The 142397-nt window shown below is 40.8% G+C and overlaps 8 protein-coding genes and 2 long non-coding RNA genes across 16 annotated transcripts; 6 read left to right on the top strand and 4 right to left on the bottom strand.

Moving 5' to 3' along the window:
* The first annotated feature begins 2784 nt into the window (after positions 1 to 2784).
* Positions 2785 to 9685, top strand: slc20a1a (solute carrier family 20 member 1a). The gene is made up of 11 exons (XM_044366910.1): positions 2785 to 2989; positions 4352 to 5002; positions 5142 to 5282; positions 5382 to 5467; positions 5857 to 5953; positions 7302 to 7421; positions 7706 to 7915; positions 8061 to 8532; positions 8614 to 8799; positions 8877 to 8961; positions 9055 to 9685. The coding sequence occupies exons 2-11, from the start codon at positions 4654 to 4656 to the stop codon at positions 9208 to 9210; spliced, it is 1902 nt and encodes a 633-aa protein (XP_044222845.1). The 5' UTR covers positions 2785 to 2989; positions 4352 to 4653; the 3' UTR covers positions 9211 to 9685.
* Positions 9686 to 13296: 3611 nt separating this feature from the next.
* LOC122971487 lies at positions 13297 to 17176 on the bottom strand. The gene is made up of 3 exons (XR_006399482.1): positions 16922 to 17176; positions 14730 to 14808; positions 13297 to 13573 (listed from the first exon to the last, which is right to left on the bottom strand). It is a non-coding gene; the product is annotated as an uncharacterized LOC122971487 (long non-coding RNA).
* A 2963-nt stretch (positions 17177 to 20139) lies between these two features.
* dtx1 (deltex 1, E3 ubiquitin ligase) lies at positions 20140 to 65092 on the top strand. Of its 3 annotated transcripts, none has more exons than XM_044366912.1 (10): positions 20140 to 20621; positions 21101 to 21755; positions 45185 to 45932; positions 54131 to 54192; positions 54452 to 54604; positions 56354 to 56415; positions 56582 to 56740; positions 58958 to 59119; positions 59875 to 59964; positions 60374 to 65092. In XM_044366912.1, exons 2-10 carry the CDS (start codon positions 21497 to 21499, stop codon positions 60596 to 60598), a joined length of 1920 nt encoding a protein of 639 aa, XP_044222847.1. In that variant the 5' UTR covers positions 20140 to 20621; positions 21101 to 21496; the 3' UTR covers positions 60599 to 65092. The 3 variants fall into 3 exon arrangements, with proteins under 3 accessions (XP_044222847.1, XP_044222848.1, XP_044222846.1); XM_044366913.1 differs by having other exon boundaries at positions 54473 to 54604; XM_044366911.1 differs by having other exon boundaries at positions 20141 to 20621; positions 54443 to 54604.
* LOC122992962 lies at positions 38789 to 56453 on the bottom strand. Its single transcript, XR_006406234.1, has 3 exons — positions 56441 to 56453; positions 50965 to 50969; positions 38789 to 38872 (listed from the first exon to the last, which is right to left on the bottom strand). It is a non-coding gene; the product is annotated as an uncharacterized LOC122992962 (long non-coding RNA).
* A 1442-nt stretch (positions 65093 to 66534) lies between the features above and the next one.
* On the bottom strand, positions 66535 to 84082 carry LOC122992973 (rasGAP-activating-like protein 1). 3 transcript variants are annotated; one of them, XM_044366915.1, is made up of 21 exons: positions 83955 to 84082; positions 82625 to 82681; positions 80919 to 81032; positions 80516 to 80577; positions 78956 to 79085; positions 78201 to 78282; positions 77855 to 77995; positions 77570 to 77661; positions 76570 to 76687; positions 76188 to 76341; positions 74580 to 74644; positions 74173 to 74285; positions 73298 to 73490; positions 72978 to 73115; positions 71634 to 71778; positions 70813 to 70985; positions 69696 to 69833; positions 69191 to 69326; positions 68367 to 68487; positions 68077 to 68153; positions 66535 to 67965 (listed from the first exon to the last, which is right to left on the bottom strand). In XM_044366915.1, exons 3-21 carry the CDS (start codon positions 80966 to 80968, stop codon positions 67817 to 67819), a joined length of 2277 nt encoding a protein of 758 aa, XP_044222850.1. In that variant the 5' UTR covers positions 80969 to 81032; positions 82625 to 82681; positions 83955 to 84082; the 3' UTR covers positions 66535 to 67816. The 3 variants fall into 3 exon arrangements, with proteins under 3 accessions (XP_044222850.1, XP_044222849.1, XP_044222851.1); XM_044366914.1 differs by lacking the exon at positions 83955 to 84082 and adding an exon at positions 82989 to 83474; XM_044366916.1 differs by lacking the exons at positions 66535 to 67965; positions 68077 to 68153; positions 68367 to 68487; positions 83955 to 84082 and adding an exon at positions 82989 to 83474 and having other exon boundaries at positions 69241 to 69326; positions 69688 to 69833.
* dgcr6 (DiGeorge syndrome critical region gene 6) lies at positions 83621 to 86078 on the top strand. Its single transcript, XM_044366918.1, has 6 exons — positions 83621 to 83755; positions 83847 to 83958; positions 84089 to 84249; positions 84472 to 84572; positions 84673 to 84813; positions 84976 to 86078. Exons 2-6 carry the CDS (start codon positions 83855 to 83857, stop codon positions 85051 to 85053), a joined length of 585 nt encoding a protein of 194 aa, XP_044222853.1. The 5' UTR covers positions 83621 to 83755; positions 83847 to 83854; the 3' UTR covers positions 85054 to 86078.
* Positions 86079 to 86235: 157 nt separating this feature from the next.
* On the top strand, positions 86236 to 93951 carry slc7a4 (solute carrier family 7 member 4). Of its 2 annotated transcripts, XM_044366919.1 has the most exons (6): positions 86236 to 86825; positions 87996 to 89062; positions 89208 to 89911; positions 90105 to 90213; positions 91716 to 91934; positions 92038 to 93951. In XM_044366919.1, the coding sequence occupies exons 2-5, from the start codon at positions 88081 to 88083 to the stop codon at positions 91931 to 91933; spliced, it is 2013 nt and encodes a 670-aa protein (XP_044222854.1). In that variant the 5' UTR covers positions 86236 to 86825; positions 87996 to 88080; the 3' UTR covers position 91934; positions 92038 to 93951. The 2 variants fall into 2 exon arrangements, with proteins under 2 accessions (XP_044222854.1, XP_044222855.1); XM_044366920.1 differs by lacking the exon at positions 86236 to 86825 and having other exon boundaries at positions 88142 to 88230; positions 88316 to 89062; positions 91716 to 93951.
* Positions 93952 to 95102: 1151 nt separating this feature from the next.
* ccdc157 (coiled-coil domain containing 157) lies at positions 95103 to 98994 on the bottom strand. Its single transcript, XM_044366933.1, has 10 exons — positions 98645 to 98994; positions 98417 to 98567; positions 97609 to 98308; positions 97447 to 97524; positions 97118 to 97287; positions 96817 to 96993; positions 96557 to 96725; positions 96077 to 96216; positions 95867 to 95961; positions 95103 to 95730 (listed from the first exon to the last, which is right to left on the bottom strand). Exons 1-10 carry the CDS (start codon positions 98890 to 98892, stop codon positions 95481 to 95483), a joined length of 2178 nt encoding a protein of 725 aa, XP_044222868.1. The 5' UTR covers positions 98893 to 98994; the 3' UTR covers positions 95103 to 95480.
* Positions 98991 to 104045, top strand: sf3a1 (splicing factor 3a, subunit 1). 2 transcript variants are annotated; one of them, XM_044366921.1, is made up of 16 exons: positions 98991 to 99079; positions 99199 to 99277; positions 99910 to 100019; positions 100126 to 100333; positions 100425 to 100682; positions 100773 to 100847; positions 100938 to 101088; positions 101181 to 101377; positions 101471 to 101588; positions 101690 to 101997; positions 102103 to 102348; positions 102434 to 102641; positions 102763 to 102917; positions 103317 to 103418; positions 103512 to 103583; positions 103690 to 104045. In XM_044366921.1, exons 2-16 carry the CDS (start codon positions 99230 to 99232, stop codon positions 103789 to 103791), a joined length of 2358 nt encoding a protein of 785 aa, XP_044222856.1. In that variant the 5' UTR covers positions 98991 to 99079; positions 99199 to 99229; the 3' UTR covers positions 103792 to 104045. The 2 variants fall into 2 exon arrangements, with proteins under 2 accessions (XP_044222856.1, XP_044222859.1); XM_044366924.1 differs by lacking the exon at positions 98991 to 99079 and having other exon boundaries at positions 99092 to 99277.
* Positions 104046 to 104113: 68 nt separating this feature from the next.
* LOC122993077 (TBC1 domain family member 10A-like) lies at positions 104114 to 115610 on the top strand. Its single transcript, XM_044366947.1, has 9 exons — positions 104114 to 105096; positions 106624 to 106723; positions 108656 to 108763; positions 109177 to 109283; positions 109383 to 109497; positions 111156 to 111221; positions 111742 to 111931; positions 112060 to 112214; positions 113067 to 115610. The coding sequence occupies exons 1-9, from the start codon at positions 104915 to 104917 to the stop codon at positions 113571 to 113573; spliced, it is 1530 nt and encodes a 509-aa protein (XP_044222882.1). The 5' UTR covers positions 104114 to 104914; the 3' UTR covers positions 113574 to 115610.
* Positions 115611 to 142397: the final 26787 nt, after the last annotated feature.

The raw sequence follows: 142397 nt of genomic DNA on the forward strand, positions 1-142397 counted from the left end.
CAGGGACCAGAGGGAGGGAAAATGTGAACTGAATATGTTTTAATATTAAAATTGTAAAGTTAAACAATTAAATATGCGTGAGCTAATGTCAGTGGATGGTTGGAGTAAATACATCTTTACAAGCTCTCTTAAAATCCACTGTACAGTTCACATCAAACAAATTATTGACATTAATTCTGCTGCAAGTTCAAACAGCAGCAACTAGTGACTGAACTGCTGATTATTACCTTTTCCCCATTAAGTGTTGAAACTGGTATTTCCACATAGAGTATATTCATTAGCCAGTGTAACCTGAACATGGGCATTGATGCCATCTAGAGGCCCTCGGGTAAACCTCAAACAGCAGGCATTGTCAGTGACAAATGGTCTCATATTGCACGATGAACAGCATAAACAACTAAAAGGAGTTCTGCGGGTAAACTTGTTGTTGAGTACGAGATCATGCTTGACAGAAAGACCCTCTAAAACTAAAGAGAGAGACAAATTACTTTGCTCAGCTTACCACTAGGAGGTGACTCCACAAGTTATTGCACCTGCACATCACCCTCAATCCTCTTCACATATTATTTGACCAAACTGTTTAATAAGAGTTTGAATATGGATTATATTTCTCATGCTTTAAGTCAAATTAGGTGTGTAAAAAGTAACAAAACCTTAATTTCAGGACAATATTATTGAATACCAATATGTCTACTTATTATCAATTTGATACATTGACCACAGTAATACACACTATTTACAGTAGAAGGTAGTTGAAAGGTGTTCAGTCACTGTCAGCTTTTTAGCACTGTTGTTTAATGTTCAGCACAGCTAAGCTGCATTTTGAAATATACTCTACAAGTGGCCATGAGAATGTTAAAAGATAAAAATTCTCATGCTGCTGCAAAACAAATGCACATTGTAGTTCAGGAGAACAGTAACACATAATTACAATACAGCAGAAAACAACGTTTAACTCGCTTTAACTCCAACAGTAGCAATTACTGTAAGTATACAGTATATCACAATACAGAACATCAACCAAGCCTTCTGGGAAACTGTTTCTGGTCTGTCAAAAGTTTGATCACTATCAACAAATCAAGAAGCATTTAGTAAATAATCAAAATACGGCTTTAATCTTATGAGAACATGATTGCACAGAATGGCTGATGTGTATCTATTGTGAGTCATTTTCAAAGTTCTTGCTCAACCTCTTTTTATTTAAACGATCTCAGATAATTATCTGAGATGTTTGTTTAAACACAATCCCAAACTGGCAGCTACTATTAACCTGCCGTACTGAGTCAATAAGGTTTTCAGGTCCTTTATAAAAAGCTTTGTTGCTTATTCCTACTTGTTCCACTAGTGTGGAATGTCTGTTTTGCAGTTGGATTTCATGTAGCCTCAACAGGAATATTTTAATAGACAACACTCTTACAAACATTGCATGCACAACAATGTATATTTGAAATATTCTTTTGTTATGTTAAACCAAGTGCAAGCCCTTAAAACTGAATGAGCACAGTCTGGGATTTAGTACAAGCTAAATATTGTTCCATCAACACCAGTTCATCAACATGACCTATAAGTAACATGTTTGTTTTGGCACTGACTGTACACATTGATGCCTTTTTACATTATCTGAAGCACATATAAATAGTTCAAGCAGATAATAAGTGTTTTCACTGCTTCCTCCAACAGTCTTATTTCTTTTCAGTGGAACTGTGACTCACTTTCCATTTGCAGTGGTCACATGCTTGAGCGAGGTCAAAATATTCCACACAGGTGGCATTTATTCATGAGCACAGATTGACTTCTCGGATGCCACAGATCCAAACGACATCATCCAACAAGTACCAAATAAATGAGTAATGAAGAGGAACTTATCAGCAGATTTGGAGGCACTGTACCATTTCAGAAAAGAGTGGATTCTGCTGACGTTCAAGGCGGACTGACACTGTAGTGGAATTTCTCAGTAAAAAGGCAGTTCATGGCAGATAACAGGTTGATCAGTAACACAGATTGTGACTGCTGCCTCTCATTCTGCTTAGCTACACTTGCTTAATGAGCTACTCACACTACAGGTCACTCTCCATACCATTCAGTTCAGTGTGATCATATTGTGGCAGAATACATTTTCCTTTAGTGGGGAAATTCTTTAACACTGATACCCTTAAATTAAGTGATAGACTGTTGGAGAGAAAGAGGGAAAAGGCCTTTTGAACAAGACTTAAAAAGATTGGAACACAAAGTAGTAGAAAAATGGAGAGACTATCCTTTTCTTGTAACATATATGAAATATTAAATTTGGCCAGTGGGTGGCACCAGAGGAAAGGCCCTGTTGTTGCCTAGATAACAGGATAATGCTCCAGTCATTTTACGACTCAGTTAGTTAGATTCAGCTGCACTCTGCCAGATCTGCATTATGAGATGAAGTTGTACAGTGTCTTCCTCATTTGTACTACAAAAAATACGCCAAACTATAAAAAGGATGCTGGAACATTATGAAAATATTACACTTAATACATGATATAATAAACCTGATCATCAAAACGCACTGTAAGTGGGAAAGGTCTTTAGAAAAAAGAAGTTGTAAGATATTTATATATTTTGACTTTCTTAGAGTAAACAATAGACATTTTATATTTCTCCATAGTGAATAAAAACATTTAATTTGGGGATTTCAGGCTCACAGACAGTAAAGCAACTTAATCAAAGACAACTGTAATTATGTATCCCTGTCACCAAACAGGCTAAACATTAGCTTTCGGCGGCAGCAGTCCCATGACCGGACTGGAAAGGCGTGTACTCAGCCAGCTCAATAAATAAAGCGTACTTCAGCACCCTCCAAACATTGCAGCCAGCAGGACTCCCCTCCCCTGACAGCCACTGAAAACATCATTCTCAGTTTGTACACAGTTTGTTAAGGCTGGTTCTCTCCTGATAAAAGGACACACAAACTGCAGTGGAGCAAAACACTCAGTGGAAAACTCTAACTTTGGTCTCACATGTGAGTACAAACTATTTTTCTTCTATTTTCATTTTCTCTCATTTCTTTTTTTTCTGTATTGTTGGTCCTTTTGAGTTGTGTAAGAACAGCTAAAGAGATTAACATACCGCTGTTTTTTTATTCTGATGGTCAGTTTCTTCATAAATACTGACTGCTGACAGTCCTGAATAGGCCAATTATTCACAGCTCTAGAGTCCTTTTTTGAAGTTTTAAGTGGATTTATTTGTGATTCCACTATGCCACTGGAATTTATAGGGGCTACTATTATTATGTAACTCTCACAGGGTGCCTGTTGAATGCTACACCAACACATGTAGACAGTCAGGTAACACTTCACTTTAAATGAGCAGTATATAAGTACATATACAAACATTTTAAAGTGTCTATTAATGTACAGTATTTTAAACAGTCATAACTTGTCCTATGAAGACATATTTTATATAATCACAACCGTGTTATATTTTATTGTCATTCATTATCTACTTATATACCAGCATCCAGTTATGGATACTTCATGAGGAGTTAACATTGGTGACAACTACTTTAGTAAATACTTGAAAAGACCTATCTGCTTACAACCACATTGAAGTGTGTTATAAATATGTATTAAATGTCTCTATACTGCTTATAAATGCCAAATAGGGGTGTTAAAATTAAGTGTTACTGACAATTGTAAAGAAAAATAACTACTATTGATTCTAAAAGCAGTGGCTTAATTGTTCCAAATCCGATTTAAACACCCCAGGAGATTGAACATACCAAAAGTGCTCTGAAGTTACAAAAAAGTCACTGCTGTTCTACAGCTGTTTTCCATATGAGCCCCTTCATTGTAACATAAAACTGACAAGAGGGGAAGGAAAAATATACATAATAATGATACTTCACAGTTACTGTATAACCTTAAAATATAACCCTTAAAATAGGATTGTATTTGGGAGGTGGTAATGCTTATAAAAGTTGTTTGTTGTTATGGAAAATATTAAATGAAATATTAAATTCAAGCACACTAAACTCTGAACTGCATTACTGTGTTAAGACACTGACTCCAAGTCATGTTATGATTAACTCGGCTGTCTGTAGCCACCTGCACAGACAGATAACTCGAGAGTAATGTTATGCTCTAACAAGTTTATGCCAAACTTTATTGTCCCTCACACCCATTATGACATTCTTCCTCAGCACTTCATCATAACCACTTCCCTCTGTCACAGCTTACTAAATCATGCCTGCACGACAACATAATGCATGTCGTTGGTCTTGTCAGCTAGTTTCGGGCTTGTTAATATATAGCTCAGTTTAGCCTTTGTTTATGTATTGTTAGCAGTTATTAACTACTAACTCATGTATGTCTCTTTCTTGCAGTGTGTATCATCAGAGGCTCGCCATCAAAATGGATGTGATTCTCATCTCTATACACTCTCATTTTTTGACAAAGCCTGCAGACAAACAATGCATACCCAGATAGCAATAAATTTTGATTTCTTCCCAATTTTAGAGCTGAACTAAGGGGTGACAAAGAATATATTTTTATCCATTAATCATTTCCTCAGAGGGACAAATTTATTTATTAACACATATTACCTCATTAATCATTGTCAAACCCCAATAAATTGGCTTGTTTTAACTTTGATTGAAACTTAAATTAAATTGAAAGTAACCCGACAATGTATTCAACTACACTAGCAACCCTCGCCACCGCCACTACTGTGGCTCTGGCCTCTCAGTCTGACATGTCATCTTACTTGTGGCTGTTAGTGTTAGGCTTCATCATTGCCTTCATCCTGGCTTTCTCTGTGGGGGCCAATGATGTGGCCAACTCCTTCGGTACAGCGGTGGGCTCAGGGGTGGTCACCTTACGGCAGGCCTGCATCCTGGCCACTATCTTTGAGACTGTAGGCTCAGTGCTGCTGGGAGCCAAAGTCAGCGAGACCATCCGAAAGGGCATCATTGATGTCCAGATGTACAATGGCTCTGAACACATCCTGATGGCCGGATCAATAAGTGCAATGTTTGGTAAGTACTCAAATACATATGTTTCACCTTCTTCGCCTTCTTAACTTGCTTGAATGTTGCCATTCAAATAAACCAAGGAAGACATTTTACTCGCAATTTTTTCAGAATTTGAAGGCCTTTTTACTCTTTTGTATGACAGGCTCTGCTGTGTGGCAGCTAGCTGCGTCATTCCTGAAGCTCCCCATTTCTGGAACCCACTGTATTGTTGGAGCCACAATTGGTTTCTCCATGGTAGCCAGAGGTCACCAAGGGGTCAAATGGATGGAGCTACTCCGCATCGGTGAATATACTTTGTTTTTCCCCTACATAAGTATCTGTCAAATCTGAAATACAAGTCTAGCTAAAAACAATGTTCTCAAATGTCTTTTGTTATCCAAAGTGGCATCCTGGTTCCTGTCACCTGTACTGTCCGGCATCATGTCAGCAATTCTCTTCTATTTTGTTCGCAAATTTATTCTGAACAAGGTAAGCCATTTAGCCAGTTAATAAGAGTAATTTGAACTTGTTAGTGGTATTATAAGTATTAAGATCCTTTACATAAATAAAGTGCCGATACCACTATATAAAATACTTAAATCAAAAGTCCTGCATTCAAAATGATACTTCAGTATAAGTACAGAAGGACTATTAGCAAAGTATAGTTTAAGTATCTCATTCTGCAGAAAAATGTCTCCATTGACAGATATATTACATTATTTGATCTTTAATGCCAATATATCAATGCTTCAGCAGCATTTTACTGCTGCAGTTTTTGGAGGTGGAGATTTTAATTAATTTTTACACTGTTAGGTAGTTCAGACCAGTGGAGTAGTGTATGGAAATACCCAAGTACAATAATACACTGATTTCCACAGACTGACCCTGTACCAAACGGCCTCAGAGCACTTCCTATCTTCTACGCCATCACTATGGGCATCAACCTCTTCTCCATCATGTTTACAGGAGCACCAAGTGAGTCCTACATTCACACATTTTACACCCCTGCTTCTTTTAACTCTCGCTTACCGCACTGCACTAACACAGCAGCTGTTGAAATCCCTGGAGCAAGATGAGGTCTGAATAAATGTGTCACTGGAGGCACAGAGGAGAGTTGATGACATTCTTCTTAGGACAAAAGCAGGTGACAAAAATAAGGAGGAATTTCATTAATATTTAAACACATCAGATAATTCTTGATTCATCAACCTGAATTTTTTACTACTGTGGTATTTCTGTCCAGTTATTTGCTGCCTTTAAGCTAATACCAATAATGAAAAAGCCAAATACTAATTAAAAACAGTATAACAGAAGATAAAAGCAAGAAAACATACCAAGAATATAATAAAAAAAAGTCTGAGAAAGATACAATTATTAAATGGACAATTTCCACTCCTTTTGTTTCATTTGCAGGATTGAACTTATCGAGAAGTCAACTGGCCTGGGCCCTTTACTGAAGGCTGCAGGCCGGTGTGTGTGGGTCAAGGAATATAACACACCATAATACCTGCTATGCAAAAATACAGAAGAATGCACTTCTCACACTGATGCAGGCTCCCATCACACATTGTTTTCTACACACATGCACATATTCTCTGACACAGTGTTACAGAAAACCTTTATTTTTTGCATCATATTAAAAATGACACTTTCTACATACGCACTTCAACTGTGTATGTAGTTAATAATATTTGCAGCCTCATGCATGTTAAAGATGGGGTATTCCCATACAGCCACTGCTTTTACTGTGTGGCCCTTTATTTGTAGTTAACCTGCCATTGTCTACAAAGGAAAACAGGTAAGTTTTGTCAGTAAGGAAATATTTAATATTGTCATACTAACCTATCTAAAGTTGTAAATTATAAATTACTTTATAAAGTTAGAGACAAAGACCAACAACAGTTTAGATATTCTGTGTTCTGTGAGGACAGTGATGTAACTCGAAGTGCCTGTAACAGAGTGTACTGTATGTATTTTATCAATGGGCCACAAGCCTGGTCTCCTCCTCACTATCTGATTGGAGGACTGTGTACTTTCGCTGATACTGTAAAATTTGAAGCAATCACATGACCACAACTCACGAGACATGAAGGGGCGTGGTTACCTTGGAAAAATGATCATGTTTTTTTTTTTTTAGTTTTCTTGGAACATTTAAATGATATGATAACAATTATTAGGAATGTATAGGTACTAACAGTTTTTTCTCACTAGTGTCAAAGGACCAAACAGCATCAGTTGTGAGTTAAAGAAGCAGTTAAGCTTCTGTTTCTCCTTATCTGAGACAGAGTTTTTTTTTTCTCGTGTCCCTGTCTTGTGTGCATAGTGCTGGGTTTTGACAGAGTGCCATGGTGGGGTACACTGTGCATTTCGCTGGGCTGTGCCTGCATCACAGGTTTGGTTGTTTGGTTTGTTGTCTGTCCACGCCTCAAGAAGAAAATCAAACGTGAGTAAATCTCCAGACATTTTAGGACTTCCATTCACAAATGCATTATAAATGAGATTAAACTGCTCATTGTTCACACAAATACAGTTCTTTTGATTGAACAAGTTAGAAAGTAAAAGAAATATATATATATACATATGGTGGATATTACATTTTGGAGTGTCATTTTTACTCATTGTTAAAGTGAGTATGCCACATGAGCTTGTAGATAGTAGTCCTTGTCTACATTGTGTCATATTTGATCATGATCAGTAAGCTCAGTTGAACACTGCCCTGTACTTAAGGAGAAACGGCTGCTGTTCCCTGTGAAACTCCACTAATGGAGAAAAAGTCCAGCACACCTGTGCTAGAAGAGCAGCCCTCGATATCCCACGAACCTCAACCCCAGACCCCTCCAGCAGACAGTCAGAAGGTGGCTTTCAAACTTGGAGGCTCAGATGAGGCTGATTTGGACAACAATGACATGGAAACCAAAGACTTTGATATCAGTAATGGTGAGAAAGAAATTCCAAGTTATACTTTACCTCAGTTTCTAAATGTCAAAATATTTCCCTCAATGGATATATTCATGGAGATATAACCAGAAGTAACTCTCAAAAAGTTCCCCAATTGAATTACCATAGATTATTATTGTCATAGGGCTGAATGGCACTGTTGGCCCCATGATGATCACGGATCCTCACAGCGGACGGTCCCACACGATCCACAAAGATTCTGGCCTTTACAAAGACCTGCTACACAAGCTTCACAAGGCCAAAGTTGGTGACTGCATTGGTGACAGTGACACAGAAGAACGGCCCATACGGAGAAACAACAGCTACACCTCATACACCATGGCCATCTATGGCATTCAAGGAGATCCTAAAAACAAGGACCTGGATAGCGGGCTGCAGAGAAGATCAAGGGTGGACAGTTACAGCAGCTACAGCTCAGCAATAACCAGTGGGAGTTCAGTCCATGACGCGAGTGTGACGCAGGAAGCTGGCGGGGACCTTGCTCAGGAGGAGGATGAGCTGGAGGTCGACCAACCAGCTGTTTCCTTGCTCTTCCAGTTCCTCCAGATCCTCACGGCGTGCTTTGGTTCCTTTGCTCATGGAGGGAATGATGTCAGGTAGGTGAGAGTGGTATCCTCTGTGGAATGTGTGTATGCACATTCATTCAGAAGATTTACACAACTTATTTCTATCACCAGCAATGCAATTGGTCCACTGGTGGCTCTTTGGCTTCTGTATGAGAGCGGCTCTGTGGTGTCCAATGCGCCCACACCAATCTGGTTGCTTCTGTATGGCGGAGTGGGCATCTGTGCCGGGCTGTGGGTATGGGGCCGAAGGGTGATCGAGACCTTGGGCAAAGACCTTACCCCCATTACACCCTCTAGGTATGCCATATATCTTTATCCTATAACAACTTAAATTCTGATATAGTCAAAGCATAACATATTTTCTTCCAATTTAGTGGATTCAGCATCGAGCTAGCTTCAGCAATCACAGTTGTTGTGGCATCAAATGTTGGTCTTCCTGTCAGCACAACACACTGCAAGGTAATGACACTCAAAAGCCTGAAACATCAACCCAAATAGATGACAGTCAAAAGTAAGTTCAGCTGATGATGAACTCTCATATTATGTGAACAGGTAGGATCTGTGGTGGCTGTGGGATGGCTGCGCTCCAGGAAATCAGTTGACTGGCGTCTGTTTAGGAACATCTTCATCGCCTGGTTCGTTACAGTTCCCATCTCCGGGCTGATCAGTGCTGCCATCATGGCTGTCTTCATAAATGTCGGTCTGTGAGCGTCACACTGTCCAGCTAGTCTGTCAGCACACTGTTACTTCAATCGATGGACCACTACCAACAGTTATTTTTTGACTGGCTGAGAAAACTGTGCTAATAAATATGTTCAGTTTGTTTTCTGTTAATGATGTTTATCATGTCATTTAATGCCATTTCAAGGTCAAGTCAATGACGAAATGTCCATGAGCAATGTAACACTGTTCAGATATCCAGAAGTTCTGTGATATTGTATATCCCTATGAATATTTGTACAAAAGCAAAATATTTCAAAAATCAAATAATTAAATTTTGATTAAAAAAGAAGAAATTTAAACAGCTATATTCTATGTTTTATTATTTGGCTAATGAAAAAAGGAGTTGCCTGATTTGAAGGGATTTCAATGTATTTTACTCACTCTTAAATATTTTCAACAGCATCTTATCTTAGTATGTTTGCATGCAGAAAGACGGGTTAATAAAATTTAAAAAACACCATCTTAAGTGTTTTTGTTTGACAGTATGACATTGATTTAACAAATACAATTGCTGACAGAGACAGAGCATATTGTAAGTGAAACAACAAACACACACATATAGCCTCCTTATCTCACATTATCATCAGAATCAGGTTTATTGCCAAGTAGATTTGCACATACAAGCAGTTTGCCTTAGTATTGTGGTGCATAACAGTCAAAATATACAGTAATCAGTAATCAAATTAAGTAATCATTAATATAAAAAAGAAATTTACAGTAAAATATATAAAATATATTCTAAGTGAAAAGAGCTGTTCTAAGTTTAAAGTCTAAACTGAAGAGAATGAAATGAAACGTACAAAATATTGACCAGCAATGTGTAAATGTTCATAGTGTAAACAGTATTATGCAGTGTGCAAGTAATAATAATATAAGTTTGCATTAATGTAATGCGCCATGTTAGATCACAGATCACATATGTGCAAATATAAGATTATGAGATTTTACATTAATATAACGTGTAATGTCTATGGGGAGGATAGAGTCCATGTCAGTGGAGGTCTCGGACCTTGTTGATGACGCCACCTGCAGTCAGAAAAAAACTGTTGCTGTGGTGTGAGGTTTTGGTCTTGATAGATCGCATCTTGCTGGAGGAGAGTGTTTAAAAAAGTTTATGTCTGGGATGGTAGGGGTCGGCCATGATCTTTCCTGCTTGCCTGAGTGTCCTGGAGGTGTGCGGGTCCTGGTGGGACAGCAGGCTCTCCCAGCAGCTGCTGGGATGATCGTGTTGAAGGCGAAGCTGAAGGCCACAAACAGGATCCTGGAGTAGATTCCTGAAGAGTTCAGGTGTTGGAGGATGAAGTGGAGGGCCATGTTGACTGCATCGTCTACAGACCTGTGGGCTCTGTAGGCAAACTGCAGGGGGTCCAGGAGTGGGTCTGTGATGAATTTGAAGTGGAAGAGCACCAGGTGCTCAAAGGACTTTATTACCACAGAAATAAGGGCAACGGGTAGTCGTCAAGTCTTGTGATTCTTAGTTTTTTGGGGACTGGGATGATGGTGGAGGATTTGAAGCAGGCTGGCACGTGGCATGTCTTCAGTGAGGTGTTAAAGATGTCTGTGAACACTGGAGACAGCTGGTCAGCACAATGCTTCAGGGTGGAGAGAGAGACAGAGTCTGGTCTGACATCTTTAGGTGGGTTCTGTTTCTTAAACAGCCTGTTTATGTCCCTCTCCAGGATGGAGAGAGTCGTTGTTGTGGATGGGGCCTCTGAGATATTAAAGAATATTTAGAGAATCACTGAAAACTGCACACTGCATATGAGGTTATACAAGAAAAAGAACAAAAACCCTGTAAAGTTCATGCATGTGGTCATAAGAGGCTGTAAAATGGAGAGAGATGATGAACTTATATACATTACCACAAATCCTCCATTTTTCCAGTGGCGCTGTCCTAAGGGTTCTAAGACAACTTGTCCTCAGCATCATCAGGTAACCAAGGTCTTTGCAGCTGGTTGCACTAAACTGAAATAAACATGCATTTATTGTGTGGACAAGTACACAAGTATTTAACTTTTTCATGAGAGGATTCACATACCGGTGTTTTCTCAATCTTTTCTTCTCATTTTGTCACTTTTTTCTCTTCTACTCAACCCTAACTTTTTTCCCATCACCACAAAGTAAACTGATACACAATCAAACAGAACACAATCAAAACAATACATCAAAAAATACAGTTTTACAAATACAGAATTATAACACAAAAATTAAGTCAAGGCAACTTAAAAGAAGAAATGCAATGAAAGAAAAAGAAGAAATCCAACACCGCATGGGTGTTTACTGTGCGCCTGGGACGAAGACATCTTTACCTGGAACAACACCAACATTTAAATCCAGTATTTACACAAACTGTGCCCAGATTTCAGAAACAGAACTACAAATATGGCCCCACTGTTCTGTAATTTGTTGTGTGAGCTGTATGCTACATCCACTGTGGATATACTGGATTTAGAATATCAGCAGACTTATCCGCTTTCGAATCAGTGTACCCACTAGAAAGAAAAACAGACTCAGATCATTTCATCAGATCTTTTTTTTTTTTTTGCCTTATTTGACAGTTGAAAGTCTTGAAGGAGAGACGGGAACATTTACATTTTGCGGTTGTGTGTGTTTTTGATTTTTTTTATCTCATCAGCATGGTGTTTTTTCTAAATTTTATTTTTTCTATCAATTAATGTGCAGTATTGAGTTTTTGTGTTCCGTAAAAAATGCAAATCATTCTAACTCACAATAACATCCAGTGATTCACCCACCAAATGTCTTTCCTTGCTACCTACCTTACTTATTCACACTGACAGGTTTTAATAGCTGGTTCCAAGTTAAAAATATAAAGGTCTGCAAAGCTCAAAGTCTTATCAATGTCATATTAAATCTTTTATCTCTTGTTTTTTTAATTAGCAAAGAACAACGTATTTAGCTTAATGGCAGATAACTAATCTAGTTTTTGTTATAGATCTTTTAGAATAAAGTGTATGTAAGATATTTCTTTGTTTCTGTGCAGCTGGTTTTAACACCCTGTTTGGTCAATGAAATGTCAGTTTTAAATGTCAGTTTTTGAGTTTAAGTTCCTTAATATATTTTATAACTTGTGACGACCCCTCCGCTCCACTAGGTGCTCCTGCGTTCCGTTTGCTGGTTTCCTGTGTCTTGCAGGATCCGGGGCAGGGCGGAGGATCGTCATCGCCATCATGAGCCACACCTGGGCCCGGTGTGGTCATGACTATAAAGCTTGGCCTCCTACAGAGTTTCTCTCTCCTCCTTCATCACGCCTCTTCCATTCCGAGCGCAGCATGGCACGGCTGTTTTGTTTTTTTGTTTGCCAACACGCACACATCCACACATCCACACATGCCTACATTACTGATTACTGACTTCCACGTTTTTCCGTACTCATTTATCATTTTGTAAATAAACACTTATCCTAAGTTGCAAAAACTCGTCTGGTTTCCCGTATTTTGTCGCAGCCTATGAGCCGGGCTGTGACAAACTTTTGTTATTCACGTTTTCTGGACTAAAATTAATGAGATTTTGCAAGTAATTTGGATTTGACAAACAAATGTAATACTGCTTGATAAAGTGCTCACACTTACATTAACTTGTAAATCAAATGTCTTGTCAAATGTTAAATGTTGTTTAAACACAAGCAGCTGTAACAGACTTTGTCCTGATTTAAATCAGGAAATATCTGATTAAAGAATTATTAAACAAGATTATGAATCTGACCAAGCAATTTGATGCAAACTTCTGATTTTTTTCAGTCTGTGCTATAGGAAGTTGTGTGTAGTCGGGGTCACATTTCAGATGTCTATGAGTTGTTAACAGCACCACCAAATAGTGATTTTTCCCTCTAAACTTCACATGGTTTCATTTCAATAAATGTACAAATGATCCAATATTTCACCAAAAATCAGAGATTAGAGAAACTCTCCAAAACCTGAAAACAGATTTGTGTATCTGACTTTGCTTTGCAGGACTTTTACTTGAAATGGAGTATTTTTACATTGCTGAATTTGTACTTCCACCACCTCCTAACATGACTACTGTAGGATCCCTTTTGATTACAGTAACACCACCTTTCCTCTGATTTCCCCTTAGGGCAAACTTTATTTTATGACACACTAGTAGTAAAGATGAGAATAACAAAGTTGTGTCTCTATTTTCATTTATCTGACAATTCTGTTTTCTATGAACATTACAGGGCTGCTAGTGTGGCTACAGACCAAGTCTTCTTTCTTTTTGTAAGTGACCTCATTATGAATGTGATGATACACTTCAAGATGTCGGACATGTTGGACATGTTGGACATGACGTGATGGTGTCCTGCTTGAGCCAGGACTGCATACACAAGCTGAGGACACACAAACACTCCGTGTTACTCAGTGGTACGAAACAATCTGTAGTAATAAAATATTAAATAAAACGTTCACTAAATGTTACAACTGAGTGACTCATGCATACAAATCTCATTTCCTTTTATTACATCATCATTGTGCTCATCATTGTGCTTGCCAGTCATTTACTTTACTGTATCTCATCATTGTAATGTTTCCAAAGTTGCATTTATTTTTCAATTATTTAATCTCCTCATTAGGTTTCCCAGAGGTGTTTATTTATTCATCAGTCTATCCCATCATCATGTTTCCCTGTAGGATTTAGCTCTTTGTTAACTAACTAATGTACGCTCAAATTATAATTACTATATTTCCCAGAGCACATGAAGGCAGCAGCAGTCAGCAATGTTGTTTCGTTGTTGTTGTTTTTGCAGGTAACATTATTCGCTAAAATGTTGATGACTTAAAACTGCAGCAGAGTTTTGAGTGTGTGTGTGTGTGTGTGTGTGTGTGTGTGTGTGTGTGTGTGTGTGTGTGTGTGTTTGTGTGTGTGTGTGTGTGTGTGAGTGTGTGTGTGTTTTAAACTGTTCATGTTTGTCTTGTTTTCAGACTTTTTTCAAAAACTTTTATGCATCCATTAATAATCTCTTTAATCAAAAAGCACAAAAAAACATTGTGAAGCACAATGTATTCTTGTGCTTTGCTTTTCAAAGTCAACTCTTTATTTCTAGCAGTAGCTGTGTGTTTTTTTATTGTCCCTTACTTATAATTTGACTATGGAGCTGCTATGTAGGTCCAGAAGAAGTGTGTCGTCATCCCCCTGTTCTGTTTGTAAATTAAGTTTTTAAGAAGAATGTGAAGCTCCACTAATCGAAAATTAAAAAAATTGAATCTAATGACTCTTCATTTGGAATAGTCATACTGATGAACCCACAGAGAATTATCACCAACTCTGCAGCTCCTCTGAACTTTTAAGGCTATTTTAGATTGTAGTTTTGGTTTTGCAGCGCATTTACTGTCTACTGTTTCCAGCAGCAGCACTTTTCATCAAACAAGCTCTGATAAACCCGCTGTACACTACCTGCCCAGCAGCAAACAGCAGACACAAAAAGTTAGACTAAACTAAAGCTAAAAGGAGACTGACTTAAATGGACTTAAATCCCTTGCACTCACCTGTGGAAGAGGTGACCACAGGGAAGTTTCCACGCTGAACTTATCACATTCCAGCAGATCGCACAGTCAATATTTTTGGCTGCCAGTTCATCAGGAGACGCCATAGAAAATCCGGAAACACAACACAACAAATGCAATATTTAAAGCATTGTTTTCTGTTTATCCTGACAGTTTGTTACAAGTGGCATGACGTGCTGCCACTGTACTCTAACATCCACTATAGTTCTCTGATGAAGTGAAGTTGTTGTACATGTTGAACATTTATGACAATTGTATTGTTGTTGTGTATTGACCTATCTTCTTTCACTTTGTAATTAAAGGATACATTCACAAGTTTTCAAGTCTGTCTTAAAACAACAGTCCGGTGCCTAAATGAACACTGGAAGAGGTTTTCCTCGCTGTAATCATTCCTCCTGTTCATACTGGCTATTTAAAGATCCCCTTCAAATGTGCTTTCAATGGAAGTGATGGGGACCAAAATCCACAGTCATTTTGTGTAAAAATGCATTTAATAGTTTATCTGAAGCTTATATGAGGCTTCAGCTGTCTCAGTTAGTCATATCAAATGGATATCTGCTGGTGTCATATCAAAAAGTCATTTTCTGGACTTTCAATCACCCAAATTAGAGGTAGGAAGTGAAGATGTGTCGTCCATCTTTATATATAGTCTATGCTACACACCCAGAGCCACAGACTGGTTGAACGATTCAAGTACACCTGCAGACGAAGGCCCCAGTTTCACTGCACCTGCCCCCAACCCTGGTCAAAGTCCCCCATCCGACTCTCAAGTTCAGGCATGAGGTCGCACTCCAGTAATCATGGGAAACCCCATACCATTAACTGTTTTACCATATTGACCTTCTTGAGAAAGTCCTCAAATCTTTTATATAACAGTATCAGTACATTACACACAAGTAAAAGTATTTGCAGTTAAGTATAACAATTAAAGGTATGTATGTATTTAACAGTGTTTTTATGGCAGGAGGCCTTAAGTTTAAGCTGATCATACCATATGTTGCTGGCAAACTAACTTAATGTTACTATATATCAGAAAATATTTGATGAAATATGAATGTCTTTGATAACAGAACAACACACTTGTTTGTCACAGTAGTTATCATAAAAAACAATGCATCTAACAATGCATTATATGCCTTGTTTGTAGACGCTTAAACCTCCCAAAGAACTGTTTTAACTGTCAAATGAATGTACAGTTGAATAAAAATTACTATATTTCCTTCTTAAATAGTAAAAAAGGAGTAAAACAATCTCACACATTGCAAGCAATTAAGTGAAGAGTCAATGCATTAAACTTAAGGACAGTACTTCAGAGAATGTACTTTGCCCCTCTGCTCAGCAGAACCTGATTATATTAATTTGATAAATAGCAATTAAACAGTTTCATTTTAATCAATAAAAGTACATTTAATCTGCCACTGCACATATGTTATGTGTACTTGTTAAGGTGCTTGTACTTTACTTGAGTACACCCAGTTTGTTAAATATTATGTACTATTAAACAACCCAACAGTCCTATAAAAGTATAAACTCCACCTCCATTAACTACAATACTGAAATGCAGCTCACACCTTAAGGCCTCAGTGAAAACTATTATACTAATACCAAAACTACCATGATTACTAAATACTTTCACTTATCTAAAGGAGCTGTGAACTTGTCCACAGTTCATTAGAAAAATCTTTTGACACCATGTAGAAAAAATGGCTTTGTGACTAATAAATGATTATATGCAGTGGTGTAAGGTACATTATTTCCTTTCTATGCTACTTTACGCTATTATTCCTCTACTTAAGTATAATGATCTTAGTACATCTTCCACCACTGATTAGGTTTAGGCTGCATGAAGTACAGACATCTGTCATGAATGTTACAGCCTGCAGCCTGATCCTCGACATGGGGATTGTGCAGCCAGATCAAATGCCGGAGCCTTATATGTGTAACAACTTTCTTGTTAAATCAGATGACTTTTCTTTCTCAGTCTAGCAACCTGTGTTAATTGGTGGTAAATAGTCCGTCAAAAAAACAATTTTTTCCCTTCATAGTTGGTTTGAACCTTAAATGTCTGTCACAATTAATTATTATATACCTCAATTTTCACTCAACAGTGGCTTATTAGCAATGTCTCGATGAATCTAGGACGTTTTGAAAGTTAGAGGGGTGAAAAAACTTACCAGGACACCACGAGCCTGAACCATGTAAGATGAAATCTCACATCTTCCAGGATGAAAGCACTTCTGTCACTTTATCAGTGGGCTATCTGTCGGTGGATGTCCGGATGCAAAACAGCTTCGGTGGATGTTTCCTTTGCAGAGAAATCGTCGAGTGATGGTTGTTGTTATCCGAGAATTGCCAAGTGATAACTGTGTGTATAAATGGTCCAGCTGTCCATATGCAAATGTCTCTCTTCTTATCTACATGTTTGCCTACCCCAGCTGACCCCAGCTGTAAAACAAGGTTAAACACGATGGATTTTCATTTGATCTTTTCATTTGATCTATATACGTGATTGATGTACATAGTAATAATACCCTTCTCAAATACTTTCATATTACCGGAAGACATAATAATCTCACTTCAATACCTTTCAACATATTTACTTCGGTAATGCTTTATTTTACCGGTCCTTTTATTTCATACTAGGCCTAATTTCCTGGAAATTTTCTTAGTAATTATCAGGTATTTGAATGAAATTTAGTACAAATTATTTTTTTAAAAATAAAAAAAGTGTTAAGTAGGTCTAGTTAAGTGCTGATTCATTATATTTGGGTTCATATATGGTTGTTCATTTGCAAAAATATTAGGTTGTTATTTAAAAACGCTAATCAGTGCATTTACAGTCTACTAAACTAAATAACCCTTTCAAGGAAATATCCTGAGAATTAACAGTTACACAGAAGCTACTTTTAGGAAATTGTTGAAAAAACTAATTATGCTAATATATCATTTGATTTGATTTCACAAACTGAAAACTTAACATTGTCTGTCAGTTAAAGACTTGTCAAGACTCTAATTTATTAAGATTTAACAACTACAGGTGAACCCAAATATAATGAGTGGGTACTTACCACCCCTTTTCTGTAAAATTAACCATTAAATACCAGCAAATTACTCAGAAATGTATAAAATAAAGTAAAGTATAAAATTAAGGGACCTGTGAAATAAAGTGTTACCTTTAGTTTTTAGAAAGATCAGAGGAAATTTTAAAATTATATCAACATGAAAACAATGGTTGATTTTGCAATTATTCTTATTATTACATCACATACTGGACACACTTTTTACACATACATGGACTCAAAACAACAGGAAAGTAAAGCATATTTCAACAGAAGTTGCTGTGTTGTCTTGTTCCTCAGTCTTTGGTCCCTCTTTTTCTACCTGATTCCTGCTTTCACTTGCTTTCATCCTTTCTGTCATCACCAGTAAACAATCATTTCTTGCTGATATATTTTAATAAAACAGATAAGATAAATTACAATTGGAAAAACTAAATAGAGCTGCTGAAACAGATATGACAATTATTATATCACTAAATAGTTTGAGATATTTTAAGTAGATTTAATTCATAACACCGGTGGAAAAGTTCTGCTAGTGGTTTTACTAACACCAAAAGGCCACATGATGGTGGTGTTCTCCATATGATTGATGCCTGCTGTTCATACTGAGGCGATGAATGTTCCCTGTGTTGCATTACTCCCCCTGATGCACCACCTCGGGAGTATTTTCCTGTCTTTTGTCCAAATGTGACCAACCTGTCTGCACTGAGGTGTTAATTTGATTTTGCAGCTACCATGTGCATGTTTTGTTTGGCTCTTGAGTAACAGATATATGAGGCTGGTTAGTGAGGCTAGTTAGTAACCTAAATGAAAACCATATACTGGGTTAGTATTTCTGCCCCTACAAAATCCACAGGTCTGATATGCCCCATCCATTACTCCTCTGCATCAATGTTACAGCATTTCACATTCCCCTTAAAAACCTGAGGTCAGTAAACGTGGACTGGAACAGAAAATGCTTTACAAACACAAGCAATGCATGAGATGTATAAGTGCAGGAAATCATTCTTGGTTGGAAGTAATGGATGGGGCAATGCCCTTTATTATATAAATCCCATGTGTCTCCAGCCAGAGGGCCAGGATGGCAGAGTTATTACCTCGGGGATCCTTCATTCTTCTTCTTTTTCTACCCCTTGCAGGTACATTGTTTTGACAGCAGATGGTACTGGTCCCATTTAGCAGAATTTATCATGAACCCAGCCAACTGTTACACAGTAATCCTTGAACAGGCAGACCTTGACATCAGTTGAAATGTGTTACCCTGAGCAACAATATTCCCACGTCAATCGAGAATCTATGAAATCTTCTGTAAACTTTTGATGAAGACATCTGACCTCTCTGCTTACTTTAAAAGCTTCTGTAAGTAAGTTGAATTATGTAATAAAAATCCTATTTACAATGAATAACAACTCCTTCACTTGATTTGATGTTAAATTTATTGTACTCAACAAGTGCTGAGCACTTTGAGGAGAAAATATAACCACATTATCTGCACACAAAATATGATTCTAGGCATTTGTGAGACTACAAGCATTTAATTATCCACTCAAGTCATCCATATATTATGTGAATAAGAATTCAAATAACATCCCACTCTACCTAACTCTGTTACTGACATGAGGAGAGTAGACATTTGTCATCTAGCTTTCTAATAACTTTAGACACTTCATCAGACCTCACTCGCCAAGTGAAGTCAAAATTGTCAACAGCAAAGATTTTGCAGTGCAGTCATCATAATGCTGATATAGCAGTCTTGTCTATGTCCTTCACCACATCAGTCTCACATGATAAAGAGGTTGTACTGCTGTTTATGGTTCTTACTTCCCTCTAAAAATCACAAGTATTGCTTCACAAATTCCTGGGAATTAAAGCACAGCCCATTTCTGACCACCTCAGCCACATTTTCATCTATCCAAACTTAATTTGACCCCCCTAGACTTTTGTCTGGGTACGGTGAGTAAGACAGAAAATGTGCAGGTTACTTTTTGTTTTAAATTGACAGATCTAGTTGTCAAGGTACTTATGCATCTCAACAGAGCACTGCTTTAAACTCATTCGGTCTCTGAGCCTGGCTGGGCCCCTGAACTGTGTATTTTCCTGTCTGTCACCTTATGTAAGACCTCTGGTTTCACAGTTTCAGGGGTAAGAAGGGGTGCATGTACTGTAAAATGCTATGAATAGATCTGTGAAAACCAAATCTTTCCATCCACTATTGTTTTTTGTTATCTGAATGCTTTTTTTTTTTTTTTTTTTTTTTGTAGTGTGCTTTTCTCTCTCTCTCTCGCGTTAAGATTTATTTTGAAACCAGATACCGGAAGTTTTATTCTTCTGTTTTGACACACTTGACGGTTTGGGTGATTTTTTTAAGGCTAAATGTACAGGTGCGCTTGGACATTTGTGAGTAATTTTGTGTGCGTGTTTACCATGTGAACGCACGCTTACAGAGAGAAATGCGCGTGTGCAGCGGAGCACGGCTCTCCACCTCACACACTGATAACCGTGCAACTGGGGCAAGCATCCACTTTAACACAGCGGACCAACAAAGCTGCTGTAGTCTATAGCAGATTCACGGGAATAAAACGACGGCTTGGTTTTCTGCAATAACACTGGATTGTTGGAGCTGCGGGATGTGTGCTTGAGACATTTCAATTTCGGGAAAAAACGTCCAAATCACCGATGTGAAAAAGGCAGATGTCTTTCAAGATTTACGCGTCTGTTTTTTCTTTTGTTTTGCAATCTGATTTTCGGCCGGAGCCTGTGAAATGCAGCCTCTAGTTACCTGACAGATGTGTGGCACCACAACTGCAGCCTACAGGTCTGTATCGCCAGAATCAATTCAAGCATGATGTGAATGCACGTAAAACATTCAATATGAGCCTTAAAATGAAATACGGTTCATAGAAACAGAGACAATGTTCCTTCTTTTGCGTTCATTGTACCTGGACTGCTTTCTACTGTATGTGGAAAATATCTGTCTGCTAGGATTATGATGGCATCTGGCTGTTTATGCACACTGCTCTCTCTCTCTCTCTCTCTCTCTCTCTCTCTCTCTCTGCCACTCAAAACTGATGACAATCACAATTATTTCGCTGCTCAAACAAGGCTGAGACACATTTTTATGTCACCACACTTCAAGTAAACAGAATTGCCTAGAGGTACAGGCTAGTGGATCCATAGTACAGCACTGCTTGGGTTTGTGTCGTCTCTTGTGAAACAGCACTTGACTGTGTGAAATAACTCATGGGATAAATCACAGCATTTGTTTACCAGTGTGTTTCCTCCTCTTTTATTCAGAGAGTGTCCCCTCATGTCTACCTGCAGCTGATTTGCTGTGGTTGGCTTTGGAAGACTGAGACTGCTGCAGCTGCAAATCTCATCATCATCATCATCATCAACCTCATCAACATCTGCCACTTCAAATACGACAAGACACAAGGGGGACAGAGGCTTGCTCTTTGGCTGATCAAAGCGCCAGCAGTCAGAAAGTACCTGTAGACGATGACTCCAGCAGAGATGCTTGCTTGAAAGCAGCATGAGATAGCTGAGGGCTAACGTACCACTCGCTGATTCAAGCTTTTTTCTGTTTGGCGCAGATGAAAATGTTCCAGTGTGTCAGTTGACTGACAGGGTTGCAGTGGTGTTCTAGCCCAGGACTTAGCCAGCAGCTGAACCGCGGACACCACAGAGGAGATGGCTCGTCCAGGATCAGGGTTGCTGGTGCCTGTCAATGGGCTGGGGTACCCCCCTCAGAACCTGGCCAGGGTGGTGGTCTGGGAGTGGTTGAATGAACATGGGCGCTGGAGGCCCTACAGTGCGGCCGTTTGCCACCATATTGAGAACGTACTGAAGGGGGATGCCCGGGGAACTGTAGTTCTGGGGCAGGTGGATGCCCAGCTCTCTCCTTACATCATCGACCTGCAGTCCATGCATCAGTTTCGACAGGACACAGGTAAGAGACACACCAGGTTCACGTAGCACACAGTCTGTTTACTGTGTGGTCAGGATGCTTTTCTATGTCAAGGAAAGAACAGATAATGTGTGTGTACACACAACAGCCATCAATACATCACATGTATGTATAACCAGTAGTCATATGTTAATAAGGGAATCCTATTAAGCTTTCTTCACCACAAATGATGTCACATAATCTCCATTGGGACCGATTAAATCAGAGCCAGCCTTGATGTGGTTGCTACACAAACCTTATGTAATTTTCAAGGGAATAAATGAGCGCCCCGAATGTCCCGTCCACTTTGGGATTCACATAGATGAGCCACAGGTTGAGCCGAGAGGCGTCGCAACAACAAGACACAAAGCTGCCAGATGAAAAAGTGTTGTAAAGATATATTAATTCAGGAGTGTCTTTATGCAGCTGTTGGAATGCCATGACCTTGCCAAAGGTCAGCATGTTGGAGGGGCTGTGCATTCATCAAGTAAATGAGTGTTGTAGCTCAGTACAGCGCTCCGCACTCGTCTCAGCGTGTTGTATTCATGAGATGTTTTCAGTTGTAAGAATGGCAGTCATAATTGTGTTCAGTGATTTAGTTATACTACACGATTACTAAAAGACAATGCTCCTAGTTTCTGTTGCATGACTTCAATTTATGTCCTTTCACTCCACATGATGGAAACAATATGACTTGGAAGAATATGGTCCACCACATGCGTGTTACTGAAGAATAAAATCCACCCGACACAGCCTTTGTTTGGTTGACTGTAATTCCCTCTGATCACTGCTACCTTTTTTAAATATGATCAGATGTTTTTGCTGTGCTCTACCAAGGCTCAACACACTCTCTGGGTCCGTCTCTTCACCTCCCTGCTGTTTCCCGTGTTTGAAGCGAAGATACGGGGGATGTTTTAGACATCTGTTAGAACAGGCCTCGGACAAATCTCAGCTTTCTGAATTGTTTTTCACATATAATTCAGCCATACAAAATACATAAAGTATAGTAGCACTGAATTACAGCTAAAAACAAATCAGGTGACTGATTTTGGATATGAGTCCTGGGAATGTACAGGAAAATCAATGTTTCATCACCTTATCAGAGACATCAAGAACGCTGAGTAAATCACTCACTTTAAATCAGAGACTGTTTGAAAGCATTACGTAACATCTGAGCATCACAAGCAAAACAAGGAGACACGCACACACACGATATATACAAGGTGACCTTTCTATGAATTGATCTGTATTATGTCAACTTGCAGTGATTCATTTCCATTCATTATTTAGTCTCTAAATGGTCCAAACCTGCAGTAATGCCTTCAGCTGTATAAACAGTTATAGTTGTGTATATGTTTCTTGTTAGGCTGTGGGGTTTTTCCATCTACTGATGGGCGTTGCAAACCAGCTCCGGCTATAAATTCTGTGGTATGTGGCATTGGTCGATGTGGTGCACTTGTCCTTTTGAAAATAAATGAATACATCAAAATATCTATTTTTAATTCAGTCATTTGTTTTTAACTTATTCATCGATAATTATATATCATTATTCTGTGCTGACATCACTTACTGTATGATGAACTGATTGCTCTGTCTTTAATGCTGTACGTTCAGTAAACAGAGAAACATTTCAGTAATTTTGACAAGTTATAACATTAAAAGTTGCCACAACAAAAACACCATCATGTAGAAAACAGACAAGTATTAACTTTCCTTGAGTCTGTAGAATATTTATGTAGTCTACAGTTAAGGGTTACATAGAGAAATCAAAAGCAGGTGTGCAGGCTATTGAAGGCATGTGAAAGGCATCGAAAAAAGTAAATACTGAGTGAGCACTAAATGTATTGGCTACACAGTATATAGCATACTATACCCTCTAAATTGGCGTTTTTCTATTCTTTATGAAAAATATGCTGTTCTTTTATGTTGGAAATGCTGATTATGAGGGTGGTGGCATTTTTTTCACGACTGTCAGGTGGTTTGTATAAGTTTGTGTAAGTATAAGGAGCCTCTTGGCTGCATTTCTGCTGTTCTCGTTGTCATTTCCCCCTCTGATAGAACATAGCGCAGAGCAGCATATGTGTCTGGGGTTGAGTGGCTGCGAGATGAGCCGCTGAGCCGTTTGTCAGCCATTACCACGGCACTGAGGCTAGGCCTGACGTTTATCGCTCCTCATTGTGCTGTTGGGTGTGTTACCTTCCCCCTCGGCTGGGATAAACCTGTCACAGTAGGGCCTGACATATAGCGGCCTGGACACCCGCTGCCTGCTTCCTCCTCTTCTTTCTTCCTCCTCTGCACACTCTGTTCCTGTCCCCAAACATGGGCAAACCTCTACCAGGCCACATCCATCGATCCGCGCTCCCATGAGGCCTAGCTTCCAGGCTGCAGTGATGTTGTTGCACTGCCACTTGCACAAGCGATGCTTAGCGAGCTTGTTTTGATGTGGATTGCGATGCATCTGTTTCACATGGAGTGTTTGCTATATTTGTAGCTCAGCAGGTCAGCTGCAGCCACTTGCTCTGTTGCAGGCTTATGGAGTGTCCCTGTGGGGAAACCCCATTTTGTCGCGGAGCCAGTGATCTCGTCCTCTGAGGCTGTTTTTTGGCAAGAGCTAGAAAGAGAGCTGAGTGAGCTTGATGTCCCTTGTGTGTGTGTGTGTGTGTGTGTGTGTGTGTGTGTGTGTGTGTGTGTGTGTGTGTGTGTCCTCGTGTCTGTGTGTGTGATGGTGCATTGTGGCAGCTGTGGTGTTTGTGTCCTGTCCGGGCAGGCTGTGTAGGGGTGCCCTGCTCTCCTGTGGCTTTGGGAGGGGCTCCTGTGGGTGGGAGCCAGGCAGAGTTACTTCAACTAATGAGACAGTGGCTATAGTTCATCTCCATGGCTCCCTCTAATCAGAGCATCATGAGGACAACACAGGCACCACAGATGATGCAGTCGGGCCCCTCTCTCTGGAAAGCAGCCTAAACACATCTGTATTTAATTGGCATTTAAAAACACAGGGCTTGGAGTTCTGCTGAATACAACTTCTGGTGAAGACTACCAGTCTGTGGTGAAATCCTGAACCTCAGCGCTTTGTATATACAGTAAGAGTGAAGGCTTAAAGGCTTATATATAGGATGGATGAATATCTGGCTGAAGGCAGGGAGAGGATTGGCTCCCGGCCAAGGAGGATCGATCCGTTCTTCTCCCCAGAGGGGTGTTTGAACCTCTAAACACTGCTGTGGACTGATCCCCTTTCACTACACCCACTCCAAAAGCAAAACACATGGGCTTATCTGCCATTTCCATCATATACCAACACTTGTGGCCTGTCTGATGGATTTCACACTGCAGCTATTGCTTCTGCTTCCTGGCTTTTAAGCGTTTTCCTCTTCTATATTTTCTCTTATGATGGAGAGGTGCTGAATGATCGCTAAATCATATGTGTAACATTAAGCATCATTCAAAACTTTTCTTAAATAATGACAGATTCTGTGGGTTACTTGCTATAAATCCACTTTATAGCGAGTATGCATTGAAGGACAGTGAAGAGGTGAAAAAAGTAGACAGTATTTTCAATTTGACAGGCGCCACCCATCAAGAAACATGAGCAGTTTCTCAATAACATCTTCAACCACAGCTGTGGTTGCTTTACATGAACTAAAAACATGACATCTTTAGTTATGATTTTGAAAACAATTAAAGTTACAATTTGTTTTTGGTAATAAATTTATACATCCTTGGAGCTTGTTTACTGATTTGGTCAAAATTGTAATTTTACAAATTGTATTTCTTTTGTGCAATATCTGTGGGCAGGTATAAAAAATAATTTGTAATAATACTTCCATTCCAACAGCTGCAGAGGCAGTTAACCAAAGTCAAATAAAAGGGAAACTTATGAGGGCTGAAGTTACACGTTGCATTGAGTTTTGACAGTGTGGTCATTAGCTGTCATGCTAGTTATACACCCTGCTTTGACATCTTGACCACAACCCAGCAGGTGTTGAAATACCATGACATGAAAACAAACTTAGCAACATGGTGGGTCTTCCTACATTTTGAATGTTGTAAAGGGACAGACAGCTTAAATTAAAACAGAGTGTAGCCTATGTGGGCTTGTTGAAAAAGGTGGGAAAAACGTATTGTATCAATGATTGTAGGATGACAGCAACGTTTCCTAGCAAGAGTTTACATACTTTTTCCAAAAAATATGTCCAAAAACACTTCTTTATTCTATTTTGAAAAATAGGTAAATATGCATGTTAGCTGCTGTAACATAGTTACTATTTCCTTACACAAGAAGTGAGAAGAATCGAAAATTCAGTTTGACTTTAAAATCAGAGAGTGACAGCAAGTCACATGCAGTGAATGTCTGCATCTGTTTCTGGAGTTGAAAGGGCAGTTGCTCAGTGCTTAGTGTTTTGAGATGGTCCATGTGCGACTGCAGAGATAACACCTATCAGCGGCTGTTGGCTGCTGTGTTGCCAGAGAGGGGTTTTGTTTGTTTTGGTTGCACAGGCGTGAGAAACTCCTCTCCTCTGGCCTATTTCCCTCAGCTAAATGCCCTCTCTGACTAATTACAATGAAAAAAACAGCAGAAGACAAAGAAGAGATGGTCCTGTTCTCATGTCTGTTTTGTGTTTAACAGACAAACAACAGCAGCTGTGGTTGTGGTCTGGATACTGGCTATAAACCTGCTGAGCATATGTAATGCTGTAGATTACTGAAGAGGGCAGTGCGTCAGTTTTTTGTTTTTTTCTTTTTTTGTAACTGTAGTTTAGCATGTAGTAAATGTGTGTGGGAACTGTTTTGGTGGTCTGTGGGAGGAAGCTGTAAAAAGGATTCCAGCTATGTTCGTGCTAAAGGTCAGGTGTTGCATGCATCAGCTCTGACTGTGAAATCCCACTTGCGTCAGAAGAAAGCAGAATGAGCTAACAGTGGAGCCTGAAGGCTTCAGCCTATACATTTAGAATAGAAACATCAAGAAACAAGTAGAAATAGACACAAAACAGAAGGCGCATTGAGTGCTTTTTTATTGAATGTGTCCACAAGTGGAACATATGTCCACACAGCACTGTGATGCTGGCTGGCGCGCTGCGTAATGCAGTGTATCATTTTTACGTGGGTTACACACTGTAGGACTGCTATTTATGATTATAGTTGTGGAACCAGAGGTAGTATCTATGTAACACGCTACAGATACTCAGCAAGTCACATCCTGACCTTATCCTCAGCCATGTAAAGATAAACAGACATTACATAATGACCTGATACTTTTTCTCTTAAAGCTTTTCGTAATTAACATGATTAGTGAGAAAACTTCTCTTGCAGAATCAAAATTCTGCTTAGCCAAGGTGGTGCTAAGGTGTCACTGTACTCCAGGCTCTATTATAGCCCAAACTAGCTGGCTCAATTCCACTTGGATGTTGGCAGGAAAGGGATTGGAGCGGCGCTGAGGGAGGGAGGGAGGGAGGAGGAGGGAGGGGGGGGGGGTAGTTGGGATGACAGAGGTGAGAACAGAAGAGGAACAGAGGGAGAGGTGGAGCGTTTTCCTGATGGAAAGTGACAGTCAGGGAGGAGGGAGGGATATATAATAACACTGGAACTGTGCACATTCTCCTGCTTTTTCTCTCTCACACACATACAGCCTTTGTCTTGTTAGTACGAAGTCTCCCATCTGCGGCCTCAAGATGTGCTTCTTTTAATTATGAACCATAATTTTTGTTAATTAACTGCTTGATTATTGTATTTTGACAAATGCCTGTCACACGCTACTGGAGCCCAAAGTCATTGCATAGTCTGACCAGCAGCCGACTCATTTTGTATTGACATGAAATGGAGGAAAGCAAGCAAATCATAGCATCTGCGTAGTTGTGAAACACATGTTGGTACTTTAATTCAACCTATGACTAATGTTGAAGCTGACTCGAGCTATAAAGCAAGCAGCAGCAAAAAACATTTGTGTAAATACATTTTTACATATTTGAAGTAGCAAAAGCTATTTTCATTGTAAATCTTTTGAATATTTTTCAGATTTTCATAGTTTAGTCCAAATAATATCAGAAAATAGTAGCCAATCATAGTTTCTCAGTTTAAATTGATGTCTCAAACTTGTTTTTGTCCAACAAACAGTCCAAAACTCAAAGCTATTCAACTATTAAATCTCACTAATTAAATACATTCTGTCATCATTGTAAAGCATCACAGTCAGTTTGTACAGGCAGACTGCTGCTCCCTAAGTGTGACCTTGTTGTCAGGGTCGTAGTGCTTTGCTCTGCTCTGTCCACATCCTCATCACGTCACAGTGATGAGCAGGCTGTGCAGCCTCTGGTGCTGGTAGCAGAGGCGTCTCTCAACATCTCCTTTTAACTAATCCAGCAAGTCACCGCTTTTAACTTCTAAAGTGGATATCTAACTCTTTCATCAAAGAAGCAGCTTTAAAGCTGCTCTCTGCGCCGCTTGCTTATCAGGCCGGTCTGGGAGGTCACTCAGATCGGAGGCTGTCGTCTGCTTCAGCATGCTGCTGCTAGAATAGGAATGAGGCATCATCCCAGCACCGTAAAATATCCTCCATCTCATGGTTGCATTCATTGACAGATCTCCTGTTGAAATGTGTGTTACTATCTAAGATGTAGAGTTAAATTCAAAGCATTCTCACTCAAATCTTATGCCTGCACCAAGATGGTTGCAAACTTATCATGAATAACTTAAGCTGGTATTAATGAAGAGCTGTAGGGGATGTACTTGAAATCCAGAGAAACATTGTTTTGAGTGTGCAGAACGGTATTCTCCCACTAGCATGATTTATCTGAAGAAAAAAGTTTTTTATTCAGAAAAACGTCACTGTCACTCGAATCAACAGAGTGGTTACAAAACGTGATTTAATAAGTATATTCCAATCCAACTGTTGTGTTGAAAAACATGACTTTACATGGTTTTATTGCTCTACACTACAAACCAGATGTTAGGTAGCTGTCATGCTGAATAGGGACACACTGTTCCTGTTGTAACAAATGGGGTGTCTTTGATCTACAAGAGTGTGTGGGCTAACATTTACAGAAAGCATCGTTTGACTGAGACCAGAGCTGCAGTGACGCAACTCAGGCTGCCAGCGGTTGCAGTAAGCCAAGCTCAGATCTCCTTTGATCAGTCTCGGTGAATGCAGAAACACAGCGCGGGACTTTCTGTTTTGGTCTCAGCATTTTTTACTCATTTTACCAAAATGCACTCTGACCCACTTAAGCCCACTTCCAATTGTGACAACAGAAGACAATAAAAAAGTGGCAGCATGACAAATCACTAAATCCCAAACTGGGATAGCTTTCTCAAAAGCATCTTGGTTGTAAAACAGTCATCACTGTCCCAGTATAAGCTACTGTAATAGACAAAAAAAGATCTTCCTCAAGTCTGAACACACAGGCAGGAGTCATATCTCTGTGAGGCTTTCGGTCAAACACTTTCACTGGCCGCAAATTCTGTAAAAATATTGTAGTTACATGAGATTTTTCACAGACTGCTTCGAGACTATATGATGCATCTACAATACAACATGATTTATTTCACATGGGGCCATTTATAATGAACGTATAATACACAGATAACAAACAAGACAGGGAAGGTTATCAGTTTAAACTCCTATTATCATATACTAACCTTTTAATGTCAGTTTACTGTTCTGCCCGCACTACACAGTCATTACATATGTTAATTAGTGCTGAAACGATTAGTTGATTAATCAGTTAATCAACAGCAAAATAATCCACAACAATTTTGATAATCGATTAATCACTTATGTCATTTATCAAGCAAAAAATGCCAAACATTCACAGGTCAGATGTGAAGATTAATATCATTGTAAATTGAATATATTTGAATCTTAAAGTGTAGAACAAGTCATTTGAAAATGTCAGTTTTCGGTCTTAGACTTTCTGAATAACAACTATGGTTTGCCCTGAAATGTTATACTGGCATTCATAGTCCCCAGAGGTCCAAAGGTAAAAATTTTCACTTATCCAGTGAAATATCTCAACATCTATAACACGGATTGGAACAAAATTTTCTACACATTCAAGGCTCCCATACAATGTATCCCAATAACTTTAGTGATCCCTTGACTTTTCCTCTAGTGCCGCTATGAGGTTGACGTTTGTAGTAACTTTGATCTCCTGACATTTCATCAAGTCAAATTTGTAGTTTGTCCAAATACTTGCAAAACTGACATCAGCCTCAGCTGTACTTTGTTTGTAGGACTAATTAGTCAATTTTAACATGCTAGCAAGCTAAGTTAATATGGTGAAAATGGTAAACATTATACCTGCATGTTAGCATGCTGACATTAGCTTTTAGCTCAGAGCTATGCCTGAGTGCTGCCTTACAAAACCACTAGCATGACATTGATTCAAAATCAACAAATCATTATGCAAATCTGCCCAGATTTCATTGGTCCAGCTTCCCAAATGTTAGGATGTGTGAATTTAGTATTATTGCAAAATAAATATGTGTTTTGGACTGTTAGTTGGACTAAACAAGCCATTTGAGGAGCCGCCTTTGGCTCTAGGAAGTTGCAATAGGCATTTTTCACTGTTTTTTGACATTTTTAAGACTAAATGATTAATCAATTGATTGCTTGCGTTCTGAATGCATGGTCACAGGCTGTTTGGACTGATGAAAATGAGAAGAGGAATTACTGCGACGAGGCATGGGATGATCACATGCATGCACATAACCGTTTCACATTCCCTCACACTCGCACTTTTCACCCATACAAAAACGATCACTTATTTTGATTGTTTGCTGCCTGGGCACTCAGCAGAATATCAATGTTGGTCTCTCTCAACCTCTTCCCCTCTCCTCCTTTCTCTGTGTCACCTGTGAGTGCTTCTAAATCACGGTTTCTGGTGAGAGTCCAAATCCTGTGACTTGTCAGCATGAGGAACATCCTGCAGTAGCCTGTGAGGTGAATAATATTTGCCAGGTGCTCTTGGCAGGCACCCCTCCAACCTCCACTGTTGCTCCTCAAAGGAGCAGCTCACACAATGTCACTTTTTAAGACATTTCATTATTAATGACAGCTTGCAAACTCTCTAAGGATTTATAACACTGGTGCCTCAAGGTGATTTTTTATCAGACCTAAACGGTAATTACTTCTACTCTTTTCTGTCCTTTGCATGGACGCATTCAATCAAAGAGACATTTATCAATATGAAAGAGAAAAGTCGCTACAATCATGTCTTTCAGGTGGAAGTTTGTTCTTTAAGGCAAATAATTTACTACTTCACATGGAAGCCTGAACCAATGACTGAACAAATGACTTAAGTGTTCCACAAAGTGATATTTCGATCAGGGAACTTGATTTGTTTATGATTGGACTAGACTCATTATTACAGTAAAAAATAAGTCATGAGCAAAAGGGCGTAAGCAAAGGAAACTGCTTGCCATCAAAAACAGTGAAAACTTGATGTGAACCTGATGAATGTAGGGATCCAAGTTGTCATTTTCATCTTCCTCCTCCTTCTGATTGTGACAATAGAAGACGATAAAAAAGCTTGTAATAAGATATCAATCATTTAATAAAAACTATTCTATCTGATAACGTATGGCCTTACCAGAGCCTTACAGCCATGCAGTAATGTATAAATGCAATAATCATGCATGTCATAATGGAGCTATGGCATAGAGATGCAAACAAACATAAAGCAAAGCAAACTATGGAGTGAACTATTTGCAAAAAAAGGTAAATAAAGTTACCTGCATATCTTTTTTGGTCTCAGCCCAGCTGCTGTCATGTGACAGAGAGTGCAGGCGACTAAACGCAGCAGGTGGACAGCTCGCTTTCCAGTTGATCAGATACAGACTACACTATCTGTCTTCGCTGTATTCAGAATATTTGAACTTTATCAGCATTTCAAAAGGCAACATCGAAGGTTGTTGCCTTGAATGCAAATGATTGGAGTCCTTTGCATCAGACTAGCGGTGAATATGTGAGTTGGCAACTGGAAAAATATCACATGATACATTAAGTTATAAACAAAAAGGGATTTGCAAAAAAAAACAAAAAAATATTTGAGACACCAACAATCAAACATTCACCTCTTATGAAAGATGGCTGTGAGGTTTGTAGTGTTACCTTGTGGTCAGCTTGTGCTTACCATGGATTCCAACAGTGACAGCATTTGACGTACAAAAAGTACCACAAGGTAAATCGAAACTTTTCAAGCTACTCCTGCAGCATAATACTCTGTATGTATGCTCAGTATGTTCCAAACCATAATTGCTTTGCTAAAGTGCGGCTGAAAACACTGCTTCTGGCGTAGCTTCAGAGCTTCAAAGCTTCAGAGCTTTGGAGGTTCGTGGTAGGTTGTATTTTGGGTGGTGCATATCACTTTAGGCCCAATAATCCCAACCCTCCCACCCCCTAGAGTGCAATATAAATTGAATTTCAAAGTTGCTCTAGAGTAATTAAGCCTTCCCAGAAAATCATAAATGATTTATTTATCATAGTTCCATATAAATTATGTACATTTCTTGCAGCTATTAAAGCCTTGAGAACAGTCCTCTGCCTGTATTGATATTACACTGTAAACAACCTTATATTATCATGTGACATCAGAGCATAGAAGTAGGAGTCTACCTACAATACAATAAGCACTTTCCCATAACATAATTCATACTGTAGCAGTTCCCTGTTCCTCCTTCTTTATCGCAAGAGAACTGATGACTTCTGAAAAGGCGATTTGTGAAATGAGTTTCTCCGCAGGCTTTGACCCCCAACATTACCGTACCACTGTTACACCTATATAGGCTTCGATAAAGCCCACCCGACCTATGTTGAGGCTTTAAGCTCAATAAAAGCTTTTTCTTGATCCCGCAGCAACTTTGCAACAAGGACATGACCCTGATTTTATTCCAGCCTCTGACCTTTAGCCTCGACGAGCGTGAATCGGTTCCCTGCACCGCTGGCTGAATATTCTCTGTTACTGTAAATAGACTTAATCAGTAACTGCAGAAAACCTGTACATCATTCAGAAATGGTAGTAAAGATAATTGGGCTATTCTCTTCATTAATTTTGTAGTATGAACACAAAGGAGATGTGATTACACTTGTGATTCAGCAGGGAGAAGATCTAGGCCTAAAAATAAAAACTCCTTGGGAAAGTAGAGCATATTTAAGGCAAAGTTGTGTTTGGAAAATCCATTAAGGTGTACGGATAAAACATCCATCTCTCTGCAGGGGGGTCTGATCTGATCTGATGCCCTTTGACCTCTCTCATACCAAGTCCATTTTACTGCTGATCAAAGCTGACTGGTGTAGACTAGCCCACTGACACTTTGCATTAATGCAGCCAGACGTTTCCTCTGATAAGACCTGACTGTGTCTGACAGCCATGAAGTGCGTTATAAAAGCCTCTCTCAGCAAACGCATTTACTGCACGCTGTTCATCTCAACGAGTTAGACTCCCTTTATTTTTCAAATGTAATATTCTGAGCAGTTTGATGACTCCCATCAACAACCTTGATGTTATGTCATTTGTTACAAATTGGTCCTTGTTTGTATATTTCTTGGTATATATTGTGGTCAGTGATTAACCTTTTTTAGATGATTATGTAGGATCTGCCCCACATATTTATTGTATGAGAAGTATGTACGACTCATAGGTTGTTGCGTTTATACAGAAGTGCAAGTCAGAAATGTCTGACGTCTGTAACACTGACCACGTAAGAGTTGAAGTGGAGATCATGTGAAAAACTACTTCCTCTTTCTAAAATTTGAACTTATGCTAGCTTTGTTTGCTAACTTCATACACTTGACTGGATGTGATTAATTCTTGATCCAGTCATGTAGCAGTTAGTGTTTCATGTTCAGCGTGGAAGAGGTCACCTGAGTGAGCTATTCCTCAATGACTCCGCTGACGTGGTGCGCCCATCAGTCAGCTTTGTGCTGAGAACGCAAAATGGTTTCACTGATGTACAGTCTGTCTTGCTGGTGTGACGGCTGACATGAAATATTGTGTTGTCACACAAAACTACTGCAGCATGTCGGGGTGTGGGAGTTTCACACGTGTATTTTTGTGTGTAGGTGTGTGTGTCACTTTTGCTTGTGTTAAATGGAGGGAGGAGTGATGCCGTCTGGTCAGGTGCGAGGTCAGCCAGGGGTTCGTTATATGTTTGAAATCATTCACTGTCCTGACAATATTAATATTAATATCACATTAATGTCATAATGCAATATATTTACATCAATGTGGTTTACTTTCCAATGTTGCTATACAGTATATGTGCAAAAAATGTTATGAGTGATAAACTGTTCCATTGTTTGGCATCATATGGAAAAAAACAGAAATGTGTAGAATGATAACGTGATAAGATCATATCATCATGATATGATGTTGTTGAAAATGATGTCATACAGACGACAGCTTTTTGACATGCAGATTTAAAAAAACAATGAATAAACAATATTGGGCTAGTTTTTAGTGAATGCTCAATATACTGTACCACAATATACTGCAGCACTCCTGTACCCTGCCAGCAGGGTTTATGAAGCTTTAAGGAGTTATAAATTGTTATTATTATATGTATTATTATATATTATTATTAATGTTATTGTAATTGATATCTTTTGTTGTATCAGCTGGCAGCACTGTTCTCAAATTGGACTGATGCCAGAAAAAAAAAAGCTCTGTAGCATCTAGGCATAAGAAGTCATCAGTCAGGCAGCTGTCAGGGATGAGAAAAAGTGTTGTGATAGTCTCTGTAGTTCACAGGGGATAAGCTGGCAAAAATCCCAGAAAATTAGCAAATGTCATACCTCAGAAGGAAACGTTGAAATGTTGTCAAAAGCTGCATCGACCATATAAGCTGTTTTGGTCAGACTGACAGCCAGATCTGCTGTCTTTACTGGAAGTTAACAAGGCAGGATTTTGTTTTCTAATGTGTGAAAGTGACTCCTCTCTGCTAACAAGAAACCTGTTTCACTGTAACTCTGACACTTGGCAATGCTGGTCTGTTTCATGTGAAGCAAAGGCTGCAGGTTGGTGGGGGTGTGTGTGTGTGTGTGTTTGTGTGTGTGTGTGTGTGTGTGTGTGTGTGTGTGTGTGTGTGTGTGTGTGTGTGTGTGTGTGTGTGTGTGTGTGTGTGTGTGTGTGTTGTAACCGTGCCTAGAGCTGTGCCTCCTACTCCCTTGCCCTTGTGACGTGATGGCACGGCACTGACACGCTAACGAGGCTCCTGCTGGACGTGATGAGGCTGAAGTGGTGTGAAGAGGAAGCAATTCTGCCATGAAACACACAAGCACTGTGCATTCAGCCACGCTCACCTCCTAAGTGACGCATGCCACTTCTAGTATTCACTCATACACAGATACACACATACGTGCATGAACTGATAGGTGTGTACACACACACACAGTGACTCAGAGAGCATCCTTGGCAGAGCTGAGGCTCCTCAGCTGAGGACGGTCACGACATCCACAGAGTCAGAAGGTTGTTTCAGGGTCTGTTGCTTCACTGCAGTACAGGAGCTGGCAGGTGGACAGGGCTATAACTTCATTTTCTCAAGATTTTTTTTTCTACACTGTCTTTTTTTTTTGTTACCTCAGTAACTGCAAACTCTGCACAAGTGCACGGTAACTGGCCAACTCCCCGGGCCAGGCAGGGGTGTTGGAGAGTTTTGAAGGGGCTAAGGATGAGGAAGGTTGCAGTGGGAGTTAAGCCACTTCTCCTCACCACTTTGTCTTGCTGGCAGCAAAACTGTATTAGTGGGGCCTGTTTTACTGCAGTGTTCACTTTCTAAGCTTGGGCAGAAGTGAGACATCCTCTTTTTTTTATTGTTCTTTGGCAGAAATCCTCCACTCATCACACGCCTCCTCCAGCATCTACTCCCTCCCTCCCTTCATACTCACCTAACATTTCTCCAACGCCCCCCCCTCCTTCCCTTCTTCTGGCCCTCCTCCATCCCTATCTACCCTCTCTATCTTCATTCCCCCCATGTCTTTTCCGTCTTTCTTCTGTCCTTTCCTCTACCTCTGCCTACCCTGTGGGCTTTCATCCCTTCTTTACAATCCCCTTTTCTCTTTCCTGTCCGCTTTACTTTCCTTTCCTACCCTGCCTTACCTTCTCGTCCTTTCCTCCCTCTCCCCTCCGTCCCCATCTCCCTCCTTCCCCCCCCTGCCCCCCAACCAACAGCAGATCCCCCACTTTTGTTCATCCATCATGTGTGCCGACAAAGAGACAAGGACGCTTAAGGGAATCCAAGTTGCTATTCACTACTGTTATAAAGAGCTGCATTCCGGGAAAACGAAAGTGTCATCTCAGTATAGAAAATGAGCTTTAATGTGTGATTTATTGCGAGAGGAGCAGGGGAGCTGCGATATTGTAACATATAATGCTGTTAAATCAGCTTAATGCCAGACTGTCATCCTCCTGGTCTGTGATCTCTGGGTAGTTGTTAATGAGCAGATAATGCGCTTACAGATCTTTGAGACTTTGATGTACAGGTATGACAACGTCTTTTGAACAGGGGAGAGATTTTCTCATCTAAAGCCTCAGTGGTACATGCATTAAAATGAAAAGTTCACTTCTTATCATATTCATATAGTATCAGATCTTTTTAAGCCAAATGTTTTCTCTCTGTATGTGATGCATTTTTAACTGCTCGGCAGTATTCTGTCTCTTCATCATCTCTAATAGCCAGCTTGGGTTTATTGTTTGTGAAGGCCTTTTTAGGAGATGAAAGTCCTTTTTTTTTGTCAAGCTGTGCTCTGGGGTTTATGTGAAAACATCAAACGCGCTTCAATTATTTTATTTCCCCCATACTGTAGAATTTATTAGCATATTCATCATGTGTTCACTATTCATATGTTGGATATTATGAAGCCTGTATGATGATAATTCATGGTCTGTGCCTGCGCTGATGTTGTGCTGCTCACAGTTCAGTAGGCCTTTTGTTTGAGCAGAAATTGATGAAGTATAAAATAATATGAAGAATAACTTCCACTGACTGCAAAATCACTTTAAAGTTGGAATGTAGGTGCAGTCAAGACTCAGTGGTTTTATTGTACTAAAAATATTTTTAAACAGGGCCAAGAGTCTACAGCCAGTGCTAGCAGCTCTGTGAGGCTGTATATGGCTCAGGGGTGCTTTGAGCTAAATGCTAAGATCAGCATGCTAACATGCTCACAATGACAATGCTAACATGTTAGCTGATGTTAAGCAGATATTACCATGTACACTATCCTGATAAAGCTTGTCAACGTGATAATATTTACAAAGTAGGAAACGATGGGATAGGGATGACAATAGTTTTGCAGATATTTAGTCATAAACCAGGATATTGGAAAACAGTGAAATTTTGAGCTCATGATTGTGCTTGTGAAAAGTCAAGGGCTTACCAAAGTTATTATAAATCATTCTGGGCACCAGGGATGTATGTGCCAAATGTCATGGCAATCCATTTAATAGTTGCCAAGATACTTAAAGGATAAGGCTGGTGATTTTCTATATTTCTCTTATTGACAGCAAATCTCATGTGTAGAGTCAAACCAACAATGAACTCATCCTGCTCATCCGACTTTGTACTTAAGTTCTTTGAGAAATGTATAATATAGTACAATATAATACAGGTTGTTAGCAAAGCTCTGTAAACAGAGGAATAAGATATATCAAACTTTGGATACACACACAATACTTGTAAGTAGGTAAGTGCAATATTGGTTTGACTCTGCAAAAATATAGAAAGTCACCAGCCATATCCTTTTAACCAAAAATGATGGAGCTATAGGAAAAGTCAGAGGATCACCAAAGTTAATAGGATTCATAATTTGGGGACCATGATTGTTTGTACAGAATTTCATGGCAATCCATCTAGTAATTGTTGACATATTTCAGTCTGGACCAAAGTGGTGGACAGACAGACAACATTTCCATCCCTAGAGCTATGCTGGTAGCGTGCCTAAATACATATTTTTTAAATAGCCATAACATCAATCTTTTGCTATCTCAATTTTTAAAGCAAAATTCCACTCTTGGATTCTTTTCCTGAGCAACTTTCAACAACTCCTTTAGAGAAGGAGAGCCTCGCTGTAACTTGAGAGAGCTTACTAGCAATGTAACAACAACAAAAAAGGTTTTCTGGTAAAGTAAGAATAAGAGTAAAGCAGGAACAATGCTGTGGTTTACTGAGCATTGTTGTTAAAATAACAGCAAGCCACTGAAAAGGAAGTTGTTTCACACAAGCAACAAACTGTGGCTGCATCTCTGTGGCTGGAAGTCATATAGACATTGACATTCCTGTCTCTGCTGTGATGAATCTCTGTATGGTTGGTGGAAGTTCTTGCAAATGAGAGAATCTTGAAAGAAAACTTTTGCATTTTATTCTGTTACAGATTGTTCAATAAACGTTTTGTCAAATTCAGCAAATATCTCCTCACGGTCCACTAGCTGCTCGTGCACAGGACAGGGAAGTCATCAGAGAGGCTGTGGCCAATTCACATAGAAAGTGTTTTCTCACGGAACAGATAAGCTTCTGTTTTATTAAATGTATTAATACACACTCTGAGTCTGTTTCTGTCGCATTTAGTGAAGCATAATCTGAGCAGGCAGCTGTTTGAATAAGTAACAAATATCCTGCTGTATATGTGTTTTCAACTTATTAACCTTATCAATGAATCAATAAATGCAAACACTGACACTTTCTTCCTGTGGAGCCGACATGCAAACTATTTTGTTTCAGTAAATTTCTGCTGTCACTCAGCCTGGTGAAGGCAGTTTGTCTGGCTGCTGTCCTCTCAGCTCTCTAGGAGCTGCAGCTGACAGACGGCTGCTTCTGTGGACAGAGACGCTGAACGCAGGTCGAGTGAGAAGTGAGGAGGCAGCAGAGAGACGGAGAGTGTGGATTGACTGTTGTGTTCACATGAGATGAAATTTTTTTTCCACTCGTGATAATATGTGAGAGGAACAGAAGTGACTGCAGCTGACACATCGCTCTGGACTGCACCATATTTCTCTTTTGGTTGTTGCCTTGGCGATGCCCATCCATTATTTTGGGGGGGCGGAGCATCTGAAGGAGCACGAAGGGAGGGGTGTATTTATTTAGGTGTTTTGTTCAAATATCAACAATCTTTCTCCCGATTGACTGACTCTACCTTGCTTCTGGTCTAAGTTTTAAGGATGTTACACTCACAAGATGGCAGAAATCGCAAGTATGAATACGTCACCAGTAACTGTTAACAATAACATGTTTAGAGTTGAAGCTGAAGCTCCTCCAAAAAATTGGGGGATTTATAAAAGACAGATTTTTTTAAAAAGAATCGTCAAAATTGCAGTAGAGCTTAAGGTAGAGCAGTGGATGCTGCATTTCACATAGTGCAACTCAGTAGCATGTTTCATTAGACCCTCCCTTGATGACCCCAGTTTCTCCCAGTTTGTAATGCAGGCTTCCTCCTAAAAATGTGTAGTCTCCAAACCCAAATATCCATGATGACATTTAATCAGTTATTTGGCGAACAGAAAGTTAATCAACAGCATTTCTGATAACCGAATAATCATTTAAAGGTCCCATATTTTACACTTTTCCGGTGTTTTATTTGAAGTCTTGATATCCATAAGAAGATATTTTTGTGGTTTTAAGTACCAAAAACCATCTCAATATAGTTTTACATCTCCTCTCTTAAGGTCTACCAAGAACAGGCTGTTTTGTGTCCTCTCAATGCCCCTCTATTGACTGGCTGACTGTTTTCTGAGTGACACATGCCCAGGCCAACCACAGGTAATAGATTGTAGCTTAGCCTGTAGCTGGGTAAAACTGAACTGAGCTGAAATGGAACGAGTGCACATAAATGAGGTAAATAACATAAATATTTTGTTTCTTTCAGGAGGGACAGGGGGTCTTGTTGGAGGGGAAATGGCAGGAGAAGGCAAATACTGAGTGTGTAGTTGTGACATCACAAAGTTACGGAAGTCCAAATGGCTCATTTAAAGGCACAGTTTCTGAATTAGGGCTGTGTGCATTTCCCCATGGACTGAGCGTTTTGATACTTTCACAATACAATACACACAATATTCACAATATTTATATAGCACCTAGACCTGCTTTATAATCAAAAAAGAAATGGAAATCTCCCTTTCTACCTTTCTACCTTTAAGTTGTTTATTAAGCAACAATGCCAAACATTTCCTGGTTCCAGCTTCTCTTTTTTAATTCATTGTAAATGTATTACTTTAGAGTTTGAAGATGTCACCTTGGACTGTCAGAACTTGCAGTGAGCATTTTTTTAATAATTTAATGACATTTTAAATTTTAAATGAGAGATTAAATCATGCACTTAAATGGATTCATTGAAACAAAGAGACAGAAATGAAAATAATCATTAGTTGCAGCCCTGTTTTCAAGTGGCTTCTTCACTCCTAAAGAAGCAATATCAGTCCTATCAATTGCAATAGAAACATAGACATGAAGGTAATATTAAATTTATGGGATGTCATTCATCGCTTCAGAGTTTCTCTGTTTTGTATGCACAGCATTCTTTTTCTGACAGAGGTCTGCCCATTTTCCAGCAGAGACCATAGATTAGCTGGCTTTAAATGCCTTTCAGACAGCATTGAGCCGTATGATGCTGGACCTGTTACTGGCCTCTCCTTCTGTACTTAAAAGAAAAATGCAGCACAATGTTTTAATAGGCTCAACGCAGCCCTAGGGAAATTGGAGAGGCTTGTCAATTATAAGGATATATTATAAAGCTTGATCCCGGCACTTCCCATCTGCCTTTCCTCCCACTGCAGCAGCGCAAGGAAGAGCATTAACTACAAGGTGATGTGGGCCCTAATTTGATGACACAGATTTCTGCTCCCTGTCCAAGAGTTGAGCGTTGTGTGAGAGCAGGATGTCCAGTGAGTGACAGAGTGGAAAATGTGAATGTGAAATGTGAAGAATAGCGAGACAGCGCTGGTAGGGAGTCAGGAGAGACGGAAGAGAGCGAGGGGAAAGCTGGCGTCAGCAGCAGATGAGATGAGCGAGTGGAGGAGGAGTTGACTCTGTTGGTGCTCTGCTCAGGGAAAGGAGTAGTAAGAACGTTCACATATGGGCAACCCCCCCGCCAACACCTCCTCCTCCTCCTCCCAGCCACAGGGACGACTTCCATGACAACAAAACTTTTCCTGAGTGTTTCTGTGACAACAAAACTTGTATCTCATGCATTTTGCAGCAGCTGTTCTGGTACAACCTGTGGTTACACATCAGGCACCGACAGTTTCCATTAACTGAGCCTGCATCACACTTCCCTGGGTGACCACGGAGGTGTAAGTGCGTGAGAGAAACACACACATCAATAACCTCAGTGACAGATTTAGATAGGATTTACTGCTCACTGTGTGGAGTGAAGCAGTTTTACTCCCTAGATGAGCTCTAGCTTGGGAGAAGTGGATTTGTTGATTCAATTCAACATTCATTCAATTTTGTTCCTTATTTTTTCTCATCAGTTATTTGAGTATTTAAATGCAGCATGGCTACTAATAATCATGTTTTGTATTTAACAAATTGACAAAAAAACATTTCTGAATTATTACACCAGTCTTCTTGAGTTCTGTTTTGGTGTCAGATTATATCTTAAAGCCACACTGTAGCCTATATCTTGAAAAATACAACACGTGAACTGGTTAACCATTTTGATAAAATCGTGGACTAAAATACATACAAAGCATCAGCTTGCCAATCTGCTTTCACTCCCCGCAGCAGGCCTCTGAGGGCAGTCAAGGATGCTGTAACTTAATGTTGCTTGTCCGTCCATTTAAAAGAGTGACTCAGACAGGCCTTCCCTCACTTACAGAGGAAAACAAAGCTATTAAGAATGGAGACTGGCATGGCCTCCAACAGCGAACAAACTGCAGGAAGTTTCCCCTCCCCAGCAAAGATGTGAGAGGGCAGTCAAGCTCACCATGAACCCACCTGGCCCTGCGTGACAGTGAGGTTCAGAGTCCCACTGTGGGGCCTGACGAGGCAATACATCACACAGCTACCGCTCACCCAAGGGAAACTACACTGGTGTTAGGCAAGGACAGCTGGAGGACATCGTGGGAGGGAGGACAGGGGATATGAGCGGAGGGCAGGAAAGATGGCTGCCAAAAGCACACAGGGTCAGACAGGAAGTGGCCACTCTCGCTTAGTTTCCTGTTAGGAAGAGGGAAGGGTCACACAGAGAACATCAACAACTCACGCCCGGGCTTTTGGCAGAGGCAGGTATATATACAGCAGTAAATTACAGCAGAATTGGAGGCAGTGAGCAGATTTTCAGGCTGTATGTTGTTAACAAAACTTCCCTCATGAGGCCCCAGGACTAATGTGTTGGCTTCCGCTCTTTCCTCCCTGCGTAATAATGCAAATATTTAAAGATTAATTCCGGTGTATTAGCGCTTTAGTTTTCATAGTTCTGGCCATCATTCATATTGGTAATAATAATGTGCTCACAAGTTAACCGCTGAGATGAGGAAATGTGGCAACATCGCTAAAAAAGAAGTCAAACGGAGCAGGAAACAAGCGATCAGATGATCATAGAGGTTTTAAACACGTTTTTTCAAAATTATTGGGAAGTGAAAAAAAAGGCACAAACAGTAAAATTATGACCAAGTCTGTCTATTATAAAAATCCACCAGAGTTTACAGACTGACTCCCTGATTAGAGGAATAGTTTAACAATTTGGGAAATAATTACACTTTTTTGTCTTCTTGCCCAGAATTATATGAAAGCATTGATACCACTTTCTCAGATTAAACCAAGGAGATATGCATTCATTTGTAAAATTTAGAGATGATAGGCAGATTTTGTAAACTTTAGACAGAGCCAGGCTAGCTGTTTCTCCCTGCTTCCAGTCTTTACGCTAGGTTAAGCTAATTGTCTCTTGTCCTGAGAAAGGTATCAATCTTCTCATCTAACTCTTGGCAAGAAAGCTAATTAGCATAATTCCCAAAATGTCTATATCTCCAAATAAAGTGGTTTAGATAATCTTGTAAAACTGTTAGCGTGTTTACAACCTGTGTAATGAGCTGATTTCTCACGCTCGTCTGACTTCATTGTGGCATTGTTGTTGTGTTTCCAGATCTGATAGATAGATAGATAGATAGATAGAAATGGCAGTGAAACTAAAAACAGTTTTAATAAACCAGAAACCATATATATATATATATATATGTATATATATATATATATAAGCTACATATATCTGCTTTGTTCAGAGTTACAGTATTAGTAAGGATTACAACCAGAGTGTGTTCCAATATGTGAGAGCATTTACCTTTATGCTTGGTCTATGAATGCTGAGCAATGCTTGGTCCTCCCCTCACTTTAATTACACTAAAGAAATCTGAGTGCCAAACACTCATCCCTCAGAGTGCACTGAACTGTTTATAGAAAATCCTTCAGCTGAGCACATTTCATGCAGCAGGCTCCATCAGAGCTCTCATGAACAATTAACAGTACTAATAGGCTTTCAAAGAGGGATTCTGTTTATCTTTCTTCACCAAAGTTGAGATGTTTAAAATGATGCCGGGGAATAAAACATCTCTACATGTTGAAATATTTATGAAGCTTGTGTTAAACCTACTACAGAGCAAGTGTGGAGCTGTGCGACTATGGATCCGGTCAGAAACACGCAGCCACGCTGAAAGTGTCGAAGATAATTCATCCCTCAGGAGACACAGCGGTAAAGGCTCGGCATCTCAGAGCCTTCCACTGCTACGCTAAAAGTACAGAGAAAATCACTGACTTTTGGGAAATCAGTGAGGGTCTTATTTTCAAATCCATTTTGGGAAATCATTTCTATTTTAATTATTATGTTCAGAGAAAATATAAAGAATCAGAGCAGGCTGTGAGCGGGTATGGATGCAACTGGCAAAGAACGTCATGCATGGCTGACTGACTGAAGACGTGAGAGACTCAGGCAGCTGGCTCACTGAGCAGTCATCTGCGTGTTTGTGTGTGTGTGTGTGTGTGTGTGTGTGTGTGTGTGGGGTTCTCAGCAGCTCCAAATGAAATTAGCCATCAAGCTGAGTCCTTTAGCGGCAGTCTGCAGCAGAGACTCAAGGTCAGACTTGCTGATTCTGCTGATGCATTTTATTCTCCGGAGCCAGCACCAGGCTGCTCGATGAGGGGTTGCCGCTGCCCACCAACCCCCTGCTCATTCCCACACCCATTCATCCCTTGCACACACTCCCATCCCTCCATTATCACCCTGGTCCTCCCTGGAAGGAGAGTGAGCATTTACCCGTTAAATTAGGTGGGAGAAGGAGGGGTAACGGTCTCCCTGCCGGAGTGCCTGGATACCCTTGCTGACGTGCAGCGGGGAGATGGATAGACCAAGGTGTCTTGATTTCCCATGTGACTACAGTAATTGTGTTATAATGGAGGTTGGAGCTGAGTGGCCATCAGCAGAGGGACAGAGGTACAAAAGCTCCAAGTCTCCCTCCTTCCTGTCGCCATACAGAACAGTAGAGTGCAGAGACTGAGGAAGCAGGGAGTTGTGGGTATGATGTCTGTAAGGCCACGCATACAGTTTAATGCTCTGAGCTTCTTGAGCTGAGGGCTTTTTCAAGTGTGTACACCTCAGCTTAGTGATTTAAGTTTGAACTCTTGAGCCACTTAGATAATGCTACAATTTGTAACATAGGCCTTGAGGCAGGTAGTGAAGTGTGACGCTTCATCCTCATCAGCTGGTCAAGTTGCTGACTCAACACTTTGTTAATTTACTTGGTGAGCTTGAAAGGAATCAAGATTGAAATGGTATTTGGCCTCAAGCTGTGATAACCAGCAATTAATCTATTGAGGAGTTTTTTTTCTATTAGTTATTTCCACAATTATTCATTTACTCTTACTATAAAATGTCAAATAGAATGACTAATTTTCATCACAAGTGAACAGATTTCAGAGATTAACGTGAAATAGAGAAAAGCAAGTGACTTTCTGCATTTGTGAAGCTGTAACCAAAAATACGTTGGGTATTTTTAATGACTGGATTTTTTAAGAAATGTTTTAATGTGTAATACTCATCATTAAAATCAACAAATTTTCTGCCCATGGACATATCAGTTTGTCTCAGCACTTCCTGTAACGCTTGCACAGGTGCTGAAGAACCAGTCATAGAAAGATCTGTACTTGGAAAAGAATACTCATGTTTACCGTTAGACATTTAGCATTTGTGATCTCTATTTTCAAATAGCTTGTTTCACTGAAAAGACAACTTTAGGCAAACAGACACATTTTGACATATATTTATTTGTATAGCACATTTCATACACGAGGACAATTCAAGGTGCTTTACATAATACATTAAAAAATTAAAAATGAGAAACAGTATAAAACATTAAAAAACATACAAAAGAGATACAAAAATATAGAGACAAATACAAATACAGCACTCTCAAAGACAGAATCTAATCCTCATGTCCCATTTCTCCTCTGTCCTTTACTTTTAGGCACCATGAGACCAGTGCAGAGGAACTTCTACGAGCCGTCGTCCGCCCCGGGTAAAGGCGTGGTGTGGGAGTGGGAGAATGACAACGGTTCTTGGACACCGTATGACATGGAGATCTGTGTGACCATTCAGAACGCCTACGAGAAGCAGCACCCCTGGTTGGACCTGACCTCTCTGGGCTTCTGCTACCTCATCGACTTCAATAGCATGTCTCAGACCAACAGGCAGAGCCAGCGCAAGCGACGCCTGCGAAGACGCATGGACCTTGCTTACCCTCTAATCATGGGTTCCATCCCCAAGTCGCAGTCCTGGCCTGTGGGAGCCAGCTCTGGTCAGCCCTGCTCCTGCCAGCAATGCATCCTGGTCAACAGTACGAGAGCCGCCTCTAATGCTATTCTGGCCTCTCAGCGACGGAAGCTCTACGGAGGGACAGCGGGCAACCCGGGTGCCACAGGAACCCTGACGGTAGTGCGGCAGAGCAACACCTTTGCTGGAACCTCCCTCTGGTCTCCGACATCCGCCTCCTCCGGCACCAACAACAATAACATAAGTGTGGGAGGCGGACAAGCCAAAGCTGAACAGGTGCAGTTGCCACTGTCCACTGCCAACTTCCCCTGTTCCCCCGTGATGCCATCTCTTTCATCCGCCCATGGCCACCACGCTCTCACCATCAATGGACAGAACAACCTGAACCGACCAGGCACCCAGCGCATATCCATGGGCACTGCCAGAGGAGCCATCCCACCAGGGTAATGATGTTTGCAAACACGGCCATGCATTTCCCTTATTTTCTCATTTAGATTTTCTGGAGTCTGCAGTAGCCTGTTAGTTGTTATAGCGCAGACATAATGCTCGCATTTGTTTGAATTTACAGTTCGGCTGAGGCAATGGGAGGATATAAAAAGAGACAGTCTCCGTTTCTGCTTGTCTGCTTCACAGAGTTTCAGCCTGCATGTGTCTGGTGTATTGTACTGTCATTTTCTCTTTCTGTTTCTGTACCTCTTTCTCCCAATCTTCCCTCCGCTGATTTACGACCACTCTTGTTAACGTGCTCTTCAGTGAATCTGCAGAGAAGGCCTTGGGTCCAGTTGATTCTCTTTTGCCCGAGTTTACAGAGGAAGAGCCTCCCATATGTGTGCCTGCCATGGTTACTACTTGATAATGAGCTTATGTTGGCCCCAATAGGCGTGAAATACTGCAGCTCTTCTGGATCATTCTGTTGCCTCTACTATGAACTCATTTTGTTACTATCACACTACGCTGTGGCTGTTGTGTCATGAGATGTGAAGAAGTCTGATATTGTATGTGGATTTTGTGGATGTGTGGTGTGTGTGTAACTGCATCTTTGTTTCATGATGTGGCTGTGTGCGCGCGGTCAGACATGTGAAGCGGGCTCTGGTGTAGCTGTGGAAACCTATTTGCCATTGAGGCAGAGCTCCACTGGGGAAGAATGAATAATGGATCAAGGAAAAATGGGAGCTTCAGCAGAGCGCTCTGACCTCAGAGCGATTCAGCGAAAGGAACCGAGGAAAAGAAGTGTGTCTAGCGTTGTAACCGATACTTCAGTCCCTATCCTGCTTTCTTTTACTAAAATAAACCCTCTCCTGATCTAATTTGATTCCATTTTGTTCTCACTGCTCATGGGGAGAGACACACTTACTGCATGTTTGAATAATACTGTCCTTCACCTACTGTAGGCACAAAAGCTTCCACTTTCCATGGCCTAATTCTGTGTCACTGAAAGGAAACGCACATGGTTTTTGCTCATCATAGCAGGCCGTGACGTTGTTTCATCCCACAAGCAGGTGGTTGATGATGTGTTTCTGTGCAAGGGTATATGTGAAAGAAAAAGACAGCAGAGAACGACCTATTCGGGGACATTCCTCCTGTATTTGAATAATTCAGTTGAAGCTCAGGTGTTTTGGATGAAATGTGACTTTCTCACCTCACAGCGCTAGGGGTTTTGAGGAGACAGAGACAGAGAGAGCGAGAGCGAGAGAGAGGAAGAGACAGTGGGGTGAGGCGGAGTACATCAGTTCCCAGGCGAGTGGCTCGACGTACAGGATGAGTGTGGTTAACATACACACAGCAGGACATGAGAGCTCACAAACACACACAGGCGCACACACACAATCTGAGATGTGAACTCCCTCGCACATTCCCACAAGCGTGCTACAGACAGATAACAGAGGAACCCACACAGAGTGTAAAACATCAGATCTGTTTTTTTTCACACACCCACACCCTAATATGGCTGGTGCTGTGTACAAGAAGATATTTGGCACGCTGTGGCCTGTTTACATGAGTTCATGTTTATGTTGCAGCTTTACATACGCAAACAACCACGTTGCATGCGATGATAAGTCTATTTCGACTAGATTTATATAAAAATGTGATTTAAAAAAACAATAATCTTGCAAATTATTTATTCCATCTTTGCATTAGCCAACACAGCACAGCATGTGTTGTTATGAGCTGAGTATCATTGATGATGAAGGCTGCAGTTCAAATATTGATCTTTTTATTCTCTAAAGAAATCATTGCTTGTAGGCTGTAAATGCTGGTTGGGGGTGGGGGTTGTGTGTTGTTTCATGGTTTTATGTTACATGCACAAATATTAGAAGTGGCACCATCTGCTGGGCTTGTGTCAACAAATCAGTTTATCTCATTACTGGGCAGACAGAGCCCACTATATTACCACCTGCCTTTACATTTTACTTGCTATAAACTGAAGACACGTGGTTTGGGAAACAAGGTCATGTGTAGTAACAACAGGTGGCTATAAAGTTTTTGAAATATTGAGCTCACATATTACTCACAGTTATTCGTCAGAAACAGGAAAAGGCTAATGTGTCTTACTTTACTGTAAAACATGCAAGTAGGGCTGCTACTCTAGATTATTTTCATTATCAATTAATCTGACGATTATTTTCTCGATTAATTGATTAATCGCTGGTTTATGAATTTGCAAAAAATAGTGAAAAATGCTCATTGTAGAATGATTGACGTTGACATTTCTGCTTGAAAAATGACTGAAACAATTATCAAAATAGTTGTGGATCATTTACCTGTCAATCCACTAATCAATTAATCAACTAATCCTTTCAGCTCTACATGAGAATAGGCAAATAATTCAAAATGACATAATTTACCCCTTTTTGTCAAAGTGTTTTGTGTGTGTGTGTTCAAGTAGAATAATGTGCTATACATTGAAGTGTTCTCAAGTATTCAACCTTGTGACATTTTTTGGTCGAATATAACTTATCTTTCATTTCAACATGAAGTATGTAACCATAATCTCGCCACATGAGGTCTTTTGTCATAATATGATTACATGGAAATGATTGAGATAATTATATTCAGTTATCTGTCTGTTTGAGCAGATAGAGAAACATATTTTGTTGTGGAGTGAACAGAGAAAGAATTTCACATGGTCTCTGGGGATTTTTTTTTCTCACAACATCTCTGTCAGTCAAACCACTTCCTCCTGTGCACTCTCGCCAGGCATGTCAGTATTTAAGTTACGACTTGTGCTGAATGTCAGTATTGGTTTCTGTACAGAACCAAAATGCTCAGAGACAGAGGTGAAAGTCAGGGTCTTCTTCACACAAAAGGAGTGAGATTGTGCCTTTGCACGTGCTCGCTGCTACTGGTTGTGTTTACCAGCTCCATGTGTTGAAGACTGCTCATGTGAGTTTTGACTGGAGGGCCGTGTTTCTGTGCAGAGATCATTATCCCTCTGTGAGCTGCTTCACCTCTCTGCTCTGGTGCTCCCCGTAAGATAAAATTAATATTGAAATTAATGAATAAATCATGAGGGCTCATCTGGAACAAACTGGTGCAATTTGGAAATTCTTGGTGTCATTATTGCTCATTCTCGGGGCATTCCAGGTGCATTGTAAAGTGCATTACCCATGTTGTAATCTCCCCTCCGTGTAGCAGGGGGTAGGGCTTGCCTCTACCTCCCGCTACTCACATCAATATGCAATTAAGCGCTCCTGGAGTTCTCTCCCTCCAGCCCTCTCTCTCACTGTCTTTATGGTGCATAATAAACAGATGAGGAGATATTAGTCCTCCGTCAGCACTTTCCTAACTAGGCCTAATGTGGTCTCTATTTGGGGAATCACATCGCTCTCAGTCTGATTAAGTCCTTAAGGCGGGCTGGAGATTCCCTCTGGAATGGAGGGATGATACTGAGCACAAGACAGAAGAGGGACAGCGACCCTCATGCCCTGACCTGACAGGACCATAATTAATGTAGCGTTAATGGGCTAGGTATGTAGGGCTGGATTTATCACTTAATTGCATGGTTTGGGGTCAGATGTTACAGCATTACATGTGAGAAATATTGCCAGGGGCAATACCTTCACAGTTTATTTGAAAAACATGCACATAGAAAATATAGACTATAGGGTTGTTTCAGGCTTAGACAAACCTTTTTAGGGCTTGGGTGTAGCTGGGCTCAACTTTTTTTTTTCATGCAGAGAAAATGGGCAGAAGGGAGCAAGGTGAACACAGGTCACAGGGAAGAGAAAATTAAGAATAAGTAAGGCGAAAGAAATGCAGAAGTGACAAAGTTCAGTCTAGTTCACCTGTTGTAACAGCAGCGTTGCAAAACAAGCACAGACCTTTTGCCTGCAAAGGTCTGTGTTGTAAACACTGATGATGAGGTATAATTGCTCATTAGATCTGAGCGTGAGCCAACACAGCCTATTGTTCTTGTCATTTTATTTGAGGGATGATGATGCCGTTTTTGGATGTTTGCGAGAGACGGCGAGAGAGAAAGAGGAAGAAGGAAGAGTTAAAGCCACAGTTAAACCCTAGAAGTCATTCAGCATTAGAGATTGTCAGCAGATTGTGAGGAGGTTACGTATGTCTTAAACCCCAGTGCTGAAGATGTAGCCACAACAGACGGGGTCAATGCCTCTGCAGGTGCACAGTTCTTAAAAAAAAAAGAGAGAGAGAAAAGAGCTTAGCAATGTGCTGAATGAGGTTTGAGGGTGGTTGTACACAGGCTACAGGTTGTCTGGCTGGTTAAGGTTTCTGCAGTGCATACTGTAGATAGGTAATCACAAGCTTTGCAAAAATAATGAGATACAGTGCAGTGGCAAATTGCTTGCAAGATGTGGATCTATCCATCTATGAAAAAATAAACCATAAACACAGTGTAGAAAAGTGTGTTAGCTTGTTTGCTCCAGTCTAGCAGATGATGATCAGCAGTAGCTGCTGCTGCTGGTTGCTTTTGGTGGTTGTGGAGTCACACAGTGTGCAGCTGTTTCATCAACATTGCATACTTATTATGCAATGTGCTCTCAGGCTGAGCTTTGCTAGAATTGGAAAGCAATAAAGATGAAAAGCATGATGTTACAGATCGTTGACAGATCCGCTGTACTGTATGCTTATAGGAGTGTGTAGTTTGCGCACACAGCACACAATGAGACGGTGTTAAGGGCTCTCGTGGTGCGATGTCCCATTTCTTCTCCTAATGAAAATTATTTGTTTGATCACAGCGCTCTGTGTGAACAGCCTAAATTATACATGCACTCATAAAGGGAGGCATCTTGTTCGTGGTGTGTTTTGATTTGATTTAGGCCTAAGTGCATGTTTAACCGAAGGAGGAACTCTCCCAGTGGGTAGCACATAATTTGTTTTTGTTGAGCGAAATATTCTGCCAGAGCTGATCAGTTTTTTTTTTTTTTCTTTTTTCAGTACACTTACTTCCTCCATTACTCATGTTTGTTAAGGTGTTTGTCACTTCCTTATTTCCTCAGCAGTGAAAACAAACACTGCCCTCATTTCCAGACGGACACACTAGCTGCCAACATCTGAGTCAAACTGGTGCTTTCCCTGAATGATGTGCAGTTGTGTGCCATGAAGTATCGACTGGTTGGTTTTTGTTACAAGGAAAGACTGTAGCAGGTGAGTGGGCTCATTAATTCCTTTGCTGCGGTTGAAGGTGTGAAATCACTCACTGTAGTCTTTGCTTGAAGCAAAATCCTGCAGCCGGAATCAAATCCGTCACTCTGGTTTCACACTCTGAATTCAACACTCTAAGGTAAAGTATTTATCACTGTACTTTATTTTTAATAACATCAGTCCTGCAGTCAGCTGAACCTGTCCTGAGCCTGGTCTTTGGTCCACTAGTGTTAGACACAGCACATCTGAGTTCTTACTCTCAGCCTCAGCCAGGCCTCGTGTCCCTTTTTGTTATTGCACTCAGCTTATTGAAGGGCTTCCCCTGGCACAGCAACAGAGGCTTTCGCTAATATCAAAGCAGTCTCTTGATGCAGATTTGTGAAACGCCTGGGAGCTACAGAGCCAAAGACCTCAGTCTCTTCATGGTCAAAGAGCAGAGAGATTTAAAAGTATATGCGCTGGAGTGTGAAAGATTAATCGAGATAACCAACGAGCGACTTGTGAGCAGTGCCGCATTTACACATGTTCATTCCATGTGACTTTTATCTAGACTACTTTTAACTTTGGTTACTTTTATCCCCTATAAAAATAAATAAATTTTACCACAAGACAGTGCTTTTCCTCTATTACACAGTTGCCTTATTATATGGCTCTTTTCATTATGTTTGATTTATTTTATGTGACTGTGTTGCACCCATGAATCACACTGGACTCAGGACGAAACATATGTCAAGAAGTTTTAAGAAGAATAAATGAAAATGAACAGTAATTTGGTATTCAGTGGCTTCACTGATATTCTCTGGGTGTAACTACCAACTGAAGAACGCAGCACAAGCCCTCTGCTTATATACCCGCAGATGCTCTCATGCCTTTACTCAAATCAGAAATGCATTAATTTGAATGCATGAATTTGAAATAAAGTCAATATACTGTGTATAAAATAACACATAGCTACAAGTGAGTAGGCAAATACTCATAAATACTAATACTGACTCAACTGCATGCAACCTCCGCGTTTGTGATTGTGAGGTTTCAGCTTTGGGGGGATTCCTGATTGGTAAAGTACAGTTTGCATTGAGAACGTTGTTAGAATGTGTCACAGACCATGTCCCAGAGTAATCTAAGTCATTAATATAAACCAAGCCATCTTTGACTACTAGTGGTGCTGTGGAGCAGTGTTTTGATGAGTGTGTCTCAGTTTTGTTTGTATTTTATGCACATACAGCATAAGGATGCCTAGACTGTACACACATGTTATGAATTTTTTACACGTGTTGATCTTAAAATATTAATTAGTTATGCTAATAAGACAAATGTTGCTCCTTCAATGAATGTTTTGAATTTATTATTACTCAGGCTGGAAACATTTTATCATGCTGAACATGTCTAACAGACTTGAGTGATTAGAACAGCCGTATATCACTCAGTTTAATGCAATTCCACATGTAGACCACCACAAACACACAAAAAACATGAAAAAAACAGCATTGCTAATGTTTTATGATATAATAAATGCATTTAACATGTGTGTCAGACCTTAAATAGCCACCAATTGGTGTTTGGGTGAGAAATATTGAATGTAAATACATTTTTTTGTGTTTACTGAAAAACTCTGCATTGTCTCTTTAATGTGTCTGGTCCACTGCAGCATTTTTAAATGAATCATTCATATTTGGATTTAAAGCAAGTATAAAGTGTAATATCTGAAAAACTCTGACTTTGGAACCACACAGAGATATAATACCCAAAAAGTCAGTAATCTGACTTGAGAACACAAAGAATGAGTGGCTGAAAGCAACACATAGACTCCACCAATTTAAATTCCACACATAGCGGCTTTAATTTATCCATATGAGATAGGTAAATTGGGGTAAATTTAGCCCCTCTATCCTGAAGATGAGATTTGACTCTTATTGAAGTTTTAGTTAATCCATTCTCATCAAAGTGCTTTACTTGCTTTGATAGATTTCTAGCTGTAACTTGAGTTGGCTTGCTACACTGAGACTTACTTTTGACCTGAGGACAGAAAACTTGTTCCTGAGCTCTGCTGTTCAGTAGCGCCTGTTCTGGGATGTTAGTTGAGCTGAGGCCCTCTGAAAAGAGACTCACTGACTTGTATGCTCATATTAATGCCCCAAGTGCTTTGGTCCGCTCTGCTCCACAGATCTTGAAGAGTGCGCAAGTCAACTGTCTTTGTCGTCTGTGTTTGCCATGAAGACCAGCCTCTACAAATGTCATCCTGAATCAGGCTCTGCTGCAGTGCTTTGTACATGAGTCAAGCTGTCTCATCCTATTGTAGTTGTCTCTGTCTCTGTGGCGAAGCACATGTGACATTTTAACTTGAGTGTTTTTTATGGTGTGCAGAGCAGAACTAGCTACTGTTCTCAGTTTCTCAGTTGTGGTGTAGTAGGCAGTGGTGCACATTCAGGGTAATTTAGCGTCAATTTTGGAGGTCACAGGGCCATTTAAAGGTCAAGTGTGTAGAATTTAGTGGCATCTAGTGGTGAGGTTGCAGATTGCAAGCACCTGAATACCTCTCCCCTTACCCTTCCATTTCAAAGTGTGAAGGAGAACCTATGGTGGCCATGAAACTTGCAAAAAATGCATGAAAAATGCGAAAAGTCCCTCTCCAGAGCCAATGTTTGGTTTGTCCATTCTGGGCTACTGTAGAAACATGGCGGGCTCTGTGGAAGAGAACCCACTCCCTAGGTAGATATAAAGGGCTCATTCTAAGGTAATGAATACACAATTCTTAGTTTATGAAAACATAATTATGAATTACCATTTCTGCCAATAGAGCACCCTGAATCTTGCACACTGGTCCTGTGTGAAGAATATATATTTTGTTTTACAAAAAGAAAAAAAAATGATGTGGAACAACAGGTAGCACCCATAGTCACATAGAGGAGATGAGTGTTTCCAAATAATCTGCGCTTTCTGTAGACCTTGGTGTTTCCAGATGGCCACTGGAGGTGGCAGTATGACCCTGAATGAATGTATGATTTTACCTTTTTTTTCTTTCCTCTTGTAGGGTTCCTGCACTCCCAGTTAAGAACCTGACTGGATCTGGACCAGTGCACCCAGCGCTAGCAGGTTAGACAACATTCACTACACAGCATCTGCTTGGAAATGAGCTAAAACATACAAAACTGGTTAGATGTATACTCCTATTTATGTTGAAAGACATTCACAATCATTGCTTTTTCCACTTTTCTGCGTGCGTGTGTGTGTGTATGTGTGTGCGTGCGTGCATGCACGATTGCGCCTGCACGTGCATGTGTGTGCGTGTGTGTATGTGTGTGTGTGTGTGTGTGTGTGTGTGTGGGCTCTATATATGCATCAGGTATGACAGGTATCCTGATGTGCGCTGCAGGTCTGCCAGTTTGCCTGACCCGGGCCCCCAAGCCCATACTACACCCACCACCCATCAACAAGAGTGACATGAAGCCTGTGCCAGGGATCAACGGCATGCGACGCAAAACCAAGAAAAAGCACCTGAGGAGGGGTAAGACGGATGGAATCGCAGCAATGGGACCATGACATGAGAGGAGAGTAGAAAAATGACATGAAAACACAGCTTTACACACTTTATTTTTTAGTGTGTCAATTAATAAATGGGAAATGCACTGAGGAGAGGAATAGACCAACCACTGACAGTCAGCAGACTTTCTCTGTCCTGCCAAGCTTTGCAAGATGTTTCAGTTTCAGCTGCCTGTGAATTGGTTGTTCAGCGTGCAAACAAAACCAACAAATAAACTGTTTTCAAGGGGCCGTAATTGTTCTTTAAATGCCTTCCATTTAAGCTCTATAAGAGTGTTACAATAAATCTAACCTCATTCACAGCCACCGATGATTAGTAAGAAAAGGATTCCTGTAACTTTCAAAAGGATAATAAAATGTAATGATGACTGCTGGTTCAGTTCGGATTTATGAGTAAATGCAGTCAAAGTGTTATTGTAACAGTTTTATAGATGTTACACTACATGTAGATTGACAGAGGCTGTTGCGAAGAAAGTAATTAACAAGGGATTGTTGTACTGAGCTGGTTTGTGAGAGGATCTGGTGTTTTAGTTGGACGGCTTTGGGCTTGAATAAGTGCTGGTCGATGGAAGCCGTGGAAACCGCCGGCCTCCCAAGGGAGTCTTTGTCCTAATTGATCAGTGAGGCTGTTGGGTTTCCATCCCCTGCACCGTACTCGTCCTCTCAGTCAACCATCCAAAGCGCTCCATTACTGTACACACAGACTTTGTGTGTGGAGATGATGCGGTAACACTTTATTTCACGGGTCCCTTAGTTTCTTATTATTTCCTACGACCTAGAGTCCTGTCTACAGGCAAGTATACAGTTCAACATATATGCAGTCTCCAATTTTAAATGAATCATAAATGTTAAGGTGAGGTTTAAATTCCTCTGAAATTCAAGAGCTTTTAATGAATTCAACATAACTAAATTAACTCAAAAAAACTGCCTAAAGTTTCTCTATTTTTCTCTATAACCAAGTGTGCAGCCTGTTTGTGCTGTCTGCAGAAAGAGCATGAACTCAGACATACTGTAAGGGCAATGGAGATTTGGTTTTCTCGTGCAGGGAGATTTGGGCTTATCCTGCTCTGCTTTCTGCGCAGAAACAGGTCAAATAGGCTTGTGATCCGGCTAATGAAGCCATCAAATAGCAATAGTGCAAAAATACATAATTGAGTCTCTTGTGTCTTTTCCCCCTGTTTTTTTTTTTACTGTTTGCTCTCCTCTCTCTCTTCACATCTCTCTGCCTCCTCTCCCTTATATACCTTAACATTGTTTCCTCGCTTCGCTCCCCTCCCTCTGTTTGCTGGCTGTCCCTCAAATGAACAAACAAAGGCTCCGAGGGAAAAGAGGTTGCCCGTAAGCGTATTAGGGGTGTAAGCTGTGGGTGTGCTCTCAGCCATGCTAGCCTGGTTGCACACGGGGATTATCAGAGAGTGCAGGGATGACTGGTTGTTCTGTGCCAGTTTGAAGGTGACCTCCTCTTCAACATCACAGACATGTATATTGAAACAAGTGTGGCCGCAGTCACGCCCAGGCCAGAGCGGCCGCTGAGAGTTGATGAGAATTTGTCATCCATCAAGATCTAGGTGTTATTCTCTTGTGTTATGACAAGCAAATGTCATCCGGTGGTCCATCTTTCCTTTTTCCTTAATGTGGTATGTGGGTGTAAGTGGCAAGTTTGGATTTTCTTTGATGGCCATCTCATCTCTCTTATGTTTTATTTTATGACAAGGGAAAAACCCAGAGGATGTGGTGCGAAGATACACAGAGAAGATTAAAGTGGTGCCAGACGAGGTAAGAAAAAGACACACACACACACACACACACACAGGACTTAAAAGTTTTGCGCCCACCAAGAGATGCACTCTGTCATCGTTTGATGTCCTAACCAAGTGTGAAAGTATAATAAATACACAGTCATGGTGAATGGCAGCTGAAGTATTTTGGTTGGCTATTCCAGGACTGTACCATCTGCATGGAGAGGCTGGTCATGTCATCAGGCTATGAAGGCGTCCTGCAGCACAAAGGCATCAAGCCAGAGCTGGTGGGCAAACTTGGCAAGTGTGGGCACATGTACCATCTGCTGTGCCTGGTGGCCATGTACAACAATGGCAATAAGGTGGGTTAAAAGCTTGTGAGTTGCTATGATGTCACTCAAGGCTCAAATTATAAACTTTTGACATCTTACAGCTCGACTGGGTTGCACGGCACCGACAGATCAGGCCTCACAATTGGGCTACACAGATGGGATCTTATGAAGTCTTTTCAGATCAATGCTTTCAGTTTTGACAGCACAATACTTTGTAAAATCATTATGAATTCAGTTCACCTCAGTTCACTTTCATCTAATATGAAAGTGCTTCTTGCTAATGTCAGGCAGCAAATACAAGCAGATTTAATCAGCAATCATCAATGTCATATTAACAACAGCAGTTGTCAAATCAATCAAATCACTTTGTCAGTATTATTAAAGGTTCTATATGTGTAATTGTGAAGCAATTTATATGTATTAATTGTTTTTTTGCCAATGAGTGAACAGGTAGTACTGTAATGTAAAAAAAAAGACCTTCTCCATCTTTCTTGATTGTCTATAACAGCTTGTGGACTGATTTCTATTTGAAGGACCCAGGCCCAGATCTTCCATGAAAATCCAACTAAAGTTACGTTTCTGTGCGCTCCCAAGTGCCTTGCCTCTCTCCCGCTAACATCAACAAACAACCGACATAACAACACAACACAACAAAAATGGTGCCATCCGACTAGAAACACCCTGCAGATATTAGCTCTCCAGCTAATGAAACAGATAGCTGCCTCTGTCAACCACAGCAAATTTCACAACAAAACAGTCCTGCAATTACGAGTCACCCATTCCCGAGCACAAGCAGCTAAAACAACATTATTCCCTCAACAAAGGAACAGAAAACAAGCTCTAGAGTGATAGCAGAACAACCCTTTTGTTTTTCCTGTTGGTAGGCCAAACGACATAATAAGCACACATTTCACAACAAAACTGCAGCATGTTGGTCCCCAACCCCAAAACATTGGTCCCGGCCACAGCGCGTTGCTCCCTGGCCACAGCACGTTGCTCCCTGGCCACAGCACGTTGCTCCCTGGCCACAGCACGTTGCTCCCCGACCACAGCACGTTGCTCCCCGGCCACAGCTCACTGGGCCTACCGGTGTTTAGTAAACACGGTTGGTAAAAAAAAAAAAAAAGTTGACAATTTGCAGATCAGGTCAGTTTCGGGTGGTTGATTAACACATATTTGTGCAAGTTAGGCGGTGTGGATTAGCTCTCACCGGCCAGCAGCCACAGCACAGCAGGAGCCTCTGTGTGTGTGTTTGTGTGTGAGCAAGCAAGCACACGTACATACAGCAGGGAGGGGGGAAACCAGGCTGTTTACTGCAGCTCATATAATGGCCACATATGTCACTAATGAGAAGGAATTTGTGATTCCTACATATAGAACCTTTAAAGTGTCTTCTAACTTACCTCTGGTAGTATTTAGTCATGCAAATAGTTACTCTGGATAATCAACAGAATAAAGAAATTTTCAACAGTTTTCACCAGGACTATTTTTTTAGTAGACGGTGGTGCCAGGACTTTGTTTCTGGAAAGACTTGAATGCTTAAAACCAGTATAAATTGATTTTTTTTTTTTCTTGCGTCCAGAGGGCAACTTTTAAAGTTGTTATGGCAAGCATGTTAGCAACAGTTGCTCATCTAAACATCCAGCAGACACAGTGCAACAATAGCATTCATTTGGAGTTGTGTCTCTGGCCGCCTGACGAATGAAAGACGAATATTAACTTTTTATTTACTTTCTGTTTTGGACACCAACGACTCCTTAGAAACTTGTTCAGCTGCTAAATGCTCCACTGTCTTCACCAGCTAGTTGCTAACTTTGTCTGTCTGCTGTTTGGTGCTGGGAAGGTAGCATTTAGTGGATATTTAGCAGTGAGAGTGAATCAAACAGTGAAGTCATGGGCTGTAAAACCAAAACAATGCTCTGAAAGCCCCTAAAAACTTTCATAGAGCTGCAGAATCAGATGATTATTTTCTATATGTTATTGATCAATGCAAATACACATTTTCAATGCAGAAAACAAACAACATTCTCTTCTACTGTATTGGGGTGAAGGCAGAAATCTTAGAGACAGATACCTCAAAGCCTGTGCTAATAAAACCAAAACTATCTGCATAGCTAGATGCCTCTACAGGTAAGGGAAAAAGTTTTTGTAATTTGGGTGAACTGACCCTTTAAAACCCTCTCAAAGCAACAAATGTTAATATCATCTTGTTTATGTCATCATGTTTTATTTTTTTCTTCAAACCAGGATGGCAGTCTTCAGTGCCCGACATGTAAGACCATCTATGGGGAGAAAACAGGCACTCAGCCTCCTGGGAAGATGGAGTACCACGTCATCCCTCACTGCCTGCCCGGCTACCCAGACTCTAAGACCATCCGCATCGTCTATGACATTCCTGCCGGCATCCAGGTCAGGACTGTCTCACTTCACTAAATCCACCGTTGCCGCCTTTGTGCTCTGATCCACTGTCTCTCTTCTCTAAATCTTTGCCCTTTCTACAAGAGCTGCTTTATCCGCTTAAGTTTGACGGGCGGTTATTCGTGCAGTAAGGTGAGGTGTTGGGGCTGTGTAAGTCAATGTGAAAACAACGTTCTTATGGATCCCACAGTAGTTCTTGAGCACAGACAGATTCTTGAAAAACTAAAAAATGTGGGAGATATTATAGGAACATTTCAGTTGGTCTCCTCCCTCTCTTTCTGCTCTCACTCCTCAGTCCACACTGTAAACATCCTGATGGTTTAGTCTGGTTTATAGAGGAGGAGCTGATTTTTAGCTGCAAAGTAAAGCCACTAAATTCAACACAGTTACATGGTAGCAACACAATTTCACTAGAAATAAGGAAAATTTGGAAATTATGGCCATTAGTTCATGATAAGGCACCTGAAACTACATGTACACTTCTGGACCTATACCTGGACATACTGGGATTTAGTCAAGCCAGATTTTTTTTTCACATTGCAGCTTTGAAAGTTTCTAAAATATAATATTTAAAGATATTTATTTACATATAATTTTACCTATTTACTAATTTTAAGGGCCATTGTGAGCAACATGGGCAAGAAAGGCTCGTCCTGTGGGTGCTGTTGACATTTCCTACATAGTTACGTCACAACTGGAAGAGAAGAAAGAGTTGTAACAATTGTTTTTGTTCTTGACATTTTCAGACCAATGAGCACCCCAACCCTGGGAAGAAGTTCAGCGCGAGAGGGTTCCCCCGACACTGTTACCTCCCTGACAACGAGAAAGGCAGGAAGGTAAGCTTTGACAGTGGTCAAAGGAAACACTAGTCTGACAGCTCATCAAGAATTAAAAACATGCTGGATTTGAACTGTTGATCATCAGTATAATGAGCCTGTAATCAAACCTGTTTCTCCAAAGAAATCCAATGATGAGTTTCAAAAGCATGTATTTATTATTTATATATTTATTTTTGATAATTCTGCCTAGTATGTTTGTATTCTTTTGCTTCAGTAAAATTAAAGTTTAGAGAATCCTTCCATACAGACTAAAACAGCGATTTAGGTTGTTTGATGAACATTACTGTAATAAGTCTGCATCTACACCAAAGGCTAAATGATACTAGTCCTGCATGTTGTTTGTTTCTTCCATTTTGCTGTTAAGAGATGATAACTTCTTTCCTCTTCCCTCCTTGTGTGTTTCCAGGTCCTGAAGCTGCTGATCATGGCCTGGGACCGTCGCCTCATCTTCACCATCGGCACATCCAGCACCACGGGCGAGTCGGACACGGTGGTCTGGAACGAGATTCACCACAAGACAGAATTTGGCTCCAACCTGACAGGCCACGGTTACCCCGACCCCAACTACCTGGACAACGTCCTGACAGAGCTGTCAGCCCAGGGGGTCGGTGAGGACAACCTTAAGGACTGAGGACCAGCTGAGCTGGTACGCAGGAACACAACCCACCATGCCCAGTCGTCTCCCAGAGAACAGGGACACTGCATGACGGGCCAACATGCAGCTGACAACTCTTTACTCCCCACAAACAGAAAGACCTTGCAGATGTGGTGGCACAAGAGCAATGGAAATGCTCAAGTAAATGATGTAACGGTTATGATCAATTTTTTGATTTCTATAACCTAATAAGATTTCCCCCCCTGCTGTCTCTTGATCCATGCCATGAGCATGTTGCCTTCATGCCAAATTTTCTCAGAGGATTGAGGAATGTAAAGACAAGGTCTTGATGTTGTTAGCTGCAGGAAAATGGTCGTTAACCCCTTGTAGATTCGAACTGAAGCTGTTTCTCTGCACTTGGAGTAAAATGACGAGGGGCCAAAACTATTTAAAGGCATATTTATAAATGCTGAATCCAGATTGCATGGCCCAGACTAACGCTGCATAATGAATGTTGAGCGAATATCTGCAATAGGGTGAGGTGCCAATGGATAGGTTGTTATTGTGAATGTTGATATTGTAAAGATACATTCAAGAGAATTTCAGAATTCTAAATGAATGAAAATCAATTGATTAATTGCTCCCCCCATTTTCTCTAATAATTGATATTGTCCTGTAACAATGTGGTGAGACTTGGTTTTGTGATTTTGGATGAGAGGATCTCGGCTTTTACAGCAAGTAGACCTGAGTGAAGGTGATGTGACTTAAGGTTGCACTGGGCATCACTGACATTTTCCACTTCTGATACACACAGGTCGGTCGTTCTGTAAAACGGAGGTGTGCTCAGTAGTGCATGAGCTGGATTCTAAAGAGAAGTAAAGGCAATGAAATGTAAGTGTTTGATGATAAATGTATGTTGTATGGTTAACCTTGTTGACGGTCTGTGAGAGGAGGCGTGAAATAGATGGAACAAGCGTCTTACCAGTCAGTTTGACGCTTGTTCAGAGGCGTTGTTACTCTGAAGGCTGAGGTTGCAAAGCGGGATTTGCTATGCTCCAAGGTTAAACTCATTTGTTTTGTTGACATACCAATGACGCTGACCTCTGTGAATATAAAGCCTGCATTATTATTCTCCCTGTTGGAGTAAACCCAGTGGTTGGCACGATCCATCATGCTGACCATACATGGGTGTGCGACTGCGTGCTCTGAGGCATTAATATGCTGGCTTTAAGTCCTTGAGGAGAGAAGCTGAACGCGCCTCTCACAGATGGACGTTCAGTTTTCCCTTAGAGATCCATCTTGGGCAGCGCTGCTCGCCTGCGATCTACAAGTCCTCTGTGAGCTCGTGTGCTGTCAGGCAGTGCGCTGGGCTCTACTGCTTTCTTACATAGCGAGCAGTGAAACATCTCATTCCCAGCGTGAGCTCACTCAGAGTTGTTGGGGCTGATCTTTATGTATGGCCTCTTCCCCCACTCTTCTCCTCTTCCTCAGCAGCAGGAGCCATGCAAATGTTGGTCTAGTATGTAGCTGGCTGTTGATGCGTCACAGGGAACTATTTTTTCCTATACGCCCTCCTCTTTCCTGCTCAGAGTTTATGCCTGTGAGCTAAAAACTTTTTGAAGGTCCTTGGTGGAGATCTTGTGATGTTTCTTTGCTCTGAGATAAAAGATAACCCAGTGCTGCATAATTATCCATGAATATATCTGATCAATTTTAATGAGCGGGGGATGTTGATGTAAGGTTTAACGTGTTGGCACCCAGCTGTGGGCTTAATTTTGGATTGAATCATAGTCTTCCATAGCACTTTGAGGCAACGGTTTTGTTCAATCGATCGTTTCATTTTAAGGAAAAGGTCTTAAATTGCATTTGCAACAACAAAATCTATTTCTTTTTTTAAGTTTATGTTTATAAACTGGCTTGCAATGCTTTGAAAAATATATATATATATATATATATGATATACATTTGCAGATGTGATATACCTTGAAATTCAAGCTCAATTTGAGTCTATGGTGTTAGTGTAATTTATTTTTATACTCTTCTATATAGAAAAATATACAAATACTGACTGGCCCACATACGTATCTATACACAGGCACATATTAACATGAATACATAAAATCTGGCAAAGATGAATTTGTCAGGATGTCAGGGACTGTTGAAATATGTATGACATGTTATGGACGTCTAATATTACAAGTAGTCTTAGTGTATGCTGCTGTCGTTACCTTAATGTAGAATCTGTGTAGTTGATCCCCTGTGAGACTCCCAATAAATACAGTAAATGTGTCTTTATTATTGGGTGGGAAGCCTTAGCAGCATGAAGATGGCTGTTTCCCCCCAAATGGGCCATTTCTCTTTTTCTACTTGTCCAGAATATGGGAATGGATGCAGTCAGCAGTTTTTGTTCAGCCTGAAGGTGAAAACAGCATGACTGGGTTAAATATCAGCTGCAAATATTCTTAGAGTTGTGTTAGATAACTGGAGAGACAGATGGGTGGGATTTATCTCAGTTTGTTGCCAATCATAGATCAACACACTGATTTAAATTGTTTTAAAGGCCCTGAAAACCTATTTTCTCAATAAGGAAATCTCAGAACTCAGCAGAAACTACGGTTCTGTTCATTATTTTCCTCCAGTCTCTCTCCTTTTAACTCAAATCTCTGTAGATTCGTAAAGGATATAGGTGCAAAATTTTTGAAATGTTTTCAACTGGACCGGGCGAATTTGCATCTTTCCATTGCTTTGTTTGTAAAATTTGTCCCATGTTCTGTCTCAACACACCTTTACTGGTTTTAAATGGGCTGGGCTCCGTTGGAAAAAGATGATGTCATATATTTCTGATCACCAATCAGAATTTAGCAATGTTTAAATAAAAATCTGATGTCAGTTAGTGGATGTTTGCTTACGTTGCCAGGCTATTGTTAATTAATCAAACCATACCCACACACTCCTGATTAAGCAGATTAGCTGTTTTTTCATAAATACTTTTTTTTTTCCAAACTTTGACTTTGATTGTTTAGTCATGAATATTTAAAGCAAGTTTTCAGGGGCTTTAAACTATTTTTTGTGTTTTTCTGCAGTTTATTTGGTCTCAGACCCCAACTTTCTGGCACCCACACACGCTAAACCAAACCACTAAAAGTATTTGTAAGAGTGATTCTGATCCAGATCTTGAAAACACCTGGCCTGTTTCATCTCAAGTTTTCTCCTTCACAACTTTTTGACACCCTTTATAATATGGGACAGCAAGAGAGAATGCTTCCAAACTATCAGGGAATTTTCCATATTGAGTGCAGTTTCATTAACAAGAGAAATCCAAATGTTTGCTTCTTCAGCTTTTCCTTTTTCATGTGTCGGTCTCGTAATATGAACGATGCAGGCCCTTTAGACTTTTCAGGTGTGTACAGACTTACTGTATATGGAAATGATGAATAAAACACGGTTTGGTATTTATCTGATTAAGAAAGAGAGAAATAGTGTTTATGCAATTTACTATTTTTAAGATCTAATACATGATTTATGTGTAGCAAGACGGCTGATTTATTGGGTTTAAATGACATTTTCTTTACGGGGTGTCTACCTCCATGTTTCTAAAAAAAAAAAAAAGGGAGGGGGGGGAGGGGGGTACGATCCAAGGATGTTCACAAGCTATGTTTTAGAAAACATATTTTTGATGTCTTTTTTTGAATGATGATTGTCTTAAAAAGAACTATTGCATAACATTGCTGTATTACTCTTATTAAGATTCATTCCATACTATTTTCCATTTGATTAGAGGTGGGATGAAATCATTTTGTCCTGACATATAAAGTATTTACAGTTGTACTCTGTCATAGTGTCCACAGCAAACTGTACTTCTCTCTCTCTAAATGATACCTTAACATTTTGTGTGGATATACTGTATGTTTGTATCTCTTTGTCTGTGTGAATGTGTGCCGAGTGTGCGTCTAGTAAACGAATCTTAGGTTCATGTCCTTTAAAGATACAGTAATGTTCTCCTAGAGGTGCATGTAAACCAAACTGTGAGCAAGTTTATTGACAATGCATAGCTTTTGCGTATGAAAACATCATATAGCTTCTTTAGAGATGTCACCCAGGTCTTCTGGTGATTTAGCACTGTGGTTTGCATCTTAACTCCAGTTAGTTAGAACGTTTTTTCCTCTACCGGGTTTGATTTACACATTGATGAGGATGAGACAGCGTTTGGCTGCTCTCCTCACTCTTTCAACAACGTGTGAAACATCTGAATGTTTTGCATTTTTAAGTGCCCATTTTAATTGACATTTTCAAATCATGATTTTGTGGTTTAACTTTGATTTCTCTTAAGCAGTGTCTACATATTGCTATTTGAGATGGTTCACAAAGAGAAAATGAGATCAACTAAAAGCAAGATATAGAGAGACATTGATTAAACTATAAAGGGCTTCTTAATCTATCAGTCTTTATTGAACTGTGATGACCTTGTTGCATGTTTGTGTGTTTCTCGTGGAAAAATAAATGTGCCCTGGACAGGGGTAGTTTGTTTGACCTTTTGTCACCTTGGCTCTTCTAAATTTTTTCGTTTAGCTCCACCATTTCCTTCTTCCCGGGCAGCTCTGTGCCCTGCACCTCATTATATGGATATAAATGAGCTTTTCTGGAGCTGTGAGGTGCAGCAGAAATAGTTCTCACTAGCAGTAAATTAGCTTTATGGTCATTTTCTGTCATTGGCTGCTGTATGTTGGTGCTGTGCTGAAGAGATGTGGTTGGTGTGTACCAAAGCTAAACTAATCTCTAAGGCCTGCGGGACATCAGAAAACAAACCCCACCTTCCCTCCAGCACTGACCCAGCAGATACCTAACCCAGCTGCCCTGCCTCATCTCATCGCTCACCTCTCATGCCTAATGAGAGAGCTAGCAGGGAGACTGCTGCATCACTGCAGGTAGGTCTCCTCTCATTAGCATTTAAATAAGGAGGAGCAGTTGCAAACATTGTTTGTGTGGCATAATTTAACATTAGATTCTGTTGGATTGTCAAGTCTGTGGTTATGGTGGTTTGATTAAATTATTCATGTGAACAAAGGGGTGGTGTGGTAACCAGGACGCTGCCAGGCTGCTCTGGGATCTGTCAGACAGGTAATGACATTTCCTGTAGTACCATGAATGAATGAATGTCAGGCCTTCCATTTTAAAACTAACCAGGAGAAGCAAATTAGATACTTAGTATTAATTATTTCTGCTCTTGATTCAAAGCATGTTAACTGGAAGAGAAAAATAGGTACTTCAATCATTTACAACTGCACCTCTTTAAAGTTTGGGGACTTGCAAGAAACAGGGAAAAAATGTCAAAATTGATGCATCAGAGGCTGAGATATCCTGACTTTTTGTCCCTAGCATGAGCCAACTTTCAAAAGTGCAGAATCCTACAGTTCCCATAATGCAACTCAGCAACATCTTTCATAAGACCTTCCCTGCCACGTTAATGCCTTCATCTTCAGCAACCTCAATGACATCATCATGTTTTTACAGGCTGAGTAGTACCCTGTTGACAAAATAAGTGGAATCCCAGTTTAATGTATTTCCTGTGAGGTGTCATTTTTGTTTTTGTGGGCACAAAGTAGACATTTAGACTTGTTAGCTGAAATAAGAGTTTACTGAATAATACAGTTGTGTTCAGTTCACAGTTAACAATCCACTTTAAACAAACCATCATGGTGTATTTGCAAAATAAAGTACAGGCAGTGTTTTTCTTTCTTTTTGTCATAATAAGAGCCCTCATTCACTGGATATAAAGTTCACAAGCAACAACTGGTGATGATGATGTGATGATTACTCTACTTTTGAAATGACTGTGTGGTAGATCTGAGAAGATTGCAAATCAACAAAAACAAATCTTGGAATGCAGCAAATACCAAAACACTTATAAGAAATTACTCTGTATCAATGCAGCCTATTGATCATCATGCCTGGCATGTCCACCACAGTGTTACTATACTGAAGACTGTTTATTCCACACATAAATATAAAACAGTTCTTCCTCTACAATAAAGACTGACACTACAGTAGCTGTGCCAGAACATACTGTAATCTAAACAGCTCCAGAGGCCGGGTGGCCTGCTGAGGCTATCTGACAGATCACAGATCTGATCTCCATTACAATCACTGTTTAAGGGAAAGACATTGAGCACTACTTGCTCTACAGGAAATGGCTTTATAACATATCCAAATACAGTTTGTGTGTCTCCCAGATATCGAAAGGAAACATATTTCAAATATTGTGATTGAGTGCTTAAGAATCTGTTTAAAAATAAAACTAATAAAAACAATTTTGGCATCTCAAACACATCCTGACACTTGTGAGCCAAATTTAATGGCACCAAAATCTCAAGAAAACTGCTCAAATGGGAGCATCTCACACAATTATGTAGTCTCATTTATAGTGTAGATGATCATTTATATGTATGGACATAATATTTAACAGGTAAATATTACCCATATGACTTCAGGTATGGCTACAACAATGTGTCCTCAACTGCAAGGACATTTTTAAATATGCAAATTACTTCAGAACCAAACAGTTAACTCAACTGGCTATAGCACCAAAAAAAGCACATTGTTTTGTCATAAAGGGCCCAAAGCAACAATTAAAATAGAATTCACTTTGCTCACTGTACAGGCAAAGTTATACTGCGGCGTGTGCACCATAATTTCAAAAACTCACGGTGGTATGACCAATAATGTTAATGTCACTGCTACATTGCGGCCATGGTGATAAATTGACTTAATAAAATACAAAACATTGATAAAAGCAATATCAAAACACCTTACATTCAGATACTGTAGATTACATTACAACAAGCTTTTTGCATAAAAATGTGTGACCGAGGTCCTGTACAGTATCTCAAAATATAAAAGCTTCTTTTCACATTTCACAACAAGTGGATGCAGGCCATGCAACAGATTGCTTGTTATCTACATAAAAAATATCAAGTCAGATCATGCTTCAAAGTGCCTCAGCCCCCCTTATCGTCAAGTATCATAATCTCTTCCCGGCGCTGCTGAAGTCAGTGGCACTCAGAGAATACAAAAAGATTCAAAGTGGCAAAATTCCCTCTGCTCTATAGAAATGTACTAAAAGGCTGGAAGAGGTGTCACTTTTCCTCCCTGACAATCAAGAGAGTGAATATCTGATGTTCACTCGTGTTGGTACAGGATACTGCCCCCCCCCCCCCCCCCCTTAGGCATTAGCGTGGATCCCTGTTCAAGTCTAGACTAGGGATTCAGAATGACACTGGTGGCATCCTCCTTTTCTCTGCGCTGGAAGGTGGCGTGAGCCTGTTCCAGATCCTCTATCACCCCCAACAGCCGAGCAGCGACACTCTGACCTGGCTTCAGGAGTTGAACATTGCATTCTGCACCATCTATGAGACAGAAAGTGTACAATAAAAGCAAACTAAAAATGTAGACAACAATAAGAATTATTTCACCACAGCAGAAAATTTACAGTCTAGATGCAGCAGCTGGATCCTCACCTGGGTGGATGTCAGAGTTGATCTTTTCTCTGTTGCTGGGCATCTGATCAGCGTCTGGCATCTCCAGATATTTTTTCCTGCAGTATCAGTCAGGAAAATTAATCATATAATCACTGACTGTTCTCTGAGAGCTGCTTTGTCTTTTCATTGAGTGACAGTAAAATATTTGATTGTTATGTCCAGAACCATCAACAGCAGCAGCAGCAGTGCGGCAGTAGTTCCAGTGTTGCAACATAGACCTCTAGTGTCCAGTAAGTGAACTGCATCTACAGATTGTTTCCTCCACTGACCTGAGTTTGTCTCTGCCCTGGAGCAGCTGCTTGTAAATGGTCTGAGTCTCTACGTCGGGATCCAGAGGGTCACTCCAATCCCCCAGAGTCACAGCAGAGTGGGTTCTACTGCAGCCTGTAACTGAGAAGCAGTCATACAGATAAACATGACAAACCCTTCAACTATTGCATCAGGTGGAAGTTTCACAGCACTATGACTTTGAATGTTTTTAGTGTGAATTATCCCAGTGTCAATCTAACCTGAACTTTAGCGTTACCCAAGGTTTAACCTAGAAGGAACATATGTCCCATAAACAGTCATGCATCCTAATAAACTGTAGCTCATAATGGTGAGAGGTCACATGGTACACTAGCATGTGAGGCTCTCTGACACTGACAAAATGTAATTGGTCAGAGAAAATCAAATCATTATTTCCAGCGCTCATCCTCTACTGAAGCAAAACATGGCAGCTACAAGTTGAGCATTTAGTCATTAAATATGGATTTACAGGAGCTCATTTGCTCTTTTAAGCCAACAACAAATTAGTTGACCAAGAGTGGAGTTAGAGGCTATAATGTTACGAACAAGATGTAAGCCTGTCATGTTGATGGACAATATTTCTGTAGTGAGTAGGTGGTTCTGGGAAGCTCTTAACTCCTGATGATCCTTCTGACGGCGTCCCAGGTTTAATTCAAGGCATTTATAATGGAAGGTGACATAACATAAACTGCTCACACTCATCCTCTTCCAAAGTCAATGTTAGATTTTTCATATATGCTCACACACTGCACAGTTACACCACATCGTGAGTGACCAGTATCAGAAGTAGTCAAAGCAGGATTACCAGCACGGTCCACCTGCAGGCAGCAGGTCCACTTGCCACTGCGATGAGCCCCTGGGTGGAAAGAGGGCAGCATGCGCTCATTGTAGATGCTGACTTTCCTGATAGCTGACAGCCACTGGTTCAGCTCATTCACGTTCTATTGAGACACAAATATACCATGAACCATTCATATGGTGGTAAGTCTAGTGAAATCAGAGCAGGATTCTATACAAAAGTGATATATTGTTTGAAACAATACATGAATTCACTGTTATTTCTGTTTTACAAGAATATTTATACCTGACGTAAACGTTTCTTTTTAAACTAAGGGGTAATGGTTGGAGAAAATACATTTAAAAAAATTAAAAAGTAAAGTAATATCACTTTTATTTTTTAAATTTTTTTTAAAAATAAAAACAATAGTCAACTTTTAATATGTGCAAAAAGCTATAAAAGAATTTTTGTTGCAAAAATGAGAGAGGTCAAAAACTATGTTGGTGACTGGCTGGTGTCAGTACCAATGCACCTTGCACTGGATGTACATGGTGTGCAGCTGCCCATCATTGTCCTGGGTGATGACCTGCATTACATTCTGCTGTTGAAAGGCATTTTCATCCACCCTCTCCACTGCACACACACACTGAATAGGGATTGAGGAGCGCACCTGCAATAATTCAAACACAAACCACAACCCCAATTAACACAAGTACACGCAGGCTGGTAATGATGGATCATGCTTCTGCAGTTTACATTTGAGTGAAATAAAAGTGACATTTGATCACACAGCAAATTAATGGGGCAGTGTCTGATACTGAAATATTTTTCACATGTTAGGCTGTAAGGAACCGTATGAGACAAGGAGGAAGTGAAGATGAAATCAGCATGGCAGAAAAGGCCACTTTAAAGTGTAAATCAGGTACTTCCAATGGGAGCTCGCTTCACTGAGACTGGAGTGCTCCAACATGGAGGAAAGGGTCCAGGACATTGTCTGCAATCTGATTTGCAATGTTAGCATGAATATCCACAGCCTTCAATTAACCCTCGCCTTTATTCCAGTCACACAAAGCGGAGACTGGCTCAAAGAGGGAGCTTTTTACTGGGCTAGAGAGAGCCTGCTCTCCTCTCCGTTTCCCTCTCCCTCTCAGTCTGTGGCTGGTGAATGAGAGGAGATCATTATCACAAGGTTAGGCACCACATGGTAATAACACTAATGATGTCCTCACAAGGAGACCAACACAAATACATTAAAGCAAGCTGAGGGTGACTAAAATGTTTCCTCTTTTTATGAGCCAAGTTGATAAATGTCCTTCAAAGGGCAGACACGGCGACTAATTCATCATCAGACGGCATATCAGCTTCTAATAATGGATGAGTCACTTTCACATGACTTTGATTCAAAGTTTACTCATCTATTTTTGGCTTATATAAGACAAAGTTAATAAAAATGTATCTGGCAGGCATTCACTTAAATTTGTTTGATCCAAAAGTCACATTAGCAGACACATTAAGGAACAAGCTACCTAATTATACAGCCAGATGTTAAAAAACTAAACTTGAAACTCTGGCTGGTTGCCAAAATGGCTAAAATAGTAGATAAAAAACATTTTCTAACACAAACTCTAGCCTACTGAATCAGTACAGACCTGCCAATCAGGAGTTTTGGCATAGGAAAGGGTCTCACTAGTCAACCAGAAGTACCGCTTCTTAAAGGCAAAGCGGGACAGCAGTTGAGGTCCTTCTGCCTTGTGTTTGTGGAGGTACCCCTCTTTGACAGTAACTGAGGGCATGAATACAGCCCTCTGTGGCACCTCGGACACTGCAATACAGAGGAGAAAGAGTTTTAAATGGGATTCAAAGACACACTTTGTTAAACACATGTAATGGCTTTTTCATCTATATAGACACAAGGTGGTGCTGTGACAATAAACAAACAGAACATTCTACTGTTAAACTACATTATATGTCTTCATTTTCAGTACTTTGTTATTTATGACACCTCGGCTGCCTTCCATCACCACGTGAAGGACGGCTTCAAAGAGGTGTAACAAGATTCCACTTCTGTCCAACAAATCCACCTGAAGAGCATTAAATGTCAAACTGGCCTTTAAGAGAAAAGAGTGGGTATGATGTGCAGAAGGAGGCTGAAACATGATATGTCAGAGGGGGAAGATGTTTCACAACAACAGCCTCACTGACACATGACAGCAAGAAAGCAGCCAAGACAAGTTGGGTAACCAGTGTGGCGTGTACGAGCGCCTGTGGCGTCTCACTCCAACTCCCCGCCAGCTTTTTTAGGCTTCCAGCTAGTTATGAATATTTCACCACTGGGCTACAGTATGGTTTCATTTAATCCTTATATCAGCTGGGAGCCAGCTGGCCTGCGGCTGATTAGCTCAACAGCACGACCTCTGAACCTTCCCCTTGATTGCCCGTTTAGTGGCGTGTTCACTGTTATCAGCCTTACCGATGTCATGATCTATGTCGATTAACTTGTCCAGTAAGTCTTTGACAGAGGCCACACTGCGAAGGATGATGGGGTGGAGAGGTGCCATCCACTGCTCCTTTCCGTGACCCAGCTGAAGGCCCAAGTTCCCAACACTTTGTAATGCCTGTAAACCGTAAAGACACAAATTCTACTCAACACTCTCATCTTCTGCACATGAAGTCCTCTAGACTTCCTAACCTGACAGTAACTGTCAGAACTCAGTACGAGTGACTGCACATCTCAAAGTGGGAGATCAAAAGGGTCCCTGAGGCCAAGCATGCTGTGAGGCCCTTTGTCTGGCCCACACCTGGCCTAGGGTGCGGAGGAAGTCCCTCTCTCCACCCTCTCTGATGCTCGGCTTTGAACGCAGTCTGGTAACAGCGCACACAGAGGTAAAAATAGCCTGTTCTCTTTCTCTGTAGAGGACCCATGGCAACAGCACTTCAGCACCATGGACAGCAACCACAGAAACCACACATGAGGAATGAGGTTTCACTTTTCTTTTAATGTGAGACCATGACACCCCTGTTTTTAATGATGTTGAGGATGCATGCAGGGAGGTGTTTATTTTAGAGAGAGTTGGGGCCCCCTCCATTCAAAAACATAGTGAGCTCTCAGTTATGACCTACTAGACGCCTTTCTTGACAGTCTCAAGGAAATGGCTTTTCAATGGTGTCTTTCTTTTGTCATTTGACCCAATTTCCAGTTGAATTCCAGGGATGTTAGAGCAGAGGATAATGTGAGAAGGTATTGTTCAAAAGCCTATGGCAAACAATGGCATAAAAACCCGCTGCATACCTGGCATGGTTGGTGAAAGAATCCACTGTGAAATGTATTGTGTATGATCTTGAGTTGTAATAAATTTCTGCTTCTATAAAATAAATGAATTCAAGCTTGTGGAACACTAACAGGGGTTTTTCTTTCCTATAATGGGAGAGATGAGGGGGAGAATTATTGATGGGAATTTTTACATATACTTGTAGTTAAGCAATAAGATATCCAGGAAGTACATTCATTGACATAAAAACACCCAACAAGGTAAAAAAGTAACTGCTCAGGACTGTGTTACCTGTCACTCCATACAAAAACACCTCTGCCTGTACACATAGTATAAACACTGCATGTTGTATTCATGCATCATATTTACTTTTCTTTCACCTGCAAATTAAAATTCCTATCAGTTGGCACTTCAGCATTTAGCCTCAGTTGCAGTGCATCTGGCCTCTTAACTGTTTGTTTTTTTCTGCACTTAAGTGTGATGTCTGGAGATGAATAAATTATTCATAGCAATGTCTGTGTGTACGTTTGAGTTGTGAATTATACCTTGGCCAGTAGTAACAGTGTTCGGCTTGTGCGCGTATCAGCATGCTGGTCCCTCAGCTGGAACAGTTTGGGTGTGAGGATTGCAGGAGCAAAAAAACGCAGGAAAAAGAATCCACTGATGGCCAAATACTTAACATCCTGTAAAACATTTGGTGAAATTGACAGGAGCGTTAAGGAACCTGAGGACCATTTCTTTGGATAACAACTGTAGTGCAGTATCTCACATGTAAAGGCAATGTAAACTGATTAAATCTCTAATACACAAATATTTTAAAATGCACTGAAATTGTGTTTCCGGCTTTTCTTTGCTCCAGACTGACCTCATTCTCAGGTTCAGAAAATTGCTCCTCTACCCTCTTGTGCAGCTGTTTGAAGGCCACTCTCATGACAGGAGGACACTGATCGACTGAGCCCACGATTGATTCAATGATGCTGGTTAAGTAGCTCTGCAGCATCTCCACACTGCTGTCCCGCACCTCTGCCTCTGACACTGCACCCTTAAATGAAATTCGCCTTCAGAGAGAAAGAAAGATAGATAGGACTGAATGCCACTGTCGGAAACCTATTCATTACGAAGACAATTCAAGGACAAGATGCTAGTCATACTAGCAATATTGCTTATAAATAGTCTGAATTCTGCAAAGACCATACATAATTAACCTTACTAAGCAAATACTCAATCTACAATGGCTCTTGTAATATAACTGATAACCTCTCTGTTCCTGATAATGTCATTACATGTGAGAGCATCCTATTTTAGAGATTTTAGAGACAGGGGAATGCAGATACTGAGTACCAAATTGAGGATGTCAGGGGAGATTTATAGACGGGGAGTGGAGACAACAAATATGGTGATGGCAGGCACAGCCACCACAAGTAGAGGATGTTAGATCCTAGATCTCCCTCCATGTCAGAGATAGACATCTCAGGGGGCTCATAGCAGTTGCCAAGCAACAGCCTTCCCCCTTTTTACATTCCTTTTTTTTTTCGTTTTCTCACATTGATGTCTTCCTATCAGGGGTAAAGAGTAAAGGAGTGGGCAGTCTCATGTGGCAGCTTTTCCATTTGACCATTTTCACACATAGATTGTGAACTACACACATAATTCCACTTGTCATTTGCAGTTTAAGACATGAACCTGGGGGACATATTTGGACTATTTTAAGAATATGATCAATAGAATATGATGTTTTACCTTGTGCGGTTCAGGTCGATCTTACATGGATCCAGTTCAATGTACTTCTTCTCATCAAAGATGAGGTTAATGATGGGCTTCAGCACCTCATGCAGATACAGCATGCCAACAGCCTGACAGCAAACAATGCCATATGTTGAGGACACCTCATTTGCATTTATTCTACAGGGATTATTTTCTAAAGTGTAACCAAGGTGTAATATGATGCAGCAGGGAACCATAAGGCATGCAACTGACTCAGTGTGCATTTAAAAGAGATGAGGAATGTTCAGAAAGATAATAGCTGAGATTGGCTACATGAGTGAAAATAATTAGTGGTCACATCGTGCTTTTACTTACACGAGAGACAGATAAATCAATTACTCTCAAATCTTGATTTAAAAAAAACAGCAGATACACCAACGCACCTTCATAAACTGTTCCATGGCTTTGGAGGCAAGTGAGTTGGAGCGAAATAAAGTGTTTGGATCAGCTATGAGAGCAAAACAAAAAAGAGATTGTTTTATTGAAAATAACATTTTGGAGATACTGGAGAAACAAGATGAACTGTTGGAATTTTTGGAACATGAAATGTGTGAACTGTCTTCTTTTCATGCAATATCTAATGCATTCCTTTGCCTTTTCTTGTAGAGGAATCCTTCCTCTGATGATCTTTTCTCTAATCAAGTTTTTATGTGGAATTTTTCTTCATCTGAATTGAGGATCAAAGGCTAAAGGATGTCATGCACTCTACAGACTTTAAAGCCCTCTGGCACAAACTTGTGATTTTGAGCTATATACGTGAATTTCACTTTTTTTACTTGCCTGTAAGTATGATCAGTCAGTTTCCTCCTAATAGTTTCAAATAAAACATTAAAAAAAAACCACCATGTTTGATGTTTGATAAAAACTGACAAAGGTTTCCCACACTGTATTAATAGCCCCAAATAAATGTAATGAAGTAATGGGTGAGTTTTCACGAAGTTCTCTACAAGGCTTTCAGTAATTCCTGATGCCTGTGAGCCTCTGAATGAGCACATGTAGAGTTTTTTTGGATGTGTATGCATTCTATCCTGTTTGATATATGTCTTCAATGTACTGTATGTCTGTCACAAATGAAGGTAGACTGACCATGTTGCAACATCACTTAAATCCTTCAAGGTGACAACACTGATATATCCACTGTAACAGGACTCGGTTGCCAGGTAAAATATTTTGGTTCTAAAAATCAGGACATCTGGGAAAGGTTTGATTTTAATATGCAGCCCAGTGGGTGAACAGTATATTTTTCTTGCCCCTGTGCCCAACTTTAATGTGTGGCTGCTCACGGCATCTATTCCTGATCAACCAGTTACCGTTCAGATCATGTGGAGTTGCTATGGAAACTTAGGCACTATGCTTATTATCTCAAACTACACCAACAGTACCCAAAGACCAGAGCACAACTCTGTGTGAATTAGCAATAGGGATGTGGTGCGGAGGCAAAAACATGACTAATACAGACCACAGAGAAGCTATGAAAAGACGGTTGGCTGAGTAAATAATTGGCATCAGGGTAGTAAATATAGTGTTGGTAGGTTTGAAGTGCCCACACACGGACCATGACTGCAGCGTTCAGGGATCTTGATGTCAATTCACAGTTAGCAGCAATAGCAGCAACCCTCCGAGGGTCTCTGGAGTGGATCAATAACAGAAAACTGGCATGTCCCAAACTTTGACTAATATAAATACTGACTCATAAGGATATAGTTAGGTCTTACGCACTCTGTATTAGTCACAGTTTTGTAGTAGTCACAGTTCTTACATGCAAAAAACTGAAATATGTAGCCATTAATGTTTATTAACATTTAAATAATAACTCATCTTTGTTGATATATAATATCTAAATTGCAAACTAGAGTACACAGAAGTAAAAATGTCTGCACATCCTAGTTTTATGGAGATGTTACACTTACAAATAGCTCTGATGGACACTGATCTGATGTTTTAGACAGCTCTGATATCTTTACATGTTGTTACTTCGGTTGTTTACTTACTGGTGTGGTTGACCTCCCGGGTGTTAAGGTAATCCAGAAAGGGCACCACCAGGCCCTGGCCCAGGTAGATCTTTACCAGGGTCATTGCCACGTCCTGTCGGCTCTCAACTGTGGTCACCTCCTCCAGCATGGTCAGAGCAGTGCTATCCTCCACCTGGTGAGAGGAGGACTTAGGTCATGACATGCTGCTGACATGGCCAAAGAGTTTTTCTGTCATCTGAAAGCCAGCATGAGATTAATAAACCAGGCGGAGTCAAGATAAATGTGGATTAGTTTAGGGGAAAACATTAGAACTGGAAAAAAAGTATCTCTTGATGTTACAGCACTAAATTTCTTACACAGGTGAGAACGTGAATATCAGCACTGAGGAGGAGTTGCTAACCTCGGTGGGCGAGATGACTGACTCAACCAAAAGGTCTATGAGGGGCTGATAGTACACAGACGGCAAAATCCGATCCTCCACCAAACGCACCTTGAGACGCAGCGCTCCCAGCTTGCCACTAGAAACAAACAAATCTCAGCAAGAGGAGATTTTGTGCACACCTTGAGCTCATACTGAGGTATGGCTTCATTTAAAATAAACCGCAAATGAAAAAGTGTTCATAACACCCAATAAAGACGACCTCCTGAATTTATTTGTTTTTCTGTAAGTGAAAACAACTAAACACACTTGATTTTTCTACAGCGTTGTCTTATGAGAGAAGTGTGTGAAATCGACACAAAATTCTAAGTAAAAGGGCAATGCCTAAAGATTGCCTTATTATTGAAGAAACTGGTTAGGCTGTTTATTGGTAGTAGTATATAGTGTAAATATAAATGCATCTAATACATTTTTTAAATGTTCTTACAAAATGTCTATATTATTGTAAAGTGAAAAACTGATCATATCAAATCGAATGTAAATGGTAAACAGCTGTTAAGGTGTCTTAATGTTCAAGAAGACTGTCATAGAGTCCCTAAGGTAATATCTCTTCCAATGTCATTTTCTTCTTTCTTCTTTATGTGAAAGTAAGTCTCTAACTAAATTTCCACTCTGTAGTGTGTTCCTCTCTGTGTGTTAGATCCTAATGAATCTCTGAGATTCATTTCTGTTTGACACTACTCCTCTGCAGTTCGCTCAGCTCCCTTTGTTCTAAAAATATCTAAAGGAAGAGATGCTGTCAGAGACCTGGCCATACACCTGTGAATCTTCATTTAAATGCACTAAAGGATGCATGAGGAGGAACACATTCTTTCCTTGAGTGCGTTTCAAAAAGACACACGGATTGCTGCACGATTTAAGTCTGATAAGGTTCCAAAAGCAGTCAACAAAATGCTCGTCTCAGTTATACAAACACACAAACTCACCACATTGAATAAACAAGCACACCCATAATCCTCACCCAGCATCAACCTCATTGTTTCCCAAGGGTAGCAAACGAAACCAGCCCTCTAACAGAGGTGTCTTGTGCAAACAAGCAAAAGGGATTTCCACCTGTGGAAAGAAACAACATAGAAGGATAGAATATCAGACAAGAACAACAACCTATTAAGCAATTTTATGGTGGGAAATACTGTACTCAAGGATGAAGCATACAGTATTTTATACAATAACCAATACATGAAATCTATGAAGTGTGTAACATAATACAGAATCTTGATAGAACACAGTAATATGCCGTCCTCACCTTTCCCAGAAAGTCATTCTTGCCCACCATGTCCCAGTCCCAGACCTCCACCGTGATAGTTCCCTCCTGACTTAGTTCCTCTGGATCCAGCTCCAGCTCCAGCGTCTCTCCCCAATGAGGGAAACGTGTCTTCTTGATAATCTGAAACCCAGCAGGTTGGGGTGTTAGAAAATCCTAAAACTTTATCTCTGTTCACTACACTACTTCACCTCAGCTCTGATCCTACATATACAGTAATATGAAATAAAATGACAATGATACAATCCAAAAAAACATCAATCACAATAGAAGTATGTGGCTTCAGTGAAACCATTACATACTGAACATGCACGCACACAGAGCTCACCGAAGTCTCTGCACTGTGGTTGTTGAAAATAACTCTTGTAAATGGATCCGAGGTTCCAGAGATGTCTCTCGGAGCCAGGTCTCTGTGGGGTTACCAGACCAAAAGACAACAGAACCATTCAATACATTAAATTGGCCGACAAACTCCTATTCCCTGCTCTGTAAATTAGTGTGTTAAGTGCAGCGAGGTAAAATAGCAAAACCACGACTTTTCACTTGACCTCAATCTTTCACACAAATTCACATTCATCCGAGCATGTTTAAATAACACAGTGTCAAGCCCTGATTGACATGCTCATTAGAGCCCTGCCTGAGAGGGAGAGATTGTAGCCTGGGACACACAGATGGGGCAGTGAGTGGTGTGATAGCGGCAGAATGACTCAGGAGGGGAGTGTGGAGGCCTGCGGGGTGATGGTGATAAGATTACAGCACAGGAATGGTGATGACACTGACACCTCTCGCTGCAAGATACTCCGATAAAGAAATTTAACTTATGACTGACGACCACTTTAATTATCTCAAAACTACTGAATTGTGACACGCACAAGTCAAGATAAATGATAGTTTTAACACCTGGAAAGTGCATTTGAACACACGTTTATTATATTTCCCAAGCGGATCCAGACCCTCTCATCATCTAATCTGTGGGCCAACGTGGGTCTTTAATCATAGTTCTGTAGTCCATCATTATCTCTAAATGAGCTCATATTTATAACATAACACAGTGGCAGCTTTTCAAGCTCAAAGTCATGCTACCTGGCTTCAATGACTTGACATCGCAGGCTAATCTTCTCTGTGTCTTTCAGCAGCTCCAGACTCAGGTGGATCTCCCCCTGGACCTCTTCATCAGGATCGACTCTCGTCAGGTTCAGCCAACTATCCAGCCCTGATGATACCGCACAGACAGGTGTCATTCATTGAAACAGCACACCTGATAACAAACATGGAAACTAGGGATGCAACCGATGGTCTATTTTTTACTGTCAATTGACAAATTGATTGATCAACTAAATCATTTCAGAACTACTGGAAAAGTAATATTCTAACATTAATGGAGAGAGTTGAAAATGAAAAAAGAGATGATAAGAGATATCCTGGGGCAGGAAATTAATTTACAGATGAAACAATTAGTCAATTTATTGATGAGCTGATCAACAGAAAAATAATCTGAAACTGTTTTAATAATCAGTTTATTGTTTAAGCTTTTTTTCAGGCAAAAAATGCCAGACATTCACTAGTTCCAGCTTCTCAGTCGTGAGCTTTTCTTTGTCTTATTCGATAGTAAACTTAATTATTTTAGGAGTTTGAGAGTTGGTTGAGGAAAACAAGCAATTTAATGACTATTCACTATTTTCTGAAATTTTATAAACTATATATCAATTAATCAGGAAAATAACTGATAATGAAAACTATAGTTAGATGCAGTCCTAAATTAACTAACTTTAAAGTATGTATTTAAGTAAGTATACATTTAAAAATATCTAATTTTGTGTTAAATATTTTCCATAACGCTAACAAGTATGAGACAAGGTGAAGGCATGCACAAACTACAGTATAATATTCCAAGCAACATTATTTGATACGGTTTACACTGCATGCATGTCAAATTGAATGTGTTCTGTCTTCATTATTTCAGAAGTATCTGACATAAGCAAGGGTACAATGTCAAGGCCAGACTGTGAGAAGATTCCTGCGAGGGAGTAAGTGACTCAGTACCAACATGTACCAATGAATCACAGGAGCGAGGGCCATGCCAAGTAGCTTTCAGGAGAGAGGTATCATTAATATGCAGCACTCACACCCTGATAAACACTTTCATAAGTCATTTCATAAAACTACAAAATCTCAACATACCAAAGTTTAAATGCCATATGGCTGGCCAAGACAGCACAGACAGTGCTAGAGTTCATACTGAGGTAAACACTGTGACTAATTTCTTGAATGTGAAAGCCTCTGTGAGAGAGCCAGACTTTTACTGGTTTGAGGCCATTTGAAATGCTTTGGTTGTTCTCCTCTTTCTTTGCAGCGCTGTGGGATTCCAAATGAAGGTTTAAAATGCACAATGAATGCCTGGTTCATTGCACAACTCAATAGAAACTCTGAAAAAGATGATTGATAAATGAGAACAAATCAAATTAAATGTGCGAGCGTGCATTTCTCAACATTCCCAGCGGCTCGGGTTAAAAAAGGCATGTCTCCTCAATCACTCAGACCTTTGACTCGGTCATGGGAATCCATGTATGTTTAACCTCTGAGCTCTGGTCATGCGCCCGTCCTGCTGCACATGTACACCCATGAAGTTTTGTTCAGTCGTACCTTTAGCTTGAGATCCAATGGCTTCTTTGCTCAGAGTTATCTTTCCAATAACATCGTCATGGCTGTAGAAAGAGATAAAACAACAGATGATCAGATAGACAAAATTGAAAATATGATCAAATGTGTTTGTTCTCACTGGAGTTAAATGAGGTGACAGATTGATTAGTGTACTGGTGGTCATGAGAAAAGGAGAAAAAATAACCTTTAATCAATCTCGGTGACCATCTGCCTGATGATGTTTGTTTATTCAAAGCTTGTTTTTTTCCCCAAAAAACGTTAAACTGTACATGAGGTCAAGTTAAGCAAACACTGATGGCTTGATAGACGATAAATCATTGCAAAGCACCATCAGTAAACAGTAATGGCTGAATATGGAGTCATTTAGATACAGCATACGATTTACCCAATCGTGTCCTCATCCATGACATGAAAGGAGAGTGAATGGAACCCCATCGGAAGGTGCAGCGTGTACTCTTCACCCCAGAAAGGATTAAGGTTCTTCCACACTGTGGCAGTCCTGAAAAAAAAGAGGCAGTTGTCACTGTAAATGTGGCAGCAGTATACACCCTCCATTACTCACTTCATAAGTGTAGCTGAGGGCAGACAACTTCATATGCTTTTCTAGTAATAATGAAAAGTCTCAGTCATGTATCTCTACAGTAGTGGTTCTCCACATGGGCACGGGACCATTTCAAGGAGTTGTAAGATAAATCTGAGGGGTCGTGAGATGAAGAAGAACAAACATAGTTCTGCTACACAAAATTGTATTACTATTTCCTGACTTCTATGTAAAGCCTCTGGATAGTTTTTTCTCTTTAGAAATATTTCAAATGAAACAATCTGAAAAGTGAATTTACTTTTTGGTAGAACTGCTCACAACTAAACAGATATTGCTTCATTTTGAGTGATCATGTTGTAAAAAGGTTTTTGAACTGCGGCTCTACATCAAAATCTTCTGCTTTTTGATACTAGATCAGGTTCCACGTAACATTCAGTATGTTTTCTGGATAAATCACTTTGTAAGTGCTCGTAAGAGGTCTGTCAGAGACAAAGGGTTCTGGACGACCAGGGTGTGTACTGAACTTCAATACTTGTTTGATACGGAACGAAATGTGTCAACTAAGTATCAAAACTGTCAGGTGCCCGGTCAGATGAATAGTCTTTTTTACTTATTCTTTGATCAGATAGTTCCTGATTTAAATTATTAGACAACATCTAAATGAAAAAAGGGTTTGATAAAAAAATTTAAAAACAGGTTTACATTCCTGAAAGCAATAAGATATCAGCACCATAGTCGAGTAACATACATTCAAAAGTATCTAAAGATTTTAACGGATACTCAACCCTGAGGACAACCTACAAATCCTGAATGTTTTTAATCAGCCCTTCTGTTTCTCAGAGTGTACTGTACCCATTATTTCCCACAAGAATCTAGCAGCCACATCATCCATGAGCATCACACTGGAGGAGTCAGTTGACCAGTAACACTACAAGTACAAGATAATTAGTGTGAGTGTCTGCAGTGAATCACTGTGCTGTTTCCCCTCACTATACCAGATAGAATAGCCACTGAATTCATCCCATGTTCTTGTTAAAGCCCACAGCAATTTATTTTTACAAGGATCTGAATTGCTGCTTCAGACCACCACTTGGAAATAAACTGTTAGTCTAGCTGCTATCTGCAAAAAAAAAACGTGCTTAATCTGAACATTTTGAGGGCTGAAATCTGTCTGTGCTTTTGCACTCAAACTGAGAACACCTCTGAACTGGTGTATTCTGCTCCAGCTCCCACCATTCTCCTTGCTTACACCGGGAGCTCCCTGCAATAATTGATGCGCCCTCTCCATGGTTACCTGCGGGTGTTTTAAAGGCCAGACCAGTATCGGGTTCTCTGTGTTGGAAGGGCCACGCTGTGGGCACCACAACCCTGATCACACACACTCCTCCCTGGGCTAACATGTGCGGAGTAGCCGGAGCACAACCAGAAAATTAACATAACGTAAATATCTCAACTGTGCTGAAGGATATTCAAATCTGAGTATAAAGACTAAAGACAATCTGCAGCCTGTAGTTCTGGATAAAACAAGATGCACTTAGAGCAGGACTTACCTGGCCACAACTTCATTGTCAACTTTTACAATGCAGTATGGATCACTGGTTCCGGATCTGAAGATGAAGAAAAATGACATGACATGACATGACACCTGAAGATGACTAGTCGATTTGTCTCGTTAATTGTCAGTTGTCTTGACTTAAACACGCCAATGTAAACTGGAATAGACAGTCCTGACTTAATAACTCACATTTAATTCCTTAATAGGAGACAGCATACAAGTACACAGGTCTGAACTTTTTCTTCTTACCTAACCAGCCTGATAAATACTAGTTCAACATTTTAGAGGCTTCATTTGATCTCAGAGCTATAAGACCCTATATTGCATAGATAAGCACCTGCCATTCAGAAATTACTTACACGTCTTTGGCCGGGAGGTTCCTGCCCTCGACAATGCGAAAATAAAGAGATGTATTTTTGGCCATTTTTAGTCGGGTGAGCTATTATCCAATTTCTCCTTGTGTGTTCCCATACACGCTCTTATAAATAGTGCTCTACCCCTCCGCAAGTGAGTTTTCTTCATTTCATGGCACCTTCGGCGCGTGACGGCGCACAGCCCACCAGTAGCGCGCGACACAGGCGCGCATCCATCCAGCTCAGTCAGTCCAGCGAGTTCAACACTGAGGGCTGATCCGGGGTTTTTAAACTGTCAGTCTCTTCTTTTATGCGTATGAAATGTCCATTCTTAAATAAATATCGTGGAATAAAAGGTATTCACAACAGCACCTGCGGATGTTTTTCTTAGAAATCGGACATCATTCATAATCTGTTTGTAATTGACGTAATTGACGTTTTTTTTCCAGATACGCTGTCGTACTAATTTATAATAGCATAAGTGTAGGGTTTATGGTTATAACTGATAGGTATTCTCAGCTTCTTCTTTGTTGCAATGCGCCACCTGACGGGCATATTGAGCTACTACACGCACCATTTTATTTTAAACATTACAGGCAGGCATCTTGACAGCCAGCAACTTGGGGTCCTCTGTAGAGCGAATGGGAGCTAATAACAACGTTACACCTACAGCTGCAAAATCAATCATTTTCTTACTATTAAGTCGGCTTAGTAACCATAACTACGTGCCGTTAACTTACGAAGATCATTAGATGCAGCCTAGTCTTCACCAGGTTAGTTCTATTGATTCTGAGAAGTTTTAATTAGTTAAATTAGCCCAACCTGCTACTGTTAGCTAGCTGAGTGCTGTTTTCATCTTCCCAGCTGGGGACATGGATGGTTATCCCGGAGTCATTGGTGGTGATTCTACCAAACAACAAGAGAGACATTACTACCTTTTATCAGAGCTGCAAACTTTAGTCAAAGATTTACCAAGGTAATGTTTCCTTAGCTCCAGGGAGGGCTCCTTCACTAACTTCAGAGAACTTCAGTTAAATGTCTATTTTTTTTTTATCTGTATGGTCGTTTTGTAACAGCATCTTGACGTTGTTTTTTTCCATGTGTAGCTCCTTCCAGCAGCGCCTGTCCTACAACACACTGAGTGACCTGGCTCTGGCACTCATAGATGGGACGGTCTATGAGATAGTGCAGGGGCTCCTGGATATTCAGCATCTGACAGAGAAAAATCTGTACAACCAGAGGCAAAAGCTGCACTGTGAACACCAAGGTTGGTGCCCTGTTTAACAGAAAACACGCTGAGACTAATGGTATCTGATCTAAGAAGCAAGTTCCATGCCTGTGATCAGATTAATTGTGCTGAATAAAACTAGGGAACCCCTTCAAATCAGGAACCATATGAAGTACCGAACCTGCTTCTTGGAACAGTCCCCAGGTATGAGGATGCAACTGCTCAATGTTGATGTTGACATGCTGCTTCTTTTATGTGTAGCACTCAAACAAGACCTTGCACGGAAGCACAAAGAAGCTCTGCAGTCATGCAAGTCTCACAACCTTGCGCTCCTCAAATCAAATCAACAAGCTGAGCAAGAGGTAAGGCATTGGCACATCCTAATTCCTCTGAGTACTAAAATGGCTATGGTTATTGCTGTATGCTTCTTGTTTTTCAAACAGTTGTGCGTTGTGTTATCAGGCTCTGGAAATCCGTGTGCGAGAGGAGCAAAGAATGATGGATAAGAAGATTGTAGCGGAAATTGATCAAAAAGTGATAGACCAACAGAATACCCTGGAGAAGGCTGGAGTCCCTGGGTTTTACATCACCACTAATCCTCAGGTTTACCTCTAGACCTGTTTAGTCACTGTAGTTAAAATGTACTCTACAAATGGTACCGTAGCATAGAAAACATGCACTTTATGATACATACAAATGTCCAGCAGATGGCAATGTACTGTATGTCCACACTAATTGCTCTTCAACAACTGTGTGTTATTTCAGGAGCTGACAATGCAGATGAATCTACTTGAGTTGGTGCTCAAGCTTCAACAGAAGGAGTCACAATCTGGTATCCTATGAGACAGAGACTAATGGGAGAAGAAAATACATACAATGGTAGCAGACGGCGTTCGCTCACATTCCAGTAACTGTGAGATTCAACATGTACTGGCCGACATTGGCATTGCTCACTTTAAAAAGCAACATGTTAAAGAAGTGTTTATCACTTGTTGTAAAGAGTGTAATATTTACCATCACAATCTGTTTGTCCCAGGAGCACAAGTAAGACGATATAAGTCCTGAAGGGGGTCAAACAGTTGTGACAACACAGAGTGCAAAGAACTTATATGCCGTGTCCCACATTGTGAAATTAGTTTTGGTGCATATCCCTCAAAGACAATAATGTATACGGTAATAATAATAATATAAGCATTTCAGCACAGTAATAAGAGAGCAGGCTCAGCCAGATATTAACTATAGCTGTAACTGGAATTAATGCAGCGCCCCTCCTGCAATATATGGTCACTCCATAAGAGCCCCCTGATGCCTTTGGAGAAGTCTACACCATTTGAGGTGAACAGGAATGTTTTATTTGATGTGTGTACATGGGGACCCAACTCTGAGCAGCAGTATTGTACTGACATCACAATTAAAGCTGAAATCTGTAACTTTCCATGTTTTATTGCCCTTTGAAATGGTTAAAATGCAAACAAAGTGTGAAATGTGCCAGTTTTGATCAGACTTTATTTCTTATTTATTTTAATAGTACTGTGATAGATTTCCTATACACACTTTTCTCATATTTCTTGCTGTTTTATTGTGTATAATGGTTTTTTATCTGTTCAGTTTGTTATTAGTTATGTTAAAACTGTTGGGCAGATTAGCTGTTAAGCTAACCCCAGTACATTTTCAATGTTCATTGTCCCCCATAAATAAACAATTTGTGAATATGAATCAGGATGCAACCAAAGAGGTAGTAGCGGAGTAGGAATAGACTTTAAACACATAGTGTTTGCTTTTCTCTTGAATGCAAATGATATGAAATATAGCATTGTTTTTCCATAACATTGATATCTATTTTCATTAAAACAAATGTTTCAAAAGTCTCTCAAAATTTATTTGTGTTTTGTGAAACTCAGAAACATATAATTCCCTTATTTATCTCCATATTCACATCACTGTGGTCCAGACTGCTGTTGCTGGTTTCTGACCAGTTGGACCAGTTCCAACAGCAGGTGTCTTATCACATCCCTCTTCTTTACACTGGCTACAGAACAAATTTAAATTTTCACAGTCATGTATAACAGGCTCCATGGTCAGGCACATGACTACATTGTAATTTAATGTACCACCATCATCACTGTAGGCCTCTTTCATCTGCTGGCAGGATTTAATGACTGGTCTGAAACAAAAGGTGATCAAACACGCCTAAGATTTATTGACTCTGAAGACAAGTATTTCTGTTTGACTCTGGGTTAGTTTTACGTCATCTATTCATAAACTCTTTAAATAAACTGTCCACTTACTTGAGCCGCTTACTTCACTAACATACTTATCTGCTGATGATTCTCAAACATGTTCACATTTATATTCATCTAGTCTGGGCCCGGGGACACCCTCTGCACCCCGGCTCCAGATACACCCCTCTCTGCTATACAATGGGTGGGGCGCGGTGGGGAAACCCTTTCAGCTGGAGTAGAAAGGTGACTGTGCCTTTAAGAAGCAGTCCAGGCAGTGCATGTTGGTTTTATTCCTCGGCGCACCTTCTGCTCCATCACCAGACGATGCACCCCGGCAACTTCTGTCAGCGGCGGACCCGCAGCACAGATGGGACACCCTGAACAACAACAACGGTAAAGCGATTATAGTATTTCAGATGTTGTAAATGCTGTTTCTCCTATCTCCTGTTAAAATGGGAATCCCGATAGATTTTTTTTTTAAAAAAAACCACACCTGAAACACGGATTTAAAGCAGCGCAGCATTTCCAGTACATCCAGGAGTAAGCTTACCTAATGCATTAACGATCCTCTTTTTGCGTCCGTTTCCATTTTGTTGTAAATTATTAATCTGGCGTTATAAACGACGTTTATTCCACACGTCGTCTGTCTTAGCACGGATATGTCATTAATATATGTACTGAAGATCACGAGGCCTGTGTAAACGAGTCGTTTTAGTTTATGACAGTGGTTTTATTTCTAGAGGGGAATAAAGCGTTACGTAATTATAACGGAGGCATCCTGTTGTCGCCATATGCCTATCGAGGGCAGGAATCGGATGCTGCACTGCCAGGAGGATGAATAATGAGTGGAGTCCGGCCTTATTGTTGGTTGTCAAACAAATAAAATTAAAAAACATGATCTAGCCTACATCATTGCTGTTTTTAGTAAGTTTTTTTACATCAGTGTACCGGATGCCTTTCAGATGACGTGGACTGGCCTTGTCCTGAGTGATGACTGTCCACTGCCACACGTTGCAAAATATAGATATGATAGATAAACTTTCAGTGGTAAACAGTTACAGACCACATCTTCAAATGGCCCTGCTGACCTCTGCTTTGTGAACTAGCTTTGAGGTTTATTTTTTATGAAATTTACTCCTTACAATGGAATTTACTGTGCTGCAATTGCATTCACTAAATTCAGACTTAACCTTTGTCACTATTTCATGAAAGAATTCAGGTGATCATTTTTAACTAAATTAGTATTTCCACAAAACAATGGAAGGCCATCCTGAGACCAAAAGGGTGTCTGTAAACTGGCTTTCCTAACAGGCACGTCTATGTTTATCTATCTTTGTAAAAATGTTTGAGCCAATCATTAGACCCCACCCTGCAGTCAGACAAGCCAACTAAACAGCTAGAACATCAATGTATAAAGTTTAATCATCATTCTGTGGTTACTAAGTTGACCTGGAAGTGCAATACACAGACAGGTTAAACAAGTCAGACCACATAAACCAGCAGTTGCTTTTCATGTTTTCATGTATACCTTTGTCAATATTGTACCTATGCTCTGTCTTGCAGGTTAGCTTCATAGAAAGGTAATGGATCCAGTGTGACTGTTACAACACTATCCTGACCAGCTGGCCTGTCTAACTCTACTGTAGCTATGGCAACTTGTCCAAGAGGCTGCGCACCAGCGGTGCGCCTTTGTCAGAGACTGAACCGACTTAAGACACTGGATGATGACATGATGGCCACGTCGCTGAAACGCTGCCTCTCCACCCTGGACCTGACGCTGTTGGGTGTAGGGGGCATGGTGGGTTCTGGGCTTTATGTCCTGACAGGCACAGTGGCTAAAGACATGGTTGGGCCTGCTGTCATCATATCCTTCATTTTTGCAGGTATTGCTTCTTTACTGGCTGCCTTTTGTTATGCAGAGTTTGGAGCACGCATTCCCAAAACAGGATCTGCCTACATGTTTACCTACGTCTCTGTGGGAGAGGTCTGGGCTTTTCTAATTGGTTGGAATGTGATTCTGGAGAACATGATTGGTGGCGCTGCTGTGGCACGTGCATGGAGTGGCTATCTGGACTCCATTTTTAACCACGCCATCCAAAACTTCACAGAAACACACATTATGCAGTGGAACGTGCCCTTTCTTGCCCATTACCCTGACCTACTTGCAGCAGGGATCCTAGTAGTTGCCTCGTTCTTCATTTCCTTCGGCGTTCAAGTGTCCTCGTACCTCAACCACATCTTCTCCACCATTAGTATGGTTGTCATCATTTTCATCCTAGTCTTTGGCTTTGTCTTGGCTGAACCAGCAAATTGGAGCCAGAAAGAAGGAGGTTTTGCACCTTTTGGATTGTCTGGAATACTGGAAGGCTCGGCCACGTGCTTCTACGCATTTGTTGGCTTTGATGTAATCGCATCCTCAAGTGAGGAGGCAAAGAACCCACAGAAAGCTGTTCCCATTGCCACGGCGATCTCCCTCGGACTGGCAGCAACAGCTTACATCCTGGTCTCCACAGTGCTCACACTAATGGTACCTTGGCATACACTGGACCCCAACTCAGCTCTGGCAGATGCTTTTTTCCGCCGTGGTTACAGTTGGGCTGGAGTTATTGTGGCAATAGGTTCCATCTGTGGTGAGTGTCAAGCCTGAATTGAGAATTACATTTTAAATGTCTGGTATATTAATATTGTAGTACATTATGGGTAGCAGAGGTACTGACTGTACACTGCTACATTTTGACTTATGTTTTTCTAATGACTCTCTATTCCCATTTCTAGCCATGAATACCGTGCTGCTCTGTAATCTGTTCTCCCTCCCTCGGATCGTGTACGCCATGGCGGAGGATGGGTTGTTCTTCTCCATTTTTGCGCGAGTCAATCCTCTCACCAAAGTCCCCGTCAATGCTATTCTGGTGTTTGGAATCCTCATGGCCACCTTGGCTCTCATCTTTGACCTGGAGGCCTTGGTCCAGTTCTTATCCATCGGCACCCTGCTGGCGTACACCTTTGTGGCAGCTAGCGTTATTGTGCTTCGCTTCCAGCCTGACAAAGCCACCTCCAAGGGAACGGCTTCAACATCTCCCAACCCTAATGCTGAGCCTTCACCTGCCCCCTCAGAGACTCAGACCATAACTGAGGACAGCGGAGAGCTGAAGCAGTATGAGTCCTTCTCTGACAAACTCCAGCTGGTGGAGAGGCAGACAAGAGAGCGCCGAGGGGTGGGGCAGCTGAGGGCCTACTGGGAACCGTACCTGGGCAAGCTGCTGGGGGACTGTGAGCCGGGCGAGGTGGTGGCCATCTGCGTGCTGACACTGATAGTGAGCTCAGTATCCCTCTGTGCTGTGCTGGAGTTTGGAAACAACCAGCTGCATCTGCCGCTCTGGAGCTTCACAATGCTACTAGTGATTTTTAGCTTAGCTTACGTTCTCAGCATGGCACTCATATGGGCTCATGAGCCGCAAACCGACAGCAAAACATTCCAGGTGAGCTCCTTAATGATTTTAACAACTGTTGTACAACTCTGTTTGTAATATGGTGATTGAATGCCTCCATTTTTCACTAGTAGTTTGAACCACAGATGGACGCCATTTTATTTGAAAGCAAATGTTATGGCTGTGAAAACTACATGACTGAAAACCATGATTAGAGTTTGACTTAAGTTTTATTGTTGTGTAGGTACCTCTGGTTCCATTGACTCCAGGTGCCAGTATCCTCATTAATGTGTTCCTCATGATGAAGCTCAGCTATCTCACCTGGATTCGATTCACTGTTTGGATTGCCATAGGTAAGAATGCAGAAAACATAGTGGCTCCAAAAACCTTCTTTCAGCTTTTCCATAGAAACACATTCTCGTGAAACAAATACATTTGTCACTTAACATAAAAAGCATCAGGTATATAAATTCTGCTCTACACAAACACTACATTTCTAGCTGTTATGGTCATTTTGGTTACTCAGAGACAAACTAATCCACTGTGCACACATGACGTGAAATGAATGTTATCTCAGGAAGTCATTTGAATACACATTAAAAGTCTGTGTACTGTTTTGTAAGTGAGCTTAATGTACATAATCACATTACATCAACAAATTAAACAAACATTTTCTCCACTCTAAGGGGACAGAAACTTTTCCTTTTTGTCAGCAACCCTCTGAGGATGTAGATGGTGGTCAAACAGTATTAATGCCCTGTTAGTATGGGGAGGGGAGGGGGAGGGGATGTGACTGAGGAAACATGATTAGCTTAAGGCTTCTCTGGACCAGTAAACCATTTAAACACAACTGTCAGACTGCAGCAAGTTAACAAGATGCACACTCATGGAATATTACACCTGACAGGGCCTTGGGCTAGGCTCTCTCTCTTAAACCCCTTTTCCCTAGAGAAAGGAATGACCATTTACCTTCCATAATGGCAACTGCTGGGAAAAAAACAAGTTTCTGAAGCGTGGGATTTCTTCATTTGACTAGCAGTTTAGGTGGAAAGAGTTAAAGCCAAGTAAACAATATTACACCAAAGAGAATAGTCCACATAATCCACATGTTACATGAAACTTTTTTTGTTTAATATAATGAAGTACTGTATTTCATTGACTACAATAAATGTGAAGTTTTTGACATATTGAGGGCTTCTGAAATACTTCATTTGTATTACAAAAAGATCAAGTTAATTTAAAGCTATTAAGTAACAGTGTTTATATGGGTTATTATATCACAAACCTATAGATTTTGCCCATAGAGAATTATGGGGAAAAAAACAATATGCTAAGGATAAGGCTGGTGATTGTCTATATTTTTCTTAATGTCAACAAATCTTATGTGCAGAATCAAACCAACAATGAACTCATCTCACTTACAAGTATTGTTTGCGTTTCCAAAGTCTGATACATCTTATTCCTCTGTGCAATTATTATTCCTCCGTTTTTGTCCAAAAAAATATTAAAAACACATTATTGAGCCACACCTCTGTACTGGGTAACATGTTCCTTTGCCACAAAGATGTAATTTGTCAGAGGATGTATAGTTTGTTTAGAAAAGGCTCCATATATGACACATATCACAACCTCTTGACTTTGTATAGTGAAGTTATTTAAGAAATTCACAATGTAGCACTCTCAGCACATGAATTTTGTTGACAATAAGAAAAATATAGGAAATTGCCAGCCATATCTTTTAAAAGAAAATGTAAAACAATATTCCACATTGACTCTTCTCAACACTTCATTGCATACAGCATACCCTGATTTAAATTGTTTCAGTTAAAAGTGTTTCATGCTGTCTCTTTCCCAGGTCTCTTTGTGTATTTTGGCTATGGCATCTGGCACAGTAAGGAGGGCATGCGGGAGCTGCAGCCCAAAGACATGGCTGCCCGGTATGTGGTGCTACCCAGCGGCAGCCTGGTAGAGACAGTGCAGTCTGTCCAGCCCGATGGACAAGTGGACACCTCGGCGCATCACATCAACCCACCCACTGCCCCGACAGCTGAGGAATATCCGGGAAAGAGATGATGTGTGACCACACATAGTCATAACAACTGCCTGATATTATCTGTTGTCTCACACTCATATGCTCAACTAATACTATTGTACTCTCTGTATCTCACTCCCTTTAGCGTGTGACTGGCCTGCCACAGTCTGTACTTGTTGCTCTGCAAATGTAAGCACACCACAGGATGGGATGCACGCTCTCTGTCTCGTTGTGAAGCATATTTGTATATCTTGTAATACTCCAATGTACAGTAGAGAGCTTTTATTACTGTCCTGTAACTCCTAGCATCAAAGTTATGTTACATCCTTTAAAACCAGCTCTTTTCTTGCAACCTTGCCAGTTTGTCAAAACCCATGTGGTTGTAGGTTATATATGGTGCTTTCTTTGTGACAACTTTTCGTTAGGTACACTCAGTGGATGATTTTTTGAATTTTAACATGGATCTGAACCTGGAAAATCAACATTCACCAAAAATGTCATTCTGTTGTTAACAAGATAGAGGACATTCCACTGGATTTTTGAAGATATCATCTTGAGTATAATAAGTAGTCATGTGTTGCATGTTTTTTAATTAAGCAGAGGAATGCACAGACTTTTGTGGGTTTAAGTTTTTGCCCCTTTCTCAAACTCCCGCCCAAAACCTCAGGAGAAACTCTGGCTCTAATAATGTGGATCCTCTTAGTCCATCTCATCCCTTCGGTACTTAGAGACTGCCCTGCCTGTAGTGACTTCTGACAAATTATCTGATCCAGTATGCTAAACTATGTATTTATTTTTCTATTATTATTCTAATTTTTGCTTTTATACAAATGTCATTAGCTTCATTTTTTGTGAGTTTCTCGTTCCTGCCACTGTCCGTTTTTGTGTCGTTGTCATATGAGTAGGCACTATGTTTTGCATGTACTTCTATTAGTCTTCTTAGGTCATTTGTGCTAATTGACAGGACAACACTTCAGTGGTTCACTTAATCTCCTAAATCTCATCCCATGACCCTGTTCTCTTTCATGTCACTAATTTTGCAGTTTTTTTTCTCACGCACCTTTTAACAGCAGCCCTTTCCCCTCTCTCCCTGTTAGCACAAGATTAGATGTGAAAGCACATTATTGAGCTCTTATATTATTATCATGTGACATTGATCATTTGATTACTCAATATGTATGGCAAGCACAAACCTATCAAAAGTGGGCATCTTTGCAGGATAGAATATGGGCAGACATCGGTCGTTATGTTAAACCAGGGATGTGCTTCATCTCTCTGAGGCCTCCGTAATCCCAGCAGATTTGTGGCGGGCCCTGTCGCCAGTCTGTGGCTTGACCTAGATTAAAGAAAGGCACACATGTGAGAACACACTCATATTATACAGATAACATTCCCACAGCCTCTCACACGCTAACATAGATGTCAATAAACACAAGGCTTTAATCTCTATTACAAAAAAACTAGGAAAAAAAAGACTCGCTTTATATGTTTTTGTTGATTTCAGTTTATGTTTGCATGTGTTACATATGAAACCGATGGCCTTAAATGTGTGTTATTCAATGCAGACTGATTTCCAAAGTTAAAGTAGTCTGTCTGGATGTTTTTTTTTGTTTGTTTTTCTGATAGTATTTCTGATTTTATTTCACTGTTAGAAAAACTCTTATACAGCACTTCATGATTACTAGTTAATAAACCAAAATACAAACTTGGAAGAGAATGTACCATAATAAGGCGTCAGGTTCAAGAGAACTTTGTACAACTTTGCACACTCTTTGAAAATGATTGTCGGGTAGTTTTGTGTCACAGTTATGCTTTTGATGTCAGGGCCAGTGACAGATATTAATACTATGGTACTTTTTTAAGCTGAACATTCACTGTCTCTTTGTGCCGGGAAGCACAGTCATAAATTATCCAGTTCTTTTCTTACTTCTGCATAGTATTGTACTCTGTACTTGCACATTACAGTCTCAATCTTTCTGTTATCGTGTATGTCTGTATAACTTGCAAAATACTGTGTTATCAGTGAAAAATAAATGTTTTGAAGCAGCATTTACAAAAATTGAAATTGTGGAATAATCTGACTGCAGTATCCTCTGGGAGAAAAGTCTTATCATTAATGTAGTGTTGAGTCGGTTGGTTTGGATTTGGCTGAAGCAGTGAAGTACACATGTACACATATAGTATTTATGCCATCAAAAATAGATAGAAATATAACCCTGATAATACCCTCTTTTTCCAAATTGCCTAATACAACTATTCTCTCTGCATCACCCAAGTGAATTGTAGAATAGACATGACTTATCTCATGTATAGTCATGTCTATTACATAATCAGGAGTGTATATGTAGTCATTATGAGCCAACTGCTCCTGATTAACATGACTAAATGTCATAGGTAATATGTATTAATCACTTTATCAAGCATAGGACTGGTAAAATGTTCACTGACATCTACGGCACTGGGTGAAAAAGCTTGAGACTAACTTCAATTACATGCTTGATGACACAACTGTATAGTTAACCCAATTTAAGGATTAACCCTCGGGTCATGAACTGTCTTTAGAGAGAATGACATTATGGATCAGGTGTCCATTCAGGTAGTATTGGTGAGAGAGTGTTGATGCTAAGATGATTAGTAATGTTAATTAGGTGTTTACAGTTAGTTACTAACAGTTACTCATTTTCACCATCTGTCAGCTTTAAGAAAACACAAACACATGAACAAATATGTGTTTCACTGAACAGCTCTGACACAACCTAAGTCTCTTAGCTTCCCTAGGAGACTCATATTACACAACTGAGCTCATGGCATCTCAAATTACCGCTGCAAAAACAAAAACACACTTCATGATGTGTGATGCACAGTGATCTACAGTACGTGTGGTCTTGATCTTGGTGAACTAATGAGGACTTACTGACAGATTATCTTGGTTGGACTGAAATAAAAGCCTGTAGTGATTCAGCAGAGCATAAATCCTGCAGAGCACTTGCGTTGCTATGGAAACCCCCACTCCCTGCCCTTGTGAGATGGCACTAACGAGCTATCTGCACATCTGTCCCTGTGTCATTGTTTGTGCAACATTCAAGGTTGTACAAACCACCTATTTACTCAGAAGCATGTGACTCGCCTCCTGTGAAGGTTATCAATTCAGATCTATCCAGTTTGTTTGAGAAGCATATCGAATATCCATAAACCTACTTTGCAATAGCCTTTAATTGCACTATTTAATAGCAGTAAAATAGCATCTTTTATATATCGATCCACATTAAAGTTAATTAAAAACTTCAGTGTAGCACATTACAACATAACATAATGAGAAGTATAATGGTAACAGTTGTGCACTCTCACAACATAAAAAATATACATCCTCTTCCACAATGACATTGTGAAAATGACAAAAACAGAGTGGTGTGAACATGAAACAAGTGTGCTATTGTGTAATACAATTATGTGGCAATTCAATGTAGGTAAAAACATTTTTAAATTAAAAATCCAATTTATGTGCCAGTTGTCGCCAAAAATCCTTAAACAAAGCTTTGTTCTTTCTTTCTCTGACTTCTGTTTAAATGTATTTACATATTAAGTGTTTCATTTTTTCCTCTGATTTAATCTCCTGGTTTGAAGAGAGAAGAGAGAAGTCCTGTGTGCTTTTGTAGGGGTTTTAGCAGCAGTGGAGCTTGTGTCAAGGTGGAGAGTTTGAAGGTGAATTTGTAGAGAGGAGGGAGAGACAATAGCGGACACACGATCCTCTGATCCAGCTGACTCCAGACCACTCTCCCTTCTTCTTTCTTCCTTCATTCTGTTACTGTATGCCAGCTGCTCTGCACTTCTGTTCTGCCTGCGGTGCGAAGGAGAAATAGCACAGTACCGGAAACACAGTATCATGATAAATCATTTATAAATTGTGTGCTTATGGTACTTTTGTTAGGACGTACGATTTTTAACAACCCTGAGTAATATATATGTATACTTACAATGAACTCTGTTGCATTTGTGTCAGGTGGTTTTGTTGCGTTTCTACTGGTGTGCTGGGTAGAGAGAGGCTCCATGTCTGCTGAGTTGAGGTTTCCTGTCGATAACAAAATTTTAATGTGACTTACAATAATCCCAACGACATCTAAAAAACCAACATGTAGCAGTTCATGCATATGTAATACACATTAATTCACACATTTCTGTCCCACCTTGACAACATGATGTTGTGCTCTTTCCCTCAGTTTCACAAGGCTGCTGTGCAGGGCGGCATTCTCCTGCTCCAGAACTCTTATTCGAATGCAGTTTGCCTGCAATTGTTGCTCCATATCCAAAAGCACATTTCCTGTACCTTGTAAAGATGCAAAGAGCAACATGTTAACATTCAACATATTAATCGAAAAAGGGGAAGTTGGGAAAAAAATAACTGGATACAGGATTTACACTTTACTTTTCCAAATAATGCATGCAGGATCACTCTTTCTAATAATTTGCAGTCATCACCTCTTAAATAAGAATTACATTTTGAAGTTTACCTCTATGCCAAAGTGCACATATGTGTATTTAGGGACACTTAAATTGTGTTATTTCTTACACTCTGTAAAATCAACATCAATAACGTTTCTGTCAATCAGAGGATGGTTTGTGTAAAAAGATGTTGTAAGATAGATGAAGATAAAATATTTGCCTACTCTGTGGTTGGGCCTGAGCCAGAGGGCTGAGCTCTGGGAAAGCCACCAAGAGCCTCTCCCTCTCCCTTAAAGATTGCACATATTCCTTCAGCTCAGCCACACTGTCCTTTAACTCGCCTACGTGTGTTTCTAGTGTTTGCTTCTCCTTTTGGAGCTCAAAACACAGGTCCTGTTGGAAAGAAGCACCACAGAGTGGATGACTAAGTTTAAGAAGATTATATGACATAGTGGGTGTTGGATATGAAAGAGCTCCGATATACCTGTTGTTGAGTGAGCTGAGTCTGCAGTTGTCCCTTCTTCTCTGACATCTGTTGCAGCTGATTGTGTAGGTTGAGCTCTCTCTCCTCACTCCCTCCCAACTGCTTCTGCAGCTCTTCACACTCTTCATCGAGAGCATCCACTCTCCCTAACAAAGATTTCTGTTTTGCCTGCATTGACTGGATGCACAATGAGAAAACGCCCACGTAAATCTATTTGAAAATGCATTATGTGATTCACGGTTCTGACTGTCAAAGTCTCAAAATGAAAACAACAGATAGTCTGATGTTAGTCATGACTGACCTCTTGCTGACGGCAAGCGCTGTGGTACTTGGCATTCTCTTTGTCAAGAAGTAGTTGAGTTTCAGAGATTTGACTCTCTAATTGCTGGATCCTTTCATGTAGTTTACAACAGGCCTCTTTCTCTGCGTGCAAGGCCCTCATTTTCTCCTGCAGATCATTCCTTTCACGCTCTGCCACAGAAAAAAGATCCATCACACAGCATATTAGTTTATTTCATGTGTATAGCTAGGGCAAGAGTTTTAATTTAATTTCTTCTGAATGACTTCTGAAAAATATGAACATTGTAAGAAGGGTTGGATGATGGAAAATTAAATCCTTCATGTCCTCACCAAGTGCTTGTAATGTCTCTTGTTGCACTGCTACTTCTTCTTTCAGTCTGGAATTGCTCTCCTCCAGGGACAAAGTTTCTGTTACAGAAAAATGATTAAACATACAATATTAAAAGTGATCTCAGAGCATTTCCATAATATTTATTTGTGAGTTTGCTGCACCTCTCTTGTTTTGTTGTTGCTCCTCTTGTAGCCTTTGTTCTGTTTCTTTCATGGATCTCTTTGCTTTCTGCAGTGAAAACTCCAGTTTAACTATGCTGGCTTGGTGTTTTTCCACTTCTTGCTTTAGCTCTTTTTGTGCTCTTTCCATCTGAGACCTGAATCTCTCCCGCTCTGCTTCTGCTGCCGCTAGTCTTTCCCCAAGAGGCTGAACCGTACCCCGCACATCATGTAGATGTTTTGCCAGCCGGCGCATGTCTCTGTGCTGCTCATTGGCCCACTGGGCAACATCACCTGCTGTCATTTGGCCCAGCTCCAGAGTGTCCTCGACAGCTACTAAGAGCGGCTGCAGGGAAGAGGGCAGGCCCTCACTTTGAAACAGTTCTACCAAAGCACCTCCTGTCTTTTTTAAAATGGCTTGCACTTGATGACATGCGTTGCAGGGAACGAGGGATGATTTGACTGTCTGGCAGCTTACATTGTGGCTGACAACTTTAGGGTTGTATGGGGTGTTGTGAGTGGGACTGGAGGGTACAGGATTCTGTGGCAGAAACTTAAAGGAGCTTGTTGAAGACCAGACAGATAAGCAATGTGTGCAACAGTCACTCTTTGAGCTTATTTGGGGGGAGGAAGATGACACTGTCTCTGTCTCATCACAATCAAACATTGTTTTTGTCTGTTTTTTGATGTCTTTGCAGATCCCCTGACAGAATAAAAACAACATACAATAGATAATTAGATCTATAGGTTAACATAGTTAGTCACTCTTTTTAATTGTGTTATTTCCACTGAAATAAATAACTGTGCCTACCTTAATGTTTGCAAACTGAACTAAATTACTCCAATAGTTTCTGACAACAAGACCAACTGACAGGCATCCTTTCTGCTGGGCTTGGTCACTCTTGTGGCTGCTCCTCAGTTGCTCAACATAAGCATTAAAGCTTTGTAGAAGAAGCAGCAATCTGGGAGGGGGGGGGTGTTTGTGATGTTAAACTGGGATTTATTTCTGAATGTCATGTAAGATTAAGTTATATTTTACCTGTCAATCATCAGCTCCAATAAGACAATGTGGGAGTGCTGATTGAATGCATCCTCTCCCTCCACAAAATCATATTGCTCCAGCAGAGTCACCATGTCCAGGTTACAGGAGAGTTTGTCCGGGAACTTCCAGGAGGAAAAGCGCACTGGTCCGGTTCTGGAAAAGACGTCCAGAATGGCACCTTGAAGGTCGACGATGTCTTTCCGGAGACTGTCGATGCAGTCCTGACGACCCAACAACTCACTCATCTCTGACACGCTTGCCTGTATTTGTCCTCTGAAAGCAGCAGTAATGGGAGTGAGGAGATGTAGCTTGTTGACATCACGTCACCGTGACAACCTCAAAAAAGTACTGCAAGTTCCATGATGCTTTGCGACTTGTTTCCGGAAGCAATACGCCTCCATTGAAGAGCGGGGTCAACGACACCGCGACGCAGTAAGTCCTTAATTACAACAAATGCAGGCTTTTAGCCGTCATTGACTGCGTAAATAACACACACACATGAAAACATAAGTGTGCCTAAAACAGTCGTGTTTGTGGTTGGGTGTTTGCAGGTGACTTGAAGCTTTATAAAAAGATACAGCCATGCCGCCTGGGCCTGTTCAAATTGTTCAGCCGGAGTCCAACAACAAGGTAACTAAGCCGCCGCAAGCTAGCTACCTAGCTAGCATGTTAAACTAATGTACAATGAATTTGTGCCCCATGAAAACTGTTTACAGTGAGGTTTTTGTAGTTATTATCCATTGTATCGTGTCTTAGAAATAACGTTGCTGTAGAGTTTTTCTAAATGTTTCAATACTTTAAGCGCCACGTTGCATTCACCTTTATTAGCTAGGTGGTAGAAGTTACTGTGTTTTAATATATGAAATTTCGATTCAAAACCTCAGCAAATAAAATACCGTGTGTGTGTGTGTGTGTGTGTGTGTGTGTGTGTGTGTGTGTGTGTGTGTGTGTGTGTGAGTGAGTGAGTGAGTGAGTGAGTGAGTGAGTGAGTGTGTGTGTGTGTGTGTGTGTGTGAGAGAGAGAGAGAGAGAATTGTGTGACTTTGTAAGTACTTGATGTACTTGAAGCCTCAAGTGTTGATAGTCAGTTAGATAACAAATGGGATATGTACTTATTTTAATATCATGATCATGGGAAAGGTTTGTCTGAAAGCATCTTAAGTTGCTGAGCTTGTTTTGTTTTTTTTTGTTTATTTTTTTTAAATCCCATTAAAAAAAAAATTGTACATACAGTAGCCTAACAAATGTTAATGTTGTCAACAGAATGATGCAGCACCAGAAGAAACCCCGGCCACCAAACCCATCGTTGGTATCATATATCCACCTCCTGAAGTCCGAAACATTGTTGACAAGACAGCCAGCTTTGTAGCCAGGTTGGTTGCTCCTTATGTGTCAAATGTATTTATCTTTAATGATGCTGGAACCCATTGGTTTTTATGCCAATGAGAATACTAACTCTCTTTCCTTGTCATTTCATAGGAATGGGCCTGAATTCGAAGCAAGAATCCGGCAGAATGAGATCAACAATCCCAAGTTTAATTTCCTCAACCCCAGCGACCCATACCATGCATACTACCGTCACAAGGTCAATGAATTTAAGGAAGGCAAAGCGCAGGAACCATCTGCAGCTGTGCCAAAGGTTATGCAGCAGCAGGCTATGCAGCAGTCCCAGCAGCTCCCTCAAAAAGTAAGACATTTACTTTCAGTGTGTGATTACATTTGGTTTGTTCGCTAGTTATTATTTGGTATCATTAAGTTATTTTTCTGCTTGTCAAAAGGTGCAGTCACAGGTGATTCAGGAGACAGTGGTCCCCAAAGAACCACCTCCTGAGTTTGAGTTCATTGCCGATCCTCCATCGATCTCGGCATTTGATCTGGATGTTGTCAAGCTGACTGCCCAGTTTGTCGCCCGCAATGGCCGCCAGTTTCTTACTCAGCTCATGCAGAAAGAACAGAGGAACTACCAGTTTGACTTTCTGCGGCCGCAGCACAGCCTTTTCAACTACTTCACCAAATTAGTTGAGCAGTACACTAAGGTGAATAACCGCACCTCTCTGATATTGTTTTCATTCTTTATTGTTGTTGTGATGCTAAACTGTATTTTGGTCTTGTCGCTCAACCTGTAGATTCTAATCCCTCCCAAAGGCCTACTGACCAAGCTGAAGAGAGAGGCTGAGCATCCAAGAGAGGTTATGGACCAGGTAATCCCTTTTAACTTTAACTGTTGCTCAGATTAGGCATTCAATACCTTCTGCCCATATTAATCAGCTGTCCCACTGCACAACCACCAGGTGAGGTACCGTGTTGAGTGGGCAAAGTTCCAGGAGCGCGAGAGAAAGAAGGAGGAAGAGGAAAGAGAGAAAGAGCGGGTGGCATATGCCCAAATCGACTGGCATGATTTTGTAGTGGTTGAGACGGTGGATTTCCAGCCCAATGAACAAGGTAATAAAACCACAATAATTATAATCTTCAGAGGTGCAAATCCAATGTGTATAATTCATTAATAATCCCTATCGGTATCTGTATTTCCACAGGCCACTTCCCCCCACCTACCACACCAGAGGAACTTGGCGCTCGCATCCTAATCCAAGAGCGCTATGAGAAGTATGGAGAGAGTGAGGAAGTGGAGATGGAGGTTGAAAGTGAGGATGAGGAGGATGAACGTGAGGATCGTAACGAAGGCCATCCCTCACAACCTGATCAAGACACACAGGTTCAGGACATGGACGAGGTAAGAAGACACTGAAAAGAAAACAATGTGGGCAATTTTGTATTGTATTATTTATTGTTGGTAACAATAATTTTCCTTTGCTGCCTTCTTCAGGGATCTGATGATGAGGACGATGGCATGAAGGCACCACTGCCCCCAGACAACCCGATGCCACCCCCACTGCCTCCAACTCCAGACCAGGTTATTATTCGCAAAGACTACGACCCCAAAGGTAAAATGCTTCCTTAAATGAGAGAATACCAAACGCAACTCACTAGTCATAAGTAATTACTTTTTATAATATGTGTTAATCTCATGCCATTTTCCCCTCAGCTTCCAAGCCTCAGCCTCCGATTGCAGCTCCGGATGAGTACCTCATCTCACCAATTACTGGTGAGAAGATCCCGGCCAGTAAGATGCAAGAGCACATGCGTATTGGTTTGCTGGATCCGCGCTGGCTGGAGCAAAGAGACCGCAGCATCAGAGAGAGGCAGACCGAAGATGAAGTCTATGCTCCTGGTCTGGATATTGAGAGCAGCTTGAAACAACTGGCTGAGAGACGTACTGATATCTTTGGTGTGGAAGAGACAGCCATTGGTAAGAAGATCGGAGAAGAAGAAATCCAGAAGCCAGAAGAGAAGGTGAATACAGCTATGGGATTATGTAGCACAAAAGTTACATATAGCTAGGTTTGGTTTTTAGTAATTTGATGTTTTTCTGTAACATTTGTGTCCTTCTGTCGTCAGGTTACCTGGGATGGCCACTCAGGAAGCATGGCACGTACTCAGCAGGCAGCACAGGCAAACATCACTCTTCAAGAGCAGATTGAAGCCATTCACAAGGCCAAAGGGCTAGTGGGAGAGGATGACACTAAGGAGAAAATAGGTCCAAGCAAGCCCAGTGAAATTCATCACCAGCCTCCCACCCCCTCATCTTCAGCCAGTTTGCCTAAACCCAATCCTCCAGTTGCAGTGCCTCGCCCACCCTCCACTGTAAGTTACTTAAAACACAGTTCATCCTTAATCAGATGAAATTATTAATTTTTATTTTATAACACACTAATGTGCTTGTTGACAGATGGCACCTCCAGTGCGCACCACTCTTCTGTCTGCTGTACCTGTAATTCCAAGGCCACCGGTGGCTCCTGTGGTGCGCCTTGCACCAGGACAAGTTATAACACCAATGCCTCCCATGATTCCTGCTCCTCGCATCAATGTGGTTCCCATGCCACCATCAGGACCCCACATCATGGCCCCTAGACCACCTCCCATGGTTGTTCCAGCAGGTATGAACGTTTCCACACAACTGTCACGTTGAAAATGAACACCCAATGTTTCAGTACTTGTTACATTATTATTATTTCATAATTTTAAATTCAATTAATCCCCTCCTCCTTTTATTTCCAGCGTTTGTCCCTGCTCCTCCTGTGCCACAACCCCCAAGCGCTGCGCCTGCACCACCGGCTCACCCACCCCCACCTCATGAGGATGAGCCAGTCAGCAAGAAGATGAAGACAGAGGACAACCTTATTCCAGAGGAGGAGTTCCTTCGTAGAAACAAGGTTTGTTGGAGCAGTGATGTATTAAAATTAACCAATGCCATTTGTTCATTTCCAATACTTAAAGGCAAAGATTATGATCCACATGAAGACAAAATTCAGAATACAGGATTGAAACCTTGTTTTGACCCCAAATTCACTGACAGGTCATCAAATATACACACTAAGCAACAACAACTAAATACAAGTTATGAATTGCTAATGCCTTGTGTATATCAATAATGTTTGTGAACATAGGTATACGTATATTTTCAATTCAAGTCAGTCTCTTGAGCAATAAATGTAGATTTACCTGTAATAAACATGGTCAAAATACTGATTGGGCCTGTCAATGCCTAAGTTCATCTAACTTTAAGTTGCCTTGTCTTAACTTGAAACTTGATTTTTTTTCTCTCTCTGCAGGGTCCTGTGGCAGTCAAAGTACAGGTCCCCAACATGCAGGACAAGACCGAATGGAAGCTGAACGGCCAAGTGCTGAATTTCACTGTCCCTCTCACAGACCAGGTATGTAGAGCTTACCTTATTGTTTCCATGTTTTTAATAAGTGTAAAACCTGCCTATCTACCTAATCAATATGTAAATGCAATGTCTCCTCAGGTGTCTGTTATTAAAGTCAAAATCCATGAAGCCACAGGCATGCCAGCAGGAAAGCAGAAGTTACAGTATGAGGTAAACTTTTCTCCTGACCTTGTTGAAAAATGGGTTGTTTTGTGCACATTCATGTACAGTAAATGAGTGACCAAATAATAATGTCTAATGTTTTTTCCACTTACAGGGCATTTTCATCAAGGATTCCAACTCTCTGGCCTATTACAACATGAGCAATGGTTCAATCATTCACCTGGCACTGAAAGAGAGAGGTGGAAGAAAGAAGTGATCCTTGCAGCAAGAGGGAAAAGATTTTTCACTATGGATGTTTTGTCACTCACTCTTGTCTTGTCATTTTAATTTTGTGACATTATACTGTAGTTTTCATCCAAATTGTGTGAAAAACTTGTTATTCTTAAATGTTAACTCTGTGGATGCTAAGTGCACTGCCTGGCAGGCATGGCTTTATACCATTGGCTCAACTCTTGATTTGTTCATTTGCTACATAATGATCATTCATTAAATAAAGGAATTTAAAAAAAACACAATCTGCTTTTGTCAGTGTTAAGGTTCATTTCGATGTTAAAGTTAGAAACTGGTGAATAACAATGTGATTAACAACAGTGATGAATGCAGGCTGCTTTGATAGACAGACCACCCACTTCAGCAAAGGCACAGTGGAAATACAAGAGTGATGAGTATGTCTAGATTAAATTGGTGGTGTACTTAAAAGTTGGCCCTGAGGTAGAAGATTTGGATTGGTGTTATTACTGGCATTTTTTAATCTAGCTTGATGGATTGTGGAGGCGTAGACTTGCAGTGCAGGAGAGGCAGGCAATTTTCTCCAGACATAAGATTACTTCCAGGAGCATCCACTAGGGGTAACACTGACATCTGTTTAAGTCAAGACAGAAATGCAACCACCCCAGGGCTGCTGGTCGAGCCAAAATCAGTCCAGCGCACTCGGGATGACAGGACAGGACTGAGCCACCGTCAGTCGTCACCATGTTTAACTAGTCCGTTAACTAGCACATAGCTAGTGAATAGCAAACTTTGAAAAACAAGCTGATAATATAGTGCTCGTTTGTTGAAGGTGGGGTCAATGTAGTAGTACTTTTGGGTTGTGTCGTTACGAGCGACTGAGGCTAACTTTAGCAACTTAGCTAATGTTAAATCTGACAAGTTAACCGAGCTAGCTCTTTGATGTGTATGACCTGCCAGCTGTAGCGTAACGTTAGATGACATTTACAAAGTAAACAGTAGGTGAAAAAGCTTAATTCACATCGAGAAATATAATGGCGTCGATGATATTTGATTCGACAACATATGCTGAGGAGCAGTTTTGACTTCGGGCTGTCAACAAGCTCGCTGACGTTAGCTAGTCTGGCTAGCCAGCTAGCTGTGTAGCTACCATGGCCAGAATAGAGAACGGCCGTCAGTCGGTGGACACAAGGAGCATCCGGACTATCAGCAGCAGCCACATTGACGATGAAAGTTCATTTGGATCCGATTCGGAGATCAACGGCTTCACCAGCGACAGACAAACCGATAAATATGGATTTATTGGCGGGGCACAGCAGTATACGGAGGCATCGTAAGTTTGTTTTAGCTCAAAAGTGCCCAATTCACTGCATCAGTGTTGCCTTGTCGATGTAACTTACTCCTGAGCTAACTTAACTAAAATATGGGCATGACATTTGTAATCCACTTCAGCCAAAGTTGAGAGCAGGGTGTGAGTAAAGATGAGTTATTGTCTGGCTGCTTCTGTATAACAGTCTCCCAACCAGCTGCGTGGCACACTGTGGCTATAATCTCAGTGTTTGACTCACTCAACAAGGCAAATATAAACACTAGAGGCGAGCAGACAATCCAGGCGAGATAGATTGATGAACAAGGATCATCATTTGTCTTCAAACCGTTTTCTAATGTAGATATTACTTACTACACAGTCCCTTTGTGGGAAAAGCTGAAAAAGCAATTCACACTGTCCTGTGTGTTACATATTTTGTTTGAATGAGTTTACTCATTGCCTTTGAGGCAAGTTGCAGTGTGTGTTTTTTTTTCCTAAGAAGGCCTTTCTTTCCTTCTTCCTTTTTCACTGGGGGCCTGAAGCCTGTATTACAGCACTGAAATAGTGGAAGGACTGAGTGAAAGTTGTGCCAAGCACTGGCTGGCTGGGAGCTTCCTGTTTTCTGGAGTTTTGGCAGACTTGGAGCCTCAGCTCTGGTGCCCTGTTACTAGAGGGCCTCTTTTGGCTCACAGTTTTATAGGTATTCCCAAATCCAGGGTTTAACTTCCACTGTTTGGCAGCCATTGAAAGTAACTCATCATTGCTTAAGGTCTTTCAAAGCTGAAGCTGGAGTACAACATTTTGCACTGATCCACAGCATATAGCCTACTACCTCCTTTTTAGATGAAGGAGGGATGTCCCAAGTTTAGAAAAAAGTGCTCTTTGAAGAAGTTTGAACCCTACAATCACAGGCTTGTGCTGATGAGATAATTACATAGTTTAGTAAAGCATCAGACCTCATTCATAATGTAGGTTAGAGCTGCCTACATTTTCTTTTTCAGTCGGAGAATATTATATGTGGTCTCTAATTTTTTTCTGTGGCTGCTTGTAAATGTTTTAAGTTAAATTACATCATAAGAAAGACAAATACTCACTGCGACTCTTTGAGGTTAAACAGACTTTACCATTGAATGGGCTAGATTTGCAGTTGTATCTTTTATTGTGTCCTCAGAACAAGTCTAGTGGTTGCTATTTTTGACTCATGTCATGGCACAGTCATTGCCCTCATACGAGCTATGGCCACACACACTGACACATGTATCAAGATGCAGCCTTTCTGAGCACCGTTCCTTGTTTTGTTAACACCCTCCTCATAAAACTCCCTACAAGTGTCTCTCTTTGTGGTTATCCAGTTGTTTATTTTAAGTTATTACAGGTTTATTTCAGGCTGAACCTATTAGAAAGTATATTAACTTTTCTGCCGGGCCCATGCTCCAGCTCCAAAAATAAGAATGAACTAGGATGTTGTATAGACTCATTTGATTGAATATTGATTGAATGTTTAAAATTGTTGAATTTGTCTGTCTTGTCTTTTCTCTGTTGTCTCCCCAGAGCTCAGGATGTGCCTCCAGAGGTGCTCAGGCAAAGGGAGGTGAAGTGGTTGGACATGCTTAGCCACTGGGACAAGTGGATGATCAAGAGATTCAATAAGGTCAGCGCCAAGTATTAACTCAATAACAAAAAACATCAAGTGGCTTGTTTACATGACTTGTATGGTAGTAGCCATGTGGATTGGCCGCGTGTGAACAGGTTCAGTTTTTGCAAAGGGTTATTATAAAGCTGTTATCTCACCTTTGTCTCCAGGCAGCAGAGTAGTTTTGTACACATGATCAGACAAGACAAATGGCTGCGTTCAAGTATTTGATTGCATAAGGACAAGACTGTTGTAGACACATTGTTTGTAGCTTCACTCGCCTATCTGGTTCGGTGTGAACCGCTGTCAGCAGTTCTACACAGAGCTGCAACTTCACCTCATTTCCATGAGTCAGCAGTAGGGCAGGACACGACCCATCCCTTTATCACACCATGCACCATGTGACAAATTGACAGTCTCAGATTCAGGGTGGGGCTGTGTTGACTTCATGTGAAACTCTGTAATAAAGGCACAGCAAAACATCCTGTGGGTATAAACTGTAGCTGTAGTCAAGTGCAAAACAGCTCTTTAGACTGAAAAATGAACTGAGCTGCAAGCAGTTTGTATTTGCTTGTTGTGCAGATAGGCGTTAAGGTCGGGCAGTGAAGGTCAGGGTTTCTAATCCCTTATTGTGCTCCTTTACTTAGCAGCGACTTCACGGAAATTGTGCTCTCTTTGGGGAAGTGTGCCAGGTTTATATCAGAAAAAGGTGTTTACAAATGTTGATGCGAGAAAAGCAGCAGCAGACTTACTGGAACAGTGGGATCATTTTTTTTTAATTTCAGTTCAACCAATCTGTCAACAGTGTCTTGTGTATAAGTAATTACAGCTGCATCTCCACTAAGACACATTGCACAAGTAATGTTCAAGGTTTACAAGGTGATAATAAGTTGCATACCTCAGTATTTAACAGGAAGACCCATTGAAAAAATGCAAGTCTGTCTGTATTTGTTGTTGTTGTTTGTCTCTCCTCATCTCACCTTGTATTTCCTGTATCACTTATGATGCACTTCCAACAACAATAAAAACAAAGAGAAAAAGTCGCATAGCTCTCAACACAGAAACAAAATTCAGGTTATTGAGACCACTAGATTCCTCCAAAATGTTTATGAGGTCACAGATTGTTAAAAAGGAGATGTTGCAAAGGGAGGAATCTTTTTTTTTGTTTCCTGATCCAAATTGTATTTGGTTAACAAATTGAAGTGAAAAAAAAGTTTTTAAAAAAGTTGCATCACATTATCACATGACAAATTGGAAGTTGAACTGTTTCCGCTTTTTGTTATCTGCCTAGGGAGTACAGATGTAAATAAGCATTCTTGCTAACTCTGGCATGTTTACATCTTGTATTTTATACTGATTTTCATTAATGGATTCTGTCCTTATCAAATAAACAAATAAGTAAAATAAAATTAATAATAAGAGTGTCTAAAATAACAATGTTAATATCCCAGGAATGTTGGCGTTACCACAGATTTAACAGGTCTTTGATCAGTTAGTGGTCACATACAGTATACGTAAAATAGATTTTCAGTTAATCATTTTCAATTGGCCTTTTCCACAGCACACATTTTGACTTGTCATAGTGGGAAACACACAGATGTTACTCACTAATAATTTCTCCGCTCTATTCTAGTGTCCCATCGTTTATTTTATCATTTACACCTTTGCTTTTTCTACTGTTACATGTCCAAGAACCAAAAAAATCCTGTTCACTGTTAATCAGTTTATTTAAATAAAATAAGTACCAGATGTTTTTGGTTCTTTCACAGTCAGAGTTTATCTGACGCACCTGTCTGTAAGACTTTACAGAGTGCAAGAACTTTGTAGTAATTGTTACCTATTGGGACGTGTAAAGATGTCAGTGTTTTCACATGTATTCAAGAAGCACTGAGTGTATGTTCTCTTTGTGTCCTGCTTTATTTGTTGAACCTGTGTTCCTCTGTGGCTCAGGTGAGGCTGCGGTGCCAGAAAGGAATCCCTCCTTCCCTCCGAGGCCGCGCGTGGCTCTACTTGTCAGGGGGGAAAGTGAAGAGAGAGCAGAACCATGGAAAGTTTCAGGTCCGAGACGTTCCTCTTTCACTTCCTCATCACAGCTTCTTTCATGATGTATTTGGATTCATTTCATTTATAAATTTCATCTGAAATTGTTACTGAAACCGTGGTCATGCACCAGTGTCACTTGATGTGTTTTGCAGAAGGCTGGTGCCACTTCACTTTTAGTGCTGTTAGTTTACAATTTAAAATGAACAGCTGTTTAAAGGCTAATAAAAACAACTGTCATTCTCTATTAACGTATTTATAATAGTGAAACTATTTTAAGACTTTCTTTTTTAAGAAATAAGTATTTCACTGTAAAGTGAAAATTTGGAGAATATCCACTTTTTGAATCGTTTGATTTGAAAGCACATTGCCACCAATACTGTTCATTTGTAATGAATGGATCTCACAGTCTCCTCCATGTGTTTTGTCAGGAGTTGGATAGTCTGCCAGGGGACCCCAAATGGATTGATGTCATCGAGAAAGACCTTCATAGACAGTTTCCATTCCATGAGATGTTTGTGGCACGGGGAGGACACGGGTGAGCAGTCTGACTTGATGTGACGTTACACGCCTGAGCTGATGACAAAGTCCTGTTTGACAGATTATTTGACTTTGTCTGTGTTTTGACCCTCTGCAGGCAGCAGGACCTGTTCCGTGTTCTCAAGGCCTACACTCTGTACAGACCAGAGGAGGGATACTGCCAAGCTCAGGCTCCCATTGCTGCTGTGTTGCTCATGCATATGCCTGCTGAGGTATGCCTTCCCTCCACCATAAACCCCACGTAAACTGCCTCCTCTGGTGTAAATGTGCTGTCACCATATGTCGGCAGACTAATTTTGTCTTGCCTATTCAGTGTTTCCTTTATATTCGTGTGCCGCTGCTAAAATTTCACACGTTATTGTGGAATTGTTTTGAGTCATCGACTAGTGCGTTAAATCCCAGAATCTTTCTTCTATGTTCTTCAAATGACATTGAAAACTTCAAATGACACGTGAACTGTACCATACTGTTATAAGAGTAGCATAGCTGCTTTAAGAAATTGGGCAGCGCATAATGTGTGTGGTTGAGCGAGTGTGAGAGAACAAATGGCAGAAAAGTGACAGTGAATGTGAGCAGAGCAGAGGAAACGGTAAGCAGTAAGGTGTCAATCTGACAGTAAATGTACAGAACAGACTATAGTGTGTCAGCTAATAAATGCTGCAGCTTCTCAAGACTGAGAAAAGTCTCATCTGCTTCCCCAACTGTTGGAAAAGTGAAAAAGGGAGTTAGCCCCAAAGTTAGCAACAATGGGTTAGCCTAACCTGACCAGGCTCACTTAAGGTGGACTGACCTTTAAGGTGGGCCAGCTATTGTCATTTTAGTGTCAATCTCAGCTGCTCCTAAACAGAGAAATGCTGAGCTGCACCCCCACCCCAGTTGCCCCAAAGCAGGCAACATAGAGGAATCACTGCTGTATAGTTATTGGGTGTCTGCACCAGTGCTAAAAGACAATTTTTTTTAAATTTTTGTCATTTGTGACCTTGATAAAAGTCTGTTTTCAATCTGAACAGCGGAGAGACAGATTGCAGACAGATGATGTCATTTAGAGTTACATTTTGTAGCCGCTCTGTTTACTGAATAATGGATGAACGCTTAGGACATTATGACAGCAGCCCTGGTGAATTTACAAGAATGTAAGCACATTTTTGTGATTCACAGTTGTAATCCCTATATTCAAATAAAACTAATAACGTCTCAAATTGTCACAAATTTCTATGTAAACAGAGTCATTTACTAATTGTGTGTCAATGGATCATCTCTAAAAATGTTTTGTTTGATGTCGTCAGCAATTTAAGTCTTAATGCTCATTTCAGTTTATCATGCCCAACTTAGTTGTCTCTGTAATTATCGACCACTGTAGCAAGTATCACATCAATATGTGAGTTTTTGAAGTAACTTGAGAATCACAGAGGTCTAAAGAGGCGTGTTTTTTGGACATAAGAAAGTACTTAATAATTGAATGTGTTTAGAAGAAAATTTCTCAGGAAATATGTTAACATTATCCAAATGCAAACAAACTGAGTCATGGAAGAACAACATCAGTCACAAGTTAAAACTAACTGGGATATGTAGAAGATAAAAAAGAATGTAGAGGATTTAGATACTGTTGATTTACTTCTTTCCTAATGTGACCCATGTTTGTATTAGTGTTTGCAGTGGTGATTAACTTCACAGCTCTTTCTGCATGATTTTGTCCCTCCCCTTTTTTTCCCTAATATTCATTATAGAAGAATAAAAAAGATTGTATCTGTTTTTACCATCAAAGTCAAACTTTCCAGTGTTCACTTGACTTCCATGTAAACAGAGAAATGCCCTGTAAAATGAACAGTTCACCTCAGTTTCCTGACATCATCTGTATGTGTTTCCACAGGATGCCTTCTGGGGGCTGGTCCAAATTTGTGAGAAGTATCTTCCTGGCTACTACAGTCCTGGCCTGGTGAGACTGAAACACGTGTTACAGTGCTGCCATGTGTGATGACATCAGAAGAAGAATATTACTTCATTACAGTCTGTTGTTACAAGACTTAACTTGTATTTTAGCATTTACTGCGATCACACTAAAACTCTAGTGCATTTTGCAGATGAAAACAATGAGGCATTGTCACATTTGTCAGACCGAAATAACAACATAATAACGTATCTTCTGTAATTAATTCTGCCTGGTGACTACTTTTCAAAAACATGTTTTCTTATTACGTAATTCGTTTAAAATGAAAACCAGATTTTACTCATGAAACGTTTCCTTGTGAAAACATGGAGCTATAAAAGAAAGGTGTAACCAAATCTGGCTTATCATGCACACAAATACCTGACACTTGAAGCAATATGATGCATTTGGACTGGTTTATTTTTAATGGGTGAACATGCACATGCGTATCTGGTTTCAGCCTCAACAATACAGAGCACAATGGCTTTTGTTTTCCCTGTTAATGCTTTCCTACCTGTGTCTCATTCAGGAAGCTATACAGTTAGATGGGGAGATCCTGTTCGCCCTGCTGCGACGTGTCTCTCCGCTAGCCTTCCGCCATCTGGAGAAACATAAGATCGACCCCATCCTCTACATGACTGAATGGTTTATGTGTGCCTTCTCCAGAACGCTGCCCTGGGCCTCTGTGCTTCGTGTCTGGGACATGTTCCTCTGTGACGGTAACACTGGCTTATAGCGCTCTACTCGCAGTGGTACCAGACTCAGTAGACAAGCAGTACATTAGAAGTTTTCTTTCATGACTGACACACTCTGAAACCCACTCATCTGGCTCCTCTCCCTCCCTCAGGAGTGAAGATAATTTTCCGTGTGGGTTTGGTGCTGCTGAAGTGCATGCTTGGGAGCCGTGAGAAGCTGAAGGCCTGCCAGGGCCAGTACGAAACCATGGAGCTTCTCAGAGCCATAGAGGCTCGATACATGCAGGAGGGCTTCCTCGTCCGAGAGGTAAGAAGTAGTAGAGTGGCGAAGAGATCCTGGAAAATTAAAGTCTAGGACTACATTTCAATTAGTTTGTAGAATATATATATGTAGATATTATTATTATTATTATTATTATTATTATTATTATTATTATACTAATGCTGCAATGCTGAGATTTTGCCTTACATAGGCTCATCTTTGTGTACATCTTCCAATCAGAACTAGCCAGACATGATGTGATCTGTGAGATGTATTTAAATGGGATACAGTAGTTAGAAATATTACATTTAGAAAAAGTGAAGTCTCCCCTAATTTTGTCTCACAAAGTTTTTCCTGCAGTTTTTCAACATGAATGGCATTACGTATGGTCGGCATAAACTGAGGTTTGCTGAAGACATGAGCAGTCTTTGTCAGTGACAAGAAGTCATATTACACAGGCATAATCCTAAATGAAGTAGTGGAGGGTTGTGTCAGTCATGGTGGATATGGAGTAGACAGAGAACAATGAGTGTTCACAAATGCAGCCAAGGGAATAGAAGACAGTCTGAGAGCATGAATTAAAGTGACACAGAGATAAATTGATTGAGTGCTGGCTGGCCAGTGTCTGGTTACTTTGCCAAGCCTTGTGTGAGTCTCTGTCCAGGCTAACAATACCCCCTCTTATATGTAGGACTGTCTTGACTGTAGTTGACCATTCATACACTCCAGCCAGATGCCCTTTGGCATTTTCAGACAAAGTTCAAATTTTTAAACACAATGGCTGAACATGGAAAGAGCATTTTCCAGCAAAAACTGTTCTTTTGCTTCACATTTCCACTGAAAATGATCTAAGTGACTCTTGCTGTGACCTGATGACGCGTCTCTTTCCTGTCGCAGATTCTGGAGGTGCCAGTAACAGCGCGAGACGTGGAAAGGGAGCACCACACCCAGCTGAAGCGCTGGAAGAAGAACCGCGGAGAGCTGAATTTCAAATCGCCCCCGAGGATGCACGGCGCTCGGCTCATCATTTTGGCTGAGCCGCCCAGGCGCCAGGACCTGCAGCAGAACCCCACCATTTTACTCGAGGTGCCTCAGCCTGCCACGCAGCTGAAGAAAGACAAGGAGGAGAGGAAAAGCAAGAAGAAGAAGAGCATGAAGAAATCCCAGCCCATTGAGGAGATCCCTAACCCTTATCCTCTTCTCAATGACTTTCCACCACCACCCTCTGATCCACCAGCCCCACCTCCGGTCCGCAGCGAGACGCCGGAGACAGTGCCACAGACTGAAACACACTCACCTCACCAGCAGCAAGCACCTCCTACAGTCCTTCCCCCTGCCAAAGAGTCGCCCCTTCAGCGATCCACACAAAGCCTTAGCAGCACAGAGCAGGATACATACCTGTAACTCCACTGCAGTCAGTGTGTGTGCGTGTGCATGTGTGCGTGCGTGTGTGTGTGTGGAAGAAGCACCAGCACCCTTCAGCCAACGACCAGCCAGTGAAGTATTGGACTGTTTTGTATTCATTTATTCATTTTAGACACCATTTTGCCTACAATATTATTGTTACACACTAAAGCATCATTGCTCAGTGTAAAGCTAGTTTGATGCTTGCGCCAATTTTTCCACGTGATGCTGATGTTAGCTCCTCCTGATGCTTGACGCTTTTATTCAAACCATAAGTCTTAGTATTCTGTTTGCAAGGGAGACGTGTTACCGAGTTATTGGGAGAAGAATGGGAGCAATGAGGTTACACAGCTTATGCAGTTTTTCTTTACATTTCCACTCAGATTAAACACTATTGAGATCAGTTGTAATATTTTACATCAGTGAATGTTAAGTCCTGATAGAAACTCCATGGCTTTTTTTTTTATTATTCAAATACTTTTCAAGTTGTTATTCCCTAAGATGTCATTAGGGGCTTCGTTCACTAGAGGGCAGCCTCGCAAAGGTGCCAGCTGTAATTCCTGTTACATTCCCTGATGCAGGGTTGGGATTCCTTTAAGGACTCAATTTGGGAGGAAATATTTTGAGATTGAGCTTATGTTTTTTTTTCCAGTATGGAAACTTGAACATTTCATGTTTTATATTCTTACATGTGAATTGAAAAAAACCTTAATTGATGAAATTGCAACAGCAACAGCATTGTGATCATGCAACTCTTTCTACAAGAATTATTTATTTTCAGTATAAACATGAAATGTGTTGTTTGTGCATGCCGTGCTTGTGCACAAATGATCACCTTTTTTTCTTTTTTTTTTTTTCCAAAGTGAGCTGAATTGATGTGGTTTTACTTCAATACTCACTGTGCCAGGCACTTCCAGCCACTTTAGAGCAGCAGTAATTCTTGTTAGTTTGGCAACAGAGAGGAGAACACCGGACATTCCTCACTGTATGACACATTCCTGCCTTCTTAAAAGCTAATCAGTCTAGAAGCTGTCTTTTGCCAAATGCAAATGTGTATAATATATGTATTTGTGCATGTGTTTCCTGTGACAACTTGGACAGCGAGTGATTGCTAATCACCTAATGGTGCTGACCTTCCAACAAGATCGGACGGTGTGTTCTGGGTCTGTTTTTTTTTATATATATATTTTGCTAGAATTTCCAAAGCAGATCAAGACTGTTGTTTGACCTACAACTGCTACCTGTGACCAGGCTTATTCTGTTACTACAGTCAAGAGGGATCATGTCTTTTCAAGACTTTTTGGGGATATTTCTCTTGTGAGAACCTGGCTCAGTTTTTGGGAAATATGGAGACATGCCAGGGTTGTGAGGCTGTTTTCAAAACATGTAAGACAATCTTTCTTTTTTTTTTTTTTGGCAGTCCAAGTGTGTTTTCTGACTTTCATCACAATGGTTAATGATAAAGGGAGTTTTGACACGCATAAGCACATGTGTAAAATGTGTTTGTGTATGCAATTAATCTATAAAAAAAAGCCTCTGCTGCATGTTTAGGTCAATTATAAAAAGCAATGGGGTTTAAAAGGATAACACATTTTCAAGCCATCACTTGCCTGTATGTAATAGTTTTTTAGTTGCTTATATTAAACACCTCACACTTGGCTGATGTTATATTTTAATTTAATGCTCTTTGTGTAGATACAACATGTAAAATAACAATTTGTTTTGTAATGAAATCTATTTTTCAATGTATAATGCTATATTTTATTGAACAGTTACAGAAACTGCAGAGGGAACATCTCTAAATCATTTGCAAACCAGGACAGTATCTTTTAGATCTACATTTGTAACACTAGAAAACTTTGTCCATCTTGATTTTGTGGAAAACCTTTGCCAGTGAAAATGTTTATTGTTACTACGGAGACAGTGGTATCACTTTACCATTCACAGTATGGTTATAAAAGAGATGTTCCACAACCAAGGGGAAGTATGCAGCATCATGAGTTAAAAATTTACAAATAAAAATTTGTTTAAAGCTAACTTAAACTTTCTGTTTCCTGTTTATTTTTACCAACTGTAACACACTGTGAGTAAATAAGTATTGCTACTTGTCAAGCTTTGTGCCTACATTTCCCTTGTTGTGTGTCATGTTTTGTTTTCAACAGCAGATGGAGCACCAGAGTCATCACTTTAAAGCAGTGGCTCCCAAACTGTGTACAACAGCAATCAACTTTTTAACTGTTCACTTTTAGTCGTGTCCACACATTAAGTGTGAGTCAACAATTACATTGAAAACCACAGTTTTACATCACATTTTCAAATGTATCAAAATGGAAGAAATAAGCAATGACTATTGTACTTCTTAAAACGACACACATGGAAATCTCTGGACTAAAGTATGACAATTTTACTATCACTATTCAAAGTTCATATAATGACAAACATTAGGTTCTACAATGATCAATTTTCTTTCCCTCTGCTATGTAATTCTGCACTATGTCAAGTCTGTCATCTCAGATAGGACTACATGGTACAAAATCTTATCATATGGGAGTCCACAGTCTGGTGTGTATCTCTCTGGGCATCCTGGAAATGGAAAAAAGCCACTGTAGGAGTGTATCCACTCATGACACAAATATTTGACCTTTCTACACTAAAGCTTTCTCTTCAGCTTGAACAACTTCCCCCAAGAGGTCATTCCCAGTCCCTCTCCTCAGACTTAGACTAATGACAGGTTGCTATTCTTCTTCACCAAATACCCTTTTTCTGCACCTTGAGGTGTGGGATATTTGAAGTGTTTGCCTCAGGCTTGAATGAGTTCATTGCAAATTGCTACCTTGATGACCTCAGTAAGCCTGCTAACTCATCTCAAATCGTCCAGCAAGGCGTGAGCTGCAGCTGTTGACCTCTGGTCATCAGGGGCTCCAAGTTGTGATTACAAGAGCAAATTGTCCATGATTTGGGAATTGTCATTTCAACTACAATGTGATTAGTCTTATATTATCAGTACAACAGGTATGTTAAGCATGTGTCTGCTTGAAGGAGAGCACCTGTCATACTTTCCCATTGTGTCATTCCACCGAGGCCATTATGAACCATTATGGGATCTGTTGATGTTTGCCCACATGAGGCACAGCAACAGTTAATGGTCGAGGTCCCTGAGGAATGCATGCACCGTCACGCTTTCCCTCTTTGCATCGGACACCTGGCCCTCTTTCAGTGCCACCGTTCCATTTACATCTCAAAGGGGGACGACCAAGAAGGCTCTCTCTGTGCTCCCTTCCTTACTCCAGAAATGATCTGATTTATCTCTTCATCAACGGAAATATATGCCTTTAGAGGGCCATCCCGCCTCTCTCATCCCCAGCTAATAGAGATGGGAGAGGGAGCAGTAAAAAGAGAGACTTGTGATCCTCCGTGTGATCCCAGACCCAACGGACTCCTGTCACAGTGCTTGATTCATGTGATGCGGGTGACTTTCTCTCTGCTCCCAGGCTCAATGTGTTAAGGCACAGGGGGGGATGGCATAACGCAAAGCAAAGGCGCCTGTGTTCCTGAGGTATCCGATTCCCACGTTTGATGGAGCATGACAGGTTGGCTCAGGTCAAATTAAAAGGCCGCAGTAACAAATATGAGGGCAGACATTGTGATCGTCTGTGCAGGTGAACTTTCCGTGGCAGCAGGAATAAAAAGTTATTTATTGCACTGAGGGAAAACATTAGTCTCTGTGCAAGAGGCATTAAGAGAAGGGATTCCTGTGCAAGGGCCAGAGTTGAATAATTGAATCATGCCTGTGTTGTTCTTTCAGTTTGGACTTCTTGTGTTCATCTGCCAAAGGAAAAGCCCTCTCTCTTATTTTCCTCTTTTAGTATTATGAATGACTGTGTTCCTTTCCAGATCCAGACCTTAAAAGCAAATCATCTATATCTGCCCTTAATTTCTACAGTCTGCGTATGTCATGAATATTAATTATCTGAGGTCTATTTTCTGGCCCTACTGGTCTCTTCACAGATGGAAACGTGACATTTTTCCAGACATGGCTTTGTAAATCTTCTCCTGCAAGTTATTTCTGACCATCCTAAATAGAGACTACTGTTGAATAATGTTATAAATATCTGCTAATGTTTTAAGTCTGGAGCAGTGCTTGCAGGCTCAACTATTCCATCATGTGATATACAAGAGTCTCTGTACCTTGGAAATGGAGCTTTGGCACCTATGTTGTTTCCATTGTGTATTTTTGCTTCCATTTATGGTCCACAAAGAGCTACATACATGGTTAATACTTAGCTGGTAAATTTATCATAGAATAACAACCAGAAATTCTCACGGGTGCATTTAGCAAACTACTTTAAATGTCATGACAGTTCTCGTTCCAGCTACTCCTAGTTGACACACCGCCCTGGATTAAGGACCATACAAAGATTATTGGGATGGTGAGGGATTTTTTTTAAAACTACAGTGTCTTCTAGATTATTTATATCTGGTTTGGACTCTCACCTTTATTTAGAAAAAAAAATGCAACACCCTCTCCCCTAATTTCTCGACTAAACCCTGATTTTAAGCTTAATATGTTGATGCAACTGTATTATTTAAAGAGCTCAAATTGCACATTAGGAGTGGCATTAGCAATTGCCAAAATTACGCCCAACATCACAAATGGTGCGTTCTGTTTACCAAGTATCTTTATTTTTCAACCAAGAGCTACCAAACAAACAGTGATTACGACGGTTGCTGAAAAAGCTAACGGGGCACAAGCAGAAGCTCTTCGGCTACCGAGGGGCTTCAGCACCGTAAAAGTTTTGCTTCATTATCTACTATTAGTAGAACAGGTTGGGTTGTGCTGAATATGAGTTATATTATAGGTTAACTCAGTATGATGAAAATATTTTTATCATAGTTCTGTTGTAATGCATAAAAAAGTGACTGCAGGCTTGTGCAACTAGAAATTAAAGCCTAAATACAGAGGCATAGATGGCAAAATGCACATTTAAGATCCATGGCTCATACCAAAGGCATGTTTCAATGTAACTATTTCATTCAGTCTTTTTATCATTATGTCTTGCAAAAATGTATGCCACTCTCCCTTAAGCAAAAAGAAAAAATACATAACCTTCCCCCTTTTATGATCCCACCTCCCCCCCGAACACTTTTGTGCGGTCCCTTAGCGTATGTATAAAAAACAGTTTTTAAAAGGTGCAGCCATTTAGTGGTAAATTCAACACAGCCTACCACTCTGGGGGCTCAAATCTCATGAAGCAACAAGGCTCTCTCTGTCAAGTGAGATTCACACATGCGGGTGAATAGCAGAAAGGTAAGTGAGGCATAGTAATTGTGTCTGCTAATCACTTGCCTGCTGCTACACCTACAGGATATTTTAGCCGCAAACGATGGGTGTGTGGGGGTTATGTGGGGGTAAGTGCTGCACACCTGTGTGACCGTCATACTCCTTGAGGAGTTTTAGGCGTTTCATTTAATCTCCATCAGTTTCCCCCCCCTGCAACCATCCTCCTGACCTCTTAACCCTCTACATCCCCTGGCTCAGTAGTGCCAGAGGCACATGCAATTATAGCTGTGAAGTCTTGTCAAGTAGATGAAGCATAAGAAGCAGGAACATTTTTCCTGACACTTGTGAAGTCTGTTGACTTGACTCCATCTTCATTTCCTGCTGGTGGTAATTAAACCTGTCACAGTAGTTTTTTTTCATAGCCTTGTGTACTGATTGAGTTTTTTTTTTTTTCAGATTTGTCTGACACAAATTCCCTCCATAATGAGGACGATGAAGCAATCTGAAGTAACCGGGCCCCTATCCACAGCTGGCTCCCCATTATCCCCTCTTACCTCTCTCCACTGGCTCCTGTCCTCTACTTTTTGGGTGGCACTGATAATCAGTAATTAACAGAGCCAGGTAGAGAATTAGCCATTAAATGGCTCTCTCCGGGTGTTTGTTTACTTGTGTGTGTGCCTGCGGAGGCTCCTGGCTGGTGGGTGATGAGTTACAGACACAGATGGTGGGCATCAGCAGGCTGGCTTGGGGCAGATTAGCAGCCTCCCATGTCTGAGCAGCCCCGTCCCCATCCCGCTCCCACTCCCACTGAGCCCCAGAGGAGTGCCTGTCTGTAACTCTACTCGCTTTGGCAAGCCTCATGTGTTGATGGAGGCCTACCATGGGCTTATCTCGTCTCATTCCACCACCACTGGGCCTAGCAGGCTCGGGGCTCCCAGAGAGAGGGGCGGGTGTGTGTGGGTGGGGGGTGGGGGGGCAGTCTGGTCGGGGTGTCTGTGTGAAAACAGCTTTGTTTTGAAAAGGTAATGCTGCTGCCTTTAAATGGCACAGGTTTTGTAATTAGAGGTAACTTTACACCACTTAATGGAGCCTTATCTAAATGTATGTACTCATTTGCACTTTTAACAGTGGAGCATCTGGTTGCTATTTTTTTTTTTTTTTTTTTGCCTTGTTTTTTTCATTAACCACTGTGACTTTATATGATTGAAAATCAAAGTTCTATGCTTTAACCCTCCATGTGCTCATGTTTGTTGATGGCAGCTGCCACATGTGCCCCCTCCATGCGGATGTGTTGGTAATCCCTCTTCCGCTGCATAAAAAGTGCCTACAGTGCAGATTTTGCCATTATGCCATATACATGTTGCACTGGACAGGAAGCATAGTTCAAACAACACAGGTCACAGGTCAGCCAGATGCGATGTAGAGGGCGCAGGAGGGGGGGAAACTGAGCAGCCTGTAGGTTGGCGTTCAGGGGCCTGTTTATTTTATAAACAGTGGGAGCAGATTAGTATTGGAGCCAGGATCCCCCAGCCATATGGGGAGGATGTCCTCTGTGTTAGGAGGTTCTTAACAAACCATTGTGTTCATAACTGGAGACACACAGTCACTGGCATCATTTCTGGTCACCACTAATGATGAGATGATGTTGCTGCCAATAAATGTGTGCAGCCCGGGATGTGTGGTCTATACTGGGCATAATAGAGTAGTGAAGGATTGTATTAGTAAAGTCTCACAAGTCTTGAGTCATAAGTGGTGTTGGCACACTCAGACCCTCGTCACCGCTTAGCTTGGAGGTAAAAACAGGAAATGGATGGACCCCCCCATACACACACACCCAACCTCAGCGCCAGTCTGATGAATCCTGCTTGAAGATGTTTGTGTGTGGCTCATCTCCTGAAGACTTGCAGCCTCTTCCTGCCATTGTTGGCAGGTTTTGTGAGATGCTGTAGCAGTAAAGTCTCTTTGATGACTCCAGCTGTCAACGCTCGGCTGGACTGATGGGTCTCTCCCGACACTTGAGGATTTACGCAAACACACTGTTGTTTGATGGCTTAAATGCTTTCATCCAAAGCACCTTACTGTACCAGTAATACATATTTTACGATTGAAGACCCCAGTGAGATATCAAACCCACAGGCACACGTCGCACGATTGACCTCCACTTAAAATCCAAATAAAAGCAACAGATTGAAATTGAAAATTTCAGCACATTATTCAGATGATTTATCAACCTTCAAGCTGTGAAGTGTTTTCTTGACTGGCTGCTGGAAACTTTCCCAGACAGCAATGCTGTTAGCCAGATAAACGATGTAACTGTGCCAGGACACTGCAGTGCTGCTGACAAGCCTGCTGCACTGAAACAGAACCAAGACTGTGTGTGTGTGTATGCATAATCTACTGTATTAGACACCTTTCTCACATTCATTCATTCATTCAAATTACAGATGATTTCATGGGTTGCTGAGGATGATAAGATAATAATGATGTGATGTGATGCTCTTTTTAGGGAAATGTTCTTCTTTCTCTGCCAACCCTCTTCTCCTTAAAGAGGTCAGAGATCAGACAGGTCAGGACTCCAAGAGATGGAAGGATGTTTTATTGCTTCATATACCTTTACATCACCCTGGGTTCTCTTTGCGGTGGATTTTATGATTCAAGTGAAGAAGTTATCGACAGGGACTTGCGCTACACATAGAGTGTAGGGAAATGTTGTAATAGTTATGATGTTTTGGAGCCTCTCCTTGGTTCCTCCTAAATCAGACAGTACAGATTTCCAAGCTGGAGCTGATGATACCCCCTTACAGCTTGAGTGTTATGTAGACCAGATGATGGGAAACCTGAGCGTTACACAGAGCAGGAACTATAAACCTAACCAGCAATTTTGATGTTCAGAGGCCCCTCTAAAAGAAGTGGCCCCGGAGTCCAGTACTGTGAGGAAGACAGGCGTACTTGAGAAGAGTAGATATACACCATAAGGAACACAAAGCAGGTTTGTTTCCCATGGAAAGAGCTCCAGTTTGGCTTTTCTGTTATTTACAATGAACTGCAGGGATAAAACAGCAGCTCATGTATCAGCACAGAGGGTGTTGTGTCTTCAGAGCTGCATGGACAAAGCCCCTTCATCTCCACGCTGGGGTATGATTGAGGAGGATCAGGGCACAGCGGTGGGACTTGTTAACACTGCTTGCTATAGACCGCAGGCTGCAGGTTTCAGTTTTAGCCAGCGGGCTGGATCTGGTCGCAAAATATTGTCAGTTTATACTGGATTATGACTCACAAGGATTGATTGTTGATTAATTCTGTTACACCAACTTACTCACTGTATACATAAAGGCATTAGCCGAGGGTTCAGCTACAGGACAATTCCCAACTCTTTAAACTCTTAATCCTAAATATATGAACAAGTCTTATATATGTATGCTTAATGCAACACAGGTTTCTTTATGTAGCACAAAATGCATCTGAAAAGTCGGTCTGTCTTTTATGTCGACATACAGTATATCTGTACATTGTGAATTCATAGCACATCATACTAAGCAGTGTCAACACTGTAAGATAATAGGGTACATAATACCAAGACATAAATAGCATGTATTTCAAATGGTAAATAAAAATAATATAGTTCTTTGATTAATAATGATCTAAACTGTGAAGCTTTGTGTGGTTACAATGGTTTATTCCCCCATGATACAGTAATTCTTGACTGCAAGTCATAGGTAACCCACCTTTTAATTTCAAAGGACTACATGAATGACTTTTGTTTGAACTGTACTGTAATGAAAATAAACAGCCTCTTCACAGGGCGAAATATCCTGAATGTAACTAGAGACATATTACAAGAGCACATCTGGAGTTTGAGCTTCAGCTCAGGTTTTGTTCGTGCATTAATATGAACTCATTATGCCATATCATAAATCTTGCTGTGGCCCATCTGTAGCCATGATTGCATGTGTGTGCTGCTGTCACCTAAACGCAACCCTGGACTTACATCTGCTCCAGGCCTCAGATCATGTTAGATGTAAGAACATGATTGCTGCAGATGAGAGGAGAGCACTAATTCTTAATCACCAAGTAACACGTGAACAGAAGAGTGAGTCAGAGATGTTTTATTGATCTTGGCCTTTCCATTTAATTCCAATTATAAGGACTGCTAACAACTAGATGCAGCATTGCTTTTGTTAAACAGCAGCTGTACAGAGTAGCATGTGATTGCATATTTTCAGCTCACAGCATCTAGTCCTTCATTTCTGCTATCTGATCTGCATTTGAACAAACAACAAGGTTATATGAGGAGATTGGCCTTGGGAAAAGGTGGATGCATGAGAGGAGTGGGACCCTGAGAAAGAGGAGTTATGGTGGGATGGCGTGCAGGCTGCGCCGGCCATGGAGATTAGAGAGGAGAGGAGAGAGCAAGGCGGCGCTGCCAGCGATAACAGCAGGAAAGATAATAAAGGAGAAGGTGTTTCCTGTGAGTGTTCCCTCAGGAGAGGTACTCTTCCATTCACTAGTATAGGTTCATTGTAGGCTAGATGCAGACTAAAGGCTTGGTTGCCATCTTGAACTGATTTGTGGTAGGCTTTCAAATCAAACTTTACTGTTCCTTGCTGCTGTCACAGGAAGGGAGGGGGTTGTAATCCATTTAAAGTACACTGTATATACAGATGGACATGCAAGCACACACATACACACGAGTCCTCAAGATCCTATTGTTTTTTTTTGTTTTTTGTTTTTTCACACACGAGTCCTCAAGATCCTATTGTGTTTGCTATCCTTCACCTCAGCCAAGACAGACAATGGTCTTGGCCCCTAACGCCCGGCCTCACTGGCTCAGATGGTCGCTGTCCCTCTCGTGATGCTAGTAGCTATTGTGCTGATGTTCCGCTCCTCTCGCTCGGAAGATGAGCTCATGTGTGTTTTAGCTTCAGCCCTTCCAGATGTCACAGGTGCTCTCAATTTCATCACATATTAGATGCTCAATCACGGTACCTCTTAACTTCTGTGAAACCCCATCTTAGAGAGATGTCACCACCAATAGCCTTTACAATTTCAGCCTCAACTCAATGTGCTGAAGAAAGCTTTGCTTGGCTGTGCCGTGTTTCCAAGCTGTTGGTTCCAGTTGAAAGAACCGCTAGGAACCAGAGCATGCCCCAGCTGACTTTTAATCACACTCACCCAGGCACTGGCTCAGTCACAGAGAGTAGTAGGCATGTAATTAGATGACAATGGGCCCCTATCTGGTGCACATATTGATGGCTGACGGGTGGCCACAGAATTATTGATCAAAGACGTAGGCACAGGAAGGGTGGGGGGAGCAATAGGCCTGGTATAGATGTTTGGTTGTGTGAACAACAGGTGACAGACATCTTACAGGCACTAGCTCTGGCCTGCTGTGAATAATTATAACTTAGAAAGAATTTGCCACCCAGGAGAAGTTCTGCTGGAAAAGAGAAGTCTAATGGCAAAGGTCCTTTGAGATTAGATTAAATACAAATGGCCATTATTTCCCAACTGTAATTGAACTGATAGGACAGAGCCAATAGTTTACAGAGAGCTGAAGTGAAACCAGAACTACCAGGTTCTGTCCCAGAAGTAAGAAAACCACATTCAAAATCCCACTAACATTTGTAACAATGCAAATAACTAAAAATCCAGCCTTGAAATGTAATCTTACTCAACAAGTTCTGTGATTCAACAAGAGTCTATGGGGAAAATATTTTTTTTTTAAAACAGTCTGATACAATTGTTTTAATATGTTTGTTTTTAGAGGCTTTAACAAACACCATTTTCCATAGACCATGGCGGACTAACGTCTGGCTCGACAAAAGTGGCGACTCCATGGGTGAGTCAAGGTTGTAGTGGGTTGACAAATCTGTAATGACAGCTGGACTGAGGTCAGAACAGACAGCAAAAATTACAACTAAAAAGTTGGGAAAATGATATTAGAAGATTATAGATAGGCATAATAGATATAGACAAAAAAAGTTATGATGATGGAGGTAGGAGTTGTAGTTTTTTGTAATCTTGAAGTAATAATTGTTTAACTTTGTTAAAATAACAACGGTTTCAATTTCTAACAGCATAGTGGAAGCCAATTTGTGTTTGAATATGGACAGTAAACAGGGACACGCTTAATGTTTTCAGGAAGACCCATGAAAGTGATACTCAATGAGAGACTGTCCAAGCTAGTGGAATGGAAAAAATCTGAAGCTACATGTCACAGGTAAAAGTCAAGACATGAAAATATTACAGTGGTCTTACTTTTTGTTAATATCTTGGATAAAAAGTTTGGTTTGGGTTGCTGGAGTTTAAACTTTGCCAAATCGAATAAAGAGGAGGACAAAGCAGCTAATGTTACCCTTCACTCTCATATCATGCAGGACCGACTTCCACACAGTGTGCTAGTCATGGACCAGCTTTTTTGAAAACGTAACCTGTAACTTCACACAATAAAAAAGCTGGGTTAGGTTAGTCATTTATTAGTGTATTATTTATTAGCTGGTCCTGCTAATGTTTGTTGCTTACGTTAGAGTCGATAAACACACTGTTAAATACATATACTTATGCTTGTGTGTCTCTGGTTTCTGAGAGGCTGACAGCTGTGCCCATTTACAGTTGCTATGCTATGGCTGGACGGTCACTATTTTGGGGAGGGCCTTAGCGAAATCAATTATGAAAAAGCTTCCTCCGGGTAATATATATTCATTAATATTAGCTGTGGTCAAAACCGCAGCTCCATCTTGAAAAAGATTCATTGCAGAGAGAAAAAGCTATTATATTTAGCTGTTATCTGATACTTGAAAGGATTTACTAAATTACCACAGTTAAGTATTCTTTAACTATTATAAATCCCACTTGAAGTTACATCAACATGAACTCTGACCTGTCAAGCAAAAACCCATCAGTTACCACTTGTTCAACAGTCACACATGGGCCACAATGTGTAAAACACAGTAGCTTATTCAAGTATGAATAATTCAGTGTTGGTTGGATGGATCCAGAGGCGGCTGCAGCACATCTGTGTTGCCCAGATGGCATGGTGGAAGTGGTGCAGCTGGGCATCCACTGCTCTCCTCCCCTAGCCTGCCTCAGAGCGATATCTGAGGTGGAACCTCATCCCTCCCCTAGCCTGCCTCAGAGCGATATCTGAGGTGGAACTTCATCCCTCCCCTGGCCTGCCTGCTTCAGATACCAGGAGGTGAAAATGTCACAGGTTGCAGATAGTTGAGTGGGGGAGAAAAAGAAATATGCACCACCGCTCCTACTCTCAGCCCTGCTTCCTGCTCCTATATTCATTCATTCACAACCATTTATTAAACACTACTGTTGAGGACAATCCAGGTTTTAAAATTTTGATTTTTTTTAAAAAGGTCTCTACATTTTCCAACACATTTCCTGAGAGCTGTGTGTAAAAAGATGTTTCGACATGAACTGCATTATAAGAGAGCTGACAGTGAGAGCTACAGTGTGTCCACTGGGTGTGCTTTCAGATACGGAGCTGATCTCTCAGGGCTGAAAGTGTAATTATGTGACTGGTTGAAGAAGATCTCATCAGCCCTGCTCTAAACATGCAGGGGCCCCTCAGGAAGTCATACTGTAGGAACCGAGAATCCACTCGGTGTGACGACAGGAGCAGCCTGTCCAGCCGCTGACACTGTACTCTGCTGATTACTCTGTTGGGGCCTTCATTTTACAGTTTAATATTACAGCAGCCTCTTACAGCAGACAGTGTTTCTCTACAGTGAAAAAAGCAAGAGCCTACATTGTGACTTTTCTCAAGGTCCAGAAAGGGACTACATGGCCCTTCTGATTCACACCATGACTAATCCAGTGTTTTCATGAAAGGAGCTAATAATCTTTAGCAAAGAGGGAGAGTTTTTCCACAGAGACTGGCAAGACGCAGGGTCTCGCCTGACAGGCTTTTGAAGTGTCCCTACCTTTACTTCCCGCACTGTGGGACATAAAAAACCATACACCGTATCCCCTCTCGTACATGTACTTGCAGACCTTTCCATGTTGACGCAATTATGTCCCGGTAATTCCCCTGCTTTTTAAAATATTTGATGTTTTAGTTGATGCACTCTGTCTGCGCGCCTCATGCCTGTGGACAAAAGCCAGAGTTTTGTCTTCTTTTTCTACTTTTCTGTGGGAAAACCATGTGCTTAGAACGTCTGACATTTGGCTTGAGTGTGTTGGGACCATTACTCATTATATTCATGACTTCTATCACATTTAATGCAAACACACGCACACACAGACTATTTTTTTACACACTCCTCTGCTGTTTCCTCTTATCTGTGAAATATTTTTGCATCATCCAGAGAACAATCTCAAATATCAATTTTGAGACTAGTCAAGTAAGGTTTTTATATTTTGTATATTTTAAGTGATAAGAAGTTATATCTGAATTCATCAAGGTAAGAACGATGGTAAAGTTGTGAGTTGTACTCTGGAGATACCTAGTCTTATGTATCACTGCCTACTAAGAGGATAGCTGAGTTAAAACAGACAGGTTACCGTCCTAACTGTTGAGTAATGACACCTCAGTCTCACCTCAACCCTGCTGTGTATCTTCTCTCTTCCTCTCCTTTGCTGCTCCCATTTTCTCCTTGTGAAAACAGGAAGAGGGTGTGTTTGGAGAACCAGAGCTTGAGGAGTCAAGCCATCCACCACTGACTGACCGTAGTCTTTGTGTATGTGTATGTACGTGTGTGTGTGTGTGTGTGTGTGTGTGTGTGTGTGTGTGTGTGTGTGTGTGCATGCCAGTATAATTGCTTTCAGGGAGCCCCTGAATACCTTTCTCTTGTTTCTTCAGCTCTTCAGAGATCCGCAGTATTTGCTTTGGGCATTGTGCCCCAAAGGCAACATCTTAAGCCCTGTGTATATTACATGCTGTCTGAAACATGCCACTGCATGTGGGCTTTGCACACATGACCATGTTATCAACTCACATGCAAAGTGTGAGCGGACTGTCTGGATGCTCACATGAACATTTTTCACTTGTTAGACATCAATTACCACGCTATAGTTTCATTCTATGTATGAGGCTCTGCAGGGGCTCTTCCTCTGGTCTAACAGGGGCTTCTGCACTCATGGGATGTGCAGGAATTTGAGTGCAGCATTGCAGGCAGGGTATCGGCCTGGTGAAGCCCGATCTGGTGGGGATTAGAGGTGAGCTGTGCCTCGCCCGTTCCCCTCCCAGCAGGAGCTGTCATGTCTGCCGTGGCGTCCTGCCGCTGAGCTTCATTCCCATTGGGTATAGGTCAGGGGCCAGCGTCAGGTCACGCTGCTGGCTTCTGCAGCTTTTACCGAGCTTTGCCCTCCTCTTACACAATGTATGACCGCTAGCGTACATGCGATCTGACAACCCACGCCCAAGCAACAAAAGAAAAGAGAACGGCTGAGACTGGGGTTATTCTCTATGTACAGTGCTGCTGGACCGTATCAGTCAGGCTCTTTAATCAGAATCTGGATTTTTTTTATATCTCAAGATTTTCCTTTGTGATTCTCAGCTATTTAATTGCAAATATGCCACATTTTGCAACTAGAAGCTGCTGCAAAGTTGCAAAACATTTCCATGGAGTATGGAATGTGCATGAGCGGGTTTTATCACAGCAAATTAACTTTGTAATAACAGCATTTTTGTGTTTTAATGACCTAACTTGGTAGCTAATTGCATGCTGATGGTATTTTGTCTGATAAGATGTTCCTCTGTGAGAAGTCACTGGGCCTCCCTCCTTTTTCTGCCCCATGGTGCTTGTTAGCTGTGGAATTTGGTGGGTCTGTCCGTGGACAATCAGGTCAAATAGGCACTGAAATGGAATGAGAGATATGTGGAGACTCTCCTCAGTGTAAAACATGAAGGGGAGGGTTGAGCAGTTTTGCACTTTAAGATTTTAAGATGACAAGTATTGCACTTCTTGCATTTGTGTGTTATTTCATGCATCATATCCAGATGCATGGTAGCCAGTAGTGAGAATATAGCATGTTGATCTGCAGGGGCAGCTGGCTGTAACATCAGAGGCTCTCAATAATGACAGGCAGCAGCTGGATGGCAGAAAGGAAATCTCAGCGTCTGCCTCTGAGACTTGCTGTATCTGATCTAAAGAGGAGTCTGCCTGGCGTGGCTTCTCCTGAACAAACAGCAGCGGTGGTCGGCAGGCTATTAACAGAACTGTCCCCGCCGGGGCCAAAGTGCTGCCTGCTCCTCCTCTACAACATCCACACTTACAATGTAATGCTGTAATCCTTCCTGTGAAATTTATTATAAAGACTATAAATCTTCCCAAACCTGCCTCTCATTTCCCCCCTTTTTCAGTGCAGCTGGGAAAGACCCCCAGTTTCTCTCTTCCTTTGCCAGACTAGCAAAATGTTTTCTCTTGATACCCGCGGTGGCCTCCGTCACTCCTTTGCTGTGAGTCCAAGACGCCAAGTAGCAACAGTGTGCTGGGTCACTCTTTTGACCCATATTCTGCCTGTATTCCTGCCAGAAGGTAAACTCTAATCAAGAGGCAGCTGCTGTGCACGCAGAGGGCAATTAACCAAAGATTGGAGTCTGATAAAACGTAGACACACTCAAAGGACCGTTTAGAGAAATATTTATGAATGGATGTCCCACTCTTTCATTCAACTTATGTTTTGACACTGTTTCCACCTTTTTTATTGACCTTATTCAGACACTCCCTTAAAGGTCAGAGGTCAAACCCAAGTAATGGAATCTATTGCCTGTAGTGATTGTAGTGCAGACCTGTTGACCTGGGCATTGTCTAAGTCAGCCTCAGGTTCAATAGCCTGACATGTTGAGGTGTACGGTCAGTGGTGCTCTGTCACTTACTGCTCCCTGAGGAATGTTACATCCGAACAACTGCATGCCTGGAAGGGGCTCTTAAATCAATAGAGTCTAAAGTCAAAGTGTGGCATAAATTTGACTAAATTCTTTCGACCAATTATGCAGTTGTAGTTGTACTACAAAGGAATTTGTGTTACATTATTGTGTTGAAACACAATAATATTAGAGCTTTTCTGTGAATAACCTACACTGTCTTTATAAAAACATATTATATTGGCTGATTTATACAATTTTTAAAGAATAAGCTTCACAGAAAAGCAGTGTTTTTTTCTTTTTTTATGCAAGCACAATTTATCACCTCTGGGGTTTTATTGGAAGGGAGGCTCCTCCAGTTCTGAGACAGCAGCACAGATGATGTCCAGACCAGCTGACATGTTTGCTTAAATTAAATCTTTCCTGTTTGTGTCTTGATGCTTTAAACTGATCCCCATTGGGGTCTCTCCCTTTTTTTATTAATGGCACTTCAACTGTGCCAACACAGGAGCAAAGTTTCATTCTCATGTGAGGTCACGCCGTTTTTGACATCTATCCATAAACAATGTTTAACACAATAGACTGTAGCCGTAACAGTTTCTCAGACTCAATAGTTCACAGTGTGCCCTTCCAGTTGACCAGCTGACCACAGGAGAGTTCAGTCTCCAGATTCTGTGTGGTTTCCTCTGCCTGTCCTGGGAGGATACTTCACTACCTCCTGTTTATGCTATGCACTGAGGCCAAAGAAAGTGATGGGGACTGGAGAAAAATGCCTCAACACAGCAGGGGGCACATACAGCAGGCTGTTTTTAGACTGCAGTCATCCTGCCATTGTGGGTGCTTTACCCTAGAGTGGCATGTGGTCCACAGGGAGAGAAACTCACTGTACTGCTGCACAGAGCAATCAGCGCCTGCAGGCCGGAGCTGATGAAGGATCGTGTCTGCAAAGGAGAAACAAAAGCCACGCTGACCCCTGTGAGCCTGGGGGCAGCCGCTCTACACTGTTCAACATTCCTTGCAAGACAGCTAATGTAATAAAGCAGAAAAGATCATACATCAAGCTGAATTTCAATACCTTGTACTGGGATATTGCAATTCATAAATTAGTCAGTGTGCACACTTATAATGTACTATATATTGTCTAAGCTGACCAAATTAAGTGTTAAAACTGCAGATCTGAAAGAAGTGAAATGATGAAAGAGGCTGAGATAGGAGTGACTTGGAGATCTGTCAAATTGTAGTTTAAAGAGAGATCTTGGCTGAGGTTCCCACATTGTTTATTGTGTGCACTTACATTAACTTCCAAATTTGAATCAGTGAATCATCTTGCCATAAATAAGGCCCTACCAAAGAGTTTGTTGGGCCATGTTGTCCGGGGTGGAGGGGCAGGGCGCGGACATGCTACAACCTTGTTTCTATGAGTGGCTGGTTTGTACGGAGGGGCAGATTTGACCAGTGCCCTCCTCTCTGCTCCGAGGAGATCCGGCTGATGGATGGGCTCTAATCAGCAGCAGACAGACCTGCCACAGGAAACATCTCCCCATCACGTTTACGGAAACCAGCACTTCTCCAGAGACCCGCTGATAGTCACAGAGGGAGAGGGGGAGGGAGGTTAAAAACAATTGGATTCTCTCTCATTTTCTGCAAAGAAAATCAGCAGACTGTCTACTTTTCACTAACCAGAATACGATTTACAGGCCTGTTGCCAAACTGCATCCTTGAACAATACAGTAGTCTAGAACTTGATTGGCTCAGAAACAATTGCCAAAAATTTATTTTGAGAATATGTGTCATATTGATTTCCCACTGCATTCAGTGTAACATTCCCACGACTCTTTAGTTGTTTACTCTGTAATTTTTCATTTTTTATCAAATCCGCTTATTCATGTCCTTGTCGAGAATGAGGTGAGAAGTTCAATACAACTCTCATGTTTTTATGGTAAATATGGAGCTACAGCCAGCAGCCGGTTGGCTTGGCATAGCGTAAAGACTGGAAACAGAGGAAACAGCTAGCCTGGAGATATAATGCGTTAATTTGTGAACTTAAGAGGTGCTTGAAGGCAGATTTTGTTGCACACAAAAGGTAATAAGCAATATAATGTTACACCAAACAAACACCCATCATAGATGCCCTGTAAAAATTAAGCAGGCTAACAGGTTAGGATTTCATGTATATGCAAACAGGATGTTAAAGCCAGGATAAGGATCACTGAGATGTTTTAGACTGTTTAATGTAGTTTCTCCAACAGTTCCTCTATACATTTTGCATTAATCCTTGTTACTTTAAATTTCCTGCCTCAATTTATACCATGCTTTCTTACTAGTTTCACAAAAATATTACCTGATTGCTGATTGGGTTGATCATTTCAGTCAGGATTAAGTGTAATTTTCCCGCCCCTTCATGTGCCGCTACAGGAAGCATCTGTCCTGTCAGGTTTTGTTATGCGCTTTGTATCCTGGCCGAAGGGCTTTCTACCTCTGACAGGTGAAGCTTCCCTCCTGCAAGAAAAATCCCCCCCCACCCTTGTCGGATGAGCAAGGAGATGAGTTGCCATTCACTCTGCATATGAATAGACCGATCTGTCTGCCATGTTGGAATGCTGAGAGCTGTTTGCCTTTTGGGCCCGTGAAAGCTTGTCACTCGGTATTGTGGTAGCAGAGATTATCCCTAAAAAGAGCCTGGGTGTCCTCCTTTCTTTTCACTCTTCTCAAACTCTCTGACCTTGATCTTGCTGTCATGCAGCCTCCTGCCCTCTGCATAGACCCATGCAGTCACACTTGCAGATGTGAGGGGGAGGATCACCATTCCTTTAATCATGGAGGTTTCAGTGTGACCGCGATCAAAAGGTTTCCAGTTCGCTAACTCATCTTAACTTAACTTTGGTATAATGGTGTTTTGTTCAGATATCACCATTATTTTCTTTAACACAATTTTCATGTGTTGTAAAGTCAGAGGTCTGTGCAGGCTCATGAGTGGAAGGTAAGAGATCAGGTTTAGACTTGCCCTCTCAGCCCTAATCCTAAAAGCCCTTGGGGTCGTACCCACCTCAACTGTCGTTAAAAAACATCTCAGTTTCCATGATACTCATGAAAAAAGGTACATACGTTTCTCCAGGTACTTGCTCAATTTACAAATGAAATACCTCAAACTTTACACTGAAGTGTCTTGTAAGGTCTGATCTTTCAGGAGGAACCTGTAGAGCAAGGGTCACGCACAAGGGCACCTCTGGTTGATGAAGGTGTACCACCCTAAACAAAGACCAACAAAGGCAGGAAGGGCTGAGCCATTGAACCCTACACCCGGGCTAAGTCCCCCCATCCATCGTATGCATAGAGTGTCTAAGGAGTATGATGGGTAACACAGACTCTTTTTCCTGTTTTAGTATTCATTCTCAGAGGATCCCCTCTCTGAGCGCAAAGCCTCACTGGGGGTGTGCAGCGCAATGTAAACACTCTCAAATCATGGCTCTGATGTGGATATTTAGACATCAAAAATGTGGACACAGTTGTGGAATGCTTTTTGGGTGGAGGAAGCCAGTGTCAAATGCTTTGTTGTTCTTGACAGACAATGAAGAAGGACAATGGGAGAGGATCCTGGTTTTTAGCCACATTAGAACTGTGGCTCTAGGTCTTAGTTTATGACCAAAATATTTACAAAACCATTGACATTCCCATCAGCCTCGGCTGTACTTTGTGGTTAGTGCCAATTAGCTGATGTTAGCAGGCTAGTACGCTTAACTATGATGGTGGACATGATAAACATCACAGGCGCCTGAGCAATGGAGCAAGTGGAGCAAATGCATCCCCATTATTCAATTAGGGGTAGCAAAGTTATGGTTTTGCTGCCCCACTTTGTGTCTTTTTAAAAATAAACTTATCATTATACAGTCCCCACAACCAGGTGATTATATTTAAGCAGCTTATATCAATGATCAGTTTACTATTTTCAGCAACTGACAAAAAATAAAAAATCACACATTTTTAGACCACCCTTGGACCAGCATGCTTTGGCTGTCAATCACATTCTGTCAATCCACATGCCATTTAGCTTAACTGCGATCATTGACTGAAAATAGAAAATAGGAAAAGATAGGCTAGTGTATGTTGAATGAACCTTCTTGGCTCACTGACTTCAGCCAAACTTAAATTAGCTAAAAGTAGGATTGTACTGTTGCCGAAATACCAAACCAATTTGCAAGTCAATGTTAGCTAACTTTACCAGCCCGCCCACCTAACGTTAGCTCGCTGATTGGACAGGATTCAGCTGTGGAGATGGGACTTCCACGAAGAGGCAGAATCAGAATTGGCTCTTTTTTAGTATAATGTGGCTATTAACAGGGCCGCCAACTCTCACGCATTGACTGTGAGACTCACACAATTGACACTTTTCACATGCTCTTATACCACACTTCCATTTTCTCACACAGTGAAAAAGAAATTCATAACTGACATCGTTGTGGTGCCAAAAGAGGACATTGACAGTGCACGGACAGACAAGACAGAGCAGCACTGCACAACAGCAGCACTATACAGCAACAAGTTACTCAGGCCATCATGGGAAAAGAAGAAGTATACATAAGTTATATATTATATTGTCATGTATTCTCATGCATGCCGCTCAGAGTAATCTCAGTCAACTTTTCTGGTAGCAGCATAGCGTCTCTCCCTCTCCTCTTGGTCGTGTGCATGTGCACATGCAGGCAGGAGTGAGAGTGAGTTAGCGATTCCCAATAATAGGTTTTCAGGTTAGTATGTGGCATACTTTCACTTTCATTCTTCTAATAATAATTACCCAATTATATACTGTTCTTGATGCATTGGTTTTCATAGCACCCTCAATCTCACTAATCTAGACCAGTGAGGTGGCTTTTTCTTGACTTAATCCAAGAGGTTAGGTGGTGTAGAAATGCAGGAAATTTGTTTTTCTGGGGGAGGACCCCCAGACCTCACCACCAATTATGTATCTTTCCAAGTTTGCTCCCCCATTTTAAAACATAACCAGGCGTCTATGGTAAACATTATACCTGCTAAACATCAGTATGTTAATATTGACATTGTGAGTATGTTAACATACTAATGTTAACATTAGCACTGCTGTGCCTAAAAGAGTATACTCGAATCAAGTTTGTATAATGTATTGTCTAACCATGTAAGCAAATGTGTTTATACTTGTTCTTAATGGCCAAAAGTAACTTTCAAATAGGCATAATGGTGCACACTTTCAGATATAGAATATTCATAGTATTGCACTTGTTAGCATATATAAAAAGTGATGGAAATAGTTGTGTGAAGAAAAAAAGGAGAGCTTGAGAGAAACATTCAAATGTTTACCGTCTGACCTCCAAACACCTGAGCAATCACTGCATGAAATGGGCGTACTTCTCAGATTGTCGGTTTCAGAAGGTTACAAAAAGCCCCAACAATTCTGATGTTGGAAAGATGTGTGTGTGTGTGTGTGTGTGTGTGTGTGTGTGTGTGTGTGTGTGTGCATCGTGGTACAGTATAAACATACGTGATCAGTTGCAGACAAAGATAAATGAAACTCAAGAATGTTGCTGAATTGCTTTGTGAATGTGCCTGGCTCACAGTTGGACGAAGAGATTGTATTTCGAGATAGTTCCTCCAGATTGTTCAACAGTATTATGGCCATATGGAAGCCATGCATATGACGTAATGATGTCAGTGCCGGCACCAGAGGAAAGTAACTGGCCATACAATAATGCATCAAAAATCACTCATAACTGCAGTTTAATTTTTAGTTTTATGACTGTTGTGGTAGCAAATACAAGTATAAGCCCATAGTGAAGCATTATATACAATACAGAAACTGCGTCATCAAAAGGTACAGGCCGGTTCACTGTAGGCCAGCTCTCTCACACATAATGCACACATATGCATGCTTACACACAAACACACACACACACACAAACAGATAAAACAACTGAAGTCTGTTTCTACCTTTAAAACATCTTCCTCCTGGTTTTACTTGTATGAAGGTCCAGGGCTCTAACAATGTCATCAATATTAAGTCGAGCATGATTTCGTTTTAATTTAATGTTTTGATTTAATGTTTTGATTGTTAACAGGTGTTTTTTCTGTTTAACTAGTGACCATATTAACTGTCCACTTTCAGCTAAATGTGGTGTAGTTGCTTGTAGTGACTACAGCTGACTCCTAAAAGCCTTATCAATTTTACTTTAATGAATCAATCAATGCCTTTACTGTCTACGGCAGCCATTTACATAAGTTAAACTGTGCTCAGCAAGAGGCATTCACCTTATAATATTTCTTAAAATGTGGGAAATAAAACTTATCTTATAGACAACATGAAGGTACGTCATGCTGCGTTGCATGCTGGAGCGGGGGCACCATCTTTGGAGGAACGTGCTCTGTTACCTGCCTGTACCTGCTACGGTGCTTACCTGCTTACCTTTTGTTTTGTTTGGTTAAAACGTTGGTTAAATTGTTTAATAGTTACAAATTACAAATACAAAAGTTACAAATCGCAATTCGCAAGCTGGCAAACTGTGAGAGCACAGTCATACTCGCAAAGGTAAGGTGGCACTCCTCTTTTTGCCTCAATGATATACCAAACAAAATACAAAACTTACCAGACAGTCAAAGGACAGGCAGCAATGAAGCTTCTGTTCAGCGTGAGGAACAATCATTTTCTGAACTTTAGCTAAGTTTATTGTGAAGTGACAATAATAACCATACAGAACAAAGGAGGAAAGTTATCTTTTGCATTTCAGTGGTCACATATACCTATATTGAGCTATATACAATTAATTTACACATGAGATTGTATTTACAGAAGCAGCCTGTGCCAGCCTCTGTACAGTGCAGAAGACAAAGACACCTCTACTATTCATGTCCACTCTGTCAGTCTTTGTAAGAAATGTAGAGATGGACAAAAGGTTGAACATCCACAGAATTCATAAACATTTATATTTTATTAATGTACTTATGACCTGAGCAGACCTGGCTGCTCTCTCTTCTTCTTTTTCTCAGTATTAATGTGAAAAGTTAATCCCATATTACACATGTAATTGTTTGAATGTAATGTACAGTAACAACATTAAAGCCAATGTAATACAAGGCCAGTAGACTTGTCATCATGGATTATTATTACATTTGTGGTTGATGTGGACACTTGGTAACACAAATAGCATTAGATAATTTTCAGTAAACATGCAAATAATTTATGTTCAGGTTTCTCTGCAACCATATTTACACAAACTGTACTCCTTTTCACATTCAACACTTAAGTACAGGTAATATATAATATGAAGGAAAAAAACACCACATCAGAATTGTAGAGAATAAAACTTTAAACTATTTTATGAAAGGAAAATGTGAAGGATTACACTAATATCCAGGAGCCACAGCCCAACCCCTGGATGCTTCTGTCTGAAACAACTGAACAAAGCTCCCACCAACACAGGCGCCATCACGCTGTCTCTCCTGGCTGGGCAGACTCAGAGGATGATACTAATCTAAGGAACAGTTGGTGGATATCCTGCAGCTTCTGCTTCAGTCCTGCATCAAGCTTCACTCTCTTCAGGTGTCCCATGTTGCTGCTGTGGTCTTCATCACTCACTGTGATGCAGCTCTGCCCCTCACTGCAGGGTGAGGGTCTGTTGATGGACAGAAGTATAGCACAAGAAGTTTAAATATTACATATTTCATGTAGACAGGATAGTAACTGTTCAGGAATAGATATATTCTAAAATATCCTTAATTAAGCTGGAGTGGGTCTTAAGTATTGTTCAGTTATATCACTTGTTATCAACAGTGTCAAATCAAAGTCAGACATTTAAGAAGTTCATATTTCTTAAGAAGCTGTAATAATCTGGTGGATTGTATAACATTGGTGGATGTGAACTGAGAGTAAACTGCTGGACATAAAAAACATTGTAATGTTACTGTGAGACAAAAAGGCAGATGTGTATGAGGTACTAACAGCTACTAACTAGCAAACTGATAACTGATAACTAAATAAAGCAACAGGGATTAGCTAAATCTTAACAAGTTAGCTTGAGTGTGTTTACATTCAGAATGAAGCTCTGGGTCCAAACTGGTGCAACATATTTATTCGCAGGTGTTACCTGTGCAAAACATATTTGAAACAGAAAAACACTCTGAACTGTGAACTTCACTGTAATAACTTTACCTTACAATCTTGCTTTAAACTTATTAATGGACTTCACTTATTTTAAACATCCTGTACACAATGCTACAAATACCTACATGTGTAAGCTGCAGAACACACTTTCATTGATGCAGGAATGTTGTTAAAAGTAACCAACTCATAGCTCCAACTCTCCAAGGCAGCGGGATCCTCTAAACATGGCACATACCCAAAATTCAACACAGTGTTGATGTCAACTTCACATTCTCTATAGTATAGCAGTGCAGCCATAGTTTATGTTGTGATTTTATACTGTAATCTTCAATTGCAAAGTGGCCCATATCCAACCAATAAACCTGCTTTGTCATTGTGTACAAACTAAAAGTATGTGGCTAAATAAACTGTACCGCCAGTATTCACAAGGTTTGACCAGCCTACGTCTGTTTAATTTGTGACCATTAGTGTGATACTACCACAAGATTCAACGTTTCCTCTCAAGCCATTTAAAAAGATTCAGAAAAATAAGTGAGGAAATGCGAATGCTTCTTGTTGGCAACACCATTTAATTTACATAACACAAAAAGGACCAGACGAATATATACTGTGTTGAATATATGATAATTTAAGACTTTTTTTTTTTTACTCCCTGTGAATTTTATTTTACTTTTTCCCCCAAGCATAATGGGCCCTTTCACGTCGTTGGGCCCAGGGCTTGAGCCCTGGTAAGCCTGTGCAGTAAAACAGCATTGATGCTGATTTCTCCTGAGAGGGCCAAATTCCTGTATGGGTTGATCCACATACTCGTCACTCATAACACTGGGACTGAACTACATAACTGCAAAGATTTGTGAGGAGACATGAGTTAAAATCATATTTCATATCCAGGGCACCATTAGTCACAGCTATAACGCCTACTATGTGTACTATACTGATTCCCCTGCAGCATAATATTTTGGCACAGCATATGGATTAATACTGTATATATGGAAAGTTGTCACTTTTGAGGGATGCTATAGCTAAATGCTGAGTGTTTTTTGTGGTAGTTAGCAGTAGATTAAAGGAGGAATGATGTTGGAGAGGGAGGGATGTGGTCTGCAGTTGTCTGTTTCAGCTAAATCATAGCTGGGTGAGTGCAGGGTGCAAACATTTGGTTTCATAAGGGATTGTGGAGCCAGCCAACACATATGCTGGCATCATGGCCACCCTGACAACCAGGAGCCCTCTCTGTAAGAAGTGCTGTCATAGAGCATCCCGGTAGCTCAAAGGATTAGGTTGCATGCTGTATTATGAGTGTGTATCCAAATGATGAACTCTGTCATAGGCTATTAGCACTCTCACTTGTGCTTTGCCATCTAAGGTAAAAAAAAGTGTTCTTACAAGGTTAGAAATGTCTTCTCTATTCATTAATAATGCAAGAAGTTTTACTAAATCCCCCAGCTGTGTTTTGAAGCCCTCAATCCTTGAACAAGATCAAGTGCAACAACATGTGCTGAGTGCCGAGTATGTGGATCAGCCCATTTTGGAGGCTGAAATAGCGCAGGGCTTTGTCCAAATATTTTCTTAGAGTCCCAGCTTCTTTTCGGACGCAGTTAGCCTTCCCACACAGGGCTCAGAAGAGTGACACATGGCTTTGACATTGAGTTTCGGCCTGTTTTTGGATCGTTAAAGGCCAATTTGTCAGCATTCAACACAAGGCAGACAGTGAGATGTGTTTCATGGGGCCTCACATCTGGACCTTTTGTATTTTAACAGTGTCCCGCTTCCTCTTTTAGAAACCTGAAGTACGTGTATAATGGGAAGGCCACGTTCCATGGCCGGTTGGTCTCGTTTCATTAAAGCACTCCGGCCGGGGACTCCTACTCAAACACAGTATATCCCTGCTGGCCCAATCTTACCCTGGACTCATGCCTCCTTTCTTCTTCCAGAGCCACTCAGCCACATTTTATGATAATAATCATCAGTTGTAATGAGTTAATGTAATTATCAGCTGTCTGCTGAGGAGAAAAGAATAGTGTTCTTAAGGGGAAAACCCTTGAAGAGCTGAAACTTAGTTGTACAGTAAGCAGAGATGGAGAGACATGCAAGACGTGGCCAAGGTCTGGTCTGGCAATCAGTCACCGTGAGGGCAGCTTGATTAAAGGAAATGGACTGAGTGGAAACTTTGAATGTGTGTTTTCAGTTGTGTTTTCAGCATGTCTGGGTGATAGTAACAGCAAAACAGATGCCGAAACAATTAGGGCAAGTCAGAGGATGTTTTCACTCCTACTCTGCAACCCCCACCCCACCACACACACAAACGCCTTGTGATTGCACATCAAAGTTGTCGACGGAGTGTAAAAGTTGATTTTATTGTTTGACTCTTTAAAGCTGTTGTCAGATTTTAAAGGAGCCCTGGCCTCTGTCTGGCCTCAAGCTGAGAGCCCAGACAGCCTCAAAATAGACCAGTCCATGCAAAGGCACAATGTCAAGTGGTGGGATTTACACACACACAAGTTTCAGGTCCTAAAATGTGCTGTATGATGGGATGATTGTCATATTATTGCACTTGGCACCCAAAAAAATCATTCAATTTGACTCTTATCTCAGTACTAAAATTTGGATCCACTTGACCCACCTGATGGCGGTGTAGCGTCAGCACCACATGACACAAGTAAAGGAAGTGGACGATGCACTGTCAGGATGAATACACACACACACACACACACACACTCCCTATGGTTTGTTTGCTCTGAGCAGGGAGAGGGGCCGGCCTCGTCTCAGAGGTGACTGATTTACAGTTTGTTGCTGTCTGTCAAACAGCTGACAGATGGGGAAAACACTGCAGCCTGCGCCACAGTGTCGCCACTGTGAGATGCTTTGCAGTTTCACCAGTGGCACGAATGTTCAGGAGTGCTCCTTAAGTTTGATGGGAAGGTTAACGGCAACCATAAAAGTGTAACAGTAGAAGATACAGTTTATTGTTTTGTACCTGTGCTGACCATTGAACCTGTTAAATATCATTTAACGGAGCTTACTGCAGAGCTGATCTGCCCTCAGTTTACATTCAGCAGTGGTTGGCACTGAATCCAGACTATATGGAAATAAACACAGTTGCTGAAATTTGAAAGGCCTTTTAAAAACCTTCAGAAAAACATTGTCATACTTTGGACCGAAATAAGAACAAAAATGTGACACAGTCCTTCTCTGTGATGAAATCAGTAATAGTGGGCGATGTTTTGAGATAGAAATAGTCCCTGATATTCCTGGCATGCTCATAGTGTGGAACACAACTTGTTACTCGTTTTAGCAGTTTTTATGAAAGGGTCTTTTAGATTTTCCCTGGCAGGGCTCCAGTTTTCAGCACTGGCCATTTACCTGCCACAAACCTGTTAGTGCTTTTTGTGCCCTGCTGCACAGACCCACTTTTTAGGCCTATAAATCATATAAAATGTAATTTGGGGGTAACAAGTTAACAATTAAAGCCTACTAGTTTGCTCAAATTCACATTTGTGGTTTTGCTCACTGAGCATTTTTTGTCAGGTACTCCCTCCTGGTCTTTCTCAGTGCCAGTCAGGTCTGTGACAGCTCTTTCATTCCCACCCTGAAGGAAATTATCGTATAACAGACAAAAGTTCCGCTCAGACGTCGTGAGACTTTGGGTGGAAAGTCTGCAAAGCACCTGGTTTTCACATGGGCCACTGTTTGGGTTTTCACTTTGACTTCTCATAACAGGGACAGGTTTCGGGTCTTTTCCTGTCACTTCAGAATAAGACTCCCGGACTAACAAATAAAAAATAAGCATCCGCCTTTACAGAAAAAAAGCCAAGCAATATTAAAAGCAGCGTATTTTTATTGAACTTGAGCATTATATTAACACCCATCTTTGATGTAGCAAACACACATGCAGTGAAAATACTATAACAGTAAGTAAGATGGTGAATGTGTAGGGAGAGACTAATTTCCTCTTAATTGAGCCACAGGGTTTTTGTTTTGTCAGGAGATTTTGGGCCAAATGGAGTCAGATTCCCGCAGGTCTCCTGGGATGGGTGGGCCGGCCTGGAGTCTAGCAGAGCCTGGAGATCCCAGCAGTCCCAGGCAACTAATCCCTGTCATTAACTCTACTACACAGAGAAAACTGTCCTGACTGCCAGCCACTACCCTCTCATCAACACTGTCCTTTGTCCCTTTATTTTTTCAATAACATCCTGTCTTTCATTTGACTCATCTCCCTTCTTCTCCCTTCTTTATTTTCTCCTGTGTTATTGTTTCCTATATTTTCTACAAGTTTCCTTCCTGACCTTCCCCTCTACTGTGTGCAGCTGAAACATAAATCGTAAGTTTATGAATAAACACTTCATGAATAAACTTTCCTTATAGAAACTAAGATTTAATCTAAGAATGACAACATATGAGAAATGTCACATCTTTTCATATAATCACTAATCTGATCTGTTTTTACAGTTCTATAAAAAGAACAATCTAACAATGTACTGTAAGTGGCAAGACTTAAGATAAAAATATTTACTCTCATTCAGTCACGCCATCTACTAAATAAACAGCTTACCTTAAGCGGCTATAAAACAAAAGTCTGACAGGAGCATCTCAGTTGGAGAG

Source organism: Thunnus albacares, chromosome 2, assembly GCF_914725855.1.
Source record: "Thunnus albacares chromosome 2, fThuAlb1.1, whole genome shotgun sequence".
Taxonomy (NCBI): domain Eukaryota; kingdom Metazoa; phylum Chordata; class Actinopteri; order Scombriformes; family Scombridae; genus Thunnus; species Thunnus albacares.

Excerpts from the sequence above, each read along its gene's own strand:
- slc20a1a (XM_044366910.1), top strand. The coding sequence starts at position 4,654 with ATGTATTCAACTACACTAGCAACCCTCGCCACCGCCACTACTGTGGCT. Across the intron at positions 5,283-5,381 it reads GATGGAGCTACTCCGCATCG|TGGCATCCTGGTTCCTGTCA; the intron begins GTGAATATACTT and ends TGTTATCCAAAG. Across the intron at positions 7,422-7,705 it reads CCTCAAGAAGAAAATCAAAC|GAGAAACGGCTGCTGTTCCC; the intron begins GTGAGTAAATCT and ends CCTGTACTTAAG.
- dtx1 (XM_044366911.1), top strand. The coding sequence starts at position 21,497 with ATGGCTCGTCCAGGATCAGGGTTGCTGGTGCCTGTCAATGGGCTGGGG. Across the intron at positions 45,933-54,130 it reads AGAGGAGCCATCCCACCAGG|GGTTCCTGCACTCCCAGTTA; the intron begins GTAATGATGTTT and ends TTCCTCTTGTAG. Across the intron at positions 59,965-60,373 it reads ACAACGAGAAAGGCAGGAAG|GTCCTGAAGCTGCTGATCAT; the intron begins GTAAGCTTTGAC and ends GTGTGTTTCCAG.
- LOC122992973 (XM_044366914.1), bottom strand. The coding sequence starts at position 83,053 with ATGGCCAAAAATACATCTCTTTATTTTCGCATTGTCGAGGGCAGGAAC. Across the intron at positions 73,491-74,172 it reads ATCGACCTGAACCGCACAAG|GCGAATTTCATTTAAGGGTG; the intron begins GTAAAACATCAT and ends TTCTCTCTGAAG. Across the intron at positions 70,986-71,633 it reads CGACATAGATCATGACATCG|TGTCCGAGGTGCCACAGAGG; the intron begins GTAAGGCTGATA and ends TCTGTATTGCAG.
- dgcr6 (XM_044366918.1), top strand. The coding sequence starts at position 83,855 with ATGGATGGTTATCCCGGAGTCATTGGTGGTGATTCTACCAAACAACAA. Across the intron at positions 83,959-84,088 it reads TTAGTCAAAGATTTACCAAG|CTCCTTCCAGCAGCGCCTGT; the intron begins GTAATGTTTCCT and ends TTCCATGTGTAG. Across the intron at positions 84,573-84,672 it reads ATCAACAAGCTGAGCAAGAG|GCTCTGGAAATCCGTGTGCG; the intron begins GTAAGGCATTGG and ends TTGTGTTATCAG.
- slc7a4 (XM_044366919.1), top strand. The coding sequence starts at position 88,081 with ATGGCAACTTGTCCAAGAGGCTGCGCACCAGCGGTGCGCCTTTGTCAG. Across the intron at positions 89,912-90,104 it reads CCGACAGCAAAACATTCCAG|GTACCTCTGGTTCCATTGAC; the intron begins GTGAGCTCCTTA and ends ATTGTTGTGTAG. Across the intron at positions 90,214-91,715 it reads CACTGTTTGGATTGCCATAG|GTCTCTTTGTGTATTTTGGC; the intron begins GTAAGAATGCAG and ends TCTCTTTCCCAG.
- ccdc157 (XM_044366933.1), bottom strand. The coding sequence starts at position 98,892 with ATGAGTGAGTTGTTGGGTCGTCAGGACTGCATCGACAGTCTCCGGAAA. Across the intron at positions 98,309-98,416 it reads TTCAGTTTGCAAACATTAAG|GGGATCTGCAAAGACATCAA; the intron begins GTAGGCACAGTT and ends TTATTCTGTCAG. Across the intron at positions 97,525-97,608 it reads GCAACAACAAAACAAGAGAG|AAACTTTGTCCCTGGAGGAG; the intron begins GTGCAGCAAACT and ends TTTCTGTAACAG.
- sf3a1 (XM_044366921.1), top strand. The coding sequence starts at position 99,230 with ATGCCGCCTGGGCCTGTTCAAATTGTTCAGCCGGAGTCCAACAACAAG. Across the intron at positions 100,848-100,937 it reads CAAGAGAGGTTATGGACCAG|GTGAGGTACCGTGTTGAGTG; the intron begins GTAATCCCTTTT and ends CACAACCACCAG. Across the intron at positions 101,089-101,180 it reads TTTCCAGCCCAATGAACAAG|GCCACTTCCCCCCACCTACC; the intron begins GTAATAAAACCA and ends GTATTTCCACAG.
- LOC122993077 (XM_044366947.1), top strand. The coding sequence starts at position 104,915 with ATGGCCAGAATAGAGAACGGCCGTCAGTCGGTGGACACAAGGAGCATC. Across the intron at positions 111,222-111,741 it reads GCTACTACAGTCCTGGCCTG|GAAGCTATACAGTTAGATGG; the intron begins GTGAGACTGAAA and ends TGTCTCATTCAG. Across the intron at positions 112,215-113,066 it reads AGGGCTTCCTCGTCCGAGAG|ATTCTGGAGGTGCCAGTAAC; the intron begins GTAAGAAGTAGT and ends TTCCTGTCGCAG.